General features: G+C 36.7%; 6 protein-coding genes, 1 long non-coding RNA gene, 4 other non-coding genes and 1 pseudogene across 11 annotated transcripts; 5 read left to right on the forward strand and 7 right to left on the reverse strand.

Annotated features, from left to right (window-relative positions):
- Window positions 1-9826: 9826 nt before the first annotated feature.
- LOC149678805 (cytochrome P450 4V2-like) lies at window positions 9827-10662 on the forward strand. The gene is made up of 3 exons (XM_089837205.1): window positions 9827-10026; window positions 10096-10181; window positions 10482-10662. Exons 1-3 carry the CDS (start codon window positions 9937-9939, stop codon window positions 10660-10662), a joined length of 357 nt encoding a protein of 118 aa, XP_089693331.1. The 5' UTR covers window positions 9827-9936.
- Window positions 10663-11020: 358 nt separating this feature from the next.
- Window positions 11021-24609, forward strand: LOC149678806 (cytochrome P450 4C1-like). The gene is made up of 8 exons (XM_089835939.1): window positions 11021-11078; window positions 11142-11211; window positions 21203-21326; window positions 21396-21551; window positions 21610-21783; window positions 21864-21930; window positions 23548-23707; window positions 23768-24609. Exons 1-8 carry the CDS (start codon window positions 11021-11023, stop codon window positions 23853-23855), a joined length of 897 nt encoding a protein of 298 aa, XP_089692065.1. The 3' UTR covers window positions 23856-24609.
- A 4223-nt stretch (window positions 24610-28832) lies between these two features.
- On the reverse strand, window positions 28833-31075 carry LOC149678807 (uncharacterized). The gene is made up of 5 exons (XM_089835940.1): window positions 31070-31075; window positions 30866-30998; window positions 30565-30773; window positions 29585-29886; window positions 28833-29222 (listed from the first exon to the last, which is right to left on the reverse strand). Exons 1-5 carry the CDS (start codon window positions 31073-31075, stop codon window positions 29012-29014), a joined length of 861 nt encoding a protein of 286 aa, XP_089692066.1. The 3' UTR covers window positions 28833-29011.
- A 4240-nt stretch (window positions 31076-35315) lies between these two features.
- Window positions 35316-36235, reverse strand: LOC149678808 (uncharacterized). Its single transcript, XM_089836755.1, has 3 exons — window positions 36075-36235; window positions 35614-36006; window positions 35316-35547 (listed from the first exon to the last, which is right to left on the reverse strand). The coding sequence occupies exons 1-3, from the start codon at window positions 36111-36113 to the stop codon at window positions 35407-35409; spliced, it is 573 nt and encodes a 190-aa protein (XP_089692881.1). The 5' UTR covers window positions 36114-36235; the 3' UTR covers window positions 35316-35406.
- Window positions 36236-50109: 13874 nt separating this feature from the next.
- LOC149678809 (uncharacterized) lies at window positions 50110-51079 on the forward strand. The gene is made up of 3 exons (XR_016366283.1): window positions 50110-50190; window positions 50593-50840; window positions 50925-51079. It is a non-coding gene; the product is annotated as an uncharacterized LOC149678809 (long non-coding RNA).
- An 11105-nt stretch (window positions 51080-62184) lies between these two features.
- On the reverse strand, window positions 62185-62348 carry LOC149678810 (U1 spliceosomal RNA). The gene has a single exon (XR_016366305.1). It is a non-coding gene; the product is annotated as a U1 spliceosomal RNA (small nuclear RNA).
- A 613-nt stretch (window positions 62349-62961) lies between these two features.
- LOC149678811 (U1 spliceosomal RNA) lies at window positions 62962-63125 on the reverse strand. The gene has a single exon (XR_016366331.1). It is a non-coding gene; the product is annotated as a U1 spliceosomal RNA (small nuclear RNA).
- Window positions 63126-64522: 1397 nt separating this feature from the next.
- TRNAW-CCA (transfer RNA tryptophan (anticodon CCA)) lies at window positions 64523-64594 on the forward strand. Its single transcript has one exon. It is a non-coding gene; the product is annotated as a tRNA-Trp (tRNA).
- A 66-nt stretch (window positions 64595-64660) lies between these two features.
- On the forward strand, window positions 64661-64732 carry TRNAW-CCA (transfer RNA tryptophan (anticodon CCA)). The gene has a single exon. It is a non-coding gene; the product is annotated as a tRNA-Trp (tRNA).
- A 1140-nt stretch (window positions 64733-65872) lies between these two features.
- Window positions 65873-66866, reverse strand: LOC149678814 (solute carrier family 22 member 3-like). Its single transcript, XM_089837206.1, has 3 exons — window positions 66634-66866; window positions 66327-66508; window positions 65873-66008 (listed from the first exon to the last, which is right to left on the reverse strand). Exons 2-3 carry the CDS (start codon window positions 66483-66485, stop codon window positions 65877-65879), a joined length of 291 nt encoding a protein of 96 aa, XP_089693332.1. The 5' UTR covers window positions 66486-66508; window positions 66634-66866; the 3' UTR covers window positions 65873-65876.
- A 2769-nt stretch (window positions 66867-69635) lies between these two features.
- LOC149678815 (uncharacterized) lies at window positions 69636-71880 on the reverse strand. The gene is made up of 5 exons (XM_089835941.1): window positions 71851-71880; window positions 71683-71781; window positions 70855-71062; window positions 70354-70643; window positions 69636-69864 (listed from the first exon to the last, which is right to left on the reverse strand). The coding sequence occupies exons 1-5, from the start codon at window positions 71878-71880 to the stop codon at window positions 69658-69660; spliced, it is 834 nt and encodes a 277-aa protein (XP_089692067.1). The 3' UTR covers window positions 69636-69657.
- Window positions 71881-91149: 19269 nt separating this feature from the next.
- Window positions 91150-97086, reverse strand: LOC149678816 (kinesin-like protein KIF18B; annotated as a pseudogene).
- Window positions 97087-119548: the final 22462 nt, after the last annotated feature.

The raw sequence follows: 119548 nt of genomic DNA on the forward strand, positions 1-119548 counted from the left end.
ATTTCGGTACTAAACTAGTCTTTCCTATATTGGTTCTAGGAGCTTTCCTATTGGGTTTAGGAGATAATTCTGCCCTTCTATATCATACTAACTAAACTATTTTACGGCAGAAACTATACAAAAAGTATCTTGGCTTGAATTCGTAACCGATTAAATTAAATAGTAATAAAAAAAAATTTCTTAAAAATTTAGTACTTAAGATTACTATTGTAGTTGCTCCTTTCAGTCTTGGTCGTCCGGATTAGTTATTCAAAGTTCAATTGTTCACTTGCACGAAGTGCGGATGAACTGTTCAAAAGTTCGTGCTCACAAAGGGAGGATGAAATGTTCAAAAGTTCATTCCCACGAGAAACGTAGATCTTCTATCCTGGATAATTCGTCAGGAAGGTCTAGAAGTCTTCTTTCTTTTGATTGAATTTGAAACGTCGGGTAGTTGAAACTTTGGAGTTCTTGGCTTTCGGCTTAACTATACGTGATGCGTTCCACGAGGATTTTTGGCGGGAAACTCGGATCTTCCTGGGGTTTGTCGTCAACGAGGGTTGGATTTTCCAGGGTTGGTTTTCGCCGTCTTCTTCTCGGTGGTTTTGGCTCGTACGTTATTTGCGAATTCACCGTGATATCTTTTAATTACTTGGGTGCATGGGCAAGCTGCTCTGCTACTGAATTACACAAAGCATGCCCGGCGCCTCCACCAATTTTGTAGCGCGGAGTTTAGGGCTTTGGAGTTTGGGGACGGTTAAAGCCGGTCGCGTACAAAATAACTTCAACTTTAAGTAACATTTAAAATAATATAACTTTATTTACATGAAGTTTAATAATGTGAGAAACATCTTTTCATAGAACCTCCTGGTTCCGCGGGTAAAGAGAATCTGCCTTTTTGGGCTCCTTCTTTTGGGGACTCAAAAGAGTTGTTATCTTTCATCTTTTGAAAGGGGATTCACCCCTTTCCTTATGGAAAGTTTTTAGGAGAGGACCGTAGGTATTTTTAACGGGGGAGGGCTAAAGCTAGAAGCCTCGACCTTGGTCCTCTCTCGTGGCAGGGCGATCTCAGCGATCTTTTAAGATAGGATATTTCGTACTATCAAAAGTAAATCATTGAAACATATGAAGTACGAAACTTGGGCGTCACACAAGGTGGAGGCCCGCGAGGGGGAAGCCCTCACATGATCGCGGTTCCCGTATGAGCGGATAATTTGGTTTGGTTAAAGTTGATTATTTGAACTCAATAGTATTAGGTCAGGTCAGGTTGGGTTGGGTTGGGATTTTAAGGGGTTTTTTTTTCGTTTGGTTTGAGTTAGGTTAGTTATATTTTGGAAATAGTGTAACAATGTTACGCCTTTTCCAAAATATTGTTGTTTATCTTCATTGACTTTCCAACTAATAATATGCCTTTTCCAAGAAAATATGTCACATTACCAATGTTACGCCTTTTCCAAAATATTGCGTTTATCTTTACTGACTTCCCAAATAATAATATGCCTTTTATAAAAAAAATAGGTCACATTACTGATTAAATTATCACTGAATAAACTAACATAAAAAACCAACGAACATAACTGTATTGTTAAGAAATGCTCAAAACTCAAGACAAACACTGCTATTTCCCAAAATAGCAACCGCTATTTCTAAAACAGCAGCTGCTATTTCTTGAAGAGCAGTTTTGATTAACGCCGCTGTTTTTTGGAATCGCGGTTGCTATTTCGAGAACTGCTCTTCCGAGAATTGCTGATACGAGTTACAGCCCCCGAGAGGTACGGGCCCAGGGAAAATGGACCAAATTGCCCCCCTCTCTCGACGGCCCAGAAGATGTTGAAGCTTTTCCGTGGCCTATCGCGAGGGAAACAAAACTTAAACCTCCGATTATATTTTACTTTCATCATGCTTAGTGAGAAAAGGGGAAAACAAGGGACTGAGAGCACATTAAGAGAAGGCTAAAGTTTAAAAACTACTACTCTTCATCACTTTTTGAATTTTACTGTTTAAGCTCTAGTTGAAGATAAATTTATTTTTAAGTTTTATATTTATATTTTTACAACCATTATCCACTAGAATAAACCAAGGTCGAGGCCCGACCGGGCCCACGAGAGGGAAAAAGGACCGAACTGCCCCCTCTCTCGACGGCCCTGTGCATTATAACGACATACTCCCCTCTCATTTTAGGGATCGGCTTGGGGGCCCTTTTTAAAACGGTGGCAGATGGCTGTGCAGCTTGCCAGTCCGCCCCTGTAAAGGAGACATTCCATAGAGGTTATAAATAGCAAACTTCCCTTTTGATTTTTGTTTAAATTCATATTTTGACCCCTATAAAAGTTTGTGAAAATTTATGAACAAGATTGAATATTGTGTTGAATATTAAAATTTGGATTAGAATCTATTTTGACTCTCAATTGACCCATACAATCAAACGCGGTCACTTTTGATTCAGAAATTTTATAAACCCCTCGTTTCCGTTAAAAGGCCTTAACTCTCCACAACTGACTGCATTCTAACATCTTGTGAAAAGAGGTAGGTGTTTGTCTCATCTTCACCCCTCTAGTAAGACGTCGAACACGCCACCCCACCCCCATAAACAACAAATGAAGAAAGGCGATTAAAGGCTTATAGAATCTATGCAACAATGAATATTTATCTGCTATACCCCGTTTAACCTCTGGGTAAGATTTGGGTGAGGCGTAGATAAAGACTACATTGGTCCAGTGGTGGAAGTTTTTTTCCCAAGTTTGAACCAACGCTGTTTGAACAGGAGGCTCATAGCCGTGCCAGCCGTGACTGTTGACAACCGTCGACCCCAGGTCTACTCGTTCAGTGTACCCGAGAGCACACGCAAAGAGAATTTGTTGACATTAGGGTTCGGCACTCATAGATTGAGCGAGTGACGGTGCAGGTTGCCAGCTACGTCAATGTCACGTGGTTTCTAAGTTAAAATACATTAAGCATGACGTCAAGGGTGACAGTTTCTACATCTCTTTCCCTTTAATACAAGCAGGAAGGTTCAAAAATGGCTAGTTGAAGATTACAAGTTGAACAAACTTATGTATTCCATACGGATATATATTCATGGTTGTATTGGTTTTAATGAACAGGATTACAATGGTGATAGTTTAGAAATTATTTTTCATACCTGGATAAAGCCCAATGTTAGCACCTTCATTCTTCAGACGAACTATGAGAATTCTGACATTAACCTAAAATCAAATATTGATAGAGTTACTCTTGGGCTTTAGTTTTGAGAGTGAGCAGCGAGGCTTTAGTAACATATTTCGTAGAGTTTGTTTATAACTCGTGACAAAACTGACCGTAGAGCTGAGAGGTTGGTATAAACAAATGTCAAGCTGTGTGTACAAAAAGGTAACTTTCACTTCTAGCAATTTGTGATTAACATTTTCATTGGCAAAGTCTTGTAGTAACATTACAAATGACAAAATGAATATCAAATATTGTGTTAAATTTTATAAAGAAAACTCGAAAAAATATCAGATTATATTAGATAGATCAGAAGTAAAATGAGACTAGATGTACTGGGCTAACCAAATTCTTCACTTGGCGAAAGTGAATATTCTTGATAACACACAAACGGTAGGCCCTCTCGTAGCGGTTTCTGAATTTTCCCTCCAAAACGTGAGACGCCCGCGGCGGTAGACGGCTGAACTAGATTCAAGCACCCCCGTCCGTTTTCCGCGGCTTTAGGTTGATGGGAACTATCTTAAACTAAAACGTACCTGAAGCCCGAATATTTTCATAGAAATAACATAAGTAACATAGGGAAAATAAGTATGACACGTCACTTTATCGTAATGGTAATGTTCTCAAAAATTTACGGTTTTCTTTCATATGATAGATACGTGCTTTGGGTGAAAAAGTAAAATTACCAAGTTTCGAACCACTACGAAAACGCATTACTTCTTAGAGTTTAAACAGACTAAGGGTTGCTTCAACGATAGGTTTGAAGATTAAAAGCTGGTCGGCGAAAATTATGTTTTACCGGAAACTCACATCAATTAACGTTTTGACTGATCGAGTGGCACACTTATTGTTGTATGTCAGGTATGGTAACAGAACTAAGCACGCATGGACTGAGTTGTGCAACTAAGCTTACTTAATACTTGAAACGGAGCGCTTTTAAACTAATGATAAATTGTTTCTATCACGAAATTAACAAACACCAAATTCTATACTCAATTTACAACTTTGAAGCAAAATATATCCCATAAAAGAGGGAGTTTTTAATGGTAGAATACTGCCCTTTTCAAGATTGAAAATATTAGAAACGATTAAAGGTTTGTTTAGACTTTACGTGCGAAATAAAGTATCTTTTAGCGTGCTCAAAAGTTAGGTGTTCTATTTCACATGAAACTCCACTCTCCTCAAAATGGTACTCAATTTAACTATGTGAGAATTACGACAGGAGGGCATTAATATTTCATCATTGGCTAAGGGTAAAATAGACTTTGTGATGATTAAAAAAATCTATAATTTTACCAATTTGACGAAATAGAAGATTTATTTCGGTTTTTCTTTCAAAAATATGGTTCGGTCCTACTAGGGACAAAGGCATGATGATTAAGGAAAACGTAGTATAGGCCAACTATCAGTCGTGAAGCGCCGGTGTTTTCCTAGTGGTATAATACAAGAAAATATAATTAAACATTATTAAATCTACATACATTTCTCCAAACGTGCAATGCAAATTTACATTATGCTTTTGCTGTACGAGAAATATTTTATAACCTTGAACTTTAAAGTGCATTTAATTCGAGTGGTTGGTCATTCACGAAATCCCGTACGCTACCCGCGAAATCCAACTTAAGAAACCCGAAATCAATAACAAAATCAGAAATCCGGAATGAAATCAAACGTATTTTAGCTCATTGCAAAATTCCGTAAAAAATTTGAAATCAGTTACGAAATCAAAATATCAGGAACCAAATCACAAAATTAATAAAGAAATCACAAAATTAATAAAGAAATCAAAAAATTAATAAAAAAAATCAAAAAATTAATAAAAAAAATCCCAAAATTAGTAAAAAAATCACAAAATTAATAAATAAATCACAAAATTAATAAATAAATCACAAAATTAATAAAAAAATCACAAAATTATTAAATCACAAAATTAATAAAGAGATTGTAACGTTACAAGTCTCTCTACGAGCGCGATTTTAAGTAGCGAATGTAGGAAATGTTAAAAAAGTGACACTTCGTTTTGAGGGTAGAAATAGAACTGATATTTTATTATTCGGAACAACAGAATCCCCCAAGTCAACCCTGTCATAAAGCCATTCGGAGAGAGTTTCTTCACATCTCTCCGCTAAGTCATCAAGTCATAAATTTAAGGAGATTCGTGGAAATGCCAATTAGTGCCTAATGGCATCCTAGCCCGGAAGGTCAGGGCTACGAGGACCACCCCAGCTAAGATGATATTAGGACACCCTAAAGACATAGAGGGTTGGAGAGTATGGAGACGCGCGGCTTTTAGCCCCTATACGGCGAGTGAAGTAACCGGCCGTTACAAAATCACAAAATCAGAAGCGAAATCACAAAATCAGCAAAGAAATCGCGAAATCCGTTACAAAATTCAAGAAATCCAAAATAAAAAATCATAAAATCCGACGAAATCAAGTGAAATATTGCAAAATCCGTTGATATCACGGAGAAAATCGCAAAATCTGACGAAATCACGGAGAAAATCGCAAAATCCGATGAAATCCTTTGGATTTCGAAATCCCGTACACTTTTTCCAAATTAATTCAAATGGCATCATATTTATAAACCGGTTCTAGTCATTCCTTGATCACTACGAACAATTTTCGGAATGAGATATTTTTGGGAAGAGAAAGCTACATTATTATTCAACGCTTTCATGAAACCGAAGCTACATATTGGTCTAGTTTGAACTTCGGACTGTTATAAAATCAATATAACGCCAAACAATCACAAAAATATCTATGACATATATATTTTTCACTTTAGAAAAGAAATATCAGTTTACTTGCGAACCTATATTAAATACGGGACTATGTTTTTTATTCCATACTACTGCCTATTAACATATTTGTTACGTTTCCTGAAAACGGAACTGTAGATAAACCGAACTAGAGCGCCGCCTTCAAGTAAAGATATTGCGATGTTTTTATAAACCATGTAAATTTGTAAAGCCTTCAAAACAAACTACAATTGTTTATTCAAACAGCATTTCAATTTAAAAGTGACCCTCTTTCGTATGAAAACGTGGGATTGCTATGCGATCCATTGCAAAAGTGTAAACCTGTCTTTATATATGTATTTGAGAAACATTGATATTAAACGCTGGGACAGAAGAAATGATTCAACTTAAATGAAGGGTGAACTGTATACAGTTACTCAGATCAGGGTTGGCAACTACCTATCCAGTCCGGTTTAAACCACCTGGTTTAATCCGGATTAATCCACTTAAAAAAATCCACCTAAAATATCCGGCTTAATTATGAATGGGGAAAAATCAATTTTGTGCCATATAAATAATTAAAATACAACCAGAAACAAGGCAAAAATACATGTAGCGACAACTAAAGATTATTTATTATGAATGACAAAACTAATAGTTATGTTACCGGTTACTGTCCAGTTAGGCAGGACGTTACGCGATTGGCCGGAGGACCTTCTTTAAAATTATCCTTAAAATCTGAACCTAATTTGAATTTTAAAATCATTCTGAGATATTTCCTGGATGTTTCACTATGCAGACTGGTCTTATAATTAGTAGAAGAATCGATAAAAAATCACTTGATTTTCTACTTCACCCTCCCTTTAAACTGTGGGCAATACGTTTAACATTATTTCGATTACAGCAGTCTATTGCATTACATATCTATTATTCACGTTATCAATCCTGCAACACAATATGGTAGGAAACATACTATTTTCAGTGGAATAATACTATCCCATAGAAGCTATTGGCCACTAATACCGAAGCCACCCTGTATACTTAATATAATAGAGATTTCCCTCCCTATCAATCACAGTTTGGGCGGAAACAGCAACCGCTGTTTTGGGAAATTGCGCTGTATTGAGAAACGCGGAAACAGCAACCGAGATTTTGCTTCCACTTGGTTTTGCAAACCGCTGTTTTGGGAACCGCTTTATTCCAAAACGCTCTTTTGAAAACCGCTCAACTACCCGTGAACCGGCATTTATACGTGCATGTATAAATCCCGCCCACTAGCCTTTGCCAAGCCAAACCCGGAATTTATAAGGAAAGTCCCCTTGTAAGGGATCCATTTCGTGAAAACATTTTATCAGTTAAACTAGCAGACTATATTGGAATCGGGGCTAGGGGTCGGGGAGTGCCCCAAAACTAAAATAAGACCTAAACAGAAGTACTTTGCCTTCAAAAAAACCTAAAATAACTCGTGTTTTTAAAAAATCCGGATAAATCCAATAAAATCCGGTTTAATCCAATAAAAACCACTGGTCTGGATTTTATTCAAATTATCCGGATTTTTGCCAACCCTGACTCAGATAAATAAATATGACCATTTTAGTTTTCGTGGTAAAACCATACAACTAATATGGTTACATTTTTTAATTCCTATGACTTAATTATAGCGTGAATATTTCGAAAAAAGGGGAGTCTGTACTCCGTTACCCCATTATATACTTCTACCCCCATTTATATGGGGTAGGAGAACAGTAACAGTTGACAAAGACTAAGCATATTTATCTTAAGTGGGCAAGCAACTCCTCACTATTTTGTGGTTTTTAAAAATGCATAGCTTGGCAACCCTGTTATTGCACCGCGTTTCGGTTATTGGTTTCGTTACTTATGAGGATAGGGTCCAGCTATGTTTATGATTCTCTCTATCGTCTCCGCTAGCCTCGTTTTGCATCTTTTTGAAGTGGAAATTCAAATAATTGAACGAAATGACAAATCGCGTCTTTTTTTGGAAAGGTGGGAACACGTGTTGCATCACTCCGGCTTTGAAATAGTAACGTTTACCAGACGAAATGCTTTCAGTGTACAAACGACATAAATTTGTTTTGTATGTTTATTCGCACTGAACGTCTGGCAACCAGGCTCTATCAAAGCCCTAGTTTTCCTTTATTCTCAGGGGAAATGGGGGAAGGAAATATTCGCAATATACAGGGTGTTTTTGAAAAGTCTGGCCAAATTTAAGTAGCGTGTTCTTGGAGTCACTCCGAGTGAAAAATTCCAAAGATCCATGTACCTAAATTACGCCATTTCAGAGTTATGAGCTTTCAAAAGTAGCCCCAAAATCAACAAAATTGTGAAACTTGAATTATGGCTTGTTCATCTTGTTTTCGATAAAACGCTCAAAGAAATGAGACTAAAAGTTTGGAAACAGAAGGGGGCGATTGTGTGTAGAAGTGTGCTGTCGCTAAGAAACATGTTTACATTTCATTAACACAGGTTGTTTTAATGGTCATTAACACAGGTACTTTTAATTGTTATTACCACAGGTACCCTTAATGTTTATTACCACAGGTACATTTAATTCTTATTAACACAGGTACATTTAATTCTTATTAACACAGGTACATTTAATTCTTATTAACACAGGTACATTTAATTCTTATTAACACAGGTACATTTAATTCTTATTAACACAGGTACATTTAATTCTTATTAACACAGGTACATTTAATTCTTATTAACACAGGTACATTTAATTCTTATTAACACAGGTTGTCCATCAAACAACAATCATGTCTCTGAGGATATTACTTTTCGTGTTTAAAGTGGTTCATAAATTGGTGGCATTTATATCGTTTCTAATTAAAAGTGTTCCATCATCGCGGATTTCGGATTCCTACCGAAATTAGAGCTTGAAGTCAGTCTTCGCCTTGGGTCACGTCCGATTTCAAAAGCTCTTTCCACCCGTTAAAGAAATCAGCTCTACAACTTGAAAGTATAGAGTTATTTCAGTGGGGGAAAAATTTCGTCTGCTACGAAAATTGGGCCTGCCTTTGAGTGTAGAGGGCGGCCATTTTGTGAGGGTTTCTCTATGGGCAAATAGCATTGGTGACGTAGCCATTACCCCCTCTGAAATAGCTCTATAGCGTTTTTATAATGTTTAAATGAGTGAAAAAAAGTTCTTTTCGAGAGTAATGCCTGTAGGAATTTAAAGATAGATTACGATTTTCAAAATGAGGCGTGACTATCCAGTTAAATAAAATAAGCATTGAAATTCACATTCTAATTAGATAACGTAAAACAAGTTTGGAAACCAAAATAAACCTCTCCGAGTCGAGATGAAGGCTATTTACCCACTTAAGAGGTTTATCTTAAATAATTGAATAAATTTAATAGATATTATTTTAATCGTCAGTAATTAACCTTAGTTCCAGTTAAATTGTTTTAAAAAACTTTATTCGTAAAATCATTTTAAACATAGCTATTGTTGACATTTGAATTCAAGCGTGTGCCTCTTTGAGAATTTGTGGAAATTAAGGTGTGTATAAGGCGATTGATTCACAGTAAATGATAAGAAAAGCCGCAATTGAGTGAACCTTTGGTGGAAGCCATGCCATTGGGATGCTAGACGTTTCTCTTAACCAGTCGATAGACTCGTACTTCTTAACCCTAACGATGAAAATGGAGTAGAAACCAATATTGGTTTCTGAGAACTGCGACCGCGGTTCGGATATTGGGAATAAGATTGTTCCGATTTGCTAACTGCGAACGTGGTGACAGGCAAACACACGGACACGTCCAGTGTAATACCTCTCCGTGACATCATCGTCACTCTAACATGCTAAGGATTTTCAAAACAAGGGTTTCGTCGTGTACCGTTACACGTAGAATTTCGTGATTTGTAATAGTAGGAGTTAATTTTGGATTGCTAATAGCATTTAGAACTTGGTTTTACGGGCCCACGCATTAAGTCTGTTTATCTATAATTAAAGATATTTCAACTTTTAAATTTGCTGGAAACCTTTATGGGAATGTCTTCGATATTTCGTCAAGGACTTTTTGATTTTACTATATTTAAAAAACACGTAATATTAGTTGATCCAGATTCAATTAAGGTAAGACTTGTGGCGAAAAATTTGGGACAAAACCGGCTAACTCTCGCGGAATTATCCACTTATTTCAAGGTGGTACTAAGCAGTAGCAAAGAAATCAACAAATCTGTATTTTACAAGATATTTCACATATTTTTAGGAAATGGCTTAGTAACGAGGTAAGAGTAAAAAACATTAATGTTCTAATGATCAGGCAAATTTTAAAATAAAGCAAGTTAATAGTTTCGGAAATTACATACAGAGAAAACAACATACAGCGACTAGGCCGTCATTGGGGTACTCTTCTCCCTCTCGCCAAGAAGCACCACTAGAGACAGTGCGAATTAGTTAGCGACCCACTTGTTGTAAACTCGGGTTCCATGTGACGAGAGAGGGAGAACACTCCAATGGTGGCCCCACCCCTTTGTGTTGGTTTTTCTGTATGTAATGTTTGAAATGGTCTATTGGTGAATTTTTAGCAATGGAAAATTTTGGAAGAAACAGAGGAAATTGCTGAATCCGATGTTTCATCTCCACAGCATCAAGGAGTTCGTTCCCATGATGAACAAACACGTCAAAACGATGATCTCTCAATTTCATGAAGACATTTCTAAATCTGATTCCAAGATTTTAGATATATCGGAGTCAATTGAAAAGTGAGCGTTCTACATAATTGCGGGTAAATTGAGAGACATTTGATACCCAATAGAAGTATGGCATAAGACATACAGCCATTAAATTACAACCTCGACGTATTTTAGTTTCCTGACGCGGCGTAAACATTGACTTTATAATTCTGAAAAGGACTAGCGCCAAGTAATTTTTCCGTATCTAGGGTTATAGGTAACGTTAGGTTAGATTAGTGTTAGGGTTAGGGGTACGTTGGATTAGTGTTTTTTTTGGTTAGGCATAAGCAGGTTTGTTTCCTTTTCAATGCGAATTTTATGAAAATGAACCCGCACATTTGTCGATATAAGGTCTATTTTGATACTGTCCAAGTTTAAAGGAATTCGGTTAAATGGGAATTGGTCCAATCGGACTTACTCCATTGGGATATTTGGTCCAGTGGGATAGGAGCCAGTTTTGCACGTGGAGCTTTCCTTAAAACTAAAGACAACTCTGATTTTTTGTTCTTATAGAAGCTGTTTCTGACGTAGATTATCAAAGTAACAACTATTTTGGAGACTTCTTTTTCAAAGCCATTAAAAGGTATCAAATGGAAAACTTAATTGATTTTGTCACAAACTCAATTCCATTATAGTAGATTTAACTCACTCGCCTCAGCAATCCCCATTTTAACTATTATATTTAGTGTTTTTCCATGACTTTAATTAGCGTATGTAAGATCAATGTGAGAGGAAGGTCGAACGTAGCAAATGGACCCGTTACAAAAGCGGATACCACTTTAAGAGCCTTGCGCCCCAGTATCGCGTAATTGTTGTAGAGTTAAGACAGCCCATCCGGTATGTGGATCCAAAGGCATTACATGAGGCTTCAAAGTTACCAGTCCGCTAAAGTCTTTTCATATGAAAGCATATGATGATAACAAAGCGGATGTGCCCTTATATTTTGGGCTTTAAAAATAGATACGGTAGAAAATAAGTTACAAATTTTAGTGTGTAGCAAGAAAAACTATTGCAAGAAACATCAGTTACCAAGAGTAAACATAGTTTACAGACTAGGAGGATTCATACCATTTACACAAGGAGGCCTGGCTTTAGACTCGTCCATTGAGTCAAGCCTCGCGGGTCTCTCCCATAACGGTGGAACGAATTCTACACTACACCGCGGCCACAGGTCTCTTCAAGGCCCGAGTATGAGGGTGCACAATATGCCTCTGGCATCGGTGCTAGCAAAAATCAGGAATACATAGATTTAGTACTTGGAATCTATAAGAGGCCATAGACCCCATACAAATATCTGATTGACCGTGAGGGGAAGCGCCAAAAACTTTTAAACCACTTGCTCCTCCTTCCTCGCGTCTCATTGGTTATGCGAATGTGTGGGACAGATCGAGATCATGACCTTTTAAGCTGTCGTCTGCATCAGTTTCGGCTCCGAAATGGTCGGAAAGTGCGAGAACTTGGAATAGTTTGACGTTAACGACGTTTGTGAGGCGGAAATTTCTCTAACTGTAACTAAAGTCGACGATTTAGAAGTTAATGTAGCTCGAAATTCAGTATTGAAAACGAATGCTAAAATAATTTCGAGAAAAGATGACGTTACATCCCCTTAAACCCTAAGCCTTTGCATAGGGATACTGATGTTTTGTTTTTGTATAACTTTGGTGAAGAGTGGAAGGAAATAAATTTTTACTCCACCCTGTGAGAATAGTAATATCAAGTTTTTAACGGAAAGCGAGTCTCGCCTTTTTTTTAGAAACGTAATCCTTGGTCTACTTGTTCAGACGACGCATCATGTTTACATTCGGGTTCACCGCGCATAAGTCGCGGGAGTCGCGGCGCAGGTCGCAAAATACGTCAAATAAAGTATGCATGACGTCAACGGTGACGGTTTCTACACCGCCTCCCCTTTCAGTCAGACACCCAGGCCCATAAAATGGCCTCTTATGGATTCCAAGTAGTAAATCTATGTATTCCTGCAAAAATAAATAGGGGAAAGTGTCGGACTCTCTCCCTCGTCTGTGACATGCATTTGGAGGGGTGAATGCATACTCGTGAAATCTGTTTCATCCCCCTCGCCTATTCACCACGTACCTAAGATAATTTGTGATATTGCGCGTGAAGAAATAATGCAGATTTATTTTACATTAGCCGCTTTTGACTGAGGCTAACCGTGACTGCAGTTTATCGCCATAATTTAATTTGATGTAGTACAGTCGCGGAAATAAGTTTCGGATCATTTTCAATCGACGATATTTTCATGATGGATCGTCGTATCGCAAAATTTTTGACATTATTAGTTAAGTGTGAATGTCAAGAATAGGTCAACACCTTGTTTTTGAAAATCAGAAAATTATTGCGCTCGTGACTACTAAAAAACCAAAAAATCACTTTTCGACCAATCAAAATCCTCGCGTCACGTGACATTTTTTAGATGCATCACATAGCTCGCGTCATTTGGAAACGAACCCTTTTTGAAATTTTAAAATCGGTTCAGCCGTTCATAAGTTATGGCGTAAAATGTGACTGGTTTTTGGTCACAAATTAAGCCTAACGTCCAAAAGATTGTTTAAGAAAAGCCAATGAAGCCAAAGGCGGGTAATGTTATTTCAATGGAAAAAGGAAAACACAAAAAAAAATTGCTTTTGAAAAATATTATAAAATTGAGTAACTAAAATAAAAATTTATTAATTAAAATAAAAATTGATTAATTAAAATTAAAACTCATTGAATCAAATTAAAATTGATTAAATAAAATTAAAATTGATAAAATCAAATTAAAATTGATAAAATCAAATTAAAATTGATAAAATCAAATTAAAATTGACTCATTCAAATTAAAATTGACTCATTCAAATTAAAATTGACTCATTCAAATTAAAATTGATTAAATCAAATTAAAATTGATTAAATCAAATTAAGATTAATTAAATCAAATTAAAATTGATTAAACCAAATTAAAATTGATTAAACCAAATTAAAATTGATTAAATCAAATTAAAATTGATTAAACCAAATTAAAATTGATTAAATCAAATTAAAATTGATTAAATCAAATTAAAATTGATTAAATCAAATTAAAATTGATTAAACCAAATTATAATTGATTAATCCAAATTAAAATTGATTAAATCAAATTCAAATTGATTAAATCAAATTCAAATTGATTAAATCAAATTCAAATTGATTAAACCAAATTAAAATTGATTAAATCAAATTAAAATTGATTAAATCATATTAAAATTGATTAAATCAAATTAAAATTGACTCATTCAAATTAAAATTGATTAAATCAAATTAAAATTGATTAAATCAAATTAAAATTGACTCATTCAAATTAAAATTGATTAAATCAAATTAAAATTGATGATTTAATCAAATTAAAATTGATGATTTAATCAAATTAAAATTGATTAAATCAAATTAAAATTGATGATTTAATCAAATTAAAATTGATTAAATCAAATTAAAATTGATTAAATCAAATTAAAATTGACTCATTCAAATTAAAATTGATTAAAGCAAATTAAAATTGATGATTAAATCAAATTAAAATTGATGATTAAATCAAATTAAAATTGATTAAATCAAATTAAAATTGATAAAATCAAATTAAAATTGATAAAATCAAATTAAAATTGATTAAATCAAATTAGAATTGATTAAATCAAATTAAAATTGATTAAATCAAATTAAAATTGATTAAATCAAATTAAAATTGATTAAATCAAATTAAAATTGATTAAATCAAATTAAAATTGATTAAATCAAATTAAAATTGATTAAATCAAATTAAAATTGATTAAATCAAATTAAAATTGATTAAATCAAATTAAAATTGATTAAATCAAATTAAAATTGATTAAATCAAATTAAAATTGATTAAATCAAATCAAAATTGATTAAATCAAATTAAAATTGATTCAACAAATTAAAATTGATTCAATCAAATTAAAATTGATTCCATCAAATTAAAATTGATTAGATCAAATTGAAATTGATTAATTTATAGTAAAATTAAAATTTATTCAATCAAATTGAAATTGATTAATTTAAAGTAAAATTAAAATTGATTCAATCAAATTGAAATTTTTTAGATCAAATTCAAATTGATTAATTTAAAGTAAAATTAAAATTTATCAACTCAAATTCAAATTGATTAATTTAAAGTAAAATTAAAATTTATCAACTCAAATTCAAATTGATTAATTTAAAGTAAAATTAAAATTTATCAACTCAAATTCAAATTGATTAATTAAAATTAAAACTGGTTGATTAAAATTCAGTTATTTTTAATAAGATTTTTTGAAAATAAAATTCATAAATAATTAATAAAATTCATAAATAATATTTAAAATTCATAAATAATAATTAAAATTCAATATTAATAATTTTAAATTTAATAATAATAATTAAAATTCAATATTAATATTAATAATAATTAAAATTCAAGAATTCAATTCAATCCAATTAAAATTTTATTAACTCTATACAACAACATGCTTTCGCACTTGTTTAATTAAAATTTATTGCAATTCGACTATTTATCCGCTCTAATGGGAGTATGAGCTTTGTTTATGACTAATTATTTGTTTCAAATACTTGTGCTATACCTCAAATTTGTATTCTACGTAAAATTGAATAGGTTTATTTGTGAGGCATGTGAATTAACCCCAGTAGCACATGGGCTCCACAGTACAGTCTTTTAACAGTCCGTGTGTTCGCTAGGTGTCCTAAAAACCCGGGACTGATAATACACGTAAACACAAGCCGAAAAGCAATAATGTAAACAGTCCATTATTATTACTAATTTTATAAGTCGGTTGACAGTCTTCCGAATGCTCTAAATTTAGCCTGTTTTTCTTACTCTAGATTATATTAAATCAGGCGCGACCAAGTTTTAGTCTTGTTTTGAAACATTCCGCCGGCTTCACTATATTAAGTCTCGGATTTTCAGTTTTAGTCTGGTTATGAGACGGTCCGCCGGCTTCTCTATATTAAGCCTCGCATTTTCAGTTTTAGTCTGTTTATGAGACAGTCCGCTGGTTTTACTATATCAAATCTCGCCTTTTCAGTCTAAGTTTGGTTATGAGACAGTCCGCCGGCTTTAATTGTATCTATATCATGTCAACGTTTGACTTCTTCAATTTGTTCCGTTTTTCATCCTAAACTTCTGTTATTTTATTTAAATGATAAACGTTTATGGAAATGTGTGGTTTCCTTTAATGCCAATGGATAGCGGTATGCTCGTCAAGTGATCACGACTCCCACACTCTTCGTGAACGGCCCAAAGTGTTGGATTTCGGTTGAAATAAAGGTTTAGAAAATCCAAATAATAACGAAACTTACTCTCCACTAAAGTTCCACGATTCTGTTGATGTAAAATTTGAACTACAAGCAAAACTTTCTTTAAAAATCCATTGTATCTCAACAACTAACTGTAACATGTTAATTTACCCAGATTTAAATATAAATTTAACTTTATAAGCATGATTTTACAATAATATCAAAGAAAATGTTACGGAATATGGCTAATTTCATCTTTCCCTTATATTTTGATAAGCCTTCACTCTAAGAAATGGAAGTGTTAAAAACGTGTTAAAACGGTGTAAACACCGTAAAAACACCCAAAAGAGAGTTTTATTACCTTGACTTTTTAGGGGCCAATTTAAAGTGTAAATTCGGTGTAAAATAACACTATTAAAACACCATTCGAAATTGAACATGAAAAATTATAATACTGCGGGTTTCTTAAATAAGGTCTTTCATTTTCTTTAATGTTTTAATATTAAAGTCAATACAAACAGTAAAAAATTATTGAAAAACGTGATTGTTAAACCTTTTTTAAAGATGATATTCATGAAAGAAAACAGTTTTATCCTTTAAATAAAATTAACAAAGAAATTGGTAATCTGGCGGTGTTGTACCTTCGTAAAACTATGCTAAACGTGTTAGGCGACACACTTACAGGTGTTAAGCGATACTCTTAGAAAACGAGACTAGGTTAGGTACTGGCCTCACAGTAGGGCCAGCTTGAGAAGCCAAAGTGGAACACTTGCGTTTGTGACATGTTTTATCATTATTTTGAGAAAAATTAGAGTACTAAATGGATTTTTTCTTGTAAAATCTGTAGTGGAAATTAGATTAAACGCGCTTCTGGTGCTCGAAAAACTATTAGTGAAAAGAGATTATTAAATTTATCAAGAACGTCTATATCTACTGCTTGAATATTATAGCCTCCAAAACTAATTTAATACCCAATGCATTTGTACAAATTAAAAACTTTCTGCCGTTTTCAGAAGTTTATGAACCCGTAAATATGACTTTATATGCAACAACCCTCGCTTAAAGAGGTATGGTTCTGCATGCTTGCTGCATGTGAGATCTTTCCTCCCTACAGGTGATGAAGTTCTCTCAAGATGGAACCCTGCTATGAATATAGCATTAATTGCTAATAATACTGCGGAATTGCGGATAATCAAAATTTAATTAAACAGGAAAACCATACTCGATATTTGAGTTATGCCTCATGAGTGGTCAAAATGTCTACTATAAAGTTAAACGTCATCGGTTTTGCTCTTAAGTCTAGGAAAAGTACTGGAATTTCTACTACTATCCTACCAAAAAATCTCCCACTCTTAAAGGTGTGAAGCGACACTCTGCCGCACCCTTTAAGGAGTTGCACAACACTAATATGAGAGTAAAAATTCACTTTCAGTGCGATATAAGAGTTCAAAAGGTGTTAAACTGCACCTCTGTTGCACAATTTTATACTTATCTTTGCCACCAATTGCTCAAATAAGTGTTATTAAACCCTTTCAGGGGTGTAAATGAACACCTGTAACGGTGTCAAATTTGGACCCATATAAACTACTTTTAAAGGTGTTAAAGCACACCCCATTTTCTTAGAGTGTTCAAATCGTTTGAAAATATAACTCTTTGCTACTCCATATTAACGGAGATTAAATAGCAATGAACACTTTCGTTACGTGCAGTAATTTGAAGCTATTTACCACTTTTCGAAAGTCGCCAAAAGTGCGGGAGTTCGGTCGAATGGGGCCTCCGAATTAATTTTTCGATCGATGGCCGATATCGTGTCCATTCGCCGCCGATATCGTGTCCATTCCCCAGCCGATATCGTGTCCATTCGCCAGCCGATATCGTGTCAATTAGCCAGCCGTTATGTTGTCCATCCGCAAGCCGATTTTGCGTCTATTCACCTTGCGATTTCATAACCGTTTACCAGTTGATTTCGTGTCCATCCGCTTGCCGATTTTCTGACCGTTTGCTTGCAAATTTCGTGTCCTCTAGACTACCAATTTCGTGTCCACTAGACTTGAGTCCATTCGCCAGCGGATTTTCTGACCATTTGATTGCATATTTCTTGTTCATTCGCTTACCGATTTTGTATCCATTAAGTGCATTTTGCAATCAACCGTAGTAAACGTTGGGATAGCAGGACACTTATCTGGGCGGACATTTCGCACTATAGGGTAGGGTCTAAAGTCACAAACCAGACGATCCAAAAAACCGTCCAGCTAGTTAAAATTCGTACTGTCCCCGCAGTTGATTTTTGTTGCAGGGGAGGCTTTTGTGCCCCTTCATTGCTGAAAACAAAATTAGTCTCTTTCATTTCGATGTGAGAATCCTTTGATAAAATGAAAGACTGATTCAGGTATTGTAATTTTCAGTTATAAAATACACACTCTAGGAAAAGGAAGTGTTAAAAACGTGTTAAATGAGTGTAATTTAAGAAAACACTTTTTATACACCGTAAAAACACCCAAAAGCGTTGGCCTTGAGTTTTTGTGGCCAATTGAAAGTGTAAAATATAAAAATTTTAAAACACCGTTTTGAAATTAAAAATGGAAAAATTACACTATTTTGCGAATTTCTTAAATAACGTCTTTCATTTCCATTAATGTTTGAATATTAGAGTAAAAAATTATTTGTTAAACTTATATTTTAAGATGATATTCATGAAAGAATATATTTTTATCCTTTAAATTAAATTAACAAAGAAATTCGTAATACCTTTATAAAACACTGCTAAACGTGTTAGGCGACACACTGAAACGTGTAAGATGACACTCTTAAAAGCCTTTTATGAGGGCTATAGCGCCCCCATAAAAGGCACTTTAATTTTTATCATAGAATGAAATTTTAATGTCATTCGTGAATTTCTATTATCATTCATGAATTTCTATTATCATTCAAGAATTTCTATTATCATTCATGAATTTCTATTATCGTTCATGAATTTCTATTGTCATTCATGAATTTCTATTATCATTCATGAATTTCTATTATTATTCATGGATATCTATTTTTCCGCGAATTAATTCAAAAATTTTAATTTTTATTCATGAATTTCTATTTTTCCGCGAATAAAATTCAAAAATTTTAATTTTTATTCATGAAATTCAATTTTTAACATGATTTTTAATTATCATTCCTGAATTTTAATTTTTTATTCATTTTAAAGATTTTTCTGCGAATTTTAATTTTTACACATGAGTTTCCATTTTTATTCATGAATTCTAATTATTATTAATCAATTTTAATTTGATTGAATCAATTTTAATTTGATTGAATCAATTTTAGTTTGATTTAGTCAATTTTAATTGGATTTAGTCAATTTTAATTGGATTTCGTCAATTTTAATTGTATTTAGTAAATTTTAATTGGATTTAGTCAATTTTAATTTGATTTAATGAATTTTATTTTGTATGCGTCTATTTTAATTTGATTTAATCAATTTTAATTTGATTTAATCAATTTTAATTTGATTTAATCAATTTTAATTTGATTTAATCAATTTTAATTTGATTTAATCAATTTTAATTTGATTTAATCAATTTTAATTTGATTTAATCAATTTTAATTTGATTTAATCAATTTTAATTTGATTTAATCAATTTTAATTTGATTTAATCAATTTTAATTTGATTTAATCAATTTTAATTTGATTTAATCAATTTTAATTTGATTTAATCAATTTTAATTTGATTTAATCAATTTTAATTTGGATTAATCAATTATAATTTGGTTTAATCAATTTTAATTTGATTTAATCAATTTTAATTTGATTTAATCAATTTTAATTTGATTTAATCAATTTTAATTTGGTTTAATCAATTTTAATTTGGTTTAATCAATTTTAATTTGATTTAATCAATTTTAATTTGGTTTAATCAATTTTAATTTGGTTTAATCAATTTTAATTTGATTTAATCAATCTTAATTTGATTTAATCAATTTTAATTTGAATGAGTCAATTTTAATTTGAATGAGTCAATTTTAGTTTGAATGAGTCAATTTTAATTTGAATGAGTCAATTTTAATTTGATTTTATCAATTTTAATTTGATTTTATCAATTTTAATTTGATTCAATGAGTTTTAATTTTAATTAATCAATTTTTATTTTAATTAATAAATTTTTATTTTAGTTACTCAATTTTATAATATTTTTCAAAAGCAATTTTTTTTGTGTTTTCCTTTTTCCATTGAAATAACATTACCCGCCTTTGGCTTCATTGGCTTTTCTTAAACAATCTTTTGGACGTTAGGCTTAATTTGTGACCAAAATCCAGTCACATTTTACGCCATAACTTATGAACGGCTGATCCGATTTTAAAATTTCAAAAAGGGTTCGTTTCCAAATGACGCGAGCTATGTCATGCATCTAAAAAATGTCACGTGACGCGAGGATTTTGATTGGTCGAAAAGTGATTTTTTGGTTTTTTAGTAGTCACGAGCGCAATAATTTTCTGATTTTCAAAAACAAGGTGTTGACCTATTCTTGACATTCACACTTAACTAATAATGTCAAAAATTTTGCGATACGACGATCCATCATGAAAATTTCGTCGATTGAAAATGATCCGAAACTTATTTCCGCGACTGTACATGATTGTGTTAATTTAGTTTGCTAATAATGATGTTATTTACTAATATTAAAACGTTTTATCTTATAATGACAACCCAGGGCCTAAATTTAAACGAAAATCTAAAGGATTTTAACAATGAGTTTTTTTTTTAATTAAATGATGATTTCAAGAACATCCGCGGCATTTTTAATGTAATTTCGGCGTGCTAACGTTTTAAACAAACTTTAACCTCGTTCAAACGCGAACATAACATTAAGGAAAAAAGAACAGAGGTTGTGACTCTTCCTTGAGATACGCCTATGCCAAATTCTCCCGTTTGGTGGCGGATGAGCGTTATTTTCGGGAAGAATGACATCATCAACTACAAATCTGATTGGCTGATACCATTTTAAACACCTCTGGCGCGCTTGAGCGTCTCGAAATGCATGTCAAGCAAAGGCAAAGGCAGGAAAATATGGCAGTCCCACACTTTCCCCTATTTAGTTTTGGTGCTAGGACGTGAGCTCCCCTCTCCCCAATAATAATAACACATGAAGCCTGGCCTCCCTGTGTAAATGGTATGAATCTTACTAGTCTGAAATCTCTGTATTTGAACCAGCTAGTCAAATATATTTTTAAGTCGGGAAAAGTTCGATAGTTCAAAGCGTAATATTACTATAACTTAAATTAAATTTTATTAATATTAGATGCGAAGAAAGTTTCAGTTACCGGTTAATTCGACCATGGTTGATATCAGAGAAATTATTCAAATTGACAGCAAAGGGAAAAGAAACCGTAAATGCAGTTGAAGTATTAGACGAGACTTTCCAAGTAAGTATATAAACACTTTTTGAAATTGGGACTTGACACATTCCGAACAAACCACCAACTCATTCGCAGACGGAGTTAACGAAAATGAAGGCGAATATGAAAGAGCCCGACGATAACGTTCGAAGCGTAAACTTTATGGATATCATTCTACAAATGCTCGAGAAAAACCCCCAATTGATGAGTGATAAACAATTTCGAGACGAAGCTTTTACTATAATTGGAGGGGTAATAAACAACAACACGGTTTTAAATGTAAAAATGTTATAATAAATGACTTCCACAGGGTTTCGACACCAGCGCTACCGTTACAACATTTACCCTGTACATGATTGGTCTTTACCCGGAGATTCAAGAAAAGGTCTACCAAGAGTTGACTTCCGTCTGTGGAACAGACATCGAAAGAGACATCGAATACGCCGATTTAAAACACTTGACCTACCTCGAAAACGTCACGAAGGTGAATTAATGTTTAATAGCTAAAGCAACAGTATTACAAGTTTTACCATATTAATTGAAAGCCAACTTAACCCTTTGCAGGAATCGCTAAGGCTGTGTCCTCCAGTTCCGTTTATTACTCGCGAGCTCACTCAAGACGTACAAATAGGTTCGTTTTAATCTTACTAATTTCTTTCTTAATAGAATTAACATTAATAATTTACTATTTTCCCAAGTGTCATTGCAAATAAATGTAATTAAAATTATCCTTCTCTATTGGTTCTAAGTCTAAAATTTAGAACAGAGCATTTAGCTTTAATCCACTCTCATTTATATTTCAAAATATCTCGATAAACTAATACCAGGGATCCATGTAATTTTCGAAGCATGAATGGAGAACAGAGTAAGAACAGAGTGATCTGGGCGCGCGTGAAATTCCACTTTCCCCTTCTCCATCATAATCATATAATCATAACGTAGTTTAAGTGAGCCAATAAGATAATTTAAAATTTTCGTTACGTGTTGAAGGGAGGGGCTCTATACTGGGTTATGAGTCGGACTAAAGTAAAGGCTAGCCGTTGTCCATTCCTGCTTCTAAAATTAAAAAATGGATCCCTGCTAATACCATTAACAATTTTAGGCGAAAAAACTGTTAAAAAGGGTGTAACGGGGACGGGGGTTATGAAATAAGAGGTAGGTCATAGCGACAGAGGTAAAAAGGAACTACGTATTTTTCGCCGTCCAAGTCAGCAACGTCATCATAACGTAGGTTAAGTTAGCCAATAAGATACTTATTTTCGTTACGTGTTGAAGGGAGGGGCTCTATACTGGGTTATGAGTCGGACTGAAGTAAAGGCTAGCCGTTGTCCATTCCTGCTTCTAAAATTAAATGGATCCCTGCTAATACCATTAACAATTTAAAGGTATGTCCGCACTAGGCCAAAAACTGCGCTAAGTTCGCTGCGTTCGCTACGCTCGCCAATCACGCCGAGAAAACCAGCTGTTCGCACTTCCAAATTTTCCGCGCTCAGCGTACTCGACGAATAGAAGCTGGCGAGAGAGAGAACGAAGTTGAAAATGTTGAACTTTTTGCGTCGATCTCGCCAGCGTAGGCGACGCACAACCAATCCACGACCTTTTCTTTGTCACGTGGGATAAGTTCTGTGAATAGAGCGAAGTAATGGCGGGAAATTGCAGTAGAGTGAAGCGTTTAGCTCATGCGAATAAATTAATTATTTCATTGCTATTAATTCGAAAACAAAAGAAAAGGGACCATATAAAACGTATTTGGTTTAGAGAAGTTTTCCAGGACAGAAAAAAGATGGGGATTTTTATAATCCCACATCCAAAATGAGATATTATTACGAACGATACGGGGATAAACTCTTCGTTGAGCATTTGCATTAATATCAATTCTAGTTTCGTTGTCCGACAGCATAACGAGAAAAATTCCAAATAGCAGCCAAACCAAGATTCAACATGCAATTAATTCAGACTTCTATAGTGAATAAAAACCGATGCAGCTCTTTAAATATGACGTCCGTAAAACGATGGACGCTGATTGGTTGTGCGTCGCCTACGCCGGCGAGATCGACGCAAAAAGTTGAACATTTTCAACTTCGTTCTCTCTCTCGCCAGCTTCGTCGAGTACGCTGAGCGCGGAAAATTTGGAAGTGCGAACAGCTGGTTTTCTCGGCGTGATTGGCGAGCGCAGCGAACGCAGCGAACTTAGCGCAGTTTTTGGCCTAGTGCGGACATACCTTTAGGCGAAAAAATTGTTAAAAAGGATGTGACGTGCGGCATCTTGATTCAAGTCGTTCATCACGATCCCAGACATTTTACCAATCCAGAAGTATTCCACCCCGACAGATTCAATCCGGAGAACAGCGAAGGAAGACACCCATTTGCCTACATCCCATTTGCAGCCGGTCCCCGCAATTTCATCGGTTCGTCAACATATTTCTCTCTATCATTAATAACTTCATTTAATTTCAACTGTTTTTCAGAACAAGCATTCGCCACGCTGGAACTGAAAGTATTTTTAGCGAACCTACTTCGCCATTTCCGAATCACTTCACTATTACCGAGAGATAAAGTTGTTCCTGGTTATGATGTTGTCTCAAAAATACATAAAATGCCTCTCCATTTCGAGCCCAGAAACCAGAATAATTGAAAACATTTATGTATTGTACTAGCTGTTACCCGCGGCGTCGCTCGCGTGTAATGAGAACTTCCATCAAAATGATTCAAAGAATGAGTAGATTTTACTGATGACTAAAATTTTTGTAGCAACCTTGGAGCGAATTCACTCGGCGTTGCCCGTCAGCCCGTCGGGACATTTTTTATTACTTTTCACGTGGACATTATTCCATAAAGAAGGGTTTTTTAATTTTTGGCCGCCATTTAAAAAGATGGCAACAAATCGAATCCTAAAGATCATTCAGCCCGTCTAGAGGGTAAAGGAAACCCGTGTACTTAATATCTGTGAAATCGGTTGAAACACGCGGACTTTGTTGCATAGAGAAGAGTTTTAACATTTCTGGGCGCCATTTTCTAAGATGGCGGCGGATTGGAAAAATCTTTCTTAGTACGTGCCTACTACTAATGAGTAACCTTCCTTCAAATTTTCAGACTTCTAGAGCGAGCGGTTTGGGCTGGGCGTTGATTATCAGTCAGTCAGTCAGTCAGGACTTTGATTTATATAGATATAGATTTCACTTGTTGAAGTAACAAAGGCTAAAAGTCTGCATTGTCGAAGTAGATCCACGCTAAATCATTAATTAATGCCATATAATTTTCATCATCCTGAACTATAATGCTGTTAACTAAAATAAACGATACCATTTCATGATTTCTCAGAATTATTGTATAATAAACACCGCATTTTAATAATAAGAAGAAAGGAGCTCAGATTGGGACTGTCCGTTAGTTACTGGTATTTATTGTAGATGGCAGTTGTATTAGGTTTTCAATACAAAAGTGAGTATTATTTGACTGAAAGAAACTAAGATGAACAGGTCAAAATTGTCACAAATCCAGGAGTGATTTGCACATGACAAAACATATTTCCATTCCAAGGTTGACTTGTTGAATGATATTTTTTAATATATAATTTAACTTTTACAATAATTATTTTAACGGAAAGGTCCACCTTTAGTAAAAAAAGCTTTTTTGAATAAGTGGTACTACACGAAAATAATTTGACTATATTCAATTATTTCTAACATACCAAATAACCCATTCAGCTTAGCGCCATTTTACCAATAACTTAAAGAGACTATGATGTCTTACGAGATATCGATTGTATTCGCTAACACTTTGTCCAATGGCAGGAAAGGAGCCAACAGCTTTCACTCTCCAGACTAATATTTGTGAAAATTTGAAATGTAATGTCACAAAAGTTTTTGGGAAATGGAACATCATTCGCGGCAAATTCTGGACAATATTTGCGTAAAAACCTAAAAATATATACTGATTGAGTTTTTTATTGCTCAAAATGTTATTCAAACAATTGAACAATATTTTGCATTCGAATATCTATAATATTGAAAACTGAAATTCAAAAGAAATCAAAAATTACGGGCCGAGAATTACCGTACTTAATGTTATAACGTTACTTATTGTAGTACTATCAAGTTCACTGTGTCCTGGATGTACTTTGATAAAAAAGGCTTTATTACATTAAAACAAAAGAAAAATACAAACAAATTTAAAATGAAACCTAATTTAAAATTATTTACTAAATGAATCTGAAAATGAAATTAAAAAACGCCAGTTTATCATTTAATTGTAAGACATCTTATAGCGTGCCAAAGCCCTTCTTGCCATTTCCACTGCACATTTTGCCAGTTCACCAGGGAAAATCAATTTGACAGCAGTCATTACGTCTCGGCTGGTCAAAGTCGATGTATTATTAAGGCGAGACAAATCGGCTGCTTCCTTGGCTATTTTCGTGAACATATCGTTCATTAAGTCGTCCATTACCGCCATACCAGAATTTGCAATGGACAATTCTGGGTGGACTTCCTTCAATACTTTAAAGACGTAGACTGTGAAGTTCTCTTTTCTTCGCAAGTTCCTCTGCCTCTTCTCCCTCATACGTCTCGTGTTCTTCGAAACTCTTAAAAAATGAAAGAAAGAAATTATATTTAAACTGTTTATAGAAGTTTCGATTCCTAATCTCTAAAATACACGCCTGTCCTAAAAATCCATGTATATAAGAATAATCCAGATATACAAAAAATAATTTATGTTTAAACCGACACGAATGACATTAAATCGGATTGGTTCTCTTTTTTTTCAACAAGAAAGACATAGGTTCAGAATATTATACATACAAAGTTTTACTAGAAGTAAGATGAGACTAGAAGTAAAGAGCTCTAGCATTGGTAGTAGATCCGGGCACTTGTGAACAAATTTGAGGATTTTATGCCGCTTCCATTGCGCCTACACTAGAGAAAACAAAATTGGTCGAGTTCCAAAAAATTTCCTACCCCCTTCTCCTCAACCTTAAGCCACGGAACACGGACGCGGGTGCTTGAATCTAGTTAGGTCGTCTACCGCCACGAGCGTCTCACGTTTTGGAGGGAGAATTCAGAAACAGCTACCAGAGGGCCAACCGTTGGTGTATTATCAAGAATATTCACTTTCGCCAAATGAAGAATTTGGTTAGCGCAGTACTTCTAGTCTCATCTTACTTCTGGTTATACTTAAACCTTAACGAATTACATTTGAGGTTACTTAAGTGGTATCGGTGTGTTGGAGTTAAATGGACTACTTACGGTAGTCAGCACCGAACCGAAATACGTATAAATTTTATATCAAACTTTCTCATAATAGGGGAAAGAAATTGATCAACGCATCGACACAGAATAGAGTAATAGACCGGTTTACAAAGTTTTTTTTGGTTTGAGTCCGCAGATATCGTGGAAATTCTTAAGCAAAATAGCTTGTTAAAATTATTGTTACCTTTTATTTGGTGCGGACGAGCTAGATGGGCCTTCGCTCAACGAAACGTCTTGAGGTTTGAAAGTCAGGGGAGCTGCGGTTAGGGCTTTCGGTTGACGTTGACCTTGACCTTCTTGGCGCGCATTGGAGACGTCTTTTAGAGCTACTCGTGCCATTGTTAATGCACTTTAAGGTTGACCAAATTAAATTGCAAAAAAAGAATTCCCGCGATTGAAACACAGCTGTCACTATCTACAGCTTTGTTTGTGATTTCTCCTATTTATATGGTTTCACAAAAAGAAAGGTATAGACCGAGTGAAAAAAACATCTCGATAGAATTATGTAGTTTTTTAGCGGCCTCTAGCACTGCACAAATATAGAGCAATATTTGAGGACACGCTGCTGCAATTCAATGCACTTTAAAGGAAACTTTAACTTTCAATCCGATAAATTTAATCCATGAAGTAACGGCATTAGAATAATGATTTGTGAAATAAGTGATCAGTATTGGAACTATTGAGTCGCTTCAGATAAGAAAGCAGCGTGTTTAAATCACGTCCGGGTCAAAGACATTAAAGTTTAGATAGCATTCTACCTATTAAAATTTCGATCACCCCCGTAACCAAAAAGTTAACAATTATGGGCTGAGTTGAAATAATATATGGGTTCTGTCTTTCGTGTCTGTAATGAAGATACATTAACGGTTCAGACTGAGCCGAAAGCTAAATACACATTTGAATAATTGGGTTTAGATTTTATAATAGAAGAAAGCATATTGAGGCCACAAGAGCAGTGAAAGATCTGGTCGTAATCGGGTTATAGCTGCTAAGAATATCGTTGAGGTGAAACGAGAGGATAGTGTTTACACGACAATTCAGTTCAAAAAGAGTGTAACCTTGAAGCGTAGACAATTGGGCCTTCACAAACACATAAAGATAATATCTGTCCCCAAAGACTGATTTCCATGTGTACAAGACATATCCTTATTGGATGTAAAATGTCGCCTTCTTTAATATATGTTCGCAAAGCTTTGAATACTGCTTTAATAATTCATAAATTTTAACTTCTGAAATTGCTCATTAAAAAAAAAAGAGAAATAATTCCATATCTAGGTAAATAAGTTTGTAAGAAGTCCTCTTGACTCGGAGAGGTAACATTTAACGATTTAAACCGTACTTTGGGGTATTTTGTCGTAAGCACATTTTGAATGGAATTTGACCTTTCGGTCGAGATGGACACTGACGATCCCATTCAAGAGACCATCAAGAAAGAATTCGCCTACTCTACCATCATTACCATCGCGCACATGCAGAATACACCATCTTAGACTACGACAAGTTAGTTTACCTACCTATTAAACCTACTTAAAATTATTTGCTAATTTGTCGTCATTTAACTCTTCATAGCGAGATCAGGGCCGGATTGTGGAATTCGACTTTCCACGTGCTCTCTTGAGGAATGAGCAGTCAATATTCTACGATTTGTCCAAATAAGCCAAAATGATCTAGATCACCTTAAATTAAGCACCTATGCCTTATGTACAGTTCGTCTAACAAACTATTTTTTATCATTTATTTTATTACAGCATTAGTTAAGATATCTATAATACTTAGAACAATAATTGCTCAAAGTACATTCTTAAAAGTTTTCACCAAAAATAATAATAATAAAAGAAATCAGATAGGTTGTAAATGGTAACAAGTTATAAATTTAAAGTTTCATTATGCAGACAGGCACTTGCTCGATCATTTAACACTGCGTCTAAATGCGTTGTGGATTTTTATGCTCATCATTATTTGGATTCATTAACTTCAGCTTATTTTAACGCTAATTAGTTCTTTGCTGAAGTCGGTGAGAGTATCGATTTGTACCAAATGTCCATAAAAAATAGAAAAATTTGACTTTCAATGTCAAATTGGAACCAAACCAAGGCGATTGCCGATTATAAAACAGTAAATGAATAATCTGAATTTGAAAGAAGAAATTGGAAACATTTATAAAACCTTTTTGTTTTGGTGAAAGGGCGAGATTTGTCGAAGCTAATATTTACATTAACTGTTGCATAGTCGCAGTATCAAAAACGTAACGAGGTTTTTAAGTTTTAAAATATTGTTTGTGTTTAAATAGATCAATTTACAGTTCTACATTTAAATCTAAATATTTAAGGGAAGTATAAGGTACATATATTTAAATTATGAGTTTTCGTCAGTATATATTCCTGCAATTTTTTGAACAGAGCTTTGTGATAATTTCAAAGCATCTACATGTAACTAACTCGTATTAAATCACTTCGCAGAAAGTTGTCAAAAGAAAGTAGACAAAACTTCCATCAACGAAAGAACTAGTGCCAAACCGTTGCCAAATGTCCAAAGCAGAAATACAGCTCCAACATCATCTAATTGCAACGGATCTTGGGACGACTCCATATCCGGCTGCCAAGTTTTCTTTTGCAATAGGAAATTATTACTCATGATACATTTATACTCAGCGCGGGACTCCACTTGTTTCAAAAGCCTGTCAATCAATAGTAATATTTTACTAGATCTTAAAAGAGATGATGCGCTAATGTGTCACGTTTATGAATTTCGACAAGAATTAAATTTGCTATAGGTTTTCTTTAATTACGTTCATGATGATTATTGCTCACTTAAATTTATTTTAAGTAAACTTTTAAGGAATACTCTTTGACACGTGTTTAAAATGTCAGTCTTGTTTAGTGAAACATTTCAAACAAGGTCTCTTATTCAATGTGATGTCATAGCATCAATATCTTCGTTATTCATCACGTGAATGACTTTTAAATTTTAATGGATAGTTTTACTTCAACACAAACATCTAATACAGTATATTATGGCTTTAAAACTAAAAAAACTCACGCTCGGTTTATCAGCTCCTTGTCGATCGGTGGTAGAGTTCGATTAAGTGGCAGTGCAACAACAGATGAGCTGAGAGATTCTTGCCCAAAATAGAAGCTTTTTTCAATTAAGTCATCTTTCAGAGTGCTAAACGCAAACGGAGCTGAACCGATCATCAACAGCTCACTAATGATTAGGGCTTCCTTTCCTTCCAGAATTTCATTGTATATGGTACCTTCGGTCAACATATTGACAATTTCCAGAAAACCATTTGTCTCAGTCAACCTTTCCAACAATCGTTTCATAACGTCATCCTTATCTGCCTGTGAAATATTTTTTCATAGATCCACATATTCTAAGATTTCAAAGCGACCAAAATCATCTTTGAAAACAAGGCAATGAATCATAAGTTTATAAGATATGTTCGATCCCTAAGCGTGCCACTGATTACTGAGAGCTTGTCAAAGGCTTAGTACAGACTAAATAGTAAGATGGAATGCAAAACCGCTCGAACTTGCTCGCCTTAAGTCTCTAGCATTACGAAGTATATGAAGTGTCATATTTATGGAACATTTCTTATAAACTTATTTTCAAGTTTTCAAAGCGACCAAATTCATCTTTGAAAACAAGGTTTTTACATAAAACCATAAGTTTATGAGATATGATCCATAAGTTTGTCGCTGATTACTGAGAGCTGTCACGAAGTGAAGTAGGCGAAACGTCACAGGTTCTCGTAAAGCGACGCCTGTTGAGGTGCTGTCAAAGGCTAAGTTCAGAATAAATAGTAAGATGGAATGCAAAATCACGTGTAGTCAATTCTCGCAGTAAGTCTCTAGCATTACGAAGTATATGAAGTGTCATATTTATTGAACATATCTTATAAACTTATGATAGACCCATATAATCATGATAGACCCATAGATTCATGATAGAACCATAGATTCATCATAGAACTCTGTAACATAATTAAATATATCACTCTCCTTTTTCATCATTAGTACGTGTTCGTTGCTTGAAAGAAGTACACGAGGTTTCACAGTAGTATCTTGCAGTAACTGAGCAAAAGTGTCAATCTTTATGTGGCCAGAATCTGTGAACTTGGATTTACAGTTACTCGTTATGTAAATGGATACAACGAATGCGAATACGAGATAAAAAGACAGCATTATTTTTGAAGATTCTCTTAATGGAAACCACTTTAATGACAATCCTGCGTAAACGAATAGTTGTTTCAGAAACTTTACTTAGATTGAATTATCCAGAATGACAACAAATGAATTGCAACATTGACACTTAATTTACCTTGATTGACGAAAGGTCTTAAATGTGCAGAAACTATTTCGAAAAAGGATGAAGTCTTCTTGAAGAGAACATGAACAATTGTACGTTGAACTAAGGCAACAACAACAATTGAGAAGAAGAGAAGTACAGAGACCTGAAAACGAGAGTTATGTATATTTTATCAATCTCGTTTTCAACCAAAACTGCCAATAATAAATTGATTACTAACATGATTTTCAATCTTTAGCGCATTTGAAATGTTAGTAGAAGTGTACTTTACGGGAGGCTTTGAAACAATTGTGGATTTGCCAGTTTCAAACCAAGATGATAACTCGTAAAACGGAAAGTTTTGAAGACCAACAGTCACATCGTATGGAACGAACAATAAATCAATTCCCTTAAAAGAATAAAATTAAATTAGTCCACCAACTAAACTTCTAAACACGCAGGGGTGAGACCGCCATTAGGGTATCCTCCTTCTCGCCAAAAAGCACCGCTTGAGGTAGTGGGAATTGGCAGCGGACCTTTACCTATTAAGGAAAATATATAAAACCCATTACTATACCAGGTAATCGCTTGTGCCATCTTCCACTTCGATTTCCTTCAAGACACATGATCTATTCAAAACTCTTGAATATAAATTCGAACATGCTTCGTAGATACATCTCCCCGATTCCACAAGATTAGTTCCCTAAATCAGCCAAGTTACAACATACTATGAATTCTACTGTATTTGCAAGTTTGATTAATAATAGCAGAAGTAAGATGAGACTAGAAGTATCGAGGTAACCAAATTCTTCACTCGGCGAAAGTGAATATCCTTGATAACACAACAACGGTTGGCCCTCTGGTAGCGGTTTCTGAATTTTCCCTTCAAAACGTGAGATGCTCGCGGCGGTAGACGGCCGAACTATATTCAAGCACCCACGTCCGTGTTCCGTGGCTTTAGGTTGAGGGGAAGGAAGGGGGTAGGAAATTTTTTGGAACTCGACCAATTTTTTTCTCTCTAGTGTAGGCGTAATGAAAGCGGCATAAAATCCTCAAATTTGTTCACTACCAATGCTAGAGCTCTTTACTTCTAGTCTCATCTTACTTCTGATAATAGTATTTCTGCTAATGAACAGGATTACAATGGTGATAGTTTAGTAACAACTTCAAATTATGTTAAGATGAATCTATGCAACAATGAATATATATCTGCTATACCCAGTGTAACCTCTGGGTAAGATTTGGGTGGGGCGTAGATAAATACTACATTGGACCAGTGGTGGAAGTTTTTTTCCCAAGTTTGAGCCAACGCTGTTTGAACAGGAGGCTCATAGCCGTGCCAGCCGTGGCTGTTGGCAACCGTCAGCCCCAGGTCTAGTCGTTCAGTGCAATTGTGAGAACACGCAAAGAGAATTTGTTGACATTAGGGTTCGGCACTCATAGAATGAGCGAGTGGCGGTGCACGTCGCCAGCTATGTCAATGTCACGTGGTTTCTAAGTTCAAATGCATTATGAATGACGTCAGTGGTGACAGTTTCAACATCTCCTTCCCTTTAACTCAAGCAGAAAGGTTCAAAAAATGGCTAGTTGAAGATTTCAAGTTGAACAAACCTATGTATTCCATACGGATATATATTCATGGTTGTATTGGTTTTAATGAACAGGATTATATACAATGGTGATAGTTTAGAAATAAATTTTTTTCATACCTCGATATAGCCCAATGTTAGCACGTTCATTCTTCAGACGAACTATGAGAATTCTGACTTTAACCATAAAATTAAATGTTGATAGAGTTACTCTTGGGCTTTAGTTTTGACTTTTGAGAGTGAGCAGCAAGGCTTTAGTAACATATTTCGTAGAGTTTGTTTATAACGCGTGAAAAAACTGACTGTAGACCTGAGAGGTTGGGTACTCATATACACAAATGCCAAGCTGTGTGTACAGAAAGGTAACTTTCACTTCTAGCAATTTGTGATAAACATTTTCACCGGCAAAGTTTAGTAGTAACATTTAAAATGGCAAAATGGATGACAAATATTATGTTCAATTTTATAAAGAAAACTCGAAAAAATATCAGATTATATTAGATAGATCAGAAGAAAGATGAGACTAGAAGTACTGAGCTAACCAAATTCTTCACTTGGCCAAAGTGAATATTCTTGATAACACACCAACGGTTGTCCCTCTGGTAGCGGTTTCTGAATTTTCCCTCCAAAACATGAGACGCCCACGGTGGTAGACGGCTGAACCAGATTCAAGTACCCGCGTCCGTGTTCCGCAGCTTTAGGTTGATGGGAAGGGGGTAGAAAATATTTTTTTGGAACTCCACTAATTTTTTTCTCTCTATAGTGTAAGCGCGATGGAAGTGGCATAAAATCCTCAAATTTGTTCACAAGTGCCAGGATCTACTACCAATGCTAGAGCTCTTTACTTCTAGTCTCATCTTACTTCTGGATAGATTAATAATCATTGAAAAAAAATTAGGTATTGTCCAGAAGTTTTATACGGATATAAGGTTTATTTATTCGCTAGGCGATAAAAATGGATGGATTTCATTTAGTTTTACTTTAAATGAGGGTTAGGTTGAGTTTGGAAGAGCTTAATTTTTGTATTGGTATTGTAAGCATTTTTAACAAAAGTAACACTTGATTTGGAAATTAAAAATCTCTATCTTCAATTGATATTATGAGAACCTTGCGAATCATAGTAATCAATTAAGAATAGCTGGAGTTAAAGGAATCTTTTGAGAAACCGAATCAGGTCTAGAAATGTCCAACCCCTTTCGCACAAAATTACATTTATTCCCTGAACCGTAACGTTTTATTAAACTTCGTCGCAGTTGGACTAAGACGGAATAATAGTTATGAATCAGAAAAAGTTTTGATAACTTATTGTTAAACTTTAAAGCCGGTCGTTCAACTAGCTTTTCATTTAGTTCAGCAATTAATGCTGGTTTTTGTAAATGACAAAACCTGTTTAAGTTTACTGAATAATCACAACTTTTATATCAATAAGAAACATGATTTTAAATCAGAATTTACATTTAGCAAGGAATTTTGAACAAGATATTAACTGATATTATGGAAATCTGAAAATCTAAGTATCGCACCTGAATCGAGTGTGAATCAATTGAGAAAATTCCCCATCCCCAATATTTAAGGGAAAAGATCAAGTAACCTAACATTATACCTTAAGAGAAGGTCTTTTTTTCTAAATATAAAAGGAAATACTACCTATTTTGTAATAAATGATCTCTTATTACAAAATATTTAGTATTTAATTAGTCTTAAAAACGAGGACTACTACGTCGCCATTGGTTAAGTGGCGCCTGCTAAATCGAACCACTTACCCCTAAAGGGATTGGTGGAACTCTCACATGCTGAGAGAGGTAAGGGTAAAGTAGGACATAGCCAACTCGATCACGCGCGTAACAGGGAGTAATGTGATTGGTTCAATTCTCAAAGGCTGAGAAAGGTAAGGGGTTCGATTTAGCAGACGCCACGCAGTAGTCCTAGTTTTGAAGACTAATTAAGCGCTAATTATTTTGCAATGAGAGATCATTTTCTGATCAATTTTTTTTATATTTATAAAAAGACCCTTCTTTGATGGTATAATGTTATGTTATCAGAACCTTTCCTTTAAATTCTGTAAGATGAGAACTCTAGCGACACTAGCGGTTTGAAGAGAAACGTCATCACTTTTTTCTTGCCCAATTTGTGTTCGCGTATTCGCGTAAGTGACTTTAACAACTCTGTATTTCCACATCTTAGAATCGACATGCAAAAGTTCAATTAAAAGTTGAGCTCAAGTAGAGGAACTGTAATGGTTCAATATTCCACAAACGCTTTAATTATGAGTTTTATTCAACGATGCGTAAGGTCACTAAATCTTTCAAGTATCTAGCATTAAACGTAGCGTTAAATTGTTTACCGTATGCCTACGAACTGTGACGTTTCACCTCTAAAGTCATTCCCAGTTCTTTTCAAATCCTGTCGCACATCGAATTTTTACCTTCAAGAAGGTCAGTGGATTCTTTGAAGCAGTACCAGGGCCGGTTTAAAGGGGGGGGCGAGGGGGCACTGGCCCCCGGGCGCAAGGCTTGTTGGGGGCGCTTTTAGTTTAACCGTTTCCCCTCAGCATCATTTGCTGTTCCTTTTTTCTCGGCTTAAGGGGGCGCTTACCATCTCGGCCCCCGGGTGCAAAATTGCTTAATCCGGCCCTGAGCAGCGCCAAAGGTTGTGGTCGTCATTTTCGGTCAAGTAGGAACCTAGCTTTAATAAAGCTCGAAACTAAGTGATCAACTTTCGTTTAGGATTTCCAAAATGGCAATATTTTTTAGCTAAAACAGAACGTAACTTGAAATGTGACTTCTATCTCCTGAATTAACGAAGTGAACTTGAGACACTCAGGAGAAAGAAGCCAATAGAATGTGAACCTGCTAGTGCTTACACTATTTTTTATCAACAAAATGCAATTAAAATTGAGGATGTTATAAGAAATACTTTTATTTCAATCATAATTCATTTACACATTAACTTCGTAAGGTTAGTTTAGTGATTTTAGATGAAGAGTTAGATTCCTCTAGGAATGGTTTGAGTATACGAGCTCTTTCCGGTGATTTGGGCACTTGGGACCTTGAAAAGATATTCACGGAGGTTAACTTGCGGTGTCACGGTGCGGAGAGTGTGGGGAACTCTATAAACGATGGGTTTCTGAAAAGTATTTAATTGAGTTCAACTTTCTTAAATCACGATAGTTAATTGAGTTGAAATATTTACGTGTTGGACGACAGGTTTGGGGATGTAAAAAACTGGTTGGGGAAGACGGAACAGGACTTCCTTTTCTTGGAAGATGGGCTTGGGTGCTTCCACAACTGGAGTTGGCAAGTTCAAGTGCAAGTCCTTGTTTTGGATGGAGTTTCCTGGAAGACGAATATCGGCGTGGGGAACGTCAACGACTTCTTGGGCTCCCTTGGGCAAGTGAACGAGTGGGGCGCTAGCTAACAAAGCGGGGGAAGGATATTCCATGGTTTCTGATCCGAGGTTGGCGGTCAATACAGCTCCTCCTTCTTGGGCCACTTCCATCGGGAGAGGAGAACGGATTTCTACAGAACCAGCAGACTCAACCCATTGCGTTGCCCCGACTAAGTCGGACGACTTTTGGGCAGTGCACTAAGGTGGAATGTATCTTACAAGTCATTTCTCTAAAAATTATTTTTTTTTCTAATTAAAAGTCTTACCACTGCGACAACAACCAAGGCAATTACAATTTTCAACATTTTGTCGAACGACTTGAGTTTTTAGTTTGAAGAACTGGAGAAAGATGACGATTGTAGTGAATTGGAACACCTTACCCGACTATTTATACCAATTTTTGAATGCCATCCTTCAAGATATGGTTTAAAAAAATCAGTTAAGTGTAGATAAATCCTTAAATTAAATTTTGGTCCCATTAACAGAGCTTTGACCGCGAGTTCAAGATCATTTTCACAACGGCGATAATATGAAATATCTTTATATTAGCTCTTGAGATTAAGATTTGAATACTTACCAGCTACAATTGCGATTGGGTTTCATTAGAAATTCATTCTCGATTCAACGCTTCACTATCGTTTTTTAGTAATAACATAAGTCTATTATGTTATTTTTACTGTTATTACTACTATGCTTTGTGGTACCTCCAGAGTCCGACAGGGGGCGATGAAATTTCCTTACCTGCTTCCTTCATTAAGGGCATTTGCTAATGACTTAAATTGACTTTGTTTCTGACTTATGGGGACCTTACATAATAGACTAATGGTAATAAAATAAGCTTTAAAGATATGCCGCATGTATGACTACGCCACACCAGGCGTCGGTTTACAAGAACCTATGACGTTTCATCTACGTCACTTCATGCCAAGCTCTTAGTAACTATAGTGACAAACTTATGGTAATTTTATCGAAATGCGTTATTTTCTTAGTTTAGGCCGCTATGGTACTAACATCCACAAGGCAAGAAAAAAACCATTGTATGTTTCTCTTAGTGCATTTAAATTTATTCAATTTTTACACATTACAGTTTATTTAGAAAGGATAGATCCCAAGTTACCAATTTTATAGTGAATGCATCGAAAGTCAGGAACTATATATACCTACCTAAAAAATTGTAAAAAATCATATTTCGTAGGTAAAGTAATATGTTTTCACGTGAAGCCTTCACATGAGCAGTTCCCTTATGAGCGGATTTCATAATAGTGGTCCTCATAACAACAGTTCTCTAAATTTCGGTTCCCGAAATGGTAGTTTACCCATTACAGCAACTACCGATACAGCGGTTCTCGTAAACGTGGCGTACCGTTACAGCAATTCTCCAAAGAGCTGAAAAACAGATATGCGAAAAACTATAGTTGTTTATTATAATGTAAGCTGGCCCAGCTGGGTTATATGAACTCAAAAAGAACTAGGTCAGATATGGATAATTTGGTTAGGTTAAAGTTGATTATTTCAACTAAATAGTATTAGGTCAGGTTTTGTTTCGTTTGGTTAGACTTAGGTTAGTAATATTTTGGAAATGGTGTAACAATGTTACGCCTTTTCCAAAAGAATTACGTTTGCAATTATCTACTTCCGAAATAAAATAACCTTTCTCGAATTATAATATGCCTTTTCCAAGAAATTACCGTTTACAATTATCTACTTCCGAAATAAAATAACCTTTCTCGAATTATAATATTCCTTTTCCAAAACATTACTGTTTACAATTATCTTCTTCCGAAATAAAATAACCTTCCTCGAATTATAATATGCCTTTTCCAGAAAATTACTGTTTACAATTATCTACTTCCGAAATAAAATAAGCTTTCTCGAATTTTAATATGTCTTTTCCAAATTATTACTGTTTACAATTATCTACTTCCGAAATAAAATAAGCTTTCTCGAATTTTAATATGTCTTTTCCAAATTATTGTAAACTGATACAGCCTGAAGAATAGTACAATATTTAAATTTACTTTAAAAAAAATTCATAAACACGATCCGTTAGTAGGTCACATTACTGATTAAATGATCGCAGAAAAAGGTAGTTTTTGAAACCAACGAATACAAATGTATTGTTAAGAAATGCGCGAAATTCAACACAAACACAGCTATTTTCCAAAACAGCAGCCGCTTTTACTAAAACAGCAGTTTTGAAAAACACAGCTGTTTTTTGGAATCGCAGTTGCTATTTCAAGAACTGCTCTACCGGGAACTGCTCATACGAGGTACACCCTTTTTTCACTGGGCACTGCTCTAGATTCCAGAATTAATTTTGTGAGACTTATTCTAAATCTGTGAACCAAAACACTTTCTGTGCCGTTTTACAATATTGAAAAAGAAAAAGGGAAATCAGGGTAGTGAAGAAAACTATACCCAATTCCAAAGTTCTTATAAACAGTCTAGAGCGGTTAAGATGACTTATTTGAACATGTAATCAAATTAATTTCAAAACAAGGTATTTTTACTTCTGTTAGATAGAAGATCAACTTTTTTCATGAATTCAAAAATTAGAGGAATCGTTTTGCCTCCATATCTTCCATATTAATTTCTATGCAGGGCTTGAGTGTTCTCCGTCACACGTCATAATTCTGACGTCTTTCCAACTAAGATTTCATTAGTTGTTCGTCTGTTAATATTCCTAGCGCATGGGTAATAAGGTCGCTAGCCCATATGACTGTGACGTAGCAACGCGGTTATTTATTAGTCACGATAAATTTATCACACATAACGATAAATCAAGCCAATCTAAGCCATCAAAGCCCGTCTAGGTACTTTGAGAAAATGGCTACACAATGTTCCTAATTAGCTTATGAATTCCTGGTTTGTTTTATTATGGTAAAACTCCCATCAGGATAAGAAATTTTGATAACTTTTGTATAAGATATTATTTCGGTTATTGAAACTTCTTTAATGATTTAATTGTGCTAGAAGCAATTAGGGGAAGTACTATCAAAAGGGTTATGCAAGGCGTGAAGTTATGGTCTATTCGTACTTTCCCAGAATCGAGTTTTTTTAGGTGTGATTACGTAATCACACCTAGCATTGCGATGGTGTTTTGTCTGTATGTGTGTGTGTTTGTAGCTCAGCTACGCGAAAAACAAGCGTGGATGGGAACAGAATCAACAGATTAAGGCAAGATCCGCTACCACGTTGGAGCTCGTAATGTAGAAGAATTGCGAAAGGAAATACATTAGTTCTATCAGAAGTAAGATGAGACTATAAGTAAAGAGCTCTAGCATTGGTAGTAGATCCAGGCACTAATGAACAAACTTGAGGATTTTATGCCGCTTCCATCGCGCCTACACTAGAGAGAAAAAAATTGGTCGAGTTCCAAAAAAATTTCCTACCCCCTTCCTCTCAACCTAAAGCCGCGGAACACGAATGCGGGTGCTTGAATCTAGTTTAGCCGTCTACCGCCACGAGCGTCTCACGTTTTGGAGAGAAAATTCAGAAACCGCTACCAGAGGGCCAACCGTTGGTGTATTATCAAGAATATTCACTTTAGCCAAGTGAAGAATTTGGTTAGCTCAGTACTTCTAGTCTCATCTTACTTCTGGTTCTATGGTATGAGTTAACAGCGACTTTCCGACTTCGGATGGACGTAAAACAAATAGGTTTTGACTCTTGTTAAGAAAAGATCCGCTTCAGGCTCTTGGAATTATTTGGAAAGAAACAACATTGATATCGATAAAGAATTCACCCGGTTTAATTGCGGTAATCCTTAATAATAATCCTTATTTCCCACCATGTTTCTGGTCCTACAATGCTGCTAAGCGACAATTGAAAAAAATTCAATTGATGAAGTAGCCAGTGCCAGAGCGTTTCCAATGATCCAAATAAGGAAGACCGCTCTAACATCATCAAACTTGACTGCGTCTTGTGATTCGATGTCAGGCTGCCATCTATATTTTTCAATCTTGTAGGTGTTTTCCGAAATACATTTATAAGCAACACGAGACTCTACTTGTCTTAGAAGTCTGATAAAAAAAAAGAAATATATTAAGAGGTTTTATAGTCGCAAGAAAAATTCCTATTATAAATTAAGAGATTTTTAAGTATGTTTCCGCAAGAAGTGGGTTCTAGTCCCATTTTGTTATCTTTAATGTATACAAAACACTTTTTCGGTTTTCACGTGAAAAAATCACGTACTTGTTTGGAGTTTAAACGCGTGTACGGAACAGTGAGTTATGTATCGGTGTGTCAAGAACTATAATTAGGAGGTAGTTGTGTTACTCTTTCCTGGAGTAAAGATTGGGAAGTATCACGTGACTGAAAGCGTGAAACGACTTGGCGGACAGATTCAACGGATGCCCAATCCTAGAGATGTGAGTCGGTAATTTACCGTCCGTAAATTACCGGTAATTTACCAAATACCGCGTAAATTACCGTTTTATATGTTACCGTAATTTTACAATGGTAATTTACCGGTAAACTACGGCGGTAAATTACCGTGGTAAATTACCAAACATTTTTATTGCGCCTTAAAACTTCATTTTACACTTAAACGATAAATTTTTTCTACCAGGCGCTACTCGCTAGCCAGTACTTACAAAGTTACGCTAGAAATTAGTCTTTTCATAAATTTTTAGTTAGAGTAGAGATCAGATTAAAAGGCCACGGCTGCCGTCTTGGTAGCAAAAGCCGCAAATACGTGTAAAGCAGTCAAGATAGTGCTCACAATTAAACGTTGTTTAAAGTAATGGATTGTAAGTACGGGGAAATATAAATTACCAAAAATTACCAGCTGAACGGTAATTTTTGTTTTCCCTAAATTTCAGTCGGTAAATTACCGGTAATTTATCGGTAATTTACCCGGTAAATTACCGTTTTTAAAAATTACGGTAATTTCACATCTCTACCCAATCCCCAACGCACAGACAATGCAACGAAATTCACGCATGTCCAAGAGCTCTATTTAATAGAATATAAGCTTTATATAAGCCCCGCCCCTACATAACACGTGGAAGAGCTTGAATTTACAGCAATACGGGAACTCCTATCTATAAATTGCTATTGTTATTGATTTGAAGAGTTTTGGTACACTTATTTGATTCTCTTTGTAGCTATGACGTAGATTTTGGATGAACGTTAAACAACCACCTGCCGTTTGAGCACAAACAAATTTCATACTTACGCGCGGTTTATAAGTTCTTTTTTACGTTCCGAAAGTGTTCGATTAATTGGCAGGGTCACTACAGATGTGCTGAGAGATTCTTGTCCATAATAGTAAATTTGTGGGCCTACATCTTCATCCGCGCTCGAAAATGTAAGGTCCGCAATTCCTTTCATTACTAGCTTATTTATTATCAACGCCTTTTTGCCTTCCAATATTTTAGTGAATATTTCATTTTCTATGATTAAATTGCTAACGTCCATTGAACCATTTGTATCCAAAAGCCGTTGCATCAGGCTTTTCATGATGTCGTTGTTTTCTGCCTAAATCATAAGTGAAAACAACAGATATGTAGAAACCAGACGACATTAACTAGAGCAAATAAAGACTTTGAGCATGGAAATTCCAGGGCTTGCTATAGACATTTTCGATGTAAAAAAGTGATAGGCAACCCTTAGTATCTCGGCATACAGGAGGGTTGGTGCATTGCCGTCTATGGGCACTCTCATGATAAAAAAGACTACAGCGCAGGTGGAAGACAAAGTTTTACCTGCGTGTCTTTCCCCTTTTATTTACATCGGAATGATCTATTGTAATTTCTAATTTCTGTTGCTAAATTCTATTTAAAAAGTAGCTGAGATTTATCTTTAAATTAGCCTAGCTTAGTATGGGTTTTATTACATTCAACACTAAACAGGTCTATAAAATAATTAATTATCACCAAAATTAGAAACTGACATATAAATCGAAATGTAAAGAATTAAAGTGTCGCCAGATGTTCCAAGTGAATGTCATTGTTTACGTCATCTCTGCAATGAGCCATGTAAAATGAGACACGATCTGCACTATATAATGAACCAGACGACGCCAAAAAATTTTATTTCCCAAAAAATAGCGGCCATTACGAAAAATGGTGACCAGAAATGTAAAAAACGTTTCCCATAGAATATTGTCCATACATTAGTGGTTCGCGAATTCCTATAGGGCTTCTGCTTTTGGGGATGAACATATGCCTAACCATTCGAAAAGTAATAACAAGTAAATATCCAGACGGGTTTTGCCTTATCCTTTTTCTGCTAATTGGATACAATACAGCTTCCACCTGTAACACATAGATTTCTTCTTCTTGGAATCTTTAAGAGGTCTGATTGATGGTAAGAAAAAAGGTTTAAAGCTTTGTTAAACCGTCCGCTCCTCCTTCCTCGAGTTTCATTGGCTGTTCACAAACATAGGACAACCGTCAACCCAAGTGAGGTCAACTCGTTCCGCACATCCGTGAGCACAAGCAAAGATAATTTTTTAAATTAGGGCTTGGCGCTCATAGGTCTCTAGCTGTGTCATTGTCACGTGGCTTCTAAGTTAAAATACATTGTGCATGACGTCATTGGTGACGGTTGCTGCACCTCCATTTAGTTCAAGCAGAAAGGCCCAAAAAATGACCCGTTAAAGATTCCGCAGATAAAATTTTGATATATTATACTTACATATTTCTTAATTAAAGTATGTTCGCTGCTCGAATTAAGTACTACGGGTTCTAATTTTGGATGTCGTAGTAATTGATCAAAAGTGTCAATAGTATTGTAACCAGATTCTGTAAACTTGGATTTGCAGTTACACGTTATGTAAATGCCTACAACGAAGGCAAACAAAAGCCAGAAACATAATAGAATCCTTGCAGACTCTCGGGGTGGTAACCATGACACGGACATTCCTTCAACAATTAAAAATTAACAGTAGCACAGAAGACAATCTGGGATATTTATACGCACCTTTATTAAGAAATGGTGTAAGATGTGCGGGAAATATGTTCATGAAAGTTGACATGGCCGAAGTGTTTTTGAACAGCAAACGAATAATTACACATTGAACTATTACAACTACAACAACGGTGAAGGCGAAAAGAAGCAAAACCTATACGAGTAGAAACAAGCATTAGATGACCAAAGTTGTAAACTACTAGAAACGCTATACAGGATGTTTTTGATAAGTCTGCCATAAATTAAGGGGGATTTTCATTGGGCAATTTTTATTTGAAAATTTAATTTCTATGACATTTTGCCGTCCGGGCCAATGTTTTCAAATTAAGATTCGAGTATTTTTCGGATGACCCCCAAAATTTAATTAAGAAACTGAAAAACAATGCTAATTTAATTAAGGGGCCATTCCTATATTATAGAGAAAGTAAAATAATCTGGAGAAAGAAAAATATTTTAGAGAAAGTAAAATAATCTAGGGAAAGAAAAATATTTTAGAGAAAGTAAAATAATCAAGGGAAAGAAAAATATTTTAGAGAAAGTAAATTAATCTAGAGAAAGAAAAATATTCTAGGGAAAGAAAAATATTTTAGAGAAAGCAAAATAATCTAGAGAAAGAAAATATTCGAGGGAAATAAAATTACTCGAGATACATGAAATTATTCTAGAGAGAGAAAAATATTCTAGAGAAAGAAAATATACTAGAGAAATAAATATATACTAGAGAAAGAAAAAAAATACTAGAGTATTAAAAATATTCTGGAGAAAGAAAGAAATACTATAGAGGAAGAAAAATACTCCAGAGAAAGAAAAATACTCCAGAGAGAGAAAAAGATTCCAGAGAAGGAAAAATATAATAGAGAATTAAAAATATTTGTTCTCTCATTATTTTTATTTTCTAATCTTTGGCTATCAAAATACTATGAATTCTTATGATTTGTCACTTTCACATGAATAAGTTTAATTAAGTAACAACACACCTGATTTTGTATCTTTAGTGCATTGGAAATATTCGTCGAAGTATATTTTTCAGGGGATCTTGTAACAATGACGTTTTCACCAGTTTCAAACCAAGATGAACTCTCAAAATGATGAAAGAATTCAACCCCAATATTCAAATCGATCGGCAAGAAAAACAAATCTACTCCCTGGCAAAAAAATGGTAATCAAATATTAATACAAACCAGGAATATGTTATAGTTTCTTTTTTATACATGGCAAGTTTGGCAACGTCATAACCCTCTATCTCTTACCTTAGTGACATCCCCCTTCTGGGGGCTAATAGTATTCTTTATTACAAAGCAGCCCTGCTATTACAAAGTAGCAGTTCACTACCCTTTCTACAGAAATTACTCTATGCTAGCAGGAATACATGTAATTTTAGAAGCAGGAATAGAGAACAGGGTAATTTGGGCGCGCGTTAAAGTCTACGACACCCTTCCCTGTGATGAGGGGGGTAGTTGAAAGAAGAGATGGGTCATAGCAACAGAGGTAAAAATAAACTACGTATTTTTGGCCGTCCTCGTCAGCAACGTCATCAAAACGTAGTTTAACTTTGAGCCAATAAGATAATTTAAAATTTTCGTTACATATAGGCTCTATACTGGGCTATGAGTCGGAATGAAGTAAAGGCTAACCGTTCTCTATTCCTGCTTTTAAAATTACACGAATCCCTAATACCGGTGAAAGGTGTACCCGGCGTTACCCGGTGTTTAAGAGAGTGCAAAGCGGGAAGAGTTTACATTCTGTGTTGAAACTAATCGCTATCCTCGTGTTTTAGGGTATTGGATAGAAGAAAGAGTTTCCCGTCAATGATGACGCTACAAAAAGTCTTCGGACCCTGCCCTATCAAATATCTGCCTGATGTTACTATTTGAAACGAATTCGATGGAAAGATGTTATTAAACGATTTATCATCAAGCTAAAATGTAACTGGTCTGGAATAGGTCGATATTTATAGGCTTATTCGCAGGGGGTTAGCGGACCCCACTTTGAGTAACTCAACCAAATCACTTCGGTTTGAGAAACTTGTTTTTGTTGTTCTAGTAATTTGTAGGGTGGTTTTATATATCCTATTGACGGGCCTAATGGCTTTTGGGACTGAATTTGCCGCCATCTTTTAAAATGGCGGCTAGAAACTCAAAATCACTTCTTTGTGGAATAACGTCAACGCGGTAATATTTAGTACACTGGTTATAATACACTGCTTAAATTTAGTTAGAAGTGAATAACAAGTTGGGAAACCAAAATAAACCTCTCCGAGTCGAGACGAATTTACTTTCCAAACACAGGTCCACCATGGACGAACCAATACTGAAGGACAAATGGCAGAGGGAGAAAGTTGAAAATACTTGTTAATTCGCCTTCTAGCGGCAGATAGTAGCAAACCTGATAGTGGGGGAATCAACGTTCTAACGAGGGAAGCAGCTAAAGTCTTATTTTGTCTAGATGGCGCTAGCGTTTTCCGGGATTTGACTCCGCATTTTCATAACCCCCTCCATTTGGGGCTGAAAAGGGGGAAGTAAGCTTTACATTGGTTGTTTAGTCGCTTAGTAATGGGGGCAGTAATGGGCTGCCATTGGTTCTTCAGTATAACTTCGTCCATGGGTCCACCAGCCAATGAGAAAAACCGGAAATACGTAGCTCAAATTGGCGGGATATTGCGAAGGTCATTTGTAAAGGTTTGATCGTTTAACATTTCCCAGTGTATTCTCATAATTCTAACGAGGACCTAATATCAAAAGCGGATTATGCTTCACACATAAAGTACGTAAGTCCCACTTTTCTGTAGCTTTGACCATGGATTTCATGATATTCCCGAAGTAAAAACAAAGCAGACGAAAAAAAAGCTTTTAACCAATCATGAGCCCCCTAACCATAGATAACCTCTTTAATGCCAGACCAATAGGCGACGGCTATTACTATTTTCTTGCATGGGACCTCGACTCGACATCGCCGTCGACATAACCGGGATTCCCGGAAGGCGAATTTGCGGTACCGTTCCGTAGTCGTTATAAAATATTCAACGTTTTAAAGCTCAAGTTTCGAAATGTTTTGAGACATTTACTTAGTCTTCAACTAAATATGATAAGATTTTCTTTAAATTTCCACAGAAAAATAGCTCTGCGAATAAAATTAGACACGAAAACTACACTAAGCCTTGGCTAGATATCAGCGGCTGAGGCCGAGCGGCGCATCTCGAGCTGCCGGCGGCCGGGCTTGCCGTAACGGCGAGAACAGAAAAATACCTCGTTTAAAAACAAATGCACGGCGTCTTAAATAGGCCAAGCAAAAGCTACCCAGATTGATAGGATCATCATGCCTTACTCCCAAATAATCTTTCTACTCATTATTTATACTAGTTCCCTAATTTCAACAGAAAAATAGCTCTGCGAATAATAATACTCTAAAACTACACTAGGCCTTGTCTAGGTAACAGCGGTATCCCGATTCCCGAGCCGCCGGCGCCTGAGCTCGCCGTAACCGCGAAAAAAGAAAACATTCCTCGTAAAAAACAGATGCACGGCGTCTTAAATAGTCCAAGCAAAAGCTACCCAGATTGATAACATTTTAACGCCTTACTCCCAAATAATCTTTGGTATTGTGAACAGTTTTATCTAAAGAATATTTTAGATACCCTACTCAGTCTTTATAGTAGTTCTCGAATTTAGGTACGTGGTAAATCGGTTCTTTAGGCGGAAGGATCCGATGGATCCGAAGGAGCCGCGTTACTGAACTATTTCCCTCCGCGTAAGGGGAGGTTCTTTCCTAGGAGCTTAGAGAATATCGTGTAGCTCCCCAAGGCACATGTTACGTACTTCATGTGTAAAGCCTAATCGGCTTCTGCTAATATGTATCACTTAAGTGTGTATTTAACTTTCGGCTCACTCTGAACCGTTAACACCTCTTGTAAAAGGACACGAAACAAGATCAATTTTGGTTTAAATCTAGGTTATTTCATAGACAAAATCACTTCAACACTAAAAAAGAGACGAGGTATTAAAATCTATATTATGTAGTGGAATCAAAAGTTGCGTTTACACTATATATAAATGTAGTAAAGCTTAATTAAAAAGTAAACACCTAATTTGAAATGTTAATATCAAAAGATGTTCTTGGAATATTGAGATGAAACAGAGCTTTATAGCTACACAACTACTAAAAGAATCGTAATGCCGAAAAATATTTAAAATATTTCCATTTAATATTCTGCAAAAAGGAAATGTTATCGTTTTGAAAGAGATCTTATCATCCTACTTGCTTTATATTAACTTTGATATGCGTGTAGTGTTTCGATTCGGATGCAATCTTCATTACTCGTTCTATATAAACTCTCACTTGTGTCACTTCAAAGAAATGAGTTTATCTTAAATAATTAATTAAATACAAATGATATTAATTATTTTAATCGCCAGTAAATAACTTTAAAAATAGTTAAATCGGTTAAAATAAAGTTGTTCCTATTATCTTTCGAAACTTTGCTAATATTGACGTTTAAAGTGAACGGTACCCCTCTTGCCCGCTTTTTTCAGATTTTGGGATATATATACGATTCGTTTCGATTATAATAGTAGATAAAAACGCATTCGCGTGAACCGATGGTGGAAGCCCTGCCATTGGGAGGCTAGACGTTTCTCGTAACCCTAGCCGATCGCCGCGTATATCTTGAAACCAAACGGTGAATTCAGGGCCGGATTAACCACTAGGCAAGTTAGGCAATTGCCTAGGGCCCGGATATCTGAGGGGCCCGTAATCAGCCAGTTTTCAAAAATTGATATAATTAAAATCCAAAAAATATATATATATATTCCCCCCTCTCTCTCTGCTGAAACATAACGTCACTGACACCATGGAAAAGCCAGGTGAGTTGTAACGGCAGCCTAATGTTCAAAAACCCGTTACCTAAAACATTGTGGCGACTTATAAACATTAAAGTGGCAATTTATAAAGGAATAAAGAAAAAGACGATAAAAAACTTAAAATTCAATGGAAATGTATCTCAGAAGTGGCTATCCTCGGAGGATGAAATTTCATTTTGAATTCGTGTTGTTACTGACAGTCATTAAACACTGGAGTTGCATTTTATGATTCCTTGATAAGCTCTATTCATGGTGTTCGTGATAATTTGAAAAATTTTAAATAATAACTCAGCTCACAAAAAAGATAATTAACAAAATAACGAAAAAAGGGGAAAAAATACGAAAACGGTTCTTTGATGAAGGTGCAGGAAAGAACAAGGCGACCCAAGGGTTGGGCTCGTAATAGTAGCCACATCGTACTATACTTGACAGGCGTACAGAAAAATTTGAGTGAATAGCCCCTCGAGGCGCTACCTTAACTATTTTAAAATGATTACTTTAATTTTTTTCTTCTGTTATAATTATAATTGTATGACACGAACGGAAAACGTGAGTACCCGCATGATGCGCATCCTTTAACAGTGGTTAAATAAAATACCCGTAAATGCCCATTAAAAGAAGTGCAGAGAATGAGAGTGAATAGCCGCTCGATGCCCTAAAAAATTATAACCCTTAATAATTACTTCAATAAATTTACTTACGTTATAATTGTAATATTCGGGCCACAAGCTAGTACTTTCTTTTAAAATTGTTCTAGATTTGTGGAGAAATACATGTAACTCCTAGTAATAAACATCTCCTTTAGACCATTCTAAATATAACGTCGGAATATACTTCGTTTTTCTTTTTAAAAATTCCCTCGATTTCTTTGAATTTTGAAATAGGGAGCGGGATTGAAAGGGTGAAACCCTCATTGTCGACGGGTGACAGGAATTTTAAATGGAGTATTAAACCTTCCATTTTAATTAAGGTAACACCATAACCCTCTATCTCGCTTTAAATATGTAGAGCAATCGTACAACACAATTCAAAATGCTTAACCTAACTGGTACAATTAAATGCAATGCTTAAAGTTACTATTATAAACCCCATCCTCTTAAAATACACGAACTTAAAAATCACATCACCATAATTCTGTCCCATTCACTCTCCCTTAAATGACGAACGAAAAATTCTATACTGCCAAACGCGCTACTATTTCACGTCTACTGGTACTGGTACTAGTACGAGTACAACAGGGCAGGCCAAACTAAGAGCCTTATCGTAGATGTACATCATACAATGTAGCTAAAAACGATGATAAGTGGACGGGACGCTTTCAAAATAAAAGTGTTTTACGTCTTATGTGACAATCTTATGACAAATACTTAAAAACGATCCGAAGTTAACAAGGTCACTGATGAAAAGTTCAAACCTATTTTAAACTTTAATGCCCCCGATGAAACGTTCTCTGGAGGTTTCCAAGAATTGGCAGAAATGTATTGCAATGATTTAAATATTGAAAACAAACTGCTACAATTCAAACATTTCGTGAAGAATGAAGAAAGGAAAAACCCAGAATTATTACATTCCTTTATTCGTAACAATAATATTATTTCAACTTTTCCAAACTTAGAAATTATTTTGTGAATTTACTTGTGTTTGCCAATTAGCAATGCAATTGGCGAAAGATCCTTTTCAGCTCTAAAATGAGTGAAAAACTAATTCAGAACCACAGTAGCCCAAGAAAAATTAAGTTCTTTATCTTTGATATATATATTGAAAAGGATTTACTAAACGACTTCATAGACTATGAAGAGATAATTGATAAATTTCTTTAGCTTGAAAGAAATTTAACTATCGAGTTAAAAAAGAAATTAAATATTCTGTTAAGTGTTAAGCAAATTAAAAATATGTCTCTCTATTATCTTAAACTGTGGTCTGTTGGGGGGCCCGGAACTAAGGCCTTGCCTAGGGCCCGAAAAATTGTTAATCCGGCCCTGACGGTGATGAAGGAAAAGAAGCCGGAATGGACTGACTGGCGTCCATGTGGAATGGACAAAGACCTGAAGATGGTGGCGCATAGAAGCTGGTGTCAATGTGGAATTGACTAAGAACAGAAGATGGTGGTGCATAGAAGCTGGTGCAAGGTGAAATTGACGAAGATCAGAAGATGTATGTGCTAGGAAATTAGCAAGTACAGACTAGTGTCCATGTGGAGTGGACGAAAACCGAAGCTGGTGGTGTTGGAACTCAAGTAGAATAGCCAGAGGAGACAAACCCAAATTTCCGTGAACTGTCAATGCAGTCCGGAAATTGGGAACACGTTTGCTCCGATACGCAAACTGCGAACGCGGTCACGTGGGGCGTGACAGACAGACACACAGACAGACAGACACACAGACACGGCCGGTGTAATACCTCTCCGTGACATACGTCACTCGGAGAGGTAAAAACTTACCAAGTTATCTAATCTCGAGTCTCCTCCATAGGCAATTTCTTTCACTTTGTAGGTACTGTTTATGGCACTAGAGTAAATACTGCAACATTGTTCGTATACGCATTTGAAAGATTCTAAAGAGTTAGATGCCTATTGGTTTAAAAATTAGAATTTCATATTAAATTGTGCAAGGTAATTTAGTAGGGACAGGGATCCACGTAATTTTAGAAGCAGGAATGGAGAACAGAGAAATCTGGACGAAAGTCAACGTCCACAGTTCCCCTTCTCCGGGAAGGGGGGGGGGGTTATGAAATAAGAGGCGGGTCATAGCGACAGAGGTAAAAAGGAACTACGCATTTTTCATCGTTCCGTCAGCAACGTCATCATAAAGTAGTTTAAGTAAGGCAATAAGATAATTTAAAATTTTTGTTACGTGTTGAAGGGAGGGGCTCTATACTGCATGGGCTATGAGCCGGACTGAAGTAAAAGCTAAGCGTTTTCTATTCCTGATTCTAAAATTACATGGATCCCTGTTACGAACGTGTTCATCAACTTCGCTTTCTAAACTTGTTTTTACAAGTTTTTTTAATTTAGCTTTACTTGAAAGCGTAACCCTTTAATACGCTCCATAAATATCGTCTGTTGTCGGGACCTATGGTATCGGATTTGTCCATGCAAGACAAGATTAAAGAGACCGATACATCGTCCGTAAAAGTTTCTACTCCAATTAGGAACAAAATAAGGGCGTGGCCTACTCTGACTTTCCTTCGTTGGGCTCTGTATATGGCTAAAGCTTGATTTACGGTCGATATAAATATACGGAAATCACGCAGCCAGCTTAAGTAAGTCGGACTCTGAAGACCGAATTTTTAATTTTGGGCCAAAAGCGAAAACTGACACATCTATTTTCTTTCTTCTTGACATAGTTTCTAAAAAGCCCTGGCCAACTACTTCGCTCAGGAAATGTATATCGTCGTCAGCTCGATTAATTTGATTTGATGACACCAATGTAAATCCGAACACGATGGAAACAAGTTGGGAAACTAAAATAAACCTCTCCGAGTCGAGACATTTTTCTTAAATAATTGAATAAATGAATTATTTTTATCGTCAGTAATTTACTTTAATATTAGTTAAGTCGTTTTAAGAACCATGTTTCCAATAATCATTTTATACATTGTTAGTGTTGACTTTTGAATTCTAGTGTGTGTCTCTTCAATAACTTTTGGAAATTTAGGATATATAATGCGATTGATTCACAACAAATGATAAGAAAAGCCGCAATTGCGTGAACCTTTGGTGGAAGCGCTGCCATTGGGAGGCTAGACGTTTCTCATAATCCTAGCCACTCGCCGCGTACATCTTAACCCTAAAGACGATAATGGAACTGCGAACGCGCTCCAATTTGCCAACTGCGAACGCGGTAACAGAGAGACAGTCACACACAGACAGGCACTTCCAGTGTAATATCTCTCCATGACGTCATCGTCACTAGGAGAGGTTAAAAAATAAAATTATTAAATTACGCCCGGCCGTCAGACTAAACGTCATACAATTCGGTTGAATCCCTTTGTTGCCGCGTTTCCGTCGCGTGTTCGGTCGAGTGGGAATCTAGCTTTATTCGCCACCAGAAGACGAGTAACAAGAAGCAATGAGACTCCTATATCTATCCTTTATTATTCTTTATAGAAGGTTTTTCCACTCAAACGTTTTGAGAGCCTTAAAGCTACTGAATTAATTTATTCACTAACATGAATATCTAACAGGGTTACCTTGCGTGGCCTCTTACTCGGTGCTAATAGCAGCCTATTTAGTGGTAGCATAGTCCACTCGAATACTGCGCTCAAAGACGCAAGCAGCTCAACCAACGTATAGCGCGAGTAGCTTGCATTCGTGAGCGTAATATTCAAGTGGGATGAACCATCTTCTACGAGAAACCGAAAGACAACAGCAAATACTGAGGTTTGCTTCATACTGGTTATAAAATTTACGTCACTCGAGTGGCGCCAGAATATGGCTCCCCTATCGCTTTTGACCGGGTTAAGTTATTCAGGTTATGAATAAATTCATGGTAACCCAAAGCAATGTGACCACCAAATGCAAAAAAGGTATTTCTACTTATAGAGAATATTAAAGATTGAAGCTTTCAGTAAGTTACAGTGAAATATTGTTGCGAGTGACGAAAATGGTTAATTGGAAAAAAAAATTGTATAACTGTTCATACCTGAATAATGCCGAAAGTGAAGTCCGTCATTATTGCAGACTAAGATTCAAGCGTTCAATGCGAAATATGGAAAAATCTGACACGTTATGCGAACAGTAGAATTCTATAAATATATATGCATATAGAATTATCATAAAGCGTGGCCCTGGGAAGGTTAATAAAAACCTTCCCTAGGACCCAGCATGATATTTGCAATAACAAAGTATTGATCTTTTTCTCTCTAGTTTCTTTGATCGATTACTTTAAATTACCGGGTGTTGATACCAATATCGACGTTTTTTTACTGACCGATTTTTACTGACTCTTTAAACTCTGAGAGATAACCGATTATTTTACCCAATGGAATAATATCGACCGATTAACAACCGATATCGACCGATTTTTACTGACTCTTTATACTCTGAGAGATAACCGATTATTTTACCCAATGGAACGATCTCGACCTATTAACAACCGATATCGACCGATTTTTACCGATTATTAACCGATATATCGGTAAAACAACCTCGAACCGATGTATGGGTAAAAATCTGTAAAATAACCTCGAACCGATGTATGGGTAAAACTCTGTAAAATAACCTCGAACCGTTATTTCCGAGGGGTCGGACGTTTAGGAAAAAGTGTACGGGATTTCGAAATGCAATTTGATTTCGTTGGATTTCATCGGATTTCGTTTGATTTCGTCGGATTTTGTTTGATTTCAGAATTCGATAAAATCCAATGGATTTCATCGAATTTTGAGATTTTTCCCGTGATTCCGTCGGATTTTGCTATATTTACCGTGATTTCGACTTATTTTGCGATATTTCCGCTGATTTCGTTGGATTTTGAGGTTTCTCGCGTGATTTCCTCGGATTTTGAGTTTTTTCCCCGTAATTTCGTCGGATTTTCTGATTTCTGTTGATTTTGGATTTCGTGAATTTTGTAAAGGATTTCACGATTTCTTTACTGATTTCGCTTCTGATTTCGTGATTTCTATGTTGATTTCGTGATTTGTTTGTTGATTTTGTGATTTTTTTACTGATTTTATGATTTCTTTACTGATTTTGTGATTTCGTTGCTGATTTCGGATTTTTTTTATTTGATTTCGAAATCAGCATTGATTTTGGATTTCTTAAATTGGATTTCACGGGTAGCGTACGGGATTTCTTGAATGACCAACCCCTCGGTTATATCGGTAAAATAACCTCGAACTAATATATCGGTAAAAGTCGGCAAAATAACTTCGAATGAATATATATGTTAATATAGGCAAATTAAGTTCGAACCGATATATCGATAAAAATAGGTAAATTAATCTCGAACCAATATATCGTTAAAATCGGTAAATTAAGCTAGAACCGATATATCGTTAAAAAAGCAAATTAGGTTCGAGCCCATGTATCATTTAAAATTTGTAAATGAAGCTCGAAAAGATGCATCGGTAAATTAAGCTCGAAAAGATGCATCGGTAAACTAAGCTTGAAGAGATATTTCGGTAAATTAAGCTTGAACCGATATATCGGTTAAAGTACCATGTCGGTCATCGATATCGTATCGATTTGTGCCCATCACTACTTAATACGTTACCGTTTCTCTCTTAAATGCGAAAATAGTTTGGATTTTGATGTATTCGGGGCGTTACGATATTTCTTTATTGGGCATAAAAGAGCAATCCTGCTTGTAAATTCAATTCGATTTTCCTGTTTGCAACTGTGACTGTATTCATACGCGATATTTTTTCCAGTTTTCAGCAAATAATTTGAATTACACGTCGCCTCTCTTCGCGTCCACACTTTCCTACTATCTCTTAGTAATTTATTTTAAAATTCACTAGTACATTTAATTCAGAATGATAAGTGTAATACGGCAAGGCCAATTGAAAAGCGCGTTAAAATTTAGCTTGGTTTTCCATTTTTAACTACCGAGATACTATTCTATTTTGCGCCGTATTTTAATAGCTTTCCACGCAACGAAGTTCGTCGTTTTAATCAAAATTTAGACCGCTTTTGAAACGAATAACAGTTTGGTTTTCCGACTCTCCGAGGAATCTTAAATGTCAAACTACTTCACCGTGACTAATAATAGCGGAAAAGGGTTTAGAAGTAAGGAAAGCCAACCGAGGGCAACGTTGAACATTTCTAGAACTAAGCCTCATTATTCTTAAACATACGAAAGTTGAAATTTAACTGGTGAAAGAAAATAAAAAGCCAGAAGAAGGATAAGGGACTAGAAGTATTGAGGTAACCAAATTCTTCACTTGGCGAAAGTGAATATTCTTGATATGACACCAACGGTTGACCCTCTGGTACCGGTTTCTGAATTTTCCCTCCAAAACGAGAGACGCTCGCGGCGGTAGACGACCGAACTAGATTCAAGCACCCGCGTCCGTGTTCCGCGGCTTTAGGTTGAATGGAAGGGTAGGAAATTGTTTTGGAACTCGACCAATTTTCTTCTCTCTAGTGTAGGCGCGATGGAAGCGGCATAAAATCCTCAAATTTGTTCACTAGTGCAAGGATCTATTTCCAATGCTAGAGCTCTTTACTTCTAGTCTCATCCTACTTCTGGTGTATTAAAATGTATATATGTGTGTGTGTTTCTGATAAGTATGTCAAAAATTAAAGGATGTGTTCTTTGGGTCTAACTGAGTGAAATTTTTCATAGAAGAAGCGGAGTAAAACATTCAGTTTCGCAGATATGGGCCCGCAAACATTGTCCCTTAAAAACGAGGAAATTGGCACAAATGTGGAGTAAGATACATCGCTTTGGTCCCATTGAACCGAATTCCCATTCGACAGAAGGGGTTTTTTTTTGGGGTCCCATTCGACCGAACGTAGCCAAAGGTGCGATTTTATTATAGTCCCATTGGACCGAAATTCTATTGAACTGGAAGAAGACATACTGTGTGGTTTTGCATTAAATATATTTTTAATTTCACAACTTATTATTGTTAAAATAAATGTGAGTTGAAAATGTACTACTGCACTGATTTTAACTACGTTTTAATTACGGCGAACCTCACCTACCCTAGCCTAACCTAACCTAACCCAACCCAACCTTGTTTGGAGGTAAAAAGATTATTTATATGAGTATTAAAAGCCCGCCTCTTACCACGAACAATTTATTAGCAATAATAGAAATATTTTGGAAAAGATGTCAGATAATTAATTGGAGAATATTTTGGAAAAGGTGGCAGCTAATTAATAGGAGAATATTTTGGAAAAGGTGGCAGCTAATTAATAGGAAAATCTTTTGGAAAAGGTGGCAGCTAATTAATAGGAGAATATTTTGGAAAATGTGGTAGCTAATTAGTAAGAGAATGTTTTGGAAAAGGTTGCAGCTAATTAATAGGAGAATATTTTGGAAAAGGTGGCAGCTAATTAATAGGAGAATGTTTTGGAAAAGGTGCTAGCTAATTAAAAGGAGAATATTTTGGAAAAGGTGGTAGCTAGTTAAAAGGAGAATGTTTTGGAAAAGGTGGTAGCTAATTAAAAGGAGAATATTTTGGAAAATGTGGCAGCTAATTAGTAGGAGAATGTTTTGGAAAAGGTTGCAGCTAATTAATAGGAGAATATTTTGGAAAAGGTGGCAGCTAATTAATAGGAGAATGTTTTGGAAAAGGTGCTAGCTAATTAAAAGGAGAATATTTTGGAAAAGGTGGTAGCTAGTTAAAAGGAGAATATTTTGGAAAATGTGGTAGCTAATTAGTAAGAGAATGTTTTGGAAAAGGTTGCAGCTAATTAATAGGAGAATATTTTGGAAAAGGTGGCAGCTAATTAATAGGAGAATGTTTTGGAAAAGGTGCTAGCTAATTAAAAGGAGAATATTTTGGAAAATGTGGTAGCTAATTAGTAAGAGAATGTTTTGGAAAAGGTTGCAGCTAATTAATAGGAGAATATTTTGGAAAAGGTGGCAGCTAATTAATAGGAGAATGTTTTGGAAAAGGTGCTAGCTAATTAAAAGGAGAATATTTTGGAAAAGGTGGCAGCTAGTTAAAAGGAGAATATTTTGGAAAATGTGGTAGCTAATTAGTAAGAAAATGTTTTGGAAAAGGTTGCAGCTAATTAATAGGAGAATATTTTGAAAAAAGTGGCAGCTAATTAATAGGAAAATCTTTTGGAAAAGGTGGCAGCTAATTAATAGGAGAATGTTTTGGAAAAGGTGGTAGCTATTTAAAGGGAGAATATTATGGAAAAGGTGTCAAACCAAACCAAACCAAACCTAACCTAACCTAACCTAACCCACCCGAAACCAAAATATTAAAATTTTAGTTTAAAATTTAAAGACATTGATGGAACTACCATTAAGACTGTACTTCATTTTAAGAACAATTTGTTTATTAATTCTATATATCTCTTGCCTTGAAAGGAATGAAAGTGAGCGTTTTAATTAGTATCACGAAACATTTACTTTTAATATTATTAACATACCTTTCGTAGATTCGAACCAACAACCTATCGCTTCGCAGTCCAACATCGTATCCTCTACACCACTGAATCGCTGACGGCTACAGTGTTTCAAGTTATATTCATGTATTTTTTAGGGGCATATTCGGACGATTGGGATTTCGGTCCATCGGGAATATAGCCATTGGGCTGGAAATCTAAAATCATTGCGGGATATTCGGTCGAATGGGATTTCGGTCCATTGGGAATTCTGTTGAAAGGAACGATACCGATACATCAGCCTGCCCATCTTGTTTAGACAATTTCAATATCCTCCAATCTTAGAACGTTAATGGGCAAAAAGCAAAAGTGTACGATCTACCTTGAAAGTTTTGAGAAATTAAGTTTGTTGATGAAAATCATGTTTTTCTCATAAACCTACCTTCATATAAGTATTTAGCTTAGTGTGAACGCTTATGTTGTTATGTTACTTATGGTTAAACTTTTAAACCTTATTTTATTCGAGGGAGGGATCCAAAATTTCGCCTACTTGCCTGAATTCCGAAACCAAAGTTTAAACTAACTTCGCGAAATAAGTTAATTGAGCCATTGCGTGTTGTGAGTTTAACCTATCTTAGTTTAAGTATACGCTTTTAACTATAGACTGGACACTCAGGAAAAGGTCAGGTAAAATAACGTTATACCTTAAAAGAACCTCTTACCCCTACCTTACCCTTAGCCCTCTCTGCCTGTGAGAATTCAACCAATAACCTAGGGTTACGAGGTTCAATTTAGCAAACGCCACTAAACAAATGGCGGTGCAGCAGTCTTCATTTTTAAGACTAATTGAATGCTTACTATTTTGTAATAAGAGATCATTTATTTTTTAAATAATTTGGCTTTTAATGTATAATGTTATGCTATGTTACCAGACCTTTTTCTTTCAATATCCTAATAGATTTTGTTCGTTGCGAATGCGACAGAATTTTTGATAGTTGATCCCAGGGCGACTCTTCAACTTGGATCAGGAAAGTTTTATCCCTAAATGAAAATCTCTATTGGCTTTCAGCAACTGGAGTATAACGTCCGGGTCAAAGAAATATTAAAAAGTTTTTCGCTTGTTTATAGAATTCTCCCTATTAACCTATCGCACAAGGGGCTTGGTGGCGCAATGGTAGCGCGTCAGACTCCTGGGACCCTATTCTCTAACTACATTTGGATCGTTCCTAATCCAAATGATTTGGATTTGGGGTCGGCTCATCCCCAAATGACACTAATCCATATTCTGTAACTCCAAATCCCTTTTCATTTGGTTCAAACCCTATCCAAACATTTGGCAAGCCAAATGGCCGGCCAAATCGTCATTTGGATAGCTCTTTTCCCCATTTTCACCCCGTTTGTGGCCGCCATTTTTTTTAAGGGGAAAAAATTTGAGAGTGGGTTCTTTTTCGTGGTCATTTTCATATTTTTTGAGGATTTGCTTATGGATGGATTTTAAATATAATATAAAGTAGGTTTCAAGCTTTAATATAAGCCTAATATCATAATTTTCCACCTTTTTATTGTCCCACAATCTATTTCTAAACTTGGCCCTTTTTTTAAGGCGGTGAAATTGCGCTAAGCCTTGGCTTCCCGTTAATTTTTGCCATTTAAATGTTTGCCTCTCGAGTCTCGTTGCCCGTTACTTCGCCTTCTCTTATCGTCGTATTTTTAAAGTTTAGACTTTGAAAGTAGTGCTTTGTTTTCTTAAATTTAACTTAATTGTATAAGATTTCAATATTATAATTGCGTTAAACGTCGGTATTTACGAATTCAAGGGACGCGCCTTGCATTTGAATTTCGTTCCCTCGAAACCACCCCCTTTAAGGGGCCGGACTCCGAAGGCTTTTTCTTTATCGTCTGTCAGCCCCCAAAACAGCTGTAGTCAGGGCCGGAAATAAGCACAGGACACTGGACATTGTCCAATAAAATTTTAAAATGTCCAATAACTTTTTTAAAAACTAAGGGGGTCACTGAACAGTTTGACCAATAAATTTTCCGAATTTTTGATAGCTTGGCTATGGAGAAGCGACACTATTTTTGAAAACTCAGTGGACAATGTCCTATAAATTTCTCATTCAAACAGGGGGGTCACTGGACACTTGTCCCATAAGAAATTTTTCTTATTTCCGGCCCTGGGGCTAACTGAAAACAGCTGTGCTGAAAAATAGGAATAAAGCAACTTTTTGTCTTTGAATACATTCGGTTCAATGGGAAGATAATATTAAGTGCTAGCATTGTGCTCAGGGCCGGAAATAAGCACAGGACACTGGACATTGTCCAATAAAATTTTAAAATGTCCCATAATTTATTCAAAAACTAAGGGGGTCACTGGACAGTTTGACCAATAAATTTTCCCAAGTTTTGATAGCTAGACTATGGAGATGCAACACTATTTTTGCGCATTCCAGTGGACAATGTCCAATAAATTTTCAAGTCACACAGGGGGTCACTGGACACATGCCCTATAAGAAATTTCTCTTATTTCCGGCCCTGGCTGTAGTGAATGTTATTTACTAAAAAAATGTATGCGGTCAGTGTGTTGTTTTTGCATTTTAATGCTTCTAATCGTGATACGCGTCGAGGTTTACGAATCCAACGTGTGTTGCTAAATGAAAATCAAGGGTGGATACTATATGATCTATGCTTTAAAAGGAATTTGACGGCGAAAGTCAAGCAAAACGGTATTAGGCCTTGCCAAAAGTTGACAGCTATAGCATGGATTTATAATAGAAGCTTACGCTTCATGGATATGTCACTCACCTTAAAACGCGCACAACATTTATTCCTCGTCTGAAATGGCGCGAGCTAGTACCAGCCTGGCACAAGCGTTTGTGACGTAGAATTTGAGGCAAATTCAGGAGGGGGTTGGAAGTCGACGTGTTTCAATCTCGCGCGCGAAGTAACTTTTGAATAGCGCGCGCGAAATAATTTTTTTGAAAAGAGCGCGCGCGCACGCGCCGAGAGAAAAACTTTTGCCTCAATTTCTACGTCATCAGCACCCCAGTCCCCACCCGCGAGAATTTTTATGACATAAATGTGTTTAAAATCAAAATGCCTTACTGAAGGCTACAGTGAAATATCCAGGAAGCGTGAGCTTCTATTATAAATCCATGGCTATAGCAAGCCTTCCTCGATAATCACTATCACATGTCAATGATGTAAGAAATTGACCCTCGGATATCCTGTGACTAGGAGATGGTTATAAAGTTACTAAGTCTCGATTTTGGAGGTAGATACTGTCTAGTGACACTTAAAGTAACGATTTAATCTTATAAACAGACTACCATCATAAGCCCATATCGTAAATTAACCGATGTTGATATCAAAGCTTAATAATTTTTTTTAACTCCATGAATCTTAAATATCAACATCAAAAATTATCTACTGAAAGAGATAACTACTTATATTCCATTCAAATTTCTCGCAACATATCAAATTAACGAGTAGAAATGTGCAAATGAAGTTCAAACCGATTAATTGGGCAAATTGCTATATTGGCCACCATTACCGATCACAGATAGATTTGCGTCCTTCAGTAGTGTTTATTATGCTTGTAAAATGGTAAGCGAAATCTGTGATTAAAGTTTAAAATAGACAGAGGCAAAAACGGCTTTATTCATATCAACTCGATTACCAAATATCTAAATTTGACCAAAATTAACAAAGTATTCTCTTCATGATTAAAAATCTTGTTTGAAGCAGCAAGCCATCTAATCCTTATTTACCTTCTTTTGAAAAAAAAAGTAGGTTGATACCTCTTTCAGTAGATGATTGATTGATATTTCAGTTTCATTGAGTTTAAAAAAAATTAAGCATGGGCGAATACCAGTTTTTGACTGTCGAGACGAATATCGAATAGTGAAAAATTTTCTTATCGAATACCGAGACGAATAGTTGTTTGGGAACCGAATATCGAATAATTAGGCTTAACTTAAAATTGCCCTTATCGAATAGTTATCGAATAGTCAGAAATAGAAGGATTCAAAAAATGTCTAAGTGGCCAATGAAAAGCGTGGGAAAAAAGAAGAAAAAAAAACGGTCCGCAGACAAACTTTCACACGCTATAGAGTAGTAGCACTTCAGGCCTATTTTCCCATAGAAACTTATACATTAAAAAGTGTAACTGCCATTACTTTTTTAAAACATTTTTAGGGTTAATATTTTTGTTTTCTCGAATAGTTAATCGAATATTTAACGAATAGTTAGTCGAATATTTAACGAATAGTTGGTCGAATATTTAACGAATAGTAGGCCCGAATAGTAAAATTCACTATTCGATATTCGTTCGAATACCCGAAATGGGGATTATCGAATATCGAGACGGTTATTCGTCTCGATATTCGATCGAGTTATTCGTGTTACTCGAGTATTCGCCCATGCTTAAAAAAAATTGATTCCACCATTGGTTAATTTACAATATTGACCAATCGACAATCACAAATTTTAATAACTAAATTACAAAAACCGGTTCAAAACTTTATTAGTTTTGAAACAATTAAATTCTAATATTAAACATATGTACTAGTTAATTCCTCGTTGGTGATTAATTTATTGCCTTAGTGAAATTAACGCTGAATTTTATATACACAAAATAAATAATAACTTAGCTTCTAAAATTCAAATGTAAAAATGTGTGCATTATTTCCCAATTAATAAAAGATATCCACCTATTTTTCATTCATATTAATTTCCCACTTAATATTAATTAGGCCTAATAAGCTTAAACTATCAAATTAAGAGGTTTCTTAATTTTACAAAATTATTACAATCTAACATGCAAAAACCCAAGGCTTAAAAACATTTTACTTTTATATTAAACGCTGCAAAAGAATTGACCAATAAACAGTAAGTAAAATTAGGTAATGAAAGAGGAAGTGACGTGCATTTGGTTTGGATAAAGGTTTGGCGGCAGATCCAAATGTCGATTTGGATTTGGGTTAGAGAATACGGTTTTAAGCGCCCTATCCAAATGGAGCCGATCCAAACGTTTAGATTTGGATCATCGTCCAAATGATTTAGATTTTTAGAGAATAGGCTCCCAGATCTGAAGGCTGCGTGTTCGAATCACGTCCGGGGTTTCATTTTGTTTTAAGATCCATTGTAGGGTTATGATGAGGAGATGCCCAGTTATGAAAAGTACGGCCAAATCATGTCTTGGAAAATAAGTGAATTAACGTTTGAAACTAGTGATTTCTCCACGAAATTTTTACAGTGGATTTTTTCATCCAGAAATAGAGTAATTTCGGTAGAGAGTATCCCCAATGTTGGGAGCAACTTTTTAAAAGAGAAAATTTACTATTTGCCCCGGAAGGAGGGATATTACTAAGGTAAGAGATAAAGGGTTATGACGTTGCCATATATGGAAAGAAATTACTCTAAACAAGAGTTTAAATAATTTGGGTCTTCGTTGAATCACGGTACATGTATTACACACTGCATATTAACAGTATGTCACAGACTACTTCAAAACCTTCAAGCGCAGTTTGAACAACCGACAAAGAATGCACTGAGAGTTATTTTGTGTGATATGTGATTAACCTTTTATTTCAATACTTGTGGGGGTGAGCGCGAACGCACGACCCCCGCTACCATAAATAGCACGCCCCACTAATCACGATTAGTGATAGTGGTGAGGGTCAACTCGATCGGAGTGCAATGATCGGGTCTCGCCCCAGCCCGCCTCCTCGAAGATCAAGGCCGCAGCGACGCCAGGTAAGTATGCTTAAATCGAAACTGACATTAGCTTTTATACAAAAGATTGAAAGCTAACATTAGACGTAAATGCAAAATTTAATAAGAATTTGATTGTGCTTTTATAGACAAAGTTTAGGTTTAATGCTTTCAATAAAGGGTTAAGGTGAAGAGACGATAAATTATCGAAAATATGATCCAATTATTTCGAGGACAATAGTTGAATTAAGATTTAATGATTTCTTCTTGTAATACGGATAGTAAATACAGTTGAATTTTCTTTCAGCAGTAAACCACATCGATGTAACTAAGAGGGAAAGGCACGGGGTAAAACTTTGCCTTCCATCTCGCTTTTTGGCGCCTGCGCTGTAGGCTTAGGGGATCTTGAGATTGCGCAGAGACAGCAACGCATCAACCCCCTTGAACGTCCCGATATTGAGGGTTGCCTACCCCCTTTTTTACGTCGAAAAAGTCTATACGAAAGCTCTGTTTTGTTTTACGTTGTTTCACTACACATGCATGACGCACTGCATGTTTTTAAAATCTCACACACTTCTTCAGATGCACATTGTATTTCAATTCAGAAAACAATGAACGCGTTAAGTTATATGATATATGTTTAACTTTGAATTTGTTTATTAGTGGGGGTGAGCGCGAACGCACGACCCCCGCTACCAAAAATAGTACGCCCCACTGATCAAGATTAGTGATAGTGATGAGGGTCAACCCGATCGGAGTGCAGTGACCGAGTCTCGCCCCAGCCCGCCTCCTCAAAGATCAAGGCCGCAGCGACGCCAGGTAAGTATGCTTAAATAGAAACTGACATTAGCTTTTATACAAAAGATTGAAAGCTAACATTAGAAGTAAATGCAATATTTAATAAGAATTTGATTGTGCTTTTATAGACAAAGTTTAGGTTTTATGCTTTCAATAAAGGGTTAAGGTGAAGAGACGATAAATTATCGAAAATATGATCCAAGTATTTCGAGGACAATAGTTGAATTTAGAATTAATGACTTCTTCTTGTAATACGGATAGTAAATACAGTTGAATTTTCTTTCAGAAATAAACCATTTCGATGTAACCAAGAGGGAAAGGCACGGGGTAAAACTTTGCCTTCCATCTCGCTTTTTGGCGCCTGCGCTGTAGGCTTAGGGGATCTTGAGATTGCGCAGAGAGAGCAACGCATCAACCCTCTTGAATGTCCCGATGTTGAGGGTTGCCTACCCCATTTTTTACGTCGAAAAAGTCTATACGAAAGCTCTGTTTTGTTTTACGTTGTTTCACTACACATGCATGACGCACTGCATGTTTTTAAAATCTCACACACTTCTTCATATGCACATTGTATTTCAATTCAGAAAACAATGAACGCGGTAAGTTATATGATATATGTTTAACTTTGAATTTATTTTTTTGTGGGGTGAGCGCGAACGCACGACCCCCGCTACCAAAAATGGTACACCCCACTGATCACGATCAGTGATAGTGGTGAGGATCAACCCGATCGGAGTGCAGTGACCGAGTCTCGCCCTAGCCCGCCTCCTCAAAGATCTAGGCCGCAGCGACGCGAGTAAGTGTGATTAAAGTGGAACTGACCTTAGCTTATACATTAACGATGAAAAGCCAATATAAGAAGTTAATTCAATATTTATTACTAATTTTGGTTTTAAGTATCTTAAAGGGTTAATGTGAGAAGAGTTTTACCCTTAGAAAACCAATTTGATTTACGCTTGCACACTAATGCTATCCGTGGTATTGATAATACAACAATCAATATAACGCTCTTTATTTGAAATTTTACATTAATGTTAATATCAATTCCGAGTTATTGCGACTTAGTCCCAAGTTTATCAGCGAAACAATCCTGAAAAACCATAAGAAATAATTAAGTACAACTTTCATCTTTAAAAAAAGTACACCGAAGCGTCGACTTACCATCATGGGCTGTATTTCCTTCTCCGCCATTTCTTTGGTTATTTTCTAAAATTTGAATTAATAACATCAATTAAAAAGAAATTAATTAATTAGATATAATGACGGAGTAAGAATGAAATGAATCAGAATTCCAATACCTTTTCAGTCATTTGTTCTTTTTTACATTTGTCAAACTGAAACCATTAATAAAATAAGGTCAAAGAAATATTAAAATTTAGTTTTTCGCTTGTTTATAGAGTTCTACCCGCTAAACCTTAGTGCAAGGGGCTCGGTGGCGCAATGGTAGCGCGTCTGACTCCAGATCAGAAGGATGCGTGTTCGTATCCCGTCCGGGTCAAAGAATTTTTAAAATTTAGTTTTTCGGTTGTTTATACAATTCTACCTATTAAATTTCCGTACAAAGGGCTCGGTGGCGCAATGGTAGCGCGTCTGACTCCAGATCAGAAGGCTGCGTGTTCGAATCACTTCCGGGTCAAAGACTTTTTAAAATTTAGTTTTTCGGTTGTTTATACAATTCTACCTATTAAATTTTCGTACAAAGGGCTCGGTGGCGCAATGATAGCGCGTCTGACTCCAGATCAGAAGGCTGCGTGTTAGAATCACGTCCGGGTCAAAGAAATATTAAAATTTAGTTTTTCGCTTGTTTATAGAATTCTACCTATTAAACAAGGGGCTCGGTAGCGCGTCTGACTCCAAATCAGAAGGCTGCGTGTTCGAAAGAAATGTTAAAATTTAGTTTTTCGCTTGTTTAAAGAATTCTACCTATTAAACTTTCGTACAGAGGGCTCGGTGGCGCAATGGTAGCGCGTCTGACTCCAGATCAGAAGGCTGCTGCATGTTCGAATCACGTCTGGGGCATAGAAATGTTAAAATTTAGTTTTTCGCTTGTTTATAGAATTCTACCTATTAATCCTATTAGTCGCGAGCACCGCATTTGATTAAGTTGACCAAAAATGACCTTAAGCTATTAATCGAACACAATTCTGAAACTAGTCGAGTCTCATTTAATGTAAACGAAAGGGGAAAATCGGTGGTTTGCACCTCCTTCGATGTCGTTTTAGTGGACTGTAAAGCGGCGGGGTTCGTTCGATGTGTAAAATGTAGTTCAATACTCTCGTGGGACGCAAAGAATGGAACCCACTCCTTGTTGAACCACGTTCAGTCATGCGCAAGAATTCCTAATTATTTTTTAAGATCAAATTAGTGTTTCATTAACACCAAGCGTTCTAATAAACGCACAGTGACTATTCCTTATTAACAATTAAAGACTTCAATTTACTCAAGTTTTTAGAACTACTCATGATTTATTCCTAAATTCTTTATGAAGAACCATGACAAAAAATCTGGGTTACCATTTATTCGTATATATCTTATTTATAAGATATATCTTATTTCTGAGTAATATTTATTTAGTTAAATTAATATTATTTTTGAACAAAGTGAGATAGACCCGTTTATGATGTAATAGTCACGCAAATAGCAAAGGTTTTTCCTTTATATCTAAGCATTTTCTTACGTTAAATGTCATCATACTTCTGTAAATATTCTGAGATAATGTATATCCGATTCCGAGTTCTAATTACAATCAATCCAAATCTAGCCATTTTTGAGCAATAGTTTTATTTTATTTCTGCTAGCGTATCTGGAAGCTTAGAGTATTTAGTTTCCGGTAGAAACATAATGGTTCCCGCGCTTATAATTGACAGAAGTCCGAAAACACCAAACATGACGGACACACTGGTAGCTGCGACCTAAAAATTAAATTTTAAACCAGTTTGAAAATCATCTAACACCATAGGAAACATAACAAGAATAAACATGACTCTTTCCAGTGTCTTCATGCTGAATTACCTAAGGAAGGTTTGTCACTATAGGAGATTTTCCTGTTAATGCATGCTAGGGGTAACTATAAAACCACATTACTTCCACGAATGGGTTGACAAATAAATCGTTTCTATTCAGAAATCCCGTTTTACGTGCGTATCATTCTTATCATTGCTATGTCTCTTTTGACAACAGGAATCGAACGATCAGGTTTCGTGGCAAGTATGGAAAAAACAGTCACGTACCAACTGGTTAACGAAAGGTGAAAATACTCCGCCTAAACTTGCAAATCCCCCGGCAATACCAACGCCCGTCGACCTGAGTGACGTCGGGAACAGTTCAGTCGAGAACGGATACACGAAATTGAAACTTGAATTGACCCAAAATTTTCCAAGGATAACCATTATAATTTGGCCAACGTGATTCCCTGCATATCGCAGAGAAATTAATAGAGATGGACTGCCTATTCACGCACATGTTTATAAACCTACCATGGGGTATGGCAATAGTAGCGAAATAGACAACGCCCGTGATTAAAAGTCCACCTATTACCAATGTCTTGTGTCCGAAGTATCGTTCTGCTATCAAACAAAATGCGATGCTTGGTAGCTCAATGACAGCCAAGTAAAACACATTCCAGAATTCGTTTCCACCCAAAACATTGGCGGTTAAAGCCACCGCCATGTAGATTAAGTTACAAATAAACCTAAAATTTAACCAAATTCTATTCACTTTTTAGTTGACGATGCGCGTAGTTTGAACAACGTATGTTTGACAGTATTTTGTCGTTAGTACTAGCTACCGCGAACTGACTGTGACGTAATGACAAGCTTACCAACATAAACACAGAATTATAGAGCGTTTCCTCATTTCTCTGGTGCGAAAGAGATCTAAGAGATTCAAGCCGGTATTACTCCTTCCATCTGATTGTATCTGCAGAAAGAAAATGGTCAACGTTTATGAGCACTGAGCAGTTATTCATTGATGAAAAAATCCTCGAAATGAAAAAAGTAGCCCATGCATTCTCAATATGGTATGAAACCTGATAGACACACACTCTAAGAAAAAAAGGTTCTACTTTGCCGAGAAAAGGGTTCTTAACGCTTGTCCCCTATTTTAAACCTTTTTTTGATCTACATAGAACCCTTTGATATGAGTTCTCTATAAAGCCCTAAGGAGTTCATCTACGATCCGAGCTGGGGTTTTTCTTTGAACCAAGTTAGTTTCTTTTGGAACCGTTTTAGGTTCCTACCTGAATCATGTAACGTGTGATTCAAAACCTTGTTCAGTTGTAATCGGAACCATGTGTAGTTTGACTGAGAACCGTGTTGAGTTCGACTCTGAACCTGGTTTAGTTCGACTCTGAACCTGGTTTAGTTCGACTCTGAACCCCACTTCGTACGGTTAAGAACCGTATTGCGTTAAACCCAGAACCCGGTTTATTCGACTCAGAACCCGGTTTAGTTCGATCCAGAACCCTGTTTAATTATAATCCGAACGCTGTGTAGTTTGACTCTGAATCATGTCGAGTTGGCTCAGAACCCTGTCGAGTTAGCCTAAGAACCCTGTTTCGTACGGCTAAGAACCGTATTGAGTTAGACCCAGAACTCCAGGTAGTTTGACTCTGAACCGTGTTGAGAGCGCCTAAGAACCGCGTTGCAATCAACCCAGAACCAGTGTAGCTCGACTCTGAACCCGGTTTAGTTCAAATCAAAAACTGATTTATTTTGACTCAGAGCCCTCGGTTGTTTCAACACCGATGGAACTACATCATATCATATCATATGACCACCTTATAGAGGTTCTTATTTTAACAGTGTTAGGTTGCAATCGTAACAATGATTTTCAATTTTTCTCTCTTGGTGACTTTTTTAAAACTCTTCACCACTATATATAAATGTAGTAAAGCTGAATTAAAGAGTAAACACCAAATTTGAAATATTAATGTAAAAATAATTTCTTGGAATATTGAAATGAAACAGAACTTTGTAGCTACAAAACTACAAAAGGAATCGTAATGCCAAAATATATTTAACATATTTTCATTTAATATTCAGCAATAAAAAAATGTTATGATTTTGTAAGAGATCATTTCATCCTACTCGCTTTATATTAACCTTGTGATTCTATTCATATGCAATCTTCATTACTCGTTCTATATAAACTTGCACTTGTGTCGTTCCGTAGAAAAGAAGATTATCTTAAATAATTAAATAAATATAACTTATATAAATTTTTTTAATCGTCAGTATTTTTCCTTAATACTAGTTAAGCCGTTTTAAGAAACGTTATACTTAAAATGAATTAATACATAGCTATTTTTGACGTTTGACTTCTAGCGTACACCGATTTCACAATTTTTGAAAATTTAGGGTATATAAGGCGATTCATTCACAAATGATAAGAATAAGTGCAATTGCGTGAGCATTTGGTGGATGCCCTGTCATAGACCTTTTCACACTTATGGCCGCGCATGAGAAGTTGCAATGTTTGGGGGCATGAGTTATAGCGCTTCTATGGAGTTAACGTGTAAACTAAACTACGATGGACGTATGGGAGAACTTTTTGAAATTTAATATTAAAATAAAATGCCTAGTATTTAAAACCTAGATAGTACAATTAAAACCATGTTAAGAAATAAAGTGTTTAAGTTCTAATGGAAACGATGCATTGATATTAGTACGCCGCCGCTATAACTCACTAAGCCTTGGCGACGGTATGGGATCATCGCTTGATCGTAGGGCTCGGACTCCGTTATACATTATCCAAAATTATAGATATTGAGATGTATATATTATTAATAGATATAGCGGAACGAATAATGCTAATGAATTCGTTATTTACAAACAATAACATATGTATATAGAAGACCTTAGTGGATTATCAATTGACATTGTTAGTATACAACATTCGCGCTAGATATTTCTAATCGCGTATAATATTGGCAAGCTAAACGGATAACATATTTGTTCATATTGGCTCTTGTCCATAACCATTGATACAAGCTTTATTTCTAAAGGTGGTCTCTCTCGGACAATATATAGCAACGTTGCCGTTAGTAACGAATATCCATAAGATGTTTATATTTAATTCCGTGACTAAATAGTATCTGGCTTTGTTTAATATTTAAAAGTATGCTTCAGGATGACATAGTCGTTACAGCTCTTTCCGACAAAACCCTTGTTTAACTACAGAGGTGTCATCATTTTACGACTATCATTACTCTTAGCTTGATTCCCTGGTAATTCAATGTTAAACGACACCAAGACATAAATAAAAAAATGTTTTTGTATGGTATCAAAAATGATTTGAACGAGACAGCTTCTCAATAACATTTTAAACCTTCAGTTTTAGAACTTGTCAACCCGAGAGATTAAAAGAATGTCAACGGATGTTTGTGAATGACGAACGTTACAAACGCGGTGGGTAGTAACTCCGATTTGAGAAAGCGGCTAACATTTAAAGACACTTAGGTTTACTGGAAGACATCGGTGCCACATCAACAATATGTAAATCAGCCTGACGTTAATACAATAATCAACCCAACGTACAGATTACGTTTTTCCAAATACAATTTTATTTACAAAAGGCATCTAAATCTGACGCCCACCACGATTTGAGGCTCATAACGGCGGAAATGGTTTCCGGTTTCAGTGACCCGCGCTTTGGTGAGACTAGATTCGCACCCTTGGAAAAAATCCTTTCCGCAGGAACAGACGAACCTTGTATTGCCAAATAGTCTCTTGCCATTTTGGCAACATTTGGGTATTTCTGCTCATTAATCTGAAAACAAAGTGCAATTACAAAGTTTAGTGTCACATATAAAAGCTGTGCAGTACGTCTTCCGTGATACTCGTAATCCTTGTCTATTTTTCCCTGGACATTACGTCCCAGACATTCCGTACCTAATATTTGCTCACCGAGAATTAGGTCGCTAGTATATATGGTCTATTATGTTTTGACCCCACGCTTATACACTCATTAGATCATTCGCCCATGAATGACCAGTTTGAAAGCAGTTAACTAAACCTAATCTAACGTGGAATTCCACAAAGAAGATAAACAGGACTAGAAGGCTGAGAGTAGGGCCTGGCCGAGCTTGACGGTTAGACGCGCTGAAGGTTTTTCATGGTAACTAAATTTCGCATCCGCTAATGTAAATAGACTGTATATACGCTATATACCCTTTCGCTATGGACGTGGTACATTTAACGCCCAGAGATAAAACAACAATAGGTCTATATAATATTTGGTGTTTTAACAGAAACGTACCTTCCACCATTCTAAAACGTCTGTGTTCGGCGGGGCCAATTCATCCTTCAAATATAAAAGAATTTCGGATCCCTTGGCCTGTTTTCTGGGACGCTTGGGGTAAATGGCAAGCATTTGGTTTGTTAGCTCTGCACTGCAACTTCCGGATGAATAGGTTGGATAAGCCGAATGATTCGTGTTAATCTCATAATATTTATTAAAGACGTCTAGAGCGGCGGATTTGATGTTCTTTACTGTTGTTTTGTCGTAATTTTCTTTGAAAAAATCCAATTTCAGAGTTGGATCCACAACTAATAAAACATAATTTCTGTTAGTCACGAATCTTGTTATGCCAGCAATTCAGCTTTGGTATTAAATAGATATGACGAGTCGACGAATAGGCTTTAATTGATGAAGTGCAATATTATGCATTACAGTCGTTACTACGCTGTGGCTCTGATATTATTACTCATAACTGATTACTTGGCGAATTGAGATGTTAAACAAACGCATAAATCTTGCCTATAGCGATCCACTGGGCTTCTACATTCGACTCTTCCGCGTATGCTTCCAGTTTGTTTCTGGCAAGGCAACATGCTTCTTTAAGAGGACCCACTGCTGTGTCGATGACTATCTTAAGTTTATTCTGTAACCAGTGATATACAGGCATAACAATGGAAACGGTTGGATATTTAGAAACCGAGACGCGTCGAGTCGCTAATTCGAAATCCTTAAATATAGAATCGGATTATTCGCTCACACCGTAATAAATAATGTCGGGGTTGTTACGACTCCTTGAAAGTGGTATACTTAAAACAATGCAAATGATCTACATTGTGAAACAAGTTTTGTGACTCTGACCAAATAGTTTTCAAATTTATTCGTAATTTCATAATCGAGAGATAAGAGAAAGTGTATTTTAACAAGAATGAAAACCTCAATCATCTGATTAGTAAGGGTGCAACCACTAAGATCTCATGACAAGCTTAACCTAGTACAGTTCAAGTACTTCGCGCAAAAACTTTATTTCCAATGGATACGGTTACATGTTGAACATGATCGTTACTAAACGAAATAAAATTTATCATAATTTAAGACCATAGCAGTTGTACACGTCTAAACAGATTTATGCGCTTTTGCTGGTTAAACAAATCCTTTTTCTCTTAAATTTCGGTTTTAAGTTTATGCATAAAATTGAAATAAGTTCAGTGAAAGGCGCAACCCTACTTGCAAACTTTCACGTACAACGTTTAGCTAAAGTTTGCTGGGCCATTTTTACTCACTTTGACCCAAAGAACCGCGCCCCTTTCAGAAACACCCGGTATATGTAAATATGAATAAACGACTTGCTTTCAGGATATTCAAGAACTCTTTAATTAATTCCCATTCTGCGTCGGTTAAATTATATTTGTGCAACTCCTTTTCACTCCTCATAAGTGATTGTATTGACTATAGTTAAAGACATGCCCATCCTCAATGTTCATGGTAGAACAAAAACGCACAATAGCATTCACTTACCTGCTTCAATATCAGCGCTCTTCTAAACATGTCATAAGTGGAGTTCCAGCGATGTTTGACGTCTAAAACCAGATTTAGGTCATCTATCCCAAATGTTTTGTTTAACTGGTGCAGTTTTTCCTCCTTCAGAACAGATAAACGAATTTGTACAACAACCGATCTAATCTGAAAGAACCGTAATGTATGTGACACATAATTATACTGTAAAATACTCCATAGATGTCAGTAAATAGGTTGCATAAATGTGTCATTGAATGATTGGCTAATGTAAATATTTTCGAAGTCGTCAGTGTTACGTTCAACTATCATTCGAAGTTCGTCCACCTCAAAATTTTTATGAAACACACGCATGGAAACACTACTATGGAAGTGTCACCTGCTGCCTACCCCTTAAAAGAAATCCTCAATAATTAATGTTGTACCTTGGCCACAGCTTTTCCTATAGATATGTCTTCTGGTGAATTAGCGAAATCGTCTTCGTCGCTACCATATTCCTCCTCGGTTTGGTATTTTGGATTTGATTTAAGCTGGTCTAGAATTACTTTAACCCCCAAATTTAAGACATGCGCAAAGCAACGAATCCGACATTGCGTAGTGTAACGATAACCAAGAACAGCACATCTTTCTTCGAGTTCTCTTGAAAAAGTATCGTTGTTGGACGCATTATCCATAGTTAGGGCAAATACCTGAAATACAAAGTGTTTGTGCCTGCTCCACGGAATATTAATAAGATTGTTTGATTAGGCTTACATTCCTAATGTTACGGTCTTTTATTAGATCCAGGAAAACGTCACATATGTTAACCCCCGTATGTCGTCCGGAGACATGAATAAATCCAAGCGTGATAGACCTCATAACCCAATGTGTTTCAATCCAGTGAGCAGTAACTCCCATAAACGCTACGCGGTTAGTTGACGTCCAAAGGTCCATCGTAAATGCTACTTGTCCATCCATGGTCTTCGGAAATCGTGAAATGTGAATAGATAACACATTTACCGGGAATACTAGACAGACGTAATTACCTCACATAGTTTCTTAATAATCGGTAGTTGTTCTTCATAAGCTTGTAGTATATAGGTTCTAACTGTTTTGGCACTCAACATTACGCTGTTAGACACTACAGAACTATTAGGGTCAATGGAGCCTACGAAGTTTCGGAAACTTAAAGCCTCTACTTCGTCAAATGGTATATCTTTTAATACAATCCAACGAATAAGCTTGTTTCTGGCATTATCTATAGCAGATGAATATACCTAGAATGAGAAGGGGATAATAGAAGAAGGATGACACTCTGTATCTTCTTAATGCTTCAGTTATATAACATGATTCTTCCCATCATTTTTGTTTGCTTTCCTGTTCATCAAACTTCAGATGGGCAGGTGGGGTGTATTCTATAACATTTTGGTACTAAATACTTAATTAGCAATAAGCCCAGAAACCTCGTCTTGACGTGGGACAAAATTCAAAAGCGCGCCTTTCAAATAGTTAAGCGCTAATAGAGTAATTACGAGGGATCGCGTATCGTTTTTCGTAACCTTTATCCAAATGTTCTGATGTTGAAAATAATCATGTTACAATTACCTTGATTTGTGTTACACTTCTCTCGAAGCGAGCTACAATACATTAAGAACCAACCGCAACTTCATTAACGAGGCTTTTTTTGTACAATACTAAGTACTGACTGACAACGTGAATGTAAACCTAGCGTAAAATCTTTCAAGTTTGGTGTCAAAAAAAATCACGCGTGCTTTTATATTTTCATTTCAAAATAGCCACATTAGGCCTAACAACTACAAGTTTTTCGATCTGTAAACTTAATGAAATTACAGTGCGAAAAGGTTAGGGCGGGTTGGAGCTCTACACGTTTTCGAACACTTTTGTCGGTCAAGAGAGGGATTACGAGTAATGAATTCAAAATCTACATACCTTTGACCTTTCGTAATCTTCCACGTGTTCGGGATGTTTCCTTTCCACATGGTATCTCAAATTTCCCGTGGATATACTGCCATTTCGGCCTTCTGAATACGAAACACTAAATACGTAAACGTATGTTTGACACCGTTCCTATTTTTAAACATGTAATACGCAGTACATTTGGACAAGGACGCCTGTATTACACTAGATTTTGACTGTATTCTGATAAAAATGAATGACTTGTCAACCAAAGCCACTAAATCAAGTACGGTTCAAAAGGAGCAACTATTCACGCTTATTTGGCTGTATTTTTTATCGTAGAAAAATTTCAACCAAACGAACTAAACCAAGGACGCTTGGACATTGACATCTATTGACATTTGTATTTTACTGAATTCTGGGGAACTTTGAAAAAACCAAAGTCACTAAACTGAAAACGCTTGGACAGGGACACCTAATCCCACATGTATTTAATTTGTACTTTATAGCTGTCCCACATGTATTAAATTTGTACTTTATAGCTGTCCCACATGGAAACTTACTTGGCACAATATTTACATTTCGCGACAAGTTTAGTTTTCGTACCGACTGTTTCTCTTAATACATCAAAGTGATGCCAAACACCACTTCTGGTACGCGGAAGACACGATGCGTTTATATGATCCTGAGATATTGGAATCTCCGACATGATGGCAATGAAGAATGAAACGAAAATGGATCACAACTAAGCTATGAAACCATTATCGGGTAACCAAAACGTAGGATAAAAAACATGAAAACTTTAAACTGTCAATGAGGTCAGATATCACGTCTAAATATAACGTTTTGTTGATATCTAACATCTAATAGTTGAAAAAAATTCTTAAAAGATGTGTAATAAGCTGCAATGTTTTTTATGGATAATAAGTATACGACGAAATTATTTTCTTTCATCTATAAAAAAAGCTATATACGAATAAACACCGATTTTTTGTTTTTGATATGCCTTGTTAATATATTGTTGGTTGTTGTCAAGTCTAACGTTACGATCACAAAACTGATAACGTATTTCGATTATTACTGTTTATGACAGTAAATTGAATAAATATATACTTCTTTCGGGTGTTTATAGATATTTGTATATAAACAACATTAATGTCTATATAAGTTATTCTCCATTACTGCTTAACGTATTATGTATAATGACATGATAGTCATCATTATTCAAAGGGCTAATATTATAGAAACTCCGAGCCCTACTTGATCGGCAAATAGACGGCGATGTCCGCCGATGCCGCTGCCGAAAGCGCTGCCCGTAAGCTCTGGTGCCCAATTTAGTGTGTAGAATTTCATTAAATGCCCTAATTTTACGTTTATCAATTGAATTCGATAAAATTTTACCTCGGAAGTTCAATTAATACTTTTACAACAAGTAATACAACACTGTTTTATAAAAATAAACTCGAATGTGTAGCAAATAAGGCAAAAGGAATGGTTAAAAGTACTGCGCTGCCCCCAAACATTCTTTCTACGCATGCTCACCTCTCAAAATTTTTCCCCCCTTTTCACCCCCGCTCTACCGGTGAAAAGGTCTATTGGGAAGCTAAACATTTCTCGTAACCGTAGCCGATCGCGCGTGCATCTTAACCCCAACGATGATAAAGGAGTAGAAGCCAATGTTGCAGATTGGCGTGTATGTGGTATATACCATATGATAGACAAGTGTGGAGATAGCGTAATGAAGTAGAATTTTCCTAATTTCTGTTAACTGCGAACGCGGTCCGGGAATTGTGAACACGGTTGCTCCGATTTGCCAACTGCGAACGTGGTGACAAACAGACACACACACAGAAACGTCCAGTGTTATACCTCTTCGTGACGTCATCGTCACTCGGAGAGGTAAAAACCGGTGTTAAGGGAAAATTCAAGTGATTTTTATGAATTCCTCTAATTCCAAGACATTTCAGCATATTGAACTCTCCGATTATTATTTCCCAATGATTGAAAAATCAAAATAAGTATGAATCCCCGAAGGATTATAATTTTTTTTTGATTTTTAAAAGCTTGGGATTTTTACGGATGTTTCACTATGCAGGGAGAATTAGTAGATGATTTCTCTCTTCACCCCTCACGCTCTAAGCTCATATCAAAAAACCTTTAACTTAAAAATACACCATATGAGGTAAAAAAGTGTTAAGTAATGCCCAAAGGTGTTTATCCGCACCATTCAAACAGTTTTATATTAAACAACAATGCGATTCGGAATTGGTTCGATTATAAACGGTTGTGTTTACACGTGGTTTCAAATCGTTTCCAATGCGTTGGCAACGGTTCGTGCAAGCTCGTGTAAACGCGGCTTGTATTTCCGTTTAAAAACATTTGAATAAGGGTCAATTAACACCCTGCCGTTTTCCTAAGCACCCATTGATAGAACACCTTCCAACTGAAACACCCTTCAGATTAAAGCACGCCTGGAAGAGTTAATACAAGTTGGGAAACCAAAATAAACCTCTCCGAGCCGAGACGATTTTACTTTTTAAACACAGTTCCACCAGCCAATTAAAAACCGGAATTACATAGTTCAAATTGGCGAGATATTGCCAATGTCATTTGTAAAGGTTAAAGCGCTTAATAATTCCCTGTGTATCCTCAATAAATCTAATGAGGACCTAATATCTATCACTTAAATGTGTGTTTAACTTTCGTCTCACTCTGAACCGTTAAGACCTATAAGAAGACATGAAACAAGGTCAATTCTGGTTTAAATCTAGGGTATCTTATTTAAATGACCCAATCGTTTCAACATTTGTGGAGAGATGAAGTATTAACATCCATATTATAGTATAAAGATAAAAGTTACGTTTACACTATATATAAATGTAGTAAAGCTGAATTAAAAAATAAACACCAAATTTGAAATATTAATATCAAAAGATGTTCTTCGAATATTGAGATGAAACAGAGCTTTATAGCTACACAACTACTAAAAGAATCGTAATGCCGAAAAATATTTAAAATATTCCCATTTAATATTCTGCAAAAAGAAAATAATATCGTTTAGTAAGTGATCGTTTCATCCTACTCGCTTTATATTAACTTTGATATGCGTGTAGTGTTTCGATTCAGATGCAATCTTCATTACTCGTTCTATATAAACTCTCTCTTGTGTCATTACATAGAAAGAAGTTTATATTAAATAATTATATAAATATAACTGATACTAATTATTTTAATCCTCAGTATTTTACGTTAATTATAGTTAAGTTGGTTTCAGAAACTTAATTCCTAAAATAATTTTAAACATAGCTATCTTTAACGTTATACTTCTAGGGAACACCTATATCAGAACCTTTGAAAATTTAGAGTATATATGGCGATTGATTCACACAAAGGGATAAGAAAATGCGCAATTGCGTGAACCTTTGGGGGAAGCCCTGCCATTGGGAGGCCAGACGTTTCTCGTACTACTAGCCGCTCGCCGCGTATAACTTAAGACTAACGACGATGATGGAGTAGAAGCCAATGTTACAGATTGATGTCTATGTGGTATAGACGAAAGACCAGTAGATGGTGGTGTTAGAAGCCAATGTTGCAGATTGGTGTCTATGTGTTATAGACGAAAGACACATTTAAGGATCTTTCAAGAACCCGTATTTTTTTCATGAACCCTCAAGTATCTATCGAGAACCGAAATGTTCTTTCACGAACCCTCAAGGATCTATCGAGAACTTGAATGTTCTTTCACGAACCGTGAAGGCTCTCGCAAGAACTTGAATGTTCTTTCACGAACCGTGAAGGCTCTCGCAAGAACCCAAATGTTCTTTTAAGAACGTTCAAGGATCTTTCAAGAACCCGAATGTTCTTTCAAGAACCTTCAAGGATCTTTCAAGAACCCGAATGTTCTTTCAAGAACCTTCAAGGATCTTTCAAGAACCCGAATGTTCTTTCAAGAACCTTCAAGGATCTTTCAAGAACCCGAATGTTCTTTCAAGAACCTTCAAGGATCTTTCAAGAACCCGAATGTTCTTTCAAGAACCTTCAAGGATCTTTCAAGAACCCGAATGTTCTTTCAAGAACCTTCAAGGATCTTTCAAGAACCCGAATGTTCTTTCAAGAACCTTCAAGGATCTTTCAAGAACCCGAATGTTCTTTCAAGAACCTTCAAGGATCTTTCAAGAACCCGAATGTTCTTTCAAGAACCTTCAAGGATCTATTAAAACCCCACACGTTATTACAAGAACCCGTTTAATTAGATACGATCTGCTAACAACCTTCCTGTTCTACTGTGAACCTTCATCCACCTCTGGGAACCTTTAGCGTTCCAACAAGAACGTAAGAGTTCTATTGAAAACCCTCGAAGAACCCTTTTTTTTACAGTGCACTAAACAGCTTCTCAACCTCCCAATAGCAACAGTGAATTTGTGACGTCACTTCAACAGCAACAGTGAATTTGAGACGTCACGTCAACAGCAACACTTCTCAATAAGTAAATAATGCAACTGAGAATTTTAATTCTGAAATTGGTCTACCTTAATTTGTCTACTGATTTTCTCCAGATTAATTTCCAAGTCTTTATCGTTCGGTTCAAAGCGGTTCATCTTCTGAATCCATTTTATTAACTTGAAACAATCTTTATTTCGACCATGGACCAAAAGCCAGCGAGGAGATTCCGGGATGGCCCTTAAAAATTAAATTTCCAAAGGCCATGATAAGCTAAGGATGTCATTATATCTCCAATTTGCTTACCAAAAGAATAAAAGAAGGCAAGCGTAAATGGCCACTAATAACAGATGAAAATTGCGCTCGTCTCTGATTAGCCAATAGAGAAGGGGTAGCGAAACGTAACCACTTGAATATCCAATTGTAACTCCCAAAATACTGATGAAACCTCGGTATTTTTCCACACTGATCTCCACCACTATTCAAAGTAGGCTTATGATAAGAAACATATTCCGATTAAGAACATCAAATGATGGTAATGCTGACACCATCAGCAATACAGGGAATAACCTATTTTGGGAATTTACTGGCTTGTTTCATTTTTAGCTAGGCGTGGTTATAATTTACCCCAACTGCTTCGCCATCTCGAATATTACCTTAGCGAATTAGAAAACCTGAATATTGTTACTAAATTAGCACATACGAAACTAACACGCCCTCACCACCCCAGCCACACCTAGCTAATACGTAAATGTTTTTACAAGGCTTGTTAAAAATTTCAAAATTATTAACACATAGCGTTAGAATCGGATCATTAAGGCCTGTCCAGACTGACACATTTTGCGAGTTCGTATCATCGCTTTGCTTGTTTGCAAGATCGCGCTACTGTCCACATTGGGTTTTCGCTACTTTGCGTCCACACCTAGCGAAGATACAAATTTCTCGCGACTAGGCCAAGAATTTCGCGCCTTCGCGAGAAAAGCACCAATCACAGACGAGAGGAAGGCAGGGGCGATTAGTTTTGTTTTTCTCTTTGGACAACGTCGATGGAGAAGGGCAGATGGCGCAATGATTGCTCAAACTTTATTGGCTCTCAGAATGGGAAAAGCAAATTTTTTGCGTGTATCAGAACAGAAGTGCAAATGTTTTTCGTGATCTGTTGCGAAGATGCGAATAGACGAAGGCGCGAACACGCGAACGCGAGTTCAATGTAGACGAAGCTTAAGGTCCTACGAAAAACGAGGTGCTAAACGATGTCTTATAATGTGATTATGTTCGTGTGTCCTGAATCGGTTATTGTTATGATTCATTAAAGTTCATTGTATAATATTGTTGGTAATGGAAATTTGATATACTTACTTATGATCATGATAAGGTAATTGACTGACTGTCCACTAAAGCCGTAGATAAATTTAGCAACAATGAACCATTCAATATCTCGGACAAAGACGAACATCAACAAGGCAACCGCACCAGGAATAAGGCTTATTACGCAGACGGGACGGCGTCCATATCTGAAATATTACCATAACCATATCATGCGCTTTTTAATTAAATCTAATGAGAAAAATCAGAGTATTTGGGTCCTTAGTAATGGAAATACATTAGTTACATTTTCATTAAATCTGTCAGTGCTTTTGTTGTGTATGTAGGTAATAATAATAGGGATGCTATTTTATTACTAATTAACAACTTATTTATTACGAGTTACAAATTAAAGAGTTACAATATTTTACAACCTGATGCCTACGGCATCCTAGAGCGAAGTGCCCCAAACGTCCCCTGGCTATTCCCAGCTATTGGTCTGCCTAGTGGCGCCATCTATATATGGTGTGCATATATAACAATACCTTCCCCCTTTTTTTTGTTTGTTTTGTGGGAATACATGGGGATTATGAATCTGTAATAGAGTTCATGATTCTGCGTGGCGAAATCTAGCTGGTGGTTTTCTGGTCCGTGCCGGCTGGATACGCTTGCTTGGCGGTGGTGCTTCTGAGGAGTTCGGAATGTTTGAATTGCTGGACGTTTCCGAGGTATGGGTGTTCGCAGGTGGGAGGGAGTCGAGCCTGGGGTTTATTGTTGTGGGCTGCTCTGTTCCCGTTGCGTGACTTGCTGCCTTCGCAGTTTCTTCAGTTAATATCGCTTCATTAGGTGCTGACCTAATTGCTATACGATTCCCCGGTGCACCAACCGGTGTGGGATGTCCTACATTTGCAGGTTCTGCATCATTGTGTACTTCAGGGCCCGTGGTGGTCGTCCAAACGAATCTTCGGTGGGTGTGTTCGGTGAGAGTTTTGGCTGGTTCATGGGCACCTGGCGCTTTAGGCTGTTCTTCGGGTTGTCTCCTTCTGATTTGGTTTTTGTGCCGCCGGAGCATTCCGAATTCCGTGTTTATTTCGTACATTGTCTGACCAAGGTACTTTCCTATACTTCCCTTGAGCCATTTATCACCTTGTCCAAAATTCCTGACGTATACTGGGTCAGAAACCTTATAGTGGTTCTTTGGTTGATTGTCTTCCGTGTCTTGCGGATTCTCGTGACTTGTTTGAAGTTTTGGGTTGAAAAGATCCAGTTTTGAATGTATTTGCCTACCCAGCATTAGCTCTGCTGGGGATTTTCCTTCAGCGTTTGGCGTTCTCCGGTAGTTGAGAAGAATCTTTGCTAGTCGTGTCTCAAGAGTGCCAGAGTCGCTAACTTTCTTAAGTGTTTCTTTTACCGTTCTGACCGTTCGTTCGGCCTGGCCGTTGCTAGCGGGATGATACGGTGCTGTACGAAGATGTGTTATCCCGTATTGAGTGATGAAGTTTTGAAAAGCGGAGCTGGTAAAGCATGTTCCGTTATCTGTGACTAATGTGGGCATTATTCCAAATCGAGCAATGTGTTGCCTTAGCGAACGCGTTACGGCCTCTGTTGATGTGGTTGAAGTTATCTCCAGTTCGATCCACTTAGTGTAAGCGTCCACGATGACTAGAATGTATTTATTCTCGATTGGGCCGGCGAAATCTGCATGTACCCTCTGCCATGGCTTCTTAGGGTCTGGCCAGGCGTGATAGTTTGTCTTCGGCATGGGCGCCGCGTTCTGACAAGTGTGGCAGGATCTGACTACTCCTTCAATGTGGGCGTCAATTTCTGGCCACCATATCTTGGATCTTGCAGTGTTTTTCATTGCTACTATGCCCTGGTGTGTACTGTGGAGTTCCGCTAGTATTTCCTGTTGGCATGATTTTGGTATTATTAATTTATTACCCCTAAGTAGAATCTCGTGGAAATTTGATAGCTCTGATCTTAGTCGTTGGTAAGGTTGCAGGCTGGCTTTGAGTTTACGTGTAGGCCATCCTCCTTTCATGTGTTTTGAGACGAGTTGTAGATCGGGGTCCTGTCGTGTGGCTTCGACGAGAGCCTTGACGTTTAACGGTCCGCGATCCAAGTCTTGGAGCAGAAGGACATATTCCATGGGCACGGGCGTGTTTGACGCGGGCGTAGGGAGTGGCAAGCGGCTAAGAGCATCTGCGTTGCCGTTCAACGACCCTTTTCGAAATTTTATTTCATAGCTGTAAGCTGAGAGAAATAGCGCCCAGCGCTGAATGCGAGCTGCTGCCATGGGTGGTACTGGTTTGTCTGCACCTAAGAGTGTAACCAACGGTTGATGATCAGTGTGTAGTACGAATTTCTTTCCGTAGAGATAATCTCTGAATTTTGTGATGCCAAAGATTATCGCGAGAGCTTCTTTTTCCAATTGTGAATAGTTTTTTTCAGCCTTGGTGAGGCTACGCGAAGCGAAAGCTACAGGTTGTTCTAAACCATCGTCATTGATATGTGAAATGACGGCCCCGAGGCCGACTGGAGAGGCGTCGGTGGCTAGATGGACAGTTTTCGAAGTGTCGTAGTGCACGAGAAGGTTCGAATTTTGTAGAGAAGCTTTCGCGTCTTGGAAGGCGCGTTTTTGGGGTTCCAGCCACTGCCACGTAACGTTTTTGTGTAATAGTTCGTGAAGCGGTGCTAGTTTAGTTGCATTATTTGGAAGAAATTTTGTGTAATAGTTTAGCAAACCCAGAAAGGAGCGAAGTTGCTCGATGTCCTGTGGTTCTGGTGCTTCCATGATTGCAGTCATTTTACGCGCTTGCGGGTGTAGACCCTCCGCATCTAGGAGATGTCCCAGAAATTCAACTTCGGGTTGTAGAAATCTGCATTTTTCCAATCGTAATTTTAGTCCATTCTCCCGCAAGGTCTGTAATACTGAACGTAAACATTTGAGGTGCTCTTTCTTCGTGCGGCCGCCGATCAGGATGTCATCCTGGAAAGGTGAGACATTAGAATGATGCTGGAGAAGTGTTTCCATATGGCGTTGAAAAATCGCCGACGAAGAGGATATTCCTTGTGGAAGGCGTTTGTATCTGAAGAGTCCTTTCGACGTGTTTATCACAGTGAAATCTTGAGACGAGTCATCCAGCTCCAGCTGGTTGTACGCTTCTTTGAGATCGAGGCGGGTGAAAAATTTACATCCTGCTAATTTCGAGAATATTTCTTCCGCTCTCGGGAGTGGGTAAATTTCGGTATCCAAATTGGGATTTACGGTGGTTTTGAAGTCGCCACATATGCGTATGGAACTTTTCTTCGGGATTGGAGGTGCTCCTGTCTCCTGAGGCTCGGTCTTTTGTACCTTTTGGACCGGTACTATTGGTGATGCGTATTGAGAGAAAGCCACTGGTTCGAGTATGCCTACATCGACCATGCGTTGAAGTTCTTCCTCGACATCCTCTTTTAAAGCATAAGGGACTGTTCGTGCCTTGCAATACTTGGGAGTTGCATTAGCCTTCAAGTGGAGGTGTACCTTAACATCCTTTAGCTTTCCTAAACCCGGTGTAAAGAGTTCCGTGTGTTCTTCCAAAATGTTATTTAGGAGGGCGTCGTCCGTACTCGAAGTTACTTGGTTAATACCCGACGTAGTGTAAATTGATGGTAGGATATTGAGCGTTGAATAAAGCCATTTGCGGCCGCATAGATTGGGTCCAGGCCCGTCGACTATGAGTACCGGTAGATGTGCAGTTCTATTCTTGTAGCCAACGGTTACCTTGGTCTGACCCTCGATTCGTAGAATATGGCCAGTGTAAGCCTGAAGCGGCGCATGCTGGAACGGTTCGACTTTGAAATGATGGGTTAATTTATTAAACCAGTCTGTCGTGAGCATAGCGTGTCCAGAGCCATTGTCTAAATCAAATGGTACTGTTACCCCGTTTACTTGGAGGTTTATTACCTCAGCGGGTGGTATGACATTATCTTCCTTCGTTAAAGTCATGTCTTGGGTCTCTGCTTTACTTTTGATGTTGTATACAAATGAATTGTATTCTTCTAAAGAGGTTGAATCGTCATGGACTGGCTGAATGTGATGGCTTGTTTGGTTGGAAGGTGCAGCACGGTGTCGTCTGCTCTTCTGCGCAGTGGGTTTGCTCGCCGTTGCTGTTCCCAAACAGGCCGCCGCCAAGTGTCCTTGTTTTTGACATTTGTGACAGACTTCATTTATGTATGGGCAATCATTTGCTTTGTGCCCTGTTTTGGCACATCTAATGCATTGTGAGTGATGTGGCTTGAACTGACCTGCCTGAAAGTGGCCTTGTTGACTTCCATTCCTTGTATCGGCGGTGGGATGTTTGGCGTTATTCTTTTTCATCTTGTTCTGCGGCCGGTGGTTTACTACAGCATGCACGCGCTCGTTGTTGAAGCTGACAGTACGTTCTCCATCCTCCGCGACTGCTTGAGTGTTTTTAGATGCCGTTTCCATACCTTGGATAGCTTTAAGGGCTGCTTGGAGGTCTAGTTCTGCATTTTTCTCACTTTCCTCGAAGATTTTACCTTGCATGTTTGTGTCGTTCACTCCAAGAACCAATTGTTCCAACAACCTTTCGTCAAGGCTGGTTCCAGCAAATTTGCAGTCCTTAGCAAGCCGTTTGAGCTCGGACATGTAGGTGATGAGTGTTTCCCCCGGTTTACGTTTCCTACTGGAAAACCGGAATCTCCCAACGAATTTGCTTGGAGTGCTGGTAAAATGGGCGTTCAGCTTTGATACAAGCTCTGTGTAAGAGACATCATGTATCTCCGCCGGATATATTAGCGTAGTTAGAAGTGCTAATTCGCTTGCTCCTAGAACTGTTATCAGATAATGCGCTTTATTGACTTCGCTTACTGCGGTAACTGCGAAGTATGAAGTAAGCCGTTTCGAGTATTGGTCCCAAGATTCCAAATTGCTATCAAAATAAGGAAGGTGAGCTCCCCTTGCTCTCGGCGTTTCTTCTCGTACTCCGGTTTCGTTCCCAGGCATTTTAAATTTGAAATTTTGCCGTACAGGGTGTTGAGAAACTTCAGAGTGTTGTCGGTGTATTTAAACTAAAGTTCAAAGTTAATTGCGACTTATCTTGATTGTCCTAAAATCAGGAATGTGTGTGTTCTTTGTTCCTTCCCGGGCCTCGTGTAGTTAAGCCTCGGTCTTCCTGGAGCCTCGTGTAGTTAAGCCTCGGTCTTCTTGGAGCCTCGTGTGTTTCTCTACGTTCTCGGGCGTTCCCATGAATTCCGTCGCGGGTAGAATGTACCTCGCGGACTGCGCTCTTCTTTTGTCCCTTGTCGCTCGCCTCGTGTGGGTAGAATTTATGATGATTGTAGTCGAAGATGTATCTGCTTTCACCATCCCATCTCCGTCGCCATTTGTTGTGTATGTAGGTAATAATAATAGGGATGCTATTTTATTACTAATTAACAACTTATTTATTACGAGTTACAAATTAAAGAGTTACAATATTTTACAACCTGATGCCTACGGCATCCTAGAGCGAAGTGCCCCAAACGTCCCCTGGCTATTCCCAGCTATTGGTCTGCCTAGTGGCGCCATCTATATATGGTGTGCATATATAACAGCTTTGAAATGAATTTCGAGTTGGCCTCAATTAAGTTTCCCCTCCACACCACTTACATAATTTTATAAAATTTAGAATGCCTTTGCATCCTTGTTAAAAATGTGTTTAAAAGATGGACAATACAAGATGTAAATTGAAATACCTGTCCGACAAATAGGAAACGGTGAAAGCAGCTATCAAGTCTCCCGCTTGTTGAGCTGAGCTCGCCACGCTGATGTACCAGTCTCGACCGCAAACTAAATTGAACTGAAAAAAGTCCTTGTGGTCAAGAAGTCTCAGAGAAATCTCAACTTAAATTAATTTCTTTCTTCACCTTTTCGGTTAATGTGGATCCCTCGGGATATGTATCCGTGGTGTAATTCCAAGATGCGCATAATATATGCATGACCACGTGAAACGAAGTATTCGTGGTCAATTGACACTGGTCATCGGACAACTCGAAACCCGGTTCTAAACAGCGGTATTTCAAATCGGGTGCCATGAAAGTGATGTCCATAGTGGACACCGCGTTCAAATATGATAGAAAACAAATCCAGAAAGTCAATAATATCTGGTACAATCCGAATGGACCAATCAAATCGCAAACATCCACGACCTTCGTGTCTAACATGATAAATAAATTTTCTTTTTAATTGCCATGGTGATTCATTTTGAAATATGGGATTAAACTTCCTATTAGATCGTACCAGATCCATAACTAACAAATGAAACTAATCTGAAAAGCTTTTAAAAAGATAGGTTCATACTGAATTTATTGGTCCATAGACCATTCCATTAAATACTTGGCGATAAACCAACGCACAGGGGAAGGGCTGCCATATTAGGAGAGTTTCTTAGCGCCAACTCACGCGGGAGGCTAGTCGACTCACACTGCCGCTTTCGGTGCTTCTTAGCGCAGGGGAACTAGCCTAATATGGCGGCTCGACCCCTGAGCTATTTACTTTTCCTATGGCATTACAGGAATGGTCTATTGTTTCATTACCTTCGCAGCTGCGTTTTCTTTCGTCATCCGGGGTTTTTGACATTTCGATGGTGGAAATACCATCATTAGAAGAATCTACAATAAAAATTAATTAGAGAACATAACTTTATGGGCGTAAACGTATTAGGACTATAAATTAAATCATTTGCTTGGTAGTAGTTTAGAGAAAACTACTTTGGTAAATTTCGACTACTAGAACGCTAAATATGCGTGAATAAAATGTAAAATGAAATAGGAAATTTGGCGGAATAATGATGTAATAACAGTATACGGAACAGATCTGTAGCTCGTGCCTGGCAATTTTTGGAAATAGATAATTACAAAAACATTGAACGTATGAGCATTCGAAATACATCATTGTTTTTGTTTTGTATTCGAAAACGTATACAGGGAGGCCACGTTTCCTATATTTTATAATTTTTCCTGTCTTCCTGTTAGCTCCTATAATTTTCCTAAATTTTGCTATTTCTCGAAATGTTTGATGAACTACCTAGAGTACGCTGACGTAGCAAACTTTTTCCGGTCATGACGATGAAGTTTCGGCTTTACACAAGCGATACCCTTTCTCGCTCGCTTATAAACGCGCTATTAAACATGGAGCTATATTTAAGAGGACTTCTCTATAATGTAAGTCACTTTTAAGGAAACTCAATTTTCATAACAACAACTTAAAAATGTTATGGGAAAAAGCCTAAAATAGAGTAATGATTATATACACTTTCAACGGTTGTCTGTTACGGTTTCACCAGAAGCTACTGGTTTCACCAGGAGCAGATGACAAAGGAGTCTCGGACGCTAGCTTCCATAATGTAGAGGGCAATGGGATCCGCGAACGTCACGGTTATTAACCAAAATCATTATGCCAGTGCCACCTCTCGTAGGAAATTTGAGCTTTATTTTCCAACCAATAGCGTGGCTGCAAAGTCTCGAAAGGAGATCTGGGAAATCGCGTCTGGAGCCTCTCTTTAAAAATACGTATCGTATGCTTATAATTAGCCTAGGCTTAACGAGTATTAGAGTTAAAAAATGGATTTCAACGACTTTTTAATCTTTTTTTTAGACTAAAATTGATAATGAAAAGCCCAGCGAGTAACGTATGTACACTATTAAAAAACTAAAATGTGTTTCAGTGCCAAATTTTTCTAAACTTCTTCTTGAATTAAATGATAGCTACAAGAGGTTGGGAAAAGAAACCACTCACGATCTTTTAAAACCCAAAAAGTAAGAGACAGTGATTTCGTTTCCAACCTCTTGTAGCAGTCAATTAATTCCTACCTTTAAGGTCACAAAACGATTACAGCTGTTTGAATAAAGTAATTATATTGTGTTTATTTATGTCGCGATCGGGTAAGACGAACCTCAGTAGCCACCGTTAGTCCGTTATTACAAAAAAAAATTCCCAGCAGACTTTGGTGCCAGATATAATCCACCAAAAGCATCGTCTGCTATAATGTCTGATAGCGCCTCTATGGCAAACGATACCGCTACAGCTGTGACGTACGCGGGTCCCATTGCCCTCTATATTGTGGAAGCTAGCGTCCGAGACTCCTTTGTCATCTGCTCCTGGTTTCACTTATAGTGATTCAGATTTTCCGATCGTGTTTTTAATTTTAGTTCAGAATTCCATGAGCTAAGGCTATGGAAGCCTGTAAATACAATTTTTTTCACGAAAGTATGTGATGTTTTAAAGTTATAATTAAACCAAAGTTCATTTGTAAATCATGCCTTATTACTTCCAAAGCATTTGCAGCAGAGAGAATTTATAATAGGGAGTGGAAGCTCTTGCCCTTGACAGTGCTAAATACAATGTAGCTCAAACAAGTAGGCTGCGACAATAAAACTGGCCAGGTAAATTTCCGGTCACATGACTCTCCTTTGATTTTAAAGTTTGCCCTCAATCACTGTTGGTTGTACAATTACCCAATAAGGGCTCGCGATTTCGAGTTCGACTGGCGCCATGAGGAGTTATTTTAAGTCAGATGTTTCCCTTTCCCTAAAAAGGTAGTGTCCATCTTCCCTAGACCCTCCCGCAACATTCTAGACCCACCCTAGAGGGAGGGGCACACAAAATAGTACCGGAAATATACCTGGCCAGTTTTGGTGATCACGTGATTTTTGAGCTACATAATATTCCTCAGTTTCTACTCCCTATTATAAATTCTCTCTGTTTGCAGCCTATATTTTCCCATTTTTTCAATGACAATTCTCCTATATTTTCCTTTTTTTTAATTAAACATATCCTATAGTTTCCTATAAATCGATTGTAAATTTCCTATTTTCCTATAACTATTGCATGACTTTGCTGTGGTCACCGGGCTTATATATTTCGAAAATTCGTCTATCCCATTAACATTGAATACCGCATACGTTATTAGTAAAATCATAAGCATATGTAAAATATAAAATAGATAACAAAAATGTAAATTTTTAGTGGGTAGAGCCAACTTTGATTTAAGTGAAGTTCACTAAAGAATTTAGCAATTTTTCAATTTTGAAATTCTCTTTTATAAAATGTGAAATTTTACGTACCATCTTGATCCATTTTCATTCAGAACAGTATTGAAGAATGTTTTTTTTTTTTTGGATCGCTTCGACTTTCGTATGGCAAAACATCCAAATTTTTCCATCTACTATGGCTTTAAGGAACAGCTGTTTCTAAACTGCAACGCTTAACGTACGAGTACAGAAAGCCGACACCACATTTACACTACATTCATCGTGTTTTCGTGTTTCTATTCCAGGATCGGCAAACGATAGGTGAATAGATCATTCCAAAAAATCCAGAAGAAAATCAAACACCACAGGAGCGCGACAGCCTTCTTTGGTTATTTCCGTCACGCCAGAGGCAGCGCGAGTTGGCTAGCTTCTCTGTCTGGCGTTGCCGCTTGCTGCGAGGGAAATAACCTTAGAAGGCGACCTCCCACCTGTGTGTTGGTTTCACTGCAAGTAATTAAGGGCATGGTATAAAACTCATTAGGGTAGCGCATCGAGGAGAACTCATCCCTCCTTTGTCCCCCTATTCATTTATTAGGATATCGAGGGGCTATTCACTCATTAGGGTAACGCATCGAGGGGAACTCATCCCGGAACTTCCTCCTTTGTCCCCCTATTCATTCATTAGGATATCGAGGGGCTATTCACTCATTAGGGTATCGCATCGAGGGGAACTCATCCCGGAACTTCCCCTTTTGTCCCCGTATTCACTCATTCGGATATCGATGGGCTACTCACTCATTAAGGTAGCGCATTGAAGAGGAACTCGTCCCGGATAAAGCGTCAGCTACATAGGCTTTAATGTTTTTCGAATGCGAAATATTGTTCAATTGTTTGAATAACATTTGGTGCAATAGAAACTCGCTCCAATGTATGTTCAGTTTTTCACGAAAATATAGTCCAAGATTTACCGCAAATGATTTTCCAATTCCTAAATATATTGCGGCATTATATTTGAAATTTACACAAATATTAGTGAAATGGATAAAGAATGTGCGTGACTCGTGAGGAAATTTGTTTTCACGCTATAGGATAGGCAACTCCCTATCTAGAACGACAGCTTATTCTGTATATACTCTGTTACAACATCGGTTGTCAGTACGCACAAACTTAGGTCTCTATGAAATTTAACTTTGCGCGTGCTGACAAGAGACAAAAACTTGAGGATCTTCAGGATTTAAAATATCCACGACTTTTTTAGCTCGAGTGCACGAACCTCTAGGCTTTAGTTTCAAATACATGCAGTAGGCTTTTCGCAATTTCACACATATTTTAAACTAAATCCTAGAGGTCCGTGCACTCGAGCTGAAAAACTCGCGCATATTTTAAATCCTGAAGATCCTGAAGTTTTTGGTCTCTTGACAGCACGTACAAAGCTACGTTACATAGAGACCTAGGTTTGCGCGTGCTGACAACCGATGTTGTAACAGAGTATATACAAAATAAGCTGGCGTTCGAGATAGGGATTTGCCTATCCTGTAGTGTGAAAACAAATTTCCTCACGCGCATTCTTTATCCATGGTTCAGGAATTGATGGTGCCAGTCGTAAAATCAGAACAAATTGGTGAAAGCCCGTTGCTTCCAAAGCGAATTGAATTTAGCCAAAACCCTTTGGAAGTAACGAGGCGGCAGGCAGGGTCGTGCCAGCAGCGTCGACTAAAATTAAACTAAAACTAAACTTAAGACTAGTGAAATCCCTTCATCCACAATTGTCTCATTGTCAATAAATTCGGTTCCTTTCTCTTTAACAATAAAGTTTGTATTTATTTAAACTACGAGTAAATTCACAAGAAATGAACAAATTATGCAACATTTAGTTAATAATTTCTTAATATAACTTTCAAATAGTTTGCCCAGAATAGCCCCCCCCACCCAAATTTCAAACCCTAGCGGCGCTACTGGTTATTTCCATTTCTACTAAATGTTCGAAGGAAAGATTATTGGTAAAGTGGTTGTCTCATTGCGATCGAATTAAGTTAAGAAAAAAATGCAATACAAAATTAAAATTAATTATAACTACAAACACATTTCTTTTTGTTTTAAATGACACTTTATTAATTTTTAAAAACCATAATAAAATTGTAAATTGTTATAAAATCAGATAAATAAAAAAATATTTTGGGGTTAAAAACAAGTTGGTTTTTGTTTTAAAATTCTAAAAATGTATTTTTCTTCAAGGAGATTAGCAATCCTTTGCAAAAATGGCCTCGGCGTTTATACACATATTTTCCTTTTTTCTTAAACCCTTAGAGACGCTTAACATCCTTTCAGCGCTCTATAAAGAAAAAGACGTTAACTAAAAACAGTTCCTAGATGTTGATTAGTTCGTGTAATTTTAATTTAACCTCGTCTGTTTTAGTTTTTCCCACGTTAATGATTGAACTTGCTCGTGGCACTGCTCTTTCAATTTCCGCTTAATCTAAGAAAAACACAAAAACATTAGGGAGTAACAACTTTTACTTTAAACTAAGTTGTAGTTCACCGATAAAAGTTTGGCTTCACTTTCACAGTTCACCATTTAGCTCGACAAATAATGCGTCCAGAGATATGACGAAATCAGGATCTAATTCAGATGATTTTGGTGTTTCATTCACTAGAGTCGAAGATCGAGACGTTGTCACGACGTTCTCGAGATGGACGCTGTAAGCATTTCATTTGTAAGTCGAGTTTGATTTCCATGACACGAGCCGCGTATTTTAGCGTGTTAAGAGTGTCCTCGTAGGTTAATGACGAAGGGCTATAAATAATTAAGTTGATTAAACCTATTACTAAATAATAATTGGTGTTAAGGTTATTAAAATACCTAACAGCAGCAATCACAACTATTACACAGTTTTCTCCTAAACTATTTTTCAAAATACGCGTTAGTTTACTACTACTATAGGGGACATGGTTTCCTTCCTAGATTGGCAAGAAGAAAAATAAATGATTACTGCATTCATTAGGAGAACCCTGAAATAAATTAGCAATACCTTATAATCAGCTAGGGCATTTATACAATTTTCGAGTGCCAAAAAGGATTGATTTTTGTTGGCCCCTTCCTTCAGACGAGCTTTGCTGTGACTTTTCAGAGCCGTGGCACGTTCAGAACCAGCCAAATCCACCAAACTCATCTTGCCCAACTTCATACGTTCATTTGGTCCAGGAATTTTGTCTTTTTGTATCAAATGAATTTGAAAAACGGCGTGAGAGCGGGATGACTCGGCATTGGAGTCCGTCTGGTGCTGGGTTCGATTTTTATTGCCAAGACCAAGGAGTTCTTCGGCATCTTTGGGTTTGTGCATGGATAACCCCTGGACTTTTACCCCAAAACTATCTTCCCGGATTTGTAAAGGAACTGACGGTACTAATAAGTCTTTGATAGTTTCATTGTAGACCTGAGTAAGAAAACCAATTTGTTGACCAATCTAAGAAACAACGGTTAGTACCTCCATGTATGACACTGAGATCTCGCATTCCTTGTCCTCTACTAAACCCACTCCTCTGAACAGTTCCAAAACCATATGAAAGGATATCCTATAGGTTTTCTGCATTGCCTAACATAGTATGGGTTTTCCTAGCGCCATAAGCAAAGACTAAAATACGATAAATTTGAGACCCACAATAAACTTAATCACACACTAATCCATCCTGTCACTCGACATTACCTGAACAGTTAAACCCATTCATAAGACTATCAATAATTGGTAATGTGGCTTCCTCAAAGACAATTTGGTTGGGGCAGCTCCCATCAAAAACCCGGTCAAATATAAAGGTCTGATTGCGATTGACCTTTTTAGCAGTGTCTCTCCTTGCGTGATTTCGATCAACAGGACCAAAAACTAACAAAGTTCTAGACAAAAATACGATATGAAAATGGGTTAAATTAACTCACCAACAACACGGTATATTGAGATAGCTTGCCTTTCAGGAACTTCCAAGACTGATCTACTGTTTGCAGCAACTTCAGCCGAATTTAAGGGCCTAACCCTAACTTTAACGTTCATGCTATAACCCGAAAGCCAAGAACAGGGTGGCGAACTTGAACAGTTCTCGACTTATTTTAAAAACCGTGCCGATCTCTAGTTAATCGCCTTACACAGTAACATTAATTAGCCTTTCTTCCATTGAAGAAAACTTAATAAAAAACTTAATCCGCATAAAAAATGAGACGCACATCATTTTTTACATAAGTAGGTCCACCACTAAACATAACTTTTCAAATATTGAAGGTTGTAGCTTTTAATTTTTCTTTCTTTGCTCAATAATTGGCGCAAAAAAACATGGGGTCCGTTGTTTTGGTTAGAAAGTATAAAAAAGACGTTTCCCAGACTAATAGCGATATCCACTGACTGCTCCAAAGAGTGCTCTCAGGGTTAGGATGACGTAACTGCCCTCAGCGAGTTTTGGAGAGAGTAGTTTCGTCAGTGGAACACGATCGAGAGGTCCGAGCGCGCTCTGAATAATCAAAATTGGCGCCGGAGACAAAATTGTAATAAAGTGTGTATATCTTGACGCAAATGGGCTGAAACCAATTAATAGACTTAACATTTCAATTAATTTACAAAAAAATCTATTTTGAGTAATGATCGACAACGTCTCTGATATAATTATTGGTTTTAGGATGAAGGCTAGTTCTCACTTGGCAAGTAATCGCGGCGAATTTATTTTTCGCGTGGCGAAAAAAACCGGCGATATTTTAGTCGCTGGGGGAGTGGTTCTCATTGGGCGCGAAATTTTAAAAACGCTTCAGCGCTATTTTACGCATCTTAAGCCTAAAAATTCAAACTTGTATTCTATTTAATAATGAACCAAGTTATTTTCTTGTCCCCCTTAATAGAAATTTTTGACACATCCATATTTATCTAATAGAAACATAATTAATTTTAGCTAGCGTACGTACTTCACTCTTAAAAAATTAAATTAGAAGCGTACTTGCCTAAACTTACCTCTGTTATTTTCATAGAGATCAGAACATATATATTAGAACTCAATGGTTATTTTCATTCATCAAGTGACCAAGGCTTAAAATTGGCGACATAGCACACTCCCCCTTCCCCTTCCCACTACCTGAACCTGATTGGCTGAAGTCTTTTTTCGCCGAGCGTTTAGCGAAAAAAAATAGAACAGTCGCGTTGGGACTCTTTGGGGCGATTTTGACGGCGACTAGAAGAAAATTCGCTCATTTTAGTCGCGCGTATCAAGTCGCGTGGCGAAAAATGCATTTTTTCGCCAAGTGAGAACCAGGCTTTGAGGCGTAATATCTTTAAAGTAATGATAAAACCTCGTATTCTTCATCTTCAGAACTTTCAGAAGATGATTCCAGAAATAAATAAGAATAAGCGAGAGCCCGTCTTCTATGAGATACCGCGTGGTTCGCCATTTTATTTTTATTACGTCATACTCGAGCACCGTCGCTCCGTCGAATTTTTCAGAGCACGAAAGAGCAATTCTCGGGCAGATATTGGGGTCAGTGGAAAACGCGATTCTGGGCGAGTGTTGCACTCGTGTTCCCAGTGGCGGACGAAAACGCGCCGAGAGTGCACTTAGAGTGCTCTAGTGCAGTCAGTGGAAATCGCTATAACATTTGTTAAAATTTCAGATTTAATGCCGCAATATATTTCGGAAATGAAAAATCATTTGCGGTAAATCTTGGATTATATTTTCGTGAAAAACTGAACATATATATTGGAGCGAGTTTTTATTGCTCAAAATGTTATTCAAACAATTGAACAATATTTCGCATTCGAAGAAAATTAAAGCCTATGTAGTTGACGCTTTATCCGGGACGAGTTCCCCCTCGATGCGCTACTCAAATGAATGAATAGACCCTCGATATCCTAATGAGTGAATAGGGGGACAAAGTGGGGGTTTCGGGATGAGTTCCCCTCGATGCGCTACCCTAATGAATGAATAGCCCCTCGATACCTTACCCTAATGAGTGAATAGCCCCTCGATACCTTACTCTAATGAGTGAATAGCTCCTTGATGCCCTACCCTAATGAATGAATAGCCCCTCGATGCGCTACCCTAATAAGTGAATAGCCCTCGATGCGCTACCCTAATGAGTGAATAGCCCCTCGATGCCCTACACTAATGAGTGAATAGCCCCTCGATGCGCTACCCTAATGAGTGAATAGCACGTGGTCCCGAGGACCAGTAACCCCCCTTTTTGAATTTAAAAACTAGTTTAAGCAATTAATAAACTGGTTTTGGATCAGAGGAAGTGTGCTATTTCCCAGACTGAAGCCAAGTCAATCTAGCCAAAGGGTGCTTTCTAGCAGAGGACGCATAGTGGAAAAAGTACTATTGTAGAATTTTGTCCTTTCGGCAATTTTCGGCAGATTCAAAGTTGGCGGTAATTTAGTGAATGTCTTTCTTTCGAGTTCTAATAAAGTAGAATATAGATTTCCGAACCTAATGCAGACGACGTAAATGAAACTCAAGTGAGAAAACCTTTGGGGATTGCCTCTTATAAATCGCGGGTGCTGATTGGCTGGTAGGTCGGTTTACCAAAATTCAAATGCATATTTTGGATACGAAACTTTATTATTGTTTAAACTATCAATAGCTCATCAAAAAATCAGAAAAAATTCAGGGCGGCATATTTCAACATAAGGAATCAGAATAAAAATACTTAATTTCTGTCAATAATGTTCCTTTAATATTCACTGACTATACACTGACTATAATAACAAATTTAATATTCACTGACTATAATGACAAATTTAATATTCACTGACTATAATGACAAATTTAATATTCCCTGACTTGTAAGACAAATTTAATATTCCCTGACTGTAATGACAAATTTAATATTCCCTGACTGTAATGACAATTTTAAAATTAGCTGACCTTTCAGGGGAAATTCACAAATACTTCCAAAATCACTTCCTTTTCCTGCATTTCCAGGTACTGTGACAATCGTATATTACTTAATACTGTACGAACAATGGCTATTTTCGAAATACGTGACACTTTTCATTGCAGACGTTTAAAATGACCAAAATTAGAAGCATGGTGTTGAAAGAAACGTAAATTATAATAGGGAAGAGCATTGAGTCCAATGAGGGGATAGACTAATCTGCTGAATGTCTGAACGTCTGAACTGCTGAAAATAGTAGAATTCCTACTATAAAATTCTCCCATCCTACCAAACCGTAAACTGTCTGAACCTTTCTGACTATTTTGCTAAAATGCCGAATTCTGAACAGTGAACATTGAAAATAAAGTAAGAGATCGTCTGAACCTTTTTGACTATTTTGCTGAAATGCTGAATTCTGAACTGCGAACTTTGAAATTAATGTAAGATAGAGACCGTCTGAACGTTTTTGACTATTTTGCTGAAATGCTGAATTCTGAACCGTGAATTTTGAAAATGAAGTAGAATGGAGACCGTCTGAACGTTTTTGACTATTTTGCTGAAATGCTGAATTCTGAACCGTGAATTTTGAAAATGAAGTAGAATGGAGACCGTCTGAACTTTTTTGACTATTTTGCTGAAATTCCGAATTCTGATCCGTGAATTTTGAAAATGAAGTAGAATGGAGACCGTCTGAACTTTTTTGACTATTTTGCTGAAATGCCGAATTCTGAACCGTGAACTTTGAAATTAATGTAAGATAGAGACCGTCTGAAATTTTTTGACTATTTTGCTGAAATGCTGAATTCTGAACCGTGAATTTTGAAAATGAAGTAGAATGGAGACCGTCTTAAATTTTTTGACTATTTTGCTAAAATGCCGAATTCTGAACCGTGAATTTTTAAATTAATGTAAGATAGAGACCGTCTGAATTTTTTTGACTATTTTGCTGAAATGCTGAATGGTAAAATCAAATGTTTTCCAATAATTGTAAGAATTATACGTTGAAGGGTCTTTCTTTTTCCATCTAATTCTACGCCGCCTCCTCTTTCCTCTGGCAAGTGTCAAAATTACTTCATTCATAATCAAAATTAGAACGCTAGCCACCGTCAAACCAAGAAATACCTAAATAGTTTTAAACATATTTAAACTAGCATTTAAAAATAGATTTAGAAACATTTCACGATAGTGTATTTTAAATTTCTAGGAATTTGAAATATATGAATATTTTGTTTGAACACAAAAGAGGAAAACATTTGACCAAATTGTCGGATGGACCAACGCGGATGTTCTAAGATTGTGGAGTACTTGACTTTCACCTGCGCAAATGCTATAACAGTTCTTACCATATTATCAAATGGATGTATTCGCGTTTCGCCTGAGCCTTGGACAAGAAGGGGCGCTCCGGTGACAATGTGGGTCGACTTGTAAAAATTAGTTGTGCAAAATTTGTAAGATTTTGAAACGAGTTCTGAGTTCATTTCTAGGCCCACCATAATGATGTCCGAATTCTAAAAAATATAACCATTTGGTATGAGTGTGATTAGGTGATAAAAAAAACGTTTTGAAAATACTTACTTTGTCAGTTCCAAAAGTATCAAATTTAGAGCTGAAATACCTAATATTCAAAACTTAATTAGTAGCTAAAAACCTTCAAAATTCGGCAGTCAAAGTCACCTCATGTTCAACCATTTCCCAACGAAGTCTCTTACTTCTTTAGCGTAGAATAACACCTTTTTAATCTGAAACGCTCCCTGAAATTTTACTCTATTATTAGAAAAATAAAACTGGATGGTGTAGCCCATAATTAAGCCACATCGTTTACGTACTCTCGTTATACCTACTACAATAAATATACTTCAAGTGAAATGTGCCTTACTATATCGGTCAGGGGGGATATTTGGCCAGTGGCTGCTTGGCAACCTGAATCACACGTCGCCAACGGTCGTTATTTAATTACTACTACTACCACTACTACTCGGGCAAAATTGTTAGTCACATCGATACCTTCTAGCTAAAAAGAAACCAATAGATCTATAGAAAAAATCGCCAAAGCGCGCGTACATAAAGCCTCGCCCGCTCGGATTTGTAGACATGATCTGACACTTTTCCGTAATGTTAAACGAAAAATTCACAGACTTTCTCTAAACTTTTCCATAGAAAAAGCATGGTGTTTTTGGTGATCCAATCAATCGAATAATATTAAAACTACAGCTAAGTTACGCATCGGAATACTTTTAAATTGACTAGTAACAATTAAAGGTGTGCCTTTTACAAATTTCATTAACAACAATTAAGTCTAGATATGCTATTTTAATTAGTTTGTAAATTATGGCAAAACGTTATTTGCTGAACACAGTCAGTTTAAGATGTTAGCACGTTCAAAGCTATTTTGTATAATTTTCGTGGGTGCTAACATGTTAAGTTCTTGAACAAGTTGGGAAACTAAAATAAAGCCCTCCGAGTCGAGACGAGAGCTATCTACCCAATTAAGATGTTTTTCTTCAATAATTAAATTATGTCAAGTAGTGAAGAAAATTCATTACATGTGTGAGGAATGACAGTTTGAAATGCAGTTGCAATAAACTATATATTGATATTTGTACCTTTAGGGCTTTAATAGTAGGTTTTTTAATATCGAAAAACAGTTTTTGTTATAAGATGGTTTTATGTGTTAAAGGGAGGGTGAAGTGGAACATCAAGTGATTTTTTATCGATTCTTCAACTAATTATAAGACCAGTCTGCCTAGTCAAACATTCTGGAAATACTTCCGAATGATCTGAAAATTCAAATTAGGCTCAGATTTTAAGGATAATTTTGTAGAAGGACCTCCGACCAATCGCGTAACGCCCTGCCTTTTTATTAACGAAGTCAGGAGCAGATGACAAAGGAGTCTCGGACGCTAGCTTCCACAATATAGAGGGCAATGGGACCCGCGTACGTCACAGCTGTAGCGGTATCGTTTGCCATAGAGGCGCTATCAGACATTATAGCAGACGATGCTTTTGATGGATTATATCTGGCACCAAAGTCTGCTGGGAATTTTTTTTGTAATAACGGACTAACAGTGGCTACTGAGGTTCGTCTTACCCGATCGCGACATTAATATGCACAATATAATTACTTTATTCAAACAGCTGTAATCATTGGTATTAAGATAAAAGATAAGACTACATTTTGCGACCTTAAAGGTAGGAATTAATTGACTGCTACAAGAGGTTGGAAACGAAATCACTGTCTCTTACTTTTTGGGTTTTAAAAGATCGTGAGTGATTTCTTTTCCCAACCTCTTGTAGCTATCATTTAATTGAAGAAGAAATTTAGAAAAATTTGGCACTGAAACACATTTTAGTTTTTTAATAGTGTACATACGTCACTCGCTGGGCTTTTCATTATCAATTTTAGTCTAAAAAAAGATTAAAAATTCGTTGAAATCCATTTTTTAACTCTAATACTCGTTAAGCCTAGGCTAATTATAAGCAGACGATACGTATTTTTAAAGAGAGGCTCCAGACGCGATTTCCCAGATCTCCTTTCGAGACTTTGCAGCCACGCTATTGGTTGGAAAATAAGGCTCAAATTTCCTACGAGAGGTGGCACTGGCGTAATGATTTTGGTTAATATCCGTGACGTTCGCGGATCCCATTGCCTTCTACATTATGGAAGCTAGCGTCCGAGACTCCTTTGTCATCTGCTCCTGACGAAGTTCTCGTGGCACGTTCCGTGTCGAATGAAATTTATCACGAGATTTGATAAAATTTACGCGTGGCGTGGCAATCCTGGCGCGAGACATGGAGCGTGCCACGAGAATTTTGTTAATAAAAAGGCAGGGCGTTATGCGATTGGTCGGAGGTCCTTCTACAAAATTATCCTTAAAATCTGAACCTAATTTGCATTTTAAAATCTTTCTGAAGTATTTCCTGAATGTTTCACTATACAGACTGGTCTTACAATTAGTTGAAGAATCGATTAAAAAAACCCTTGGTTTTCTACTTCACCCTCCCTTTAAACCAGCTTTGCGAATAACGAAAGAGGCGAATATTCGTTGCTTGGAAAGTGCCTCGAAGTCATACTCTAAAGTTGAGCTTCATCTTTTCTCGCTTATAGTTTCTCTATAAGCTTTGTAATAAAAGTATTAAGACTTACTGGTTGACATAGATATACAGGGTGTTTCTGAAAAGTCCATCACAAATTAAGGGGCGTGTTTATGGGACCAAACTGAGCGGAAAGTACCAAAGAACATGGGGTGTACAACATTTTGTTACGGAGATATGGCCTTCCAAACATTCGCCCCTAAAACAAGGAAATATCCAAAAATGAGGAGTAACACTTAAGACCGACTAACCAGCTTGTTTAAAATTACTAGACAATTTCAATAGCCTTTAATCGAACAATTGATTTCTACCTTTACTAATCAGAAGCGTATAAATGAGTAGAAGTATGCCTACGGTGGTAATGTAAAATTAATCCCAAGTGACATGATGTTTCAAGATCTTCCCAGCACCAAGTAAAATGGTTCTGATTGAAGGGACTTTTATTAGCACAGCGTAAACAACGTTATTTTCAGGAATTAGTCCAAATGTCCACGGGCGGCATTACAAAAACGAGGCAGTCTTTCGAATGATACTTGGACATGTTGGAAGATCCCTGGCTTGTTCCTGTTATCTCAAACCGTAAAAAGCTACGCAAATCTTCATCATCACGGACAACACTCTTGTACGTTAGGTATGACCTTGAGAAAACCTAAAAGGACATCTCGAATGTATTTGAAAAACCCATCTCCAATTAAGGGGCGTGTTGTTTGTTTCCAACAGAGTAAACTCGCCCAGAGAACAATTACAATGCAGAGCCACGTTTCGGCGTTAATGGCCCACAAAGGTGGTCCCAAAAACAAGAACAAACTTTAATTTGTTTCGTTCAGTAAGTGTTTCATGTGTCATAGATAAAACGCCATGATTAATGCACGAAGAAAATGAATTTATTGACAAGTTTTAACATTTAATTGCAACTAGTTACAAAAATTGTTCAAAGTGTTCACCACCCGCGTTAAGGCACACATTAGCACGTCTTACAAATGATTCCCTTACACGTTGAAAAATGCCTGGAGTTTCGCGAATTGTTTGACAGCCGTGAATTATTCGTCGACGTAGCTCTTCAACATCGGGCACTTCAGTCTGATAAACTAAGTCTTTCAGGTGGCCCCAAAGAAAGAAATCACAAGGGTTCAGATCGGGTGATCGAGCAGGCCACTCCACAGGTCCACCTCGACCTAACCACCGCAAAGGGAAGGTCGCGTTAAGATAATTTCGGATTGCGATGCTGAAATGTGGTGGTGCACCATCGTGCATGAACCACATTCTGTTTACCAAACCTAAGGGTACGTCTTCGAGTAGTTCCGGTAAATCGTCCCGTAAGAACTGCAAGTAAGCCACACCTTTTAACCTGGGCTCTAGGAAATTTGGCCCAATTAAATTGTCACCCACAATACCACACCACACGTTTAAACTGAATTGTACTTGGTGACTTCTAACGCAAGTTGCGTGGGGGTTTAGCTGGGACCATTGATGTTTATTATGTAAGTTAATAATACCATCCCGTGAAAAGTTAGCTTCGTCAGTAACCAACAAATCCCGTGGGAAATCGATATCGTTTACTTTAGCCAGAAACCACTGACAAAACGCCGTGCGTCGTGGGTAGTCCGCTGGATTCAAACCTTGAACTTTTTGAACATGGAAAGGATGAAACCGGTGGCTTCTGAGGATTTTCCACACGAGCGTGTGGTTTACGCCTAATCGGCGACCAACTTGGCGGGTACTTGATTCAGGCTCGTCCTCGAAAATGGTGAGAACTTCGTCTTCTACGGCCTCTGGGATGGCTCTCGCTCTAGGTTGAGGTCCAGCCGGTTGGATTCGTCCATCTTGCCTCAAACGTCTGTCCACAGCCTCGAACGTCAGTCGATTTGGTAGTCGCCTCTGCGGAAATCTTTCCTGATACAAGCGTACAGCTGCAGCGGCATTCCCCTCGGCTAGTCCATACATTAGGTGCATATCCGCATATTCGGCATTTGTGAAGAAAGGCATTGTAACAGACTTCGTTGAATTATGAGTTTAATAAAACAAACACATGTACGTGAAACCTCTTTTATTCCTTTCTTAAAAAACATAGTGCTCTGTTTTAGTGCTCTGTTTTTTAAGAATAGGCGAAGTTCTCACTATTTTCGAGGACGATCCAAAAACAAGCAGCCGCCAATTGGTTTGCTGATTAAGAAAAAACCACACGCAACTTGCGTTAGAATTCACAAAGTACAATTCAGCTTAAACGTGTGGTGTAGTATTGTGGGTGACAATTTAATTGGGCCATATTTCCTAGAGCCCAGGCTAAACGGTGTGGCTTACTTGTAGTTCTTACGGGACGATTTACCAGAACTACTCGAAGACGTACCCTTAGGTTTACTAAACAGAATGTGGTTCATGCACGATGGTGCACCACCACATTTCAGCATCGCGGTCCGAAAACTTGTCAATAACATTTTCTTTGTGCATTAATCATGGCGTTTTATCTATGACACATGAAATACTTACTGAACGAAACAAATTAAAGTTTGTTCTTTTGTTTGGGACCACCTTTGTGGGCCATTAACGCCGAAACGTGGCTCTGCATTGTAATTGTTCTCTGGGCGAGTTTACTCTGTTCGAAACAAACAACACGCCCCTTAATTGGAGATGGGTTTTTCAAATACATTCGAGATGTCCTTTTAGGTTTTCTCAAGGTCATACCTAACGTACAAGAGTGTTGTCCGTGATGATGAAGATTTGCGTAGCTTTTTACGGTTTGAGATAACAGGAACAAGCCAGGGATCTTCCAACATGTCCAAGTATCATTCGAAAGACTGCCTCGTTTTTGTAATGCCGCCCGTGGACATTTGGACTAATTCCTGAAAATAACGTTGTTTACGCTGTGCTAATAAAAGTCCCTTCAATCAGAACCATTTTACTTGGTGCTGGGAAGATCTTGAAACATCATGTCACTTGGGATTAATTTTACATTACCACCGTAGGCATACTTCTACTCATTTATACGCTTCTGATTAGTAAAGGTAGAAATCAATTGTTCGATTAAAGGCTATTGAAATTGTCTAGTAATTTTAAACAAGCTGGTTAGTCGGTCTTAAGTGTTACTCCTCATTTTTGGATATTTCCTTGTTTTAGGGGCGAATGTTTGGAAGGCCATATCTCCGTAACAAAATGTTGTACACCCCATGTTCTTTGGTACTTTCCGCTCAGTTTGGTCCCATAAACACGCCCCTTAATTTGTGATGGACTTTTCAGAAACACCCTGTATATACGGGTCTAGATACCCTACTGAATCGGGGAAAATACGGAGATGACAGCTAGCAGTCGACGCGATTTTCCCGGGGGAAGATACCTAGTGCGCCATCTATCGCTGAACTTTAAAAGCTAAACAATTGGATAAATAACTTTTGCCAGCGGGCGTGCTGATGCTTTGCAATTGTATTTGGTAGTTATAATGTTATTATTTGGTTTCTTGGTGGTAAACAAACTTTTAATCATACTTATGAAAAGATATTGCTTTTCCAGAAGTTGATAAATTATGACAATGTGTGAAAGAACAACTGTTAACCATCTTTAATGCCTTATTTCACTAACATTTCATTAAAAACACTACTTCTTTTACATAAAAACAATTTATTTCACTTAAGAACATAATTACACGTATAAAGGAGATCAAAAATACGTAAAGCTATTTGAAAAGTTAAGCCTAATTCGAATTTCCCGCGCTTTCCATATTCGAATTTTTCGTTTTTTTGTTTCTTGAAACTCTCAATAGATGGCGTTTGGATCTAATTCCCCCGCCGTAAAGCGTCGACTGCTAGTTCTCACCTCCGCATTTTTTAAAGGGCCTAACAGAGGGGAAGTGTATCTAGACCCGTATATATATCTATGGTTGTAGAGCAATTCTGAGAGCCATAATTAATATCGCTTCTTTGAAGTATAAATCGAAGCTGATAAGCGTACAGACGAGAATTCCCAATTGAGGATCAATAGCGAAATGAAGGTTTTCGTTAGTGCCCTAGCCTTAGGTTTCAAGTAAAATTAAAGAGCACATATTTCTTCATACTCGAGGGAATATTTTTAATATAAGTAAGGAAACGCATACCGTAATTTTAAATGTAATTTATGGATCACGAAACACTTAATGTGACGCCAGTCGCGCCACTGACTTACAGTGCCTCATAGTTAGTAGCCTAGACCATTTGTAGGGTTAACAGTTCCGGTTTATTTTCGTCACGAACAGCCATAAGCTAATAAACAACTCTTAAAGGTTACAAGTAACCAAAGTGACTAATAGCATCTGTATTTCCATGTCTTTAATACAAAAGATATATGCGACTTATTAATTCAGGATGCGAACATAAACTAATTAAAATAAATCTAAAATAGTAATATTTATTGGTTTTTAGATGTACCCAGCTCTGCTCCTTGCTACTTTCCCAACTGAAATTTTAATTTAACGTGTACTCGTTTTCAAACGCAATCGGATGAATGATACACGAACGCACATGGAACAAACAAAGAATTCCCTGGTAGTTTTTAATATGACTAGGAATGAATGGAGGGGAGTTGGAATGGCTAAGGTCAAATCATAATAGGCGTGAAATGATTTTGGGAACATCTGGCGTGGCTTATTTTATGTTAGAGACGTCATAGACTGACGAAATACGATTATTTTCATTGGCTGCCAAAAAAGTGAAAATTCTTCTGCTTAACTCCACCCTCTATCCGCTTTGTCTCTAGTTTGAAACAACTAGACATTTACCGTCTTCAGGAGATGGCTAAGCCGACGCTGGGGGAGGAGCTACACTTTTCAAAAAAAAAAAAAATAAGGCCTCGCCATATGTTTCCACCATCAAGGGAACACCGGAGCCCCTTTAGCCATTCCAACCCCCTGCATACATTCCTGATATGACTCATATTTTGGCTCTGAACATAGGAAGATTAATAAAATCAAAACACAGTATTTCGGTTTAAAGGTTACATTGATATTTTTTTCTTTAACTTACAAGGGGCAGTTGTTCACTTATGACTCTTTTACTTCATTTATTAGCCATGTGCGTGTAAAGCTGTTATTATAACGATGTTTGTTACGCTTAGTGCTTCCATCTTGGCAAAATTAATTTTTTTGAAGCGTTGGTTACGCCTGAAATGTTTCTTTAATCGATTTGCAGTCCAAAGCCGAGGTAAAAACAGTTCTTTAATCACAATTTAGAACAAAAATCGATTATTCGAAGGTAAAATTTCCCACTGAAACATAACAATAAGGCTTCTTAAAGTAAAATCAACTGCACTTATATTCTTTGAAATTTAAAAGAGCATTTGAAATATTATTTTTGAACTGAAACAATTCTAGTACAGGTCTTTTCTTCAAGTTTTTGGATTTGTGAGCTGGTTTGCTACACTTGCCGACCAATTCCCAGCTACACTTTTCAAATAAGTTAACATAAATTTTCAAATTGCTATTGAAGAACTTTATTATTCTTGAAGCAACATTCTTCTAGAATATAACCTATTTAATATTAAATTGATATTTGTCTTTTCCGACTAAGTAAAATTTTGGTTGCTGACGTTGAAAATTACCAGATTTAGAACAATGGTGTTGAAAGAAATGTAAATAGTATTTGGGAAAAGCATCGATGTGTTGCCGTCAAGCGTTGGAGCAGTTATAAAATTTTAATGAAAATTATATATGTTCTGGCCTAAAGGGTTTACAGTATTTATCCTTCAGGTTACTAGATTATCGCACTAGCACACTCGACCTCGGAACTGCTTGTTTGACAATTAACGCGTTCATATTTGGAGCTCGTATTTGATAAGGCAAAAAAGGGCTAATGCCGCGAAAATAAAAGTATGAACAAAATCAATTGTTTGCGTATAATTTCTGTAGATCCAAGCCAAACCTATTTTCAACACGTCACTATAGAGAATGAAAGTGACGCTTCAATGGTAAAACTGAAATTAAGTGAAAATATGCGTATAGCTTTCTATTTTATCACTTATTTTGGGAATACGCAATATTCAACAATCGACCCTTGCCACCTAAATCAACCCACTTTAAATTAAAATTGCGTGGTTACCATATCGTAGACGAGCAAAAACACAGACAGACAAGTCCAGTGTATTTCTGAGTAAACAAAGTTCGCTCAGAGAGGTAAAAATGTCATGTCGATTTTAAGAAAGTGTTTTTAAATTTTATTAAAACTTGATTACATACTAGTTAGGCTGTAGCGTATTAATAATTACACTGCTAACAAATTGAGGAACCTACAAATTACCCCTCCGAGTAGAGAGAACTATCTACCCACTACTTTACCTCAATATACAACTATGGCTTATTATTGACAAGTAGCAACAGGCGTTAAAATTTGAACAATATAGATTATTCAAGCTTTTTATAAAGTTCTATTCACAAACCTAACTTCTGTGACCATTTGAAAATTCCCTCGCTGTAATGACAATTTTAGTATTCCCTCACTGTAATAACAACTTTAGTATTCCTGACTGTAATGAGAATTTAAATATTCCCTAACTTCCTTGACAATTTTAAATTGTCCGACTTTCCCTTGGAAATTCGCACCGCTTTATCCTGGATTTCCAGGTACTGTGACAATCGTATATTATTTAATACTGAACGGTCATTCGCTATTTTCGAAATACGCGAGACTTTTCATTGCAGACGTTTAAAATGACCATAATTAGAAGCATAGTGTTGAAAGAAACGTAAATTAAAATAGGGAATAGCATTGAGTCTAATGTGAGTTGCACTTCGTGGTTGTCGTTCGTTGGTTTCTCCCAAAAATACTAGTAAGCAAGATCATACTGCTCTTCGAAATAGAGGTAACAAAATGGGTCTGATTCAAATATTTCGCCAAATCTAAAATGACACGTTCAATTATTATTTTAAGAAGTATTTCTAAAGAGGAGTAAGATATTAATATGTCCCTTCCCTCAATTAGCCTTGTAATACCAGGAATGTATGGAGGGGGGTTGGAATGGCTAAAGGGGCTCCCGGTGTTCACTTGATGGTGGAAACATATGGCGAGGCCTTATTTATTTATTTTTTTGAAGAATGTAGCTCCTCCCCGAAGGTGGAGTTAGCAGAAGAATTTAAATTTTTTTTGGCAGCCAATGAAAATATTTAAGCGGGAAATAATCGTATTTCGTCAGTGTATGACGTACTCGCTAACATAAAATAAGCCACGCTAGATGTTTCCAAGATCATTTCACGCCTATTATGATTTGATCTTAGCCATTCCAACTCCCCTCCATTCATTCCTGATATTACTAAAACGTTGATCTTCCCTTGCTCTCGCCCTATGAGAAAAACAAGTTCGAAACCACAATACTACTTCTCCGAGGAGGAATAGTACCTACCCATTTATTTTCTTGAATTGAAAAGAAATGGTATTCTGTGTACTGTGAATGCGGTTCGGAAATTGCGAACTCAGTACACTATGGTGAAACAACTGAACAGACACATAAGGACATATAACCTATCCGTGGCATACGTCACTCGAAGAGATGATAAGCAATAGCTTGTTTTGCGCTGGGTTTAGTCCACGTCACAAAGGTGCGTTGGATCCCTCGCGTACCCAAAAACTAATTTTATATAGAATAATATGCCAAAGATAAAGATATTTCGCCAGCAACTTTGCTAAAGGTCAGTTAGAAATTTTGAATCGTGAAGTCTTAATTATATTTGAAAGACTAAGACTTGACTTTTCAAAATTGGCATTTACCCTAATTCCAGGTAGTTTGCTGAATTCCTATAGCTGACCAACCTTAAAACCACGCCCGGCCTTATATTTAATTCCCTTGTAAACTTTATGAAACGGGATTTTCAGTTCTCGTAAAGGGTCATGTTGTAAATTATGTTAAATTATGTTGTAGGCAAATAATAGACCTAAAGCTTATCTTTTTATATCCATGATAATGTTATCAATAACTTTTTTTTTAACTGGAACCGACTTTATATTTATCATAATCATTCCACTGTATTGTATCACTCTTTAAGTCGACCTGGATAAACACAGTTCATGATAACTTTTAAACCGTGGTATTATTAGTTTTAACAATAGGCCAAAAAAAGACCTTGTCGAATTTTAGAAATCAGCTTATTAGCACTATACACTCACGGTATCTGCTATCGCTAGTGGCATGCATTTACTGGAGAAACCACTACCACATATTACCTTAATCTTAGAATTTCTAAATGAGCAGACGAGACGTTTTCATGTACAAAATGCCCAGCCGGAATGCTAGTTATTGGATATGGAGAAAAATACAAGCTGATTTCTCCTTTTTTAACTCCCTTTAAAGCCAAGAAAAGGTACTTTTTCAGTATATTACTCATGAGAAAGGCACTTTTTCCCATGGATATACTAAAATATAATTTCCGGTCTAAATAAACTCCACGATCAATGTAAATTCTGTCATTCATCCAAACCTTCCTAAGAGCGTCATTAAATAAATTTTCATCTGCCTGAAAAATTAAAATGTGAATATAGCTTCGATTTTACATTCAAATTTTATTACCAGTTCTTGGAGGTAATGGTCTTCTATGGAATTTTTCTGCAGTTTGAGTTTGGCGCCATTCCGACGAATGTAATTGGGAAGGTCGTTAATATGATCGACTTTTACATAATTGAAGGTGGATGTTCCCGCATGATAATAACCGATGATATTCCATAAGAGCAACGTTTGCGACATCAACCAAAATGAGAACAAAATCCTCGATGTTCTACCATTCATCAATCGTTCAGGAATCGCTTAATTCAAACACAGAAACGGGAAAACAATTACTGCGTTTTAAGGCACACTTGGGATTTGCAATGATAGTTAATAAGAGCTAGATCAGGTTTCTTATTGTGAATCCATTAAGGTTATAATATTATCAAGATATTCAGCCAATTTAGAATTATTTAAAAGCGTAAGAAATTTGAAGGTATACATGTACAGTATAAAGCCTAACTACATGAATAAACGTCAGAATTGTCTTTTGCCCTATACAACCCCTTACAAAAATCTTCTTAAGAACTCTTAAGAAAATTCCTTGGGAAATTTCTTTGGAAATCCTTAAGGCGTTCTTTAGGAAATTGGGGAATATTGGCCTCTTTTTCTTTGGAAATTACTTTGGAAATATCTTTGGAATTTTCTTGCGAAATATCTTTGGAAATTTCTTGGGAAATATCTTTGGAATTTTCATGGGAAATATCTTTGGAATTTCCTTGGGAATTTCTTGGGAAATATCTTTGGAATTTTCATGGGATATATCTTTGGAATTTCCTAGGGAAATGTCTTTGGAATTTCCTTGGAAAATGTCTTTGGAATTTACTTAGGAAATGTCATTGGAAATATCTTTGGAATTTTCTTGGGAAATGTCTTTGGAATTTTCTTGGGAAATGTCTTTGGAATTTTCTTTGGAATTTTCTTGGGAAATGTCTTTGGAATTTTCTTGGGAAATGTCTTTGGAATTTCCGTTGGAAATATATAGAGAAGTGGTAAATTAATTTAGCCACTTGAAACGAGGATAGTTCTTACATGCAGAACCATATCCCAATACAGGAAGTGTAGTTCTTATATGCTGAACTACACCCCTTATAGCGAGTTAAGATCTCGCATGCAGTGTGAAATTGCTTAAAAAGTCGGACATTTAATCGACTTAAAACATCCGTAAACGGCAGAAAGTTTTAACCTTGTGCAATTGTATGGGGTACTAAGTGTGTTTTGGAGGCTTTAACGGCCAAGCAGTAGATACAGACGTTGTTGTTAAATTTAATAATGTCAGAAGTGGATCATATTACAGCTCCCTAGAAGTACTGGACGATATAACATCGCCGTGCATCAGCATTGTCTCCTAGCACTGAAGAGAAAACGGTATACGCGAAACGCAGCGGCGAATTTGTGAACTAAACCAGAGGAATTATTTTGGCGCGAAAGAAGTTTTTAATAAGCGGGCGAAGCAAACGGAAGTAAGTGGTAGGCTGGTAGCCAATGAGGAAAGGTTTGAGAGAGAAGAGTGCGGAAGGAAACAGGTTGTTCCATACAAAGTGTTGGGTTGTGAATATTATAGTAGAAGTCCACTTTATTTTTCCGATTTTAAAAAATAATTGGCGTTCTATAGGTATTTTTTAAACGCTTGTGTTGAAAAGGAAATTAATATGAATTCAAATTATCAAAATAGCCTTCATCATGCTAGAATATTTTTAATGTATCCCTAGTACAGCACTGAGCTAAGCTTCCACCGATTTAAAGGTTTTTAGCGGGGATAGTTGGACCGATTTATTACTAATTAAAGGTTATGTGCGTCGACATAGAAATTTGTTTTCCTTTTTTAATGTGATAAATTTTTTCAATGCTTTAACGTTTTCCGTTTGCGAAAGATGCTGGTCAGTATTTTTCAGTTTTACAAAACGTTTTTTTAGTTGCTTACGGTTAAGTGCTTTTAATATCACATAGATCACGGACGGTCCGTCCGTGCATAGATCGTGTTCAGATGTCTCTTTAATGCGGGCATGCAACCATTGCAATTAGTTACATTGATCCTAACATAAGCCATTCTAAATCAAAATTATAACGCGATAATAAGCTTCACACTAATCACGACACTGACGGCGGTCTGACAGCCATTATCATCCACCAGAACTTCCGTAGGTTAACCTAACTCAAGATCCGGGTTAATGGGAAAACTATACTTGTAAAACTGAGCTATAGATGGCGGGCTTGGATGTCTTGGAAGAAAACGCTGTTTACAAAAGCATAACCTACGTCCAGTACTTATAGGGAGCTGTAATATGATTCACTTATGATAATGTATATTCACTGAAAGTTTTTTGAGTATCAGAAACGAGTTTAAGCTAATTTTCTCTGCAATATTTTTTAAAAAAATATTTATTTTGGGCTCTAATTACGCTCGAAATAAAGATAAAACGTGCCATAAGAGAATTAATCAAAACTTCCGACTGACAGCTTATACTCCCTGTAAATCTAAACATAACGATTTTAATTACTCTTATTTTACTTTTAATCTATTTTATCCTTTACATAAACACCTCACGGATTATTAAAGGAAAAAACAAGTTGGGAAAACCAAAATATTACCTCTCCGAGTCAAGACGACTACTTACAAACTTATTTACCCAGATATGGAAATGTTTCTTAAGTTAAAATTTATGAAATATTAAAGCAGTATGCAAAGCATAGCAAATATACTGTAAATCAGACGACATTTTACATCCAATAATGATATACTTGTACACATTAAAATCATCCGATGGGGGAAAAACGGGAAATGAAGAGATAAAACTTTGGAGAGATATATACCTTTACCTGTTTGTAAAGGCCCAATTTTCTACTCCTCAACTGTATGCTCTCTATGTTCAAAGCCATATTCACAACAGGGTTGCCATGTTCTCGCGTGATCAACTGGTTTCACGCCAATTAAATAGCTATAGTCCCATAGAGCTATTTGTATTAATTCCTCCATAGTTTTTTCGCCAAGCTGAGAACTACGCGTTTTACGTCACGTTATCCAAAAAGCCGACTATTTTCTTTGAAGACCGCGCTAGCTCAGCGCTAAACACCGTGACGTCAAAATTCAAAAACAAAATCCCGTTATGCTAACAGCGCTGGGCTCTGCTGAACGCGGCCCAGAATTCCACCATGATTATAAAATCTAAGCCTAATTATTTAAAAGTGTATTTAACTTTCGGCTCACTCTGAACCGTTAATGTCTCTGCATTACAGAAACGAAAACCAAACCCAAGCGTTTACTTTTTGGTTCACTAAGCCTATTGACAAATAAAAGTTCATTTGATCAATATAGTAGCGTTGTGCTTGTATTCACTTAAGAAAGGATTATGCTATAAACAGATGTAGTATAGCTTAAGTAATATATAATATTCCATTTTAAATAATAATATTAAAAAAAATCTTTGGAATATCAAAATGAAATAGAGCTTTAAAGCTACAAAAGTACTAAATGCAGCATAATTACGAAAAATATTTCCACATATTCACTTTATATTAAGGATAAAGGGAATATTATGGTTCTGTAGGATTTCTTTACACATCAAAACAAAACGAACTTTTAACGCAGCGCACTACTGTAACAACGGACGGACACACACAGACAAAACATGGACTGCTTTTTAACTCTTTCCGTATTAATTTTGAATTGAGAAACAAGATTATCTTAAATATTAAAATAAATATAATTAATATTTAATATTTTCTTCGTTAGTTATTCGCCTTATTGAACGTTACATCGTTTTAAAAAAGAACAATTAAACATTCTTGAGAGACTTGACTAATATTGGCGTTTGAAATGAAGCATACGCCGGTTGCTTCGCCTTAATCAAATAGGTAGTATATAAGGGTGTCGAACTACAGCTAAAAGCAAGAACAACCGCAATTGCGAAAACCTATCGTGGACAACCCACCCTAGGGAGGCTAGACGTTTCTCGTAACCCTAGCTGATCGCCGCGAATGTCTTAAACCAAACGATGACGATGGAGTAGAAGCCAGGTGTACAGACTGGTGTCCAAGTGGAATGGACAAAAACAAAGACCAGAAGATGGTGGTGTAGAAGCCAGGTGAACAGACTGGTATCCATGCGGGATGGACAAAAACAAGGACCAGAAGATGGTGGTGTTAGAAGCCAGTGTGTACAGACTGGTGTCCATGTGGGATGGACAATGACCAGAAGATGGTGGTGTTAGAAGCCAGTAAGTACAGACTGGTGTCCATGTGGGATGGACAAAAACAAAGACCAGAAGATGGTGGTGTTAGAAGCCAGTGTGTTCAGACTGGTGTCCATGTGGGGTGGACAATGACCAGAAGATGGTGGTGTTAGAAGCCAGTAAGTACAGACTGGTGTCCGTGTGGGATGGACAAAGACCAGAAGATGGTGGTGTGAGAACTCATGTAGAGTAGCCAGTAAGTACAGACTTGTGTCCGTGTGGAATGGACAAAGACCAGAAGATGGTGGTGTGAGAACTCAAGTAGAGGAGCCATTTCCGTGACTGTGAAAGCAGTTCGGAAATGGCGAACACGTTTGCTCCGATTTGGAAACTGCGAACGCGGTCACGTGGGTGTAACAACAGACACACACACACACACACAGACACACACACGGACACACACGATCGTTACAGAACCTCTCCGTGACATACGTCACTCGGAGAGGTAACAAGTTGGGAAAACCAAAATATTACCTCTCCGAGTCAAGACGACTACTTACAAACTTATTTACCCAGATATGGAAATGTTTCTTAAGTTAAAATTTATGAAATATTAAAGCAGTATGCAAAGCATAGCAAATATACTGTAAATCAGACGACATTTTACATCCAATAATGATATACTTGTACACATTAAAATCATCCGATGGGGGAAAAACGGGAAATGAAGAGATAAAACTTTGGAGAGATATATACCTTTACCTGTTTGTAAAGGCCCAATTTTCTACTCCTCAACTGTATGCTCTCTATGTTCAAAGCCATATTCACAACAGGGTTGCCATGTTCTCGCGTGATCAACTGGTTTCACGCCAATTAAATAGCTATAGTCCCATAGAGCTATTTGTATTAATTCCTCCATAGTTTTTTCGCCAAGCTGAGAACTACGCGTTTTACGTCACGTTATCCAAAAAGCCGACTATTTTCTTTGAAGACCGCGCTAGCTCAGCGCTAAACACCGTGACGTCAAAATTCAAAAACAAAATCCCGTTATGCTAACAGCGCTGGGCTCTGCTGAACGCGGCCCAGAATTCCACCATGATTATAAAATCTAAGCCTAATTATTTAAAAGTGTATTTAACTTTCGGCTCACTCTGAACCGTTAATGTCTCTGCATTACAGAAACGAAAACCAAACCCAAGCGTTTACTTTTTGGTTCACTAAGCCTATTGACAAATAAAAGTTCATTTGACCAATATAGTAGCGTTGTGCTTGTATTCACTTAAGAAAGGATTATGCTATAAACAGATGTAGTATAGCTTAAGTAATATATAATATTCCATTTTAAATAATAATATTAAAAAAAATCTTTGGAATATCAAAATGAAATAGAGCTTTAAAGCTACAAAAGTACTAAATGCAGCATAATTACGAAAAATATTTCCACATATTCACTTTATATTAAGGATAAAGGGAATATTATGGTTCTGTAGGATTTCTTTACACATCAAAACAAAACGAACTTTTAACGCAGCGCACTACTGTAACAACGGACGGACACACACAGACAAAACATGGACTGCTTTTTAACTCTTTCCGTATTAATTTTGAATTGAGAAACAAGATTATCTTAAATATTAAAATAAATATAATTAATATTTAATATTTTCTTCGTTAGTTATTCGCCTTATTGAACGTTACATCGTTTTAAAAAAGAACAATTAAACATTCTTGAGAGACTTGACTAATATTGGCGTTTGAAATGAAGCATACGCCGGTTGCTTCGCCTTAATCAAATAGGTAGTATATAAGGGTGTCGAACTACAGCTAAAAGCAAGAACAACCGCAATTGCGAAAACCTATCGTGGACAACCCACCCTAGGGAGGCTAGACGTTTCTCGTAACCCTAGCTGATCGCCGCGAATGTCTTAAACCAAACGATGACGATGGAGTAGAAGCCAGGTGTACAGACTGGTGTCCAAGTGGAATGGACAAAAACAAAGACCAGAAGATGGTGGTGTAGAAGCCAGGTGAACAGACTGGTATCCATGCGGGATGGACAAAAACAAGGACCAGAAGATGGTGGTGTTAGAAGCCAGTGTGTACAGACTGGTGTCCATGTGGGATGGACAATGACCAGAAGATGGTGGTGTTAGAAGCCAGTAAGTACAGACTGGTGTCCATGTGGGATGGACAAAAACAAAGACCAGAAGATGGTGGTGTTAGAAGCCAGTGTGTTCAGACTGGTGTCCATGTGGGGTGGACAATGACCAGAAGATGGTGGTGTTAGAAGCCAGTAAGTACAGACTGGTGTCCGTGTGGGATGGACAAAGACCAGAAGATGGTGGTGTGAGAACTCATGTAGAGTAGCCAGTAAGTACAGACTTGTGTCCGTGTGGAATGGACAAAGACCAGAAGATGGTGGTGTGAGAACTCAAGTAGAGGAGCCATTTCCGTGACTGTGAAAGCAGTTCGGAAATGGCGAACACGTTTGCTCCGATTTGGAAACTGCGAACGCGGTCACGTGGGTGTAACAACAGACACACACACACACACACAGACACACACACGGACACACACGATCGTTACAGAACCTCTCCGTGACATACGTCACTCGGAGAGGTAAAAAAAATAAAAAAATAAAAAAAAGTAGGTAAATATAACATTCCATTTCATCGCTTGCTGAGCCTTAGCTACGGGACAAGCCTTCGTGAAACGTTTTTATTTTTTTTTAAACCATCAAGTTAATGTCTATCTAGTAAAACTTTAGCTAAACAATTTGGGTAAAATATTTTGAGATAATTATATGAAAAGCATAATTGCAATATATCTGGCCCTTTGAAATTCATCTCTAAAATTCTTAACCAATTTCGTTGGAAAATAAACCTTCTTTGGAAATTCATCTCTAGAATTCTTATCGAATTTCTTTGGATATTAAACCCTAGAGCTTCATTGGACATTTATCTCAATAATTCCTATCGAACTTCTTTGGGAAATAAACCCTAGACTTTCTTTGGAAATTGATCTCAAGAATTCCTAAAGAATTTCGTTGGAAAATATTCCCTAGACCTTCTTAGGAAACTTATCTCTAGAATTCCTAAAGAATTTCTTTAGAAAATAATCCCAAGACATTCTTAGGAAATTTATCTCTAGAACTCCTAAAGAATTTCTTTAGAAAATAATCCCAAGACACTCTTTGGAAATTTATGTCTAGAATTTCTAAAGAATTTCTTTAGAAAATAATCCCAAGACATTCTTTGGAAATTTATCTCTAGAATTCCTAAAGAATTTCTTTAGAAAATAATCCCTAGACCCTCTTAGGAAATTTATCTCTAGAATTCCTAAAGAATTTCTTTAGAAAATAATCCCAAGACACTCTTTTAAAATTTATGTCTAGAATTCCTAAAGAATTTCTTTAGAAAATAATCCCAAGACATTCTTAGGAAATTTATCTCTAGAACTCCTAATGAATTTCTTTAGAAAATAATCCCAAGACACTCTTTGGAAATTTATGTCTAGAATTTCTAAAGAATTTCTTTAGAAAATAATCCCAAGACATTCTTTGGAAATTTATCTCTAGAATTCCTAAAGAATTTCTTTAGAAAATAATCCCTAGACCTTCTTAGGAAATTTATCTCTAGAATTCCTAAAGAATTTCTTTAGAAAATAATCCCAAGACACTCTTTTAAAATTTATGTCTAGAATTCCTAAAGAATTTCTTTAGAAAATAATCCCAAGACATTCTTAGGAAATTTATCTCTAGAACTCCTAATGAATTTCTTTAGAAAATAATCCCAAGACACTCTTTGGAAATTTATGTCTAGAATTTCTAAAGAATTTCTTTAGAAAATAATCCCAAGACATTCTTTGGAAATTTATCTCTAGAATTCCTAAAGAATTTCTTTAGAAAATAATCCCTAGACCTTCTTTAGAAATTTATCTCAAGAATTCTTTAGGAAATTCCAACGAAGTCTTTGGAAAAATTTTCTTTAGAAAATGATCCCAAGGGCTCCGTAGGGTTCCAAAGAAATTCCTTTAGAACTCTTAAGAAGATTTTTGTAAGGGACCAAGAAGGAATTTACTATAAGAAGACCTAAAAGAGCGTCCGGTGCGCGCGTGATAGTCGTCAATCCCCCCTCATGGGTGGGGGGAGGCTGGAAACCAATGCGGGACTTAATATTTATCTTACTCTAGGTTTTCCACCATCTATCTCTTTTACCTTTTCGTTAAGCCTTGGTTTGGTTTTTGGAACTCACGAAATCATAAGTATAGTACACTTGATTCGATTTAGAAACAATTATCGAACGAACGATTTTCACCAAAAGCGCATAGATCAGAAAGTGAAGAACATTAAACCTTTCCAGCCTTTAGCAACGGTATTCATGTAAAATGAGAAGCAAGGGGGGACACAAATGGGTGGTTGGTGAGCCTCGTTTTCAACTACCAATCGAATCAGAGATATATTAGGTCATCGTTAATGTCACGTGACAAGCGGAAAGTAGTTCGCGATGGTAGCGGCTCCTGGGGATAGTGGGGAATACTATTGAGAAATCGGCTGCTTAACTAGGCTTAACGGTTGTTCTTTAGTGCTCTTTCGGTTCAATCGTCGTGGAATTTTCAAGTTTCGTTAACTTGAATTTTGATATTGTTTTTCATGCATTCTATTGCACCTTTAAGTTTTCCGTCTTTATCAATCAGGAAAACGTCATCCTTTTCGTAGCTTTCTAAAATGTTTGCTAAATTCAAATCTGACATTTTGACAAGTGTGCCGATTCCCGACTACCTAAATGACTAGATTATATTAAGCCTTGGAATTATACTATAGCAGACGACACGAAAATAAAGAAATAAGTGAACTATATTTTCGAGCCAACTTACGCATGTACCTTGTGTAAAACTACGCGAAAGTAACTCTCCGCCGCGGCATAAGACCAACTCTTCCCGTCGCTCTGTAAGTGGGACGGAAATCTTGAATCGACTATGGGGGAACTCATTTTTCACGTTGCGGTTTAGGCTTCTCGTTCTTCACTTTCTGGTTATCTATGCGCTTTTGTTTTCACGTAGAGACACATATTCAAAATCCATCGAGTTAAGTTCAAAACCTTTTACTAACTTGTTAATGGCAATTAAAAACCATTCCCTAACCGTTTCAGCACCGCTAGCAGCCTCCATTTTCTGTTTACTTTGCTCGATGTTTTTTTTCTCTAGTCGGAATACGTCATTCGTGTCTGTATGACCTATCCCCACGGGATCCAATGGGAAAGCGCAGAGCAATGACGGACATGAAAAGGGTGGGGCTTACTTGTCCACTAACACCGGCGTAAGAGTAGAAGCGTAAAATTTCGATACTTATATGTGTTCTTATAGTTAATTCCTTCTTGATACAGCTTGTTATATTAGTTCAATACAGTTTTTATTTAATAGCGGATAATGATACTGACGTTTGACGATTAACGGTGAATTGATGAGAAAAATTTGGCGGAAGATGGTAAATAGTCATAAGAATTATACGTTGAAGTGTCTTTCATTTTCCATCTAATTCGTCTACGCCTCCTTCTTTTTCTTCTGGCAAATTTCAAAATCACTTCATTCATAATCAAAATTAAAACGCTAGCCACCGTCAAACCAAGAAATACCTAAATAGTTTTAATCAAATTTAATCTCGTGCCATTTAAAAATAGATTTAGAAACGTTTCACGTTATTGTATTAAAATTTCTAAGATTTTCAAATATATGAATTCTCTGTTTGAACCCAAATTCGAATGGACAAACGCGGCAGTACCGACGTTGCGGAGTAATACCTAAGCAAAAGCGTTTTCAGTGAATCTTACCATATTATCAAAGGGATGTATTCGCGTTTCTTGTGAGCCGTGGACCATAAGAGGTGCACTGGTGACAATGTGGATCGACTTGTAAAATTCAGTTGTGCAAAATTTGTAAGACTTCGGAAAAACTTTGGAGTTCATTTCTTGGGCAAACATAATAATGTCTGAATTCTAAAAATGTAACCACTTGGTATGAGTGTACTTAGTTGATAATAATAACGATTTTAAGATTCTTACTTTGTCAGTTCCGAATTCATCAAATTTGGAGCTGAAATAATAACGAAAAATTAAATAGTAGCTTAAATCCTTCACAATTCCTCAGTGAAAGCATGAGTTAATAATATGTTAGCTCCCTATAAGTTACTCAGGCAATATCGTTTTTATACTCCAGCGTTTTCTCCCGCGCCGTCGGCTTCCCAATTATATGCGACGCTCTGCGGCCGCCACGTGAACGAAAATCTTATTTACCCTTCTTTCCGGTTTTCCCCGGAAGCGCGTGTAGTGGAAGCTAGCGAATGATATCGGAGCTATTTAAGCAGCCGAATATTTCGCTCAGTAGCCTCGGTTAAGAAAACAGTTAAGAGATCAGCGGAGCGACGACTCGAGGTCGAGGAGTACGAGGCGGGATTTTTTTTTTCGACAAGAGAGAGCGCAACATTCTGATTTGTTTCCCGCGCGGGCGAAATGAGAAGAAATCGCTGGATACATTACTCCTATGGAGCCTGAGTAACTTATAGGGAGCTAATATATTGTTTACTCATGTTGAAAGTTACCTCATGTTTAGCCATTTTCCAAGGAAGTCTCTTATTTCTTTAATGTAAAATGATACCTTTTTAATCCTAAACGCTCCCTGAAATTTTACTCGATTATTAGAAAAATAAAACAAATCAATATTCGCCATTTTCCGAGTAGCGAATTTTACACTTTTGCCTCGCTGTGTTTTTCTGTAGGCCATTGTAGATTTGACCTGACTCCTTTAATCGAAAAATTAACAGACTTTCGCTAAATTTCCCCTTGGAGAAGAATGGGGTTTTTGGTATTCTATTCCATCGAATAACTTAAAAACTACAGCGAAGTTACTTTTCGGAACAACAAGTAACTACTCAAGATGTGCCTTTCCCAAATTTCCTTAACAACAATTAAGTCCAAGTCATTTTAATTACTTTGTAAATTATGGTAAAAACATTATTTGCAAGGCTATATTTTGTCCAATTTTCGTGCTGGTTGTGTCGGCTAACATATTAAGTTGGTTGATTGATAACGGAAAAGACTTCAAAATCTCGTAAAATACCATTAATTTCTAGGGCTGTGCGAGCCTTGATTTTTTGGGTTCGAGCCGAGCCTCGAGCCTTGCTTTTTTTGGTTATCGAGCTTCGAGCCGAGCCTAGAGTTTCTTATCGAGCTTCGAGCCTTAAGCTAAGTGTTCAAAATCTGGTTTAGAGCTTTTATTGAGCCTATAATTTCAATGGCGAGCCTTAACGACTTTTAATTTTAGCTCTTAATTTGGAATGATATTCCTTTACACTTTCAATTACTGGCCTTAGTAAAGAAAAAAACCCATTAAT

This window comes from Phalangium opilio, unplaced genomic scaffold (assembly GCF_054372755.1).
Source record: "Phalangium opilio isolate 3A_F unplaced genomic scaffold, DU_Popi_V2 ptg000042l_1, whole genome shotgun sequence".
In the NCBI taxonomy this organism is placed as follows: Eukaryota; Metazoa; Arthropoda; class Arachnida; order Opiliones; family Phalangiidae; genus Phalangium; species Phalangium opilio.

Coding starts and splice junctions, on each gene's coding strand:
- LOC149678807 (XM_089835940.1), bottom strand. Junction 30,774..30,865: donor AAGACCTTTCGTCAATCAAG/GTAAATTAAGTG, acceptor TCGTTTACGCAG/GATTGTCATTAAAGTGGTTT. Junction 29,223..29,584: donor AAGGAGCTGATAAACCGAGC/GTGAGTTTTTTT, acceptor ATTGATTGACAG/GCTTTTGAAACAAGTGGAGT.
- LOC149678806 (XM_089835939.1), top strand. CDS start 11,021: ATGGGAATTGGTCCAATCGGACTTACTCCATTGGGATATTTGGTCCAG. Junction 11,079..11,141: donor TTTGGTCCAGTGGGATAGGA/GCCAGTTTTGCA, acceptor TTGTTCTTATAG/AAGCTGTTTCTGACGTAGAT. Junction 21,327..21,395: donor TATTAGACGAGACTTTCCAA/GTAAGTATATAA, acceptor ACTCATTCGCAG/ACGGAGTTAACGAAAATGAA.
- LOC149678814 (XM_089837206.1), bottom strand. CDS start 66,485: ATGGTTATCCTTGGAAAATTTTGGGTCAATTCAAGTTTCAATTTCGTG. Junction 66,009..66,326: donor CACCTTTCGTTAACCAGTTG/GTACGTGACTGT, acceptor TTTAATTTTTAG/GTCGCAGCTACCAGTGTGTC.
- LOC149678808 (XM_089836755.1), bottom strand. CDS start 36,113: ATGTTGAAAATTGTAATTGCCTTGGTTGTTGTCGCAGTG. Junction 36,007..36,074: donor CCTTGGTTGTTGTCGCAGTG/GTAAGACTTTTA, acceptor ATTCCACCTTAG/TGCACTGCCCAAAAGTCGTC. Junction 35,548..35,613: donor CCAAACCTGTCGTCCAACAC/GTAAATATTTCA, acceptor AATACTTTTCAG/AAACCCATCGTTTATAGAGT.
- LOC149678815 (XM_089835941.1), bottom strand. CDS start 71,880: ATGTTTAGAAGAGCGCTGATATTGAAGCAG. Junction 71,782..71,850: donor GAGCGCTGATATTGAAGCAG/GTAAGTGAATGC, acceptor CTTTAACTATAG/TCAATACAATCACTTATGAG. Junction 69,865..70,353: donor ACGTTTTAGAATGGTGGAAG/GTACGTTTCTGT, acceptor CTTTGTTTTCAG/ATTAATGAGCAGAAATACCC.
- LOC149678805 (XM_089837205.1), top strand. CDS start 9,937: ATGGGAATGTCTTCGATATTTCGTCAAGGACTTTTTGATTTTACTATA. Junction 10,027..10,095: donor TTGATCCAGATTCAATTAAG/GTAAGACTTGTG, acceptor ACTTATTTCAAG/GTGGTACTAAGCAGTAGCAA. Junction 10,182..10,481: donor GGAAATGGCTTAGTAACGAG/GTAAGAGTAAAA, acceptor GTGAATTTTTAG/CAATGGAAAATTTTGGAAGA.